Source organism: Hippopotamus amphibius, chromosome 8 (genome assembly GCF_030028045.1).
Source record: "Hippopotamus amphibius kiboko isolate mHipAmp2 chromosome 8, mHipAmp2.hap2, whole genome shotgun sequence".
Classification (NCBI taxonomy): domain Eukaryota; kingdom Metazoa; phylum Chordata; class Mammalia; order Artiodactyla; family Hippopotamidae; genus Hippopotamus; species Hippopotamus amphibius.
Genome location: NC_080193.1, coordinates 68177693 through 68301522, shown reverse-complemented (window position 1 = coordinate 68301522; position 123830 = coordinate 68177693). Strand labels below are relative to the sequence as shown.

Genomic DNA, 123830 nt, shown 5'->3' with positions numbered 1-123830 from the left:
TATGAAGGAAATACAATGTCTTAACAGAATGCCAAGAAAAACTCATTTTTGGAAAATCAGATTATTTAACTCTTTCAACTCCATTTTGCAACAAAATAGAAATTTCAACCATGTAATGTCACAGCAGTCACCAGAGGTCTTCAGTAAAATGATTTTAAGGCACATCTGTCAGAAATGACTTATTATAGCACTGCTAACTTTACTGTCAAATTAATCTTAGGGGCAGTCTGTTTTCAATGTTTATTAATAAAATAATGAAGTTCCATACCTCAGAAGGCAAGATTCATTTAGAGACTAAATGCATCTCTAATACTGTGAAAATTTACCTTTATATTAACAAAAAAATTAGAACATCATCCACATATAAGATTCCACACTGTCCAAACTGCTTATGCTTAATAAGTTTCTTTATAATATACTTATCTTCCACATTTAAAAGGCTCCAAATGAGGCAAAATTCTACCTTTAACAATTTTGTTTAAAGTTTTGAACTTTAATTTGAAGGCTTCAAGACTAGTCTGAATCTTCAATTCAGACATATGAAAACGTTTCTTTAAAAAAGACTAGCTTTTATCTTCTGTGGCAATAATTCTAAGGACTTAAATCTGCTTGGGATACCAAAACCAAACTTAGATCTTGAAGCCTCTATACCTACGACCATAAATGCAGTCCACATCAGCGTCTGTATGGATCACGTGGGAATCGTTAGAAATGAACTATTAGGCCCCCATCACAGACCTACTGAATCAGAACCTGCATCTTTACAAATACATGCAAGTTTGAGAAATACTACGTTAAAAGTCAGAACTTTAAATGTTTGTATATAACATACAAGAACTTTCTAATGGCTTAGGGATAAAAAAAAGACGTGTTGTACAATGAGCAAGCAGCTAACTCCCCTGACTCAAGTCTCAGCCTAATATTAACAACTGCTATTTTATGGCCTACAAGCCTAGTTCACAAATTATCTCCCTGAAAATCAATTATGAAGACTATGAATCCAGGCTTTTCTTACTGGATTATAAAGTCAAAGTTGGAAGGAATGGCATTAAGAGAAAATGTGACACCTTAACTCATAATTTTGTTGAATTTCAACTAAGCCTGCCTTTGAAACAGCACTTATTTTAATTACTCATTCCTTTAAAAACAAAACTCTGTTTATTTTCCACATACTCCTCCCATTTTTCCAAACTTTTGTTTCTTGTCTTGCCACCTTTATTTAAGGCAAGATATAATCCAACTTTCTACACATTTTTATGACTTCTTAAATGTATAACAGAATCCCTGACTACTACACCAAGCTGCAGAGAAAAAAGAATCACGGGCAATGTCAGGGTCTACCACGCTTTTAAAGTTCATATTTCAATCTTATTTTTGACTATTATCCTACTGCATTATTACTACCTGACTCATCCTATACTCTACAGGGGACAAAAGCAAAAGCTCTCCACTACTCAACAATGGTTTTCAAACTTGTTCAAACAGGAAAGCATCTTTAACAATGGGCTCACTGAAATACTGGAAATTTAAATCCACTATGAAATCCACTTTGGAACATGAAAAATTATACTACGGTTCTGCATATAACTAGATTCTTTATAAATGCATAAAATAAGAAATCACAATTGAGTGTTCTTAGTAATATTTGCCATGTTTTATTAACCATTAGAAGTTATTTGAAAAAACCTGACTTCACTTTAATCGTGAAACAATACACACTGGAGCTGATCAAGGAATATTAATGCCTTTTGCTCTTCCAGAATCACTCAGGAAAAAATTTGCAGAAAATTTTAAGGCAAGAAAATTGAAAATAAGGTGCCTCAAATAGACTCATATCAACAATGAAGATTTAGCAAACTGTTTTTTTGCCCTCAAATATTTTAAAATATATCCTTTTTAAACAACGTTTTAAAGTCAATATCTGTGCTTCATCAAACTCAGTGATTTAAGTAAATGGTAATCATTTCGGTCACATTTTCTGCTATACTGTTCACCTTCCCAAGAACTTCATTCCACCAGCAAGTAAGTTTAGTTCACACAAATATTAAGATACAAAGTCATGAAATGAGCTAATTCTGACTCCTCTCAACACACATACACATTCCTTCTTACTCACACCTGTTTGCAAAAACATATATGCCTCTTTACTGTCAAATACAATTTGGGAAATAAATGACAGACAATTGAAACCATAATTATAAATTCCCATTTTTTTTTCATTAGTTATTTCTTCAAGCCACAATCCTCAGTTCAATGGTCCCAAAATTTCTTTTAAAATCACCCTCAGCATATAAATATCAAACTTAGACCCCAAACTATTTGCAAGGTACTGATAATGAATTTATTACTAAAAAGAAACCAACTTTTATCGTGACTGGGTGGCAGTCCCCTTCTGGATATAAAGCTAAAGCAAGACACAAGGATTAAACTTTCTATAAGTTGCTAAAAAATGTGTGCCTTTTCAAGTAAGGGTTAATTCTGAGTAAGTCTGAAACTGATGTCATTCACTCATTCTATTTAGAAAACAAATGAAATATTCTCATTGTTAAAAAGATGAAACAAATATGGGAAAGTCAGGCACTAATACTAGTTGGTAAAATCTACAAATGTTTTAATTATATACACCTTTTTTTTAATTCGGTAAAACATACATATTTTGAAAGAACAGTTTCAAATTTCTCCCAAGTTTGCTTTAGGTATAGGTAAAAACAGCAGATAAACTCTAGATTTCTTACAGTCCAAGTTATAATGAAAATACTCAAGCAAACTCCCCATTAAAGAGAAATGTAATGAGGCACACTTCCTAGTGGCTGATACCCTCTTCCAAACCAAAAGGGGTTGGCGGGGAAGGTTATGGATGAATGAATGGCAAAGCTGTCATGTAACATTTTCTCATTTCTATTACTTTACTCTTTCTGGTTACTTTAGAAAATAAACTCATGTTTTAACTAACACTATTAACTAAGTACAAAACTATTTGTTATTTTATTTGCAGATAAAGAATCCTACAAACATCTGCAGCAAGCCCATGAAGCACTTCTACCATCCATACTGATATCTCAGTATTCAATATATACAAAATTATGTTTCTATTAAACAAAACAGATATTCACAAGAAGCTGCAGAAAAAAATTCATGCAATTAACAGACTGAAATTTATAAATTAAAAACTTAATCTATACATAATGTACAAGTTGTGCATTTTTAAATGAATATTATATGTCTCATAAGAGTATATTTTCACAGGCAAATGCTGCTGCACAAATATTTGCTAATGCAAATGAAAGGAATCTAAGTAAATTCTGCTTTTATATTTAACCCCCAAAGTTGAAACTTTTGATATTTTTCTTGAAAGCTGTCCAAATGAAGTTCATGTCCGCAAAAAGTCTTCCAAAAGATTCTTTTGCATCTCATTTGGGGTGTTTTTACCAAGAACAAATTTCTTAAACCTCAGGCACAACAAATATAAATTTTTAAAAAAGCAATCAAGTATAAATACCTTATGAGTTCAGCAAGAAGTTCAAATAAAAATTTTCACTTTTACTTACTTAGAACAGGTATATTACATAAAATGTTTCATTAAAATACACATGAGTAAGTGAAATAAAACATATGCTTTTTAGTTTCTGCTTTCACATTTCAGTAAGATATTTAAATTTTTGGAAAAACTATGCATAGCAGCCAAGAAAATATGTTATACTGGAAGAAATGATCTCACAAAACTGAACATACTTAACAAGCTATTGCCCTTCAGCATCTGAAATGTTACCAATTTTGCAGTCTGAAATTGTGCTGTATTTCAGAACTTACTTTATGCATCAACAAATCCAGTGATTTTTTTTTTTTTTTAAACTTCCATTTTCTCTTAAAACACTAAATAGAATTTTCATGGGCTGGTGACCTCCAACGTGACTGCAGATTTTTAATTATAGAGTTTGCCATGTTACCAAGTTTCTCATGCATTTCAAATAGCTGGCTTCCTGAATAATTATGGAGATCTTCTGAATCTAGCTGAAGAGCAAGTGCACTAATTTGTGCCACAAGATTTTTAGATAATGGAGTTTCTAAAGCAACAGGATCGATTAAATCTGAAAGAAAGGAAAAAAGCACAATTAAATCTATTCCAGATAAATCTTAAATTGTATCTATCTCCTGTTAGGTTAATAAAAAATTTAAGTGTCTAGGTTTCAAATTAAGAGTGCAGGCTGAGGTATACCCGCTCAAGATCAAGAGAACAAGGTGACAGAAAAATTACCATAGCTTATTCTGTGCCATTAAAGAAATCATGACTACTTCATTTTTATGAACAACATAACTGGAATGCAGTGTTTAGTTTATATCCTCATTTGAGACCTTGATAGAGAAGAGCTGACAATTAGAGAAAAAGCAACTAGACATACTTGAAGTCCTATCAGTTATTTTTTCATGTACCTGGCAACTATCACACACAGAAAAAAACTTGTCTAATTCACAGGGCATGGTGAAATTAAAACTAAAAGCATAGTAACAAAATACTTCTTCAAGAAAGTTAGTTGATCTTATAAAATTGTCCCACTTTGCTAAAATATACCTGAGGCAAGTCTTTCTTCATCAGGAGAGACAGATTTATTTTCCATTCCGTTTACTGTTTTTTCAGAAATATCAAAAATCGGAATCTCTTCCAGTCCACGAGACTTCACCTTGATTTATACATTCAGACCAGTAAAAACAAAAACAAAAATTACTTTCAATTTGTCACTTAACAGGACAAACAGTAACAGGATCACTAATGCTGGAAAAGAAGCTGACAAAATTTGTTTCACAGTCCATCACATGATAAGCTGAGCTAATATTACTAAGAACCCACCATGTTCTACTAACAACACACAAAAAATACCATTATATAACTTGTTTTTTCAAAGAGGTGGTTAAGGAATTTATAATATTCCCTAATGGACTTGTCAAGAAATATTGCCACGGTAGCCAAGAAAAATTACATTCTATTCCCCAGGTTCAGGAATATGGGGAAAGCAAATCTAAGGCAGAGATTTCCAAGCTTAAATAATATATGGACTTCTTTTTTAAAAAGAACACAATTTTCAAAGGTGTTCCCAGGGCTTACTGATTTTTGATTGAGAAAATACTAACTTCAGAATGTTAGAGTTACCATATGACCCAACAATTAGATTCCTACATAATATATCCAAGAGAAATAAAAAACATATGTCCACACAAAAACCTGTATATGAATGTACCTAATAGCATATTCATAATAGGAAAGCATGTAAACACCCCAAACGTTCATCAAGTGATGAATGAATAACCAAAATGTTGTACAGACACAGAATGAGGTATTATTTAATCATAAAAAAGAATGAAGTACTAATACTTGTGAACCTTGAAAATATCATGAGCAGTTAAAGAAGCCAGTCATAAAAGACCACAGGTTATATGACTCCACTTTTATCAGTATGTCCACAACAGGCAAATCTATATAGACAAAGAACAGTGGTTGCCTTGGGGGTGGAAATGCAGAGTGACTGCTAATGAGTACAGGGTTTTTTCCCCATAGGGTAATAAAAAATGTTCTAAAATCAGGTATTGGTGGGGGTTGAGTAACTTTGTGAATATACTCAAAAACCACCTAATTGTGTGCTTTCGGTGGGTGAATTTTATGGTATGTGGCTGGATCTCAATAAAGCAATTTAAACTCTTCATCTATGAGACTGAAAATCACTAATATCGTTTTTTTTTTAAACTGGTTAAATGTTTTTAAAGATCAAATAAAATTAATACTAAATCAAGGACTTTCACGAATACAGCAGAAGTCTACAAGAGTGTACAAACTCCAGTCTCAGAAATTCTAATAGAACACTGGTTTTCACCCTTACCATACCCTATTTTTCATTTATTCAGTTTTGAACAGTATCAATGAATACATAAAGGGTTTCTGAATGGGTTTCAGGAGTTCTGAAACGATATACAAAATTTTTCATATATTGATAAATTTTTATAGGGGAAAAGAATCTTGGCTTTCATAAGAATCTTGAGAAATGTCCACAACCTAAATAAAATGTTTATGTGTTAAAAGTTGATAGGAAGAACAAGTAAAAAAAAAAACTGGTCACAATTGTGTTGAATATCAAAGTCAAAATAATGTTAACTACAAATCTGCAAGATTTTTATAAATGTTTAGAATTGAACAAATCTGCAAGATTTTTGTAATGTTTAGATTAGAAATAGTAGCCATGAAACCAATCACCTATTTGGTGCAAATAAAAAAAGATAAGGGGATAGGAAAATAGAATTCAAAGAATAAAGAGGTATAATACACAGTAACAGTACAAAATGAACAAACTTCTCTGTGAAATTATAAATGAATCCTTTAAGTTACTCTTGACTGCAGGGGAAAGGAAGATAAGGAATCAGATAAAATGGGCTTTTTAAGCAAGAATAGTTTAACTGCAAACTTCTGTAATTGTATTGCTTGACCATTTATTTATACATGATTTATAACTAACAACTAAGTTTTTACCTGCTGCTCATGATATACTCTGAGAGCCTTTTTTACATTAGACACTTTTGGAGAACGGATAGGAAGAGTTTTTATTTCAGATGCTGTAAGAGTACTCAAATCACCAATTGTTTTTATATTCTTGGCTCTAATGAGTTGCCCCAGTCCTCTTGCCCTAAAGAGATGAACAGGAAAAATCTCATATAGTTTCATATTTATTCTATTTGTAAGTGCTTATCCAATTGAATTTCCTGATTTAAGCTCAATCATAATTTATATAGCCCCACCTACCCCACTCTGAGGACAGGCATATGTGCATTTAAAACAAAATCTGAATCTGATGTGTATGCCTGGTTTAAGCAAGATTAACCTTCAAAAACATCACCTTATAAAGTGGAACCAATTTTACTTCTTATAGTATTTATATCAGAATAAGATAATGTATACAAAACTTGGCAAATATTAAGCATACAATTATCTCAGCCATTACTGTATTATGATCAATGCTTCTACTATTGCCCTATCTCACCCAACTTTCCAGCTTCATTTTCATTTCTAAAACAAAGGGTGTGAAAGTAAATACAAATCAATTCTATACAGGAGAACGATGATCATTAAATATTCCTCTTAAGTAAGTGGCATCTCTAGGTATAAGCCAGAAGCCTAAATAACCACACCACTTACCACATGTTGGATGTAATCTGAGGTAAAATGATGTCAACTGGTGCTACACAGTTCACCAAAGCAGGGTAAACACTCTCTGCTGGGCATGGAACAGACTCCTTAGCCATTTCTGCAATCTTAGAATAAATTTCAAAAGCTGTTAAATAGAGGTCACCTGACTGAACAAGAAAATATAAAGTTGCATGAAAACTAAAGCACTTCTTACTAAACACTTCTTTGAGCTCTTAAATTTAGGGCTACGTGATCCTGGGGACAGAAATCCTTTGGCTGAAGTATTATGCTAGACAGAAGAAAGGAGAAAAAAAAACTCAGAACCCTAGGTAACTGTAATTTTACAACTTTATTTTCACAACGTAAGCCTATAGTAATGTCTTAAAATTTTCAGAAAATGTAAAATGTAACAATACTACTGGATCAATGACTTATTGGATCATTACTGCCTCTTACCACCTCTTCCCTTCATGTCTGCTTACCAAGTAAGCCGACAAAAGAAAAGTAAACCAAACCAAGTAAGTTTTGTTTCTTAAATAGTTAATTTTAAAACAAATTACCCAACACAATTCTGTCTGCATGTGTATTTTTTAAAGCCTACAGCTTACCTTAGATTGCGCAGTAGGTGAAGTTTTAACACTTTTTACCATGGGAGAACTATTTGAAGAATGGCACTTAACAATAGAGCATCGCCTATCAATGTCATCTGCCAAACCTGCTTGGTATATAGGATCTGCAAAGGAGACACGGCGAACCTGAAAACACAGGTCATGTTAAACATTTTTTAACAAAATTAAAAATTTTTTTTAAATAACACTAAATTTTCATTATAAGGTTAGTCAAAAATAGAATGTGTGTGTGTAGAAGCTTAATTTGTTTAATTAGAAGTCAACTACACATAGTCACAGTTCTTCCTGGTGACTGCTTTCACAGGTATTACTCAAGACCAAGGGTCATTCCAATAATCCATGGTCTAAACTGCATAATCCAACAAGGAGAGTGAAAGGAGGATAGCAGCAGAAACTGAACGAAACTGCACGTGACAGTTAAAACTGTTTAATCAAATTTTATTAACCTTACCGTATAATCAAATTTTACCAACCTTACAGGCTTACTATGGACTGTAAAGAACAGGTAAAGAGGCAGAGACAGTACTAACTTACTAAGCTCAGTTCTTAACTCTTTGAGGGTACCAGTCACAGCAACTGGGTGGCATTTTTTGCCTTCCTTAGTTCAGCTTGAAGTCATTTTGGCCTCTTCTAAACTCTTTATTCACTCATTCAGCTATCTGATGTAAGTACACAACAGAGCATTTAAATCATTAAGTATGTATACAGATGTCTCCTGGTCTTGATTCCCGTAAGACTGAGCAGATTTTGTACATATCTGCTATAGAAAACTACTGTAAGTTTTACCATTGCCTAAACAAAAATTAAATGAGCTACTATCAAATAAAACATGACTAATTAACTATTAACAAACTTTACACTGAAGACATTAAATGCATTTTATCTCCATAACTTTAAGAACTTCTATGGCCTATTTAAACTTAAGATTAAAAAATAATATTAAGAGCCTCAAAACAAAAGCAAAGCAAGATCAAACCAAAACAACCTCAAGTGGGGTTAAGTCTTCCCAAGAACTAACCTCTGAACTCTCAACGTAAGAATTTTCAGTATATCTTGGGGAAGTCTTCACAATGTGCTGGCTAAAGGCAAAATTAAGTGCCGGTATATCTATGTATATATGTTTGTATACATAAACACATGTATTCTACAGTAAATGGTAGGTTCAATTTCAAAATTAAGGAATGTCTACATCACACCTTTTCAAAACATCTATTTTGCTACAGAGGACAAGTTGAGCTATATAGGCACAAGCAACTTTTCCTTTTTAAATTGTATTTATTCAATAAACTACATCCAAGTCACAGAGCCAGGGGCTAAAGCATAGGTAATCCTTATATTCACAATAAGCTAAAGTTTAGTGAAGAAGGGGACATAAATAATTACAAATGAAATTATTTCTAGAAATTAATGAAGGCATAGCCTAAAGAGATTTTGTTTTCTTTTTCATTAGACAGGGTCTGAAAGAGAATATTTAAATGTGAAACAGAGAGCATAATGTACTAGTACATAGTAGGTGCATCCTTTATCAGTTTCTAAGTGTTTTCTCATACATTATGGTATGAAGAACAGAAAAAAATCACTATGAGAGATTATAAGTTTTGCAAAAAGTGAACAATGGTGATGGCTGTATAAAGATCTGTAGCTTAGTGTCTTAAATAAAGGAATATCTAAAGGCTTCAATCTCCTTTCTCAACACCTTTCCTTCTACTTGCCCTTTTCCCTAGCCACCATGATAAATATTCAAAATGAGCGGTCATAGAAACCTAATATTCTGTCATTCACCAGGTGTGACCATACAGCCAAAATATTCCAATTAAACTTGGACTCATTAATATTCAGCTTCAATCCCCCTACCTTGTGAACAGGTGATGAGATTTCATCTTCTTGGGGTCTTTTTAGTCCTCTCTTTAAAATGCTGGTGGATGGAGAAGCCAAAGGAGACCAGACACAGCGTGCCAGCATGCCACTAGGACTGTCATTTGCTGACATGAGTAAAGGATCAAGATCCCTTAATTTTTGAGGAGATGTATTATTGTCTTCTGGTATCAGTTCAGAAACAGTTGTTTCAGATGTCAGCAGCTGTGGTGTCTCCTCCACTTTCTCTGAAGTATGATGAACTTCCTGTAAAATTCTATCACTTCTTACTACCATTTGATTGTCATCTAATTTTGTCTCCTCAAATTTATTAGGTTCAATATTCATTTCAGTTTTATTAGAGTCAACCTTTCCTTCTTCAGTGCTCATCTCAAGTGTGTCAGGAACAAAGCTATCGATTTCTACATTCAACCTCTTTGTTTTAGTTTCTACAGGCTTAGAGGGTTTGGTAGTCGAGTCCTCATCCTCTGTTTCATTGACATGGTCAGTTTCAGTAGTCACCTCACCAATCACTGTTTCTTCACACTTTCCCATTTCAGCATTCATTTCTTCAGATGAGCCTGGATCAGAGTCATCACTTCCTCTGTCTAGTTCCCGAACTGCTATTTGTTCTGAAATCTCTATCTGAGCACTCACTTTCACAGGTATGATATTACCAGAATGACCAATACCTGAATTAAATTCCTCAGTTTCTGCTTCGTTGGCATGCAGTTCTTCAGGTGCATCTGTTCTTTGACTGTTTTCCTCTGTTACCTCTTGCTCTGAAGTATCAGTTTTGACACTCCTTTGTTCAGAAAAGCTAGCTTCAGATTTATCACTTTCTACATTCAATTCCATAGCATCTACTTCTCCTGGATTCAATTCTGCATTTGCTTCAACATTAACAAGGTTCTCTATACTCAATTCCTTTTCTGGGGTAGCCTCTAGCTTTTCTTCTTTGGTCTCCAAAGTAAAGCATTTCAGTGAAGTATCTTTGGAGTCACCTAAACATGGGTCAACTGCTTTACATTTTTTATTAGATGGCTCCTGGCTTTCAAGAGATATTGCTTCCTCAGAAACCCTATCACAAGTTTCTTCTTTAAAATTTACCATTTCAGAAGGAAGAAAGTCTTGAATATTATTTTCTTTCAACTCAGTTTCAGATATAATTAATGAATCATTAATAGTATCATTCTCCTCCTTGAGATCCAAATGAAAATTCACACTATGATGCTCATCTAAAAGTTTTACCTCTGAGTACAGATCAGCTTTAGAAGTTTCTGATATAGTTACAGGTGTTTGCATATCTGTCTTTTTTGTTTCACTGACTTTTATATCATAATTTTCTGTACTCTTTAACCCAATGAATGACTTTTCCTGAGGCTGAGATTTTTCTCCACAGCAATCACAACCTTTAGATCTCCTCACTCTCCTACTTCTCTTGTGCTGGCATTCAAGTGTCTGAAGAGTTTTTTCAGAAAGCAAAGAAATGTCTGATGTCCCTGTTTTAGAGGATTCACCCACAATATTTTCTATAGACTCTCGCTTATGTAATCTCTTATTGGCGTTTCTAGTCCTTAGATTTGATTCTGGTACAGAAGGATTTGAAAAGGAATGTTCTGCACATTTGTTAGTTTTACTTTTTCCCTCATAAGTATTTGATACATCTTCAGAAATTTGTAATAAATCTGAAGATGTAGAATCTTGACTTACAGTATTACTTTCATCTCTTTTTTCAAAGATCTGAGATTTTGTATCTTTGTCTACTTCAGAATCCCCTTTATAATCATATGTCTGATTTTCAACTTTTACACATTCCTGTTTTACCATTTTCTCTTCTTGATCTTCAATGTCAACACTATCACTGCTTTTGCTCTTCCATTTTCCAGATCTTTTCTTTTTAGAACCTTCTTCTTTTGCCTCGGAACTATCAGATTCTGAGTTTTCAATGCTGGAAAGTAAACCCTGGGATGCTCTTCTTGTTTGATACCGTGTTCGTCCCCTTACTGGTTTCTCAGAGGATTTATCTGCAATGTCCTGAGCACCATCTCCCTCAGATTTAGTAGACTCAAGGTCTAGCTTTCTTCTATTTTCATCAGTGTCAGCATTAGTGCTGGTTTCTCCAAAAGTCTTCTCATGTAAATTATTTCCTTTCTCAACTAAATTTTCCTGTATAGTTTGTTCAGAGATCAATTTTTGCTTAGGTAAAACATCATCTTTTACATGCAATGGACTCTTCTGCAGAGTCTTTTCTTCTTCCTTACGTCTTTCCCTTTTTTGATTATTTTCTTTATCTTGGCTATCAGTGGTTGGCTCTGCTGTTTCTGAACGTCGCCTTAAAGACCGTCTAAGGGTTTTATGATTTGGAGTTATCTGAACATGACTATCCTCATTTACTGTCTGATCTGTTGTTATTACGGCTGGGGGTGTATTTTCTTTGGATTCCAAATTAATTTCTAAGGTTTTTTCTTCTACACTATTGTTTTCTAATAATATAGTATTTTCTATTGTTGATTTAAGCATTGTATCCTCATACTCCATTGAAGACTCAGAGAGATGAACCTGATTATCTAACACACATTCTGTCTGATTAAGCAAACCAGGTGGGTTATTTTCTAAGGCTACCATGCCATCAACAGATTCTCGAGTACTTTTCTCCTGATCGCATCTCATTAAGGGCTTAGATTTTTTATTCACTATTGGTTCAGGTTTACTTGACCTTCGGCCTGATCTCTTAATGCCATGCACTGTTTTTTCAGAGTCATGTTTTGGAAGAGCCACTTCTCTTTTCTTTGCTTTTGGTGGATTATCTGTTTTAGCTGTGCCTTCCTGGTTATTTTTCACTATAACAGTTGAAGACATATTATTCAAGGGGGATGGACTAAAAGGTCTATTTTCTGAACCATCAAACTTCTCCAAAGTAATAAAGGACTGCCTTCGACTTGTAGGCTGTGGGGGAGTTCCAGAAATGGTGGCATTAGAAACCGAGCTACTGCTGACACCAAATGTATTTTCTGTACTAGATGCACATTCAGTTGGCGTCTTCTTTGATACAATTAAAGCCTTTTTTCTGGCGTCATTATTGCTCAGTATTTCTGGATTGGTTTCCTCAATAGAACCACACTCATTATTCGAAAGGGAAGCCTTTTCAAGATGTTCATCCATACCACAGTTTTCCGTGACATGTTGAGGACTGACAATGTCATTTTCCTTTTGTTCCTCCTGCACAAAAACGTACATATACATATAGATTAACCAGCAAACAAGTCTGACTTTCTGGGGAAATTTTTGTGTAAAACTTTAGTAATGCAAAGGGTAATCTGACTTTCAATATTTTGCAAATATTCCAAAGGTGATGGCAGATGCCCATTAATTTGTGTTTCCAACTGTATTCAATAAAGCCAAATACATTTAAATACACATGTACTCACGCACAGACACACACCCACAAAATGACTATAATTCTGCTAAAGTCTAAGAAGAGTTAAGAGATTATACAATAAATCTTAACATTAATATAAGAAACTCCATAATAATGGGTAATTCTAAAAACCCCAAAATATGAAATACCAAATATACCTTAAGTATCATCTTGGAACCTTCCTTTGATTTTTCAGGTAAAGTAGGAATTTCCCTGAAATAAATAAGTGCATAAATTAGAATACTGTTAGTTAAAAATTAGAAAACCAATTACTTCAACAATTTCCATACTTACATAGACTCTTCCTGACTATAATGAGAAAATAAAGTATCTTGTGAAACATCCAGATTATTATACATGGCAGGAATATCACACCTGAAAAAGATTTTTCATAAGTAACTTCAATATCTGATATTCCTACAACTAGAAATTAAACCTCAATCTACATCTAGTTACATTTTAAGAATACTATAAAATCAAGGTTTAAATACTTATTTTCCAGATTTTCCATGAAACCATCTCCCCTACTGTTCCCTCTCATACTTCAATAAAGGAATTCAGTTTAGAAACACTGAGTTCATTTCAAGGTAGCCTTACATTTTGAAATGTAGCTGTGTACGGCCTGTCTTTTTGACATTTAAAATACAGTGCAGTATATACAGTATCTTAATTCTAAGCACGAAATTATGGTTTGCTGCATGAAACCTAAATGTAAATACAGAATACTCAACTCAAATAAAAGTACTACAAACCTCTTTGTTTTGAGTACTTCTTTCTGGTGTTCAGTCAGTATTCTTTCCTTTGTTTCTTTTCCTTCTGGAGGTATAAACACAAAGTCAGTAGACTTTTCTTCTTCCAAAGGCATTTCACTCTTTGCTTTTGAAGTTGAAGACTCTAGTTTCAACTGCAAATTGAAAAAGTAAATGCGCATTTTAAGTTTCCAAATTATTTTCCAATACTTCAGTCAGTCTCTCTTCAGGCACTCTGATAAAGGTTTTTTGATAATGACTACGAAGTTTAAAGTTCAAACCCATATAATACTCCTGGTTAATAACAATTAGTACCATGCCCCTAACTTTTATTCTACCTCTATTAAATACTCAGAAAATAAAAATTGTTATACTTCTTTAAAAAACAGGCAAATGTGTGCTTACAAAAAAAGCATGGGCAAATGTTTTTCAGGCCAACACACAGAAATCAAGTGGTTTGGCAGGAGGAAAGTATATCTGCAGTTTCAAGTTGAAACACAAACTAGTCAAATTAAGTAAAAGTTGCCAAAATAATATGCCCTACATACCAATAATATTGGTACCATAATGTCACTTTACTAATTTTCCACACAGTTGTTTTCAATCTACTTTTCAATCTACTCTGCTACAAGACTGTGTCAAAGTTATTCTTTAAAAATAATACATTTCTTTCATTTTGCAAGGGCCATGGTCCCAAGATTCTACAACACCCCTTTACTGGAGGTCCTAGAATAAAGAAATATCTGAAAATTGGTTAGTCGGCCACTAGCTACTAGGTATTTAGTTTTATATATGAGGTTACAACAGATGTCTTGCATAGGCGTTCTCTTTCTATTCAGTAACAGAAGTTCCAAAACATTCTCCTTTCATGTTTCCTATGTTATAGTTATTCTTATTCAGTTTCATTTCATCTTAAGGCGGCTGCTGCCTCGAGTAACCATACTAAACGAATGCTCGGTACTGTGCAAACTTCTTTACTAAAAAGTAATCATCTCCCAAGGCTTCTAGATTTCCATGCCATCTTAATAGTCTTTCTAGGCCAAGCTCTATTATTTCCCTATAATGCCATCTCTTATTTAGTCTTTAACAGCTTTTTCTTCCTACTAGAAGTTGTATGTTCTCATGCTACCATATACTTTAATTTTAAAAGTTCTACTAAATACACTTTGGAAAAACATACTTTAGCTGGTGGTTTCATATTGTCTTTTGTATCCTTTGTTTGTGCCAAAAAAGAATCTCTCTTTCCACCTGAGTTTCGTTCCATGCCACTTATCTTCATATTTAATTGTGAATTTTCTGTCTGTTTTTGTAAAAATAAAACAATTTCATTATATGAATGTTCTTTCATTATGTACAAAATGTTCATTTTGATAATTACAGTGTAATCAATACTCATTTCAAATATCTTTTGACTATTTGTATCTACTAAGATCATGTCAAAGAAAAGAAAGCCACTGTCTAATGCAGTAACAGCAAATAGATTTGTTGTCTCCAACTTACACAGCAACAGTTGTTTTGCACCATTTAGTTTTATAAATTCTCAAAACAAGACATACCAAATAAACAGTATAAAAATAAATCAAATTACTGGACTCAAATATCCCTCTTATTACTGGAAATTTTTCTAAAAGAAAAACCAAAGTCATAAAACTTTAAATAATAAAACGTACATGACAGAAAATACTATCAGGTCCCTCCCAACAGGATATATGGCTTTTTCAGGCCAAATTATACCGAATGAGTCTCAACGAGTCTAGATAATGATCTGATGAGAATTTTTATTTTATCCAAAAACCAGAACTAAATAAGAGTACTTAGCTAGGCTAGCTATGACACTTTCTCTCTTACAGCTTCTAAACAAAAGAAAGCTAGACTCCATTTGTTGTTGAACAGGAACAAAGTGCCTACGGATACTCTACCTGATGAGTATATAGTACTCGTATCTTTACCCCTTAATCTTCAGATAGTAATCAAGTATTACTAGCCAAAGTAACCCTGGTCAAATGGACAATGTGATATCAAGGATGTGTTTCTCTGGCAGAAGGAATGACATTCAATGGAAAGAAATGAGAAAATGAAGGGTACCTCTTGTTTAGATAGGGATTGGTAACTAATACTCCTAGTTTATATAAAGCAACATTTAACCATATATTTTAACAATTCCAACATTTGTAAAACAATAGACATGAGGTGCCATAGTTAAAAAAAAAAGATCATTAATGAATAAGAATCAGAGATTATTTACATGAGACTCCATGGTGAAATTTACTGCCCTTAATTCCTAAGTTTTCTGGGCCACACAATTAACTTTATGGAAAACTCCTATGTCATGGAACTTTTCTGTTCAGGTTTTACTTGTTTATCACTTCAATAAAACATTCTAAGGTTTTGTCCTTTTTAAAACTACACTGAAACAATAAAGAAACTACTCAGACATCATGCAAAAGTAACCCCCTCACCCCCACCCCCGCTAACTTACAGTATCTGAATATGGTCCACTGGATTCCTCAATAATTTCAACATTTTCCAAACCAGGCAATAGAAGCAGAGATTTTTGTTTGGCTTGTTTTAGTATTGGTCTTCAAAAAAGTACACAAATACATATATCTTGAGTTAGTACTGATGACACATTAACAAGAATTATAATTTTAAAAAGGCAAAATACAGCCAGCATAGACTGTTTCTTACTCTACATACATAAAACTGGGAGAAATTACACACAATATCTGAATTTTTCACTAAATTCTTCAGTTTCTGAATTTTATTCTTCAAAAACTTTTTAAATTTTCTAAATTTTAATCATAGAAAATTTTGAGCAAAAGTAGACTATTACATTAAGTACACATCACCTAGATTTAACAGCCATCAATTTCCTGCCTTTTTCTGGAAATTTCTTCTGTTAAGGATAATCTGAAATTGCTTTTAATGTTCTTAAAACTAAGGACCAAAGCAAAGGGTCAAATAATTTTAATAATTACCATGTACTCCAAATAATAATATTTGAACTAAGAAATCCTCTGCAATATTCCTCATAAGGAAAATTTACATTAAAAACAAAACATCAATATACATAATCAGAACACAGTAACTGTATAAAAGACTTTTGTTGTTAGCATACTTTAACTCTTCAGGATAAATCAACATCGTCACTTTAGCAAATGTGGCATTCCAGAACTGAGCACTTTGTTTTCTAATCTGTTTATTCTTGTGTGAAAATATTATGCATAATAATGGCGAGATCTGTTCAAGAAGTTCACTGTCGTAAGTCCCAGTGTAGCTGATATGTAGACAAGCAATAATGTCTCCTAGCAGCTTTTCTAACTAGGGAAAAGAAAAAGTTCATTAGGGTAACACTTAGAAATGTTACTTTTCAAACAGAAAAAATAAAAACACAAAGCATACTAAATTAAACAATTCATAGAACATATTATTTCAATTTTTTAAATTCAAATGATTTTCTTAAAAGCTCCCATCACCTTCAGTATATAACACTCTTTATAAGCTGCCAAGAACTTGCTTTGTCAATACAACAGCTTGAATTCAAGTTTATTCTCCATTAACAGAAAAAATTATATTTTTACATAAGAGACATTAATAGTTGCCTACAGAAGTTTTACCTATAAAACCTTGCAACCAATTACCTTCATGTATAAAGTGATGAGACAGGAGCAGATGAGTTATATGAATTTAAAGCAATATTATTAAATCTTTCTTTAAAAAACTATCCTTTGATTATATCCATGCCTTGTTATTAAAAGTCCATTAAAATTAAAGTATAATAATAACTTTAAAAAAATTCAGCAGAATTATATTTAAGGAAGATAATTATTTAAATCCTAAAACTTTTCTTCATGAAAGTGTATTTTATGGATAGTGTCTGTTTTTACCTTGTGGTTCATAAAACTATACACTTTAGGAACTTCATCAAATCTAGGAAGAAAAACAGAGTACGATTTATATTTTAGAATATTAAACCTAGAAATACTGTAATGCAGCCCAAAAAAATGAGACACGTGTAGTGATATAAAAAGGTGCCCCAAGACAACAAAAAATGTCAAACTGCAAACATTTAAACATGAAACAAACCTGTCTTTAAAATAGGAGTTTAAAAAAAAAAAACATTTGGAATAGACCTCAAAAGTAGTAATACTAGTCACTTGTTTCTATTCTTTTTAAAAAGCATTATTATTTCTGATGAACCTTAAGGATTAAAAAGATTTGCAAAAACTTAATGAATATGGAGTTCTGTACCTAAAGCATTCTCTGTGAATTTATGAAAGACAGACTGTAGTATGACTGAACCACACAAGCTTGCTACAAAGAACACTGATGAATCCTTCCAAAATGCTTCTTTAAATTATGTTGCTTGGGATTTTTTCATGCTTTTTTTTTTTTTTTAAGGCACTGCCTGCTTTGATTCAAATGTAAAAGGTAATGTAAATTAATACAAACTTTTGGAGGATAATTCAGAAATTTAAATGTGCATACCCTTTAAACCAACAATTTCAAATTTTAGGGCCTTGCTCTGCAGAAATAGTGGTAAATGATTTACGTACAAATATGTTCAACTACAAAAAGACTAGAAGACATATGTCCACCAATAGGAAACTGGGTAAAGTTCCATGGAGCCCTATGCAGACATTAAAAACAATGAGATTCTTAGGTGTATGATGCAAGATGCATTCAATATGCTAACTGCATACCATACATAATACTTAACTGCAAAGTGGTGTGTCAAGTCATATACATCATACATTTAATAGGTATGCATGTTGTATTAACTATATTGAAAAGACATGCACTAAAGTAAAAAGAGGGCTGGATTAAGCATGAAAAATAAAGGGACTTCCAATTTCTACCTCATACTTATTACTTGAACTATCTTTTAAACAAAAGCATAGTTTCATATACTGCCCTTTCCACTCAACTTTAAAGATTAACATCTTTAACAACAAAGTTGATATGAAAACAATAAAAGTTTGCTACCCAAATCTAGTTATATATGTTTAATTCAAAGCTATTAAGCCAAAATACTTACTTTGAGTTTTCATAAAATAATGCCAGAGGTCTTGTTAAAGTTGCAAATATTTTTCGGATCATAGATGGCAAAGAAATATGTCCAAGTACATTGGAAAGAACGCTGGTGATTGAGTTGCCAACAGCGAGGAGAGTATCAGAATGTACTTCCTTGAGGCTCAGAGTGTGGAAAGAATAGATCACTCTCACAATAAGTTTAAATAAAGAAGCCAGTTTCCCTAAGGGCTCCTTCTTCTTTTTGGACCAATCTGAAGGTCTCTGCGGTGCTAGGATAAAATTAAACTTATTAAAAAATCAAGTGTGTTGAAAAGTGTCACTGTCCATCTTTACAATTTTATCTCACATTTAACATGACATTTAGTACGTGTTTCTGTAGAGTGATACCCACAAATCTTAAAATGAAATAGCATTAGTGGATAAACATCACTACAATATTATCTCTAAAACAGAAAGAGAAAGGAAAACGTTTGGCAGACCTAGAATAAGAATTCCAGAAAAATGACTCCATTTTCTCTAAGGAATTTTTTAAATGCATTAAAATTTTTATTTTACAGTCTCAGAATTTCAACAACTAATTTGTAAGAAAATACTAAATTATATAAGCTGTGATCCCAAATTAAAAGTTTAAAGTCCATTTTAAAAATAAGAAACAAGACTTCCCTTAGAAATCATTGCTTCCTAGCTCATCTATAGTACACTAACCCCCACAAATTAATACTGAACAAGTCAGAGATGTAAATCCTCAGAAACAATACAGAGGGAAAAGCCCAGATTTAAAGAAAAAGATGTATGTGTCCAACTTTCCTTTGTACCCTTCTTAGACTCCATCTCTCTCCAGGGGTAAACCATTATGACTTGTCAAGAAAATCATACCTATCCCCAAATTACCTTTGCTTCCCTCAAAGAATCCATTCTTTTAAAGTTAAGATATCTCAAACTTAAGAGAAAATTCTAATTCAGTGCTTATTAATTAAAAATATCATTTGGTGAAATGAAAAACAAGTGTTGCTACTATTGAAAGGAAGTCAACCTTCCACCCTAGAATCAGTTTCTCAGACATGAATAATTTAAATTGGAAAGGCCACCCAGAAATTCTTGGCCAGTATGTTGAGGCTGAAGACAGCCCGTGAATCAGGGGAGCAGTTACATACAAGAGACCGATCAAACAGTAAATAAACTAAGGTAGGTAAATAGAGAAAAGAAGTAAGACTAGAATAAACCTTATGATACAAGAAAATGAAAGTAAATCTAGAGAAACAGATAACTGTGTAGTTCACAAACACATTTATGTATTTCCTGCCTCTGTCCACTCAGAGATCCAGAAGCGGTGACACCTTCATAGCAATGAACAGATTTTGGCTTCTAAATGCCATTCTCAGCTAAAAGGAACCATATCCTTTGGAGATATGGCTGGCTCCAAACTGAGGCAAGGAAAAGTATAAACATCTTATGTCAAAGTTCTCAAAGAATAATAGAGGGCTTTGCTGGTGGCGCAATGGTTAAGAACCCGCCTGCCAATGCAGGGGACATGGGTTGGATCCCTGGGCCGGGAAGATCCCACATGCCATGGAGCAACTAAGCCCATCTGCGACAACTACTGAGCCTATGCGCTGCAATTACTGTAGCCCTCGCACCTAGAGCCAGTGCTCCGCAACAAGAGAAGCTACTACAACGCATCGAAGAGCAGCCCCCGCTCTCCACAAGTAAAAAAAAAGCCTGTGCACTGCAATGAAGACCCAAAGCAGCCAAAAATAAAACAAATAAATAATAAAATAAATCTTAAAAAAAAAAATAGAAACAAGAAAATAGAAACACATGAAACATAGAAGCCAACAAGAACATTAAATTTTAATAGTAATAAATTACAGCCTACAGAAATCCATGCTGATAAAAACAAAATAAACAGGGGACAAAGGAAGCTATACCTTACATTAGGATGTCACTTGCACCTGGAAGTGACTGGTGCTTAGTGGCTTGATAAATATTGTAGAATAGTTTATTATGGGAACATAGTGTAACATAAATGAAACAATATGAACTACCACTTTGGGAAACATCATAGTGTTTTAAGCAAGAAGCATAAGTGGATGAAAAACTCATGGGTGAAAGTATGCTGGGTTAACAGGATATTTACACAGTCTCAAAGTACCTGCCACAAAACATTAACTTATTAGTAAGTATTTACTAATTAACTTTACGGTGGAAAACCTGGCAGATACCATCTTAACCAAATAGTAAATGTTAACATCACCAGTAATGGGACAAACTGACTTGTGTGCCTATTGACATAAGGCACTAAAAAAAATACTGAATTACTTCTGTAGTATCCCTGTGAAGAAATGAAAAATCAATTTAATCTTGAGGAAATACTGACAAAGTCCAATGGAGAGACTCTCAAAAAGTAACTTTGTCTGTACTCTTCACTTTTAAAGGTCATGAAAGACAAGACTGAGAAATGTTCCAGATCAAAGACTTATCTACAAGTACTTTGAAATGGTTCCAGGAAATAAAAAATAAATAAATAAAATGTATAAAGGGGGTGGAGAATGAAAATGATAAGAAAAAGCAATCAACTAATAACTGAGGAATTTGAGTAAAGAATGTTTTAGTGTCTGTGTATAATTTTTGCAATGTTTCTCTAAAACAAATTACAAAATAAAACTTACTGAAAAATTCTCAAAGTAATCCTGATGCATATTTATGAATAATAACAATTTTCTTTCAACTATTTCTAATTTTTATTTCCTCTCCTCCTCAACTTGTGCTGGCAGCTTTTAGAAATTTCCCCTAGAGACCTGCCTGGTGGCACAGTGATTAAGAATCTGCCTGCCAATGCAGGGGACATGGGTTCAATCCCTGTTCCAGGAAGATCCCACATGCTACGGAGCAACTAAGCCTGGTCACCACAGCTACTGAGCCTGCACTCTAGAGCCCGTGAGCCACAACTACTGAAGCCTCTGCACCTAGAGCCGTGCTCCACAATAAGAGAAACCACCGCAATGAGAAGTCCAGCACCGCTCACCACAACTACTAACTAGAAAAAGCCCACATTCAGCAACAAGGGAGGGAGGGGACGAGGAGGGACGAAGAAATTTCCCCTAGTTTCCATAAATTTAAACAGCAAGAATACCTCTTGCAAGATGAGTGAAGACAAAAGACTTCTAATTCTGAGTTTAGAGATTATGGATAGAAGGGATATTCAGTTAATTCTAATTTTTCAGAAGTAACAATATAGGTAAAATCATGTCAACTTGGGGGTCATCATCTTGCCTTATCAAACTTCAGTGACTTACAAAATATATTCTGGTATCATTTATTATATAACCTTTTTATAGTTAAGATGTTTAGAGAACTTTATTTTTCTGACAAAGAGGTAATCAGATTAAGTGTTGCTCTGCCTAAAAAGCAGCTGAGATTTAACAAACAAAACAAAACAAAACAAAAAAAACCCCAAGCACAACCATAATCTATTTCTGCGGGATTAAGGCTGGGATGCTCTGACCTGTAATATACTTTAGTCACACAACATGTTTCCCTACATTACTATTTAGTAAAAACTAAAACACCCAACAAAGGCCAAAAACTCCCCCAAAATACCCAGAAGTATTTTTTAAGTTCTAATAATCTTTACACTAACTCACCAAAGATAGATCTTATTAAAAGAAAACAGAGTATGTTCCCGATCTTTAAAGAGGAAAAGTAACCTTTAAACATCAACATTTTTCATTACTGGAAGGTTCTTTCCTACACAGTATTAAAATATATAATCACTGGTAGAAATACATAATCTCAAAGAATCAATTAGTAGATTAAAACAGTTCAGTATTTATTACAATATAGTTTAGGATTAACCAAGGCACATAGTTATAAAAACAAGACAACTTGTTATGATTTTATACAGTAAAAATTGAGTTAAACTTTTAGAATCATTTTCAATTTCCTGTAAAACCATAACCGATTAACCACTGCCATGATTTTCTATGCAATTTAATGTCAACTCAATGATTATTTCAAATCAGGCTACCATTTAACAAACATCAAAATTTTTTGTCCAGGTAATCCCCGTACCAGATGGAGTAAGTAAAATCATCTGTATTATTAAGCAATCTCTAAATAGGACAATATTTATGTTTCTGCATCATAAAAAGGAGTCAAGATTTTGGGGGGGATAGGGTGAGAGAGAGACACACACACAGGGAAAGAGAGCAAGCATGTGAGCTACTAGCATAGTAACTAACATGGTTATACAACATCAACAGTAGGTAAAATGAGATGGTAAAGGCTATTAGAATTTGCCCCGACAACAGTTCAGAAAGCCATGTTTATGAAAAATCAGGTGAGCAAATAAAATACTTACATTTAATTTTGGGCTGATATTTAATATTATATGGTGAAAAGTCGATGCAATCAACCATTACAGTAATAATATGAGTGATCCTATCCAAGAACAATAAATTCTAGGAAAGAATAGTTAAGTATTGTATTAGAATCCTTTAACTACTGGCATGGTTTATTAAAAAAGTCTAAGTATGAACAAAAAATATAAGACTATAACTCCAAAATATGACATAGTAACACACATTATAGCTTATGTCATTTAAGGTACATTAAGTATATGGTTATGAATATTTCCCAGTTAACTGCTGTGTGCCAAGTACTGTACTTTCTGTTTCTCAATATTTATGGAAAATAATTCAGCTTTAGGATGCCCATAAAACTCAGCATATAAACCAACAAATTGAGAATGGAAGAGCTAGGTGCATAATTAGATTCTTTATCAAATTCCTCTTCAAAATTACAGAAGTGTTCACTAAACCCAGAAGAAACAAAACAAAACATGAAAAGTTGCTAAGCTTCCTGATACCATCTCTTACTCTCTCCTCAAATCCAAATGAAAGAAAAATAAACCCTTAGAAGCATCAGACATCTTTATGGAAAATTTTTTTAAAGACAGGGGGCAGGGGAGACTGAAAACAGAACAAAGGAAATCCCAGCACCATGAGTCAAAGAACTCAAAAACAGTGAGCTTTCCTAAAAGAAACTGAGTAACAGAATACACTGGGCGGGTTCTGAGAAAAAGATATGATAGTCATTAGAAAAATCAAATGGGTGTGCTCTTCCTTTATTCTCCATTACCTTTCACATGTCCAAGTCATTGGACTGATTCATATGTCTCCACTAAAGACAACCTGCCTTGGTGGGTGTTAAGGACCAAGAGGAGGAAGAGATAATCCAGGAGGAAAGAGGTAATATCAGAAATGGAAGAAAATAAATATCTTCAAGGGTAAGAGGAAATCATATCCACTTAAAAACATTAAATGTAAAAATAACCACTTAAAAACAATAAATGTAAAAATAAAACTATTTTAAGACCCCAGCCTTTAAACAGAAAAAGAATGGACACAGAAGTATCAAGCTCCCAGAAAGCAGTACTAAAAATAAAGTAAAACAGAGATATAAAGAAAGAAAAGTAAGAGACACAGAAGATGATACCTGAAAGATCTAAGCATTCTCCCAGAGATGAAGGCACAGCTCTTCAGAGCAAAGGGTCTACCAAGTACTTAAAAGAAAAATTTTAAAAGATGCCTCAAGACACACCCTGGTGAAATCTCTAAATTCCAAAAGCAATAGAAAACCCTAAAACTTTACAAACTAAAAAAGAGGTCAGTAACAAAAAGCTGAAAGTTAGTGAGACTTCCCTGGTGGTACAATGGTTAAGACTCTGAACTCCCAATGCAGGGGAGCCCAGGTTGGATCCATGGTCAGGGAGCTAGATTCCACATGCATGCCGCAACTAAGAGTCTGCATGCTGCAACTAAGACCTGGCGCAGCCAAAATAAACAAATAAATATTTTTTAAAATTATTTTTAAAAAATTAGTATCAAATGATGCATTTGTAACAGAAGCAGTAACAAAAATGTCTTAGATGTATATTTTGTAAAAAAAATGAAAAATTTTACAGAAATGAACAAATGAACAGTATCTTTTCTTCAAAACTTTGATGACAAATTTTCTGAAACCTAAAAATTGTAACTAATTAGTTACATATTTGATAAAGTTATCAGTCACACAAAGTTTGTTATTTCCACAATTCAAAAACTAGGCAATGAGGAACTCTACTCTCACTAATGAAGATATATACACAAAAAGTCTTAAACCACTTATCTGCAAGTTTTTAAAGATTTTCAGTGTGGGACTTTCCTGGTGGCACAGTGGTTAGGAATCCACCTGCCAATGCAGGGGGCACGGGTTCAATCCCTGCTCTGGGAGGATCCCACATGCCACAGAGCAGCTGAGCCCATGAGCCACAGCTGCTGAGCCTGCCACGGCTACTGAGTCTGTGCTCTAGAGCCCACGAGCCACAACTACTGAGCCTATGAGAGCAATTACTGAAGCCCACGTGCCTAGAGTACAACAGTAAAAGCCACCATGGTGAGAGGCCTCAGCTTGCTACAGCTGGAGACAGCCTGCGCAAAGCAACAAAGACCCGAGACAGCCAAAAAATAAAGTTCTTCTAAAAAGAAAAAAAAAAAGATTTTCACTGTGACCAAGAAGGGTATCTCAAGGACACAAGATTGTTTTAGCACACAGGAAATGCACATTACCAACAGATTTCATATACTCCAACAGCAAGCAAGTATGGGCAGGGAAGAGATCATTTACAGTAGCTGAAAAACAGCTATGAAACGCCCCCAAATCAAGCAAGCTTGGTTAAGTTCAAAACTAAATAAATATTCCTGAATAAAAAAACTTATTATAAAGATGTAAACTCTCTTTACAGATTAACCTATGAGTGCAAGACAACCAACCAATGACAAGCAAAACCCCAACAGGGTATTTTATAAAACCTGATAGACTCAAAGTTTCTTGCAGAAAAGAATAAAGATTTAAGCCTACCCAAGACAATAATTTAAAGGTGAAAGCTTAGGGTCAAATTTTCAAACTAATTTTCTCCCTAACAATTATAAAAGCATTCAACAAATTCACTGTCTATGTGGCCAGATAAAAGCCAGGGATATACATCAACAAGACAGAATGTCCCCAATCTCATGGAGTGTGCATGAAGTTACAGAACGAAGTACACGAACGATTTTGGTAACAAGATGCTAAGATAGAAATTAATAAAACTAGTTAAATAAGATTCTTTGAAGAAGGAAGCACAAGCTTCATGGGCCGTTGTAAGCAGTTCATATTTTTATTCCAAATGCAACAAAAAGCCACAGAAGTATTTTAATCTGATTTACATTTTTAAAGTCACTCTGACAAATACTATAGTATCAAAATACCATGATCAGAATTATGCCAATATTTTTTTAAAAAGAATATTATAAATACTTCTTCTCGGCAGGGGTAACCACTATCAAAAACTAGAAATCTATCTTTACAGATAAAAAAAAATGCTTCAGAGTAAATAAATACAATACTGTATTCATGTACATATATGAGTATAAATATGTAACTTATGAATAGAAAGAAAGAGGTCCGTTCTTGAATGATACATAGCAAACTGCTGACAGCAGTTATTCTTTTTACAGAGTAAGGGAAAGGAGTGAATAGGGACCTACATTTTTAGGTCTAGAAACTTCCAAAGATAGACTTTAAAGAGCTAACAGATATGATAAAGGTCCAGGACAGCAAGGTCCTTGTACTGTTCATCTAGAATGACACAAGCACACAACAGAACAGCAAAAGTACATCACTGCTAAATGGTCCTGACACACGGACCTTGGAGTCCAAAGACAGAAAACTGTCTCACAAAGCTGTTACTTGTTTTATACATTAACTTCATTACTTATAAACTATAAGCATTAGTAAATGATAGTTTACAAATGTTATCTCTATTTACTTGAAAAGAATCCTTTACATGCAAAAAAAAAGGTCAGTATCAGGAGTATCAGGATAAACTCACTGAAAGGACTTCCTCTTTCAAACTGGATATTATCTTGGAAGAAAGTTCCTCACAGCACAAATTCTCCTCTGCAGTTGCCACCAAAGCTGCACAGCGAGCAAATGCTCTATATAATTCTGACCAAGTTTTAAGTAAGGTCTTCATGGTGGCCTAGTAACAATAAAAAAGAAATTTAGAAAATGTGTATCTACACATCAAAACACCTAACAGAATACATCTTTGACACTAAAAACACGGTAACATTTAAGGTGTCTAAGAAGAGACTAGTATGGGGTAGTGAGTTTGCCCACCTCCACAGAGCTCTAACTGAAAAACTGTATTAATGCCAATATATCAACAATTATCAAAGGTCAAAAGGAATTTCTCTCTTCCTTCACCACCTTCCTTTCCCTTAAGCTGATTATAAGTCATAAGAAAGTCTTGTTTTAGGTAAAATTACTATAAGAGTTCATTATTAAGGGTGACATAATATTTTCAGAAAAATGCAAATTTCTCAAGTAAAAATTTGCCTTACCACTGGAATTTTCTGTGCTGAAAAAATATGGTTTATTGGTAAAGTCAGTGCACCATAGATGGCACTAAAATTATGTTCTAAGGCATCACCTTGATTCACTTCATTGGTCTGAAAAAGAAAAATAATGAAGTTAGACAAATCACCATCTAATCTAGCCCGAAGTAGTAACATCTTACTATGTGTAGTGAGTAGAACTGTGTCTCCAGCATTGAGATGTTCAACAGATGGTGAACTCCTAACCTCTGTAACCTTTGGAAATAGGGTCTTTGCAGATGCAATCATGCAATAATGAAGTCATGCCAATATAGGGTGGGCGCTAATCCAATAACTGGTGTCCTTACAACAAAAGGGGAGGTTAAATAGAAGATACTTTGAAGAATGCCATGTGAAGATGGAGGCTGAGACTGGAGTGATGCATTCACAAGCCAAGGAATATCAAGAATTGCTGGAAGCTAAGAGAAGTATGAAACACACTCTCCTTCAAAGCTCCAGAAGAAACCACACCAACACCTTGATTTTGAAATTCTGGGCTCAAGAGCTATAAAAAAATAAAATCCTGTTGATTTAAGCCACTAGTTCATGGTAATTTTTTAAACAACCCTGGGAAACAACACGCTGTGTTTTAAGTCCTAAATAAAGAATCCCAAAGGTGACTCCAAAATCTTTTACTATATACACAAGGTAGATTCAAGCAAGGACTTAATAAAAAGGGCTTCTAGCATCCTTCAAATAGTGGGAAACAATTTAGAAACATAAACTTTTTTCTTCCAGAGAATATGTTTAATGGAGTGTTGGCTTGAGTAGCCAAAATAAGGGCTACTGTATAATCACATAAATTCTTTGGAGTCTTCACTCCATTTGAGAGTTGCAACAGACTATTTCACAAAGAATAATTCCATTTAAAGACTGACAAAGCAGCTGATGAACTATTAATAGTGACAGAACTTGAGCTCCATACCCTGCCAATATTGCCACTTTGTTTAAAGTATTTAAATATAAGAGTTAGTCAATTCTCAACAATTAATGATTTAGGAACACTATATGGCTTTGAGGTAATCATCAATATAACTCGACCGTGGAATCCTAAGAATATACAGTCTAGTCCAGATACCCATATTATTCCCCACAGTACAAATGAAAGAATCCAAGATATAGATACAGGAATGTTTAGTCCTCATTAACTGTACTTTCTGCAAAAATACATTAATTACATTTCTTGAATAAGGCAGAAACACTATGAAAAGAAATAAACTTATCTAAAGAGTAGAAAATTAACCAATCCTGAAGAAAAAAAAAAAAGTAATATCTTCCATTCAAATACAAACTTCTATTCATATACCCCTGAGCTCTAACAAGGAAGAAACAAAAGGGAAGATATTACTTAAATTTTGGGGGAACATGCAGCTGACTTACATACCTGATTAATCAATTCAGTTAATGGGGTGACTACAATACTCCACATTCTCCAAAGATGCTCCTTGTTTTCCAACTGCTTTGCATTTTGATTAATAGCATTTAACACAGAGTCAGTGAAAGCTAGTGGTGAAGTTGGACCAGAAAGAACACAGCCTACAAGTGTTTCCAGGCTGAGAAAAAACCTGGAGAAAGAAATTTTGAACTCTGCATTAACTGTACTTTCTGCAAAAATACATTAATTACATTATAGCAAAGTTATAAAAATAAGTAACAAAAAAACTAAAAGAATCCCAACTCTTATTTTGATTTAATTTTTAAAAAAATTTATAGTGTAACTCAAAAGAATATCATTCACCACATAACTTGCCAAGGTAAACAAAACACTGTTTAAAATTACCTTTCATCTTCTACACCACATTCCAATAGATTACTATTGAAAATCAACTGAATTAAGAACAAAGCAGGAGTTCCCTGAAGAAAGATGGGAGATGGCAATCAATCTTCTTGTTACAAATAGTACACTCTTCTTTTTACACGTTTCCTACAATCAGTTATGTGAAACATGACCCTTTTAAACTGACATTTCGAAATTACTTGAGATGACAAAGATGATAGCAAATGTACTTCCACAAACTACACAGAAAAATCAAGCTCTTTATTTTAATCATAGCTGTCACATCTACACGAGCAACTGAAGCATAGTGAGAGATTCCACATACAAAACCAACGCTGACTTAAAACTTGCTGGATCAACAATACCTACAACCAGAAGAAATTAAATATATTTCACCGTAACTTAGCCAATGTTACTAAGCTTCCAAAATTTGTAACAGTAACCAAAACTATTATTATATAAAAGCAAAGAGAAACCTTTCCTTCTAGAATCCTAGTTTAATCCAGTAAAATAGTTCCATTAACAGTGCCATCCTTAATTCTTCACATTAATTATAACAAGTGTACCTTGTTTTATTGTGCTTTGCAGATATGGCATTTTTTACATATTGAAGGTCTGTGGCAACCCTATGCTGACCAAGTCTACTCACATCATTTCTTTAACAACATTTGTTCACTTCATGTCTCTGTCACAACATTCTGGTAGTTTTCACAAATTTCCAAACTTAATATTTGAAAATATTAAGCCATCATCCTGTCTCTCCCCCTCTTCTCCCGCCTCCCCATTCCCTGAGACAATAGTAATGCATTTAGACTAATTAATAATGCTACCATGGCCTCTAAATGTTCAAGTGAAAGGAAGAGTTGCACACCTCTCACTTTCAATCAAAAGCTACAAATGATTAAGCTTAATAGGGAAGGCATGTCAAAAGTCAAGAAAGGTCAAAAGCTAGGTCTCTTGTGCAAGTCAGCAAAGTTGTGAATGCTACTTCAGTGAACACAAGAATAAGAAAGCAAAACAGCCTTATTGTTGATAATGGAGAAAGCTTTAGTAGTCTAGATAGATCAAATCAGCTACAACATTCCCTTAAGCCAAAACCTAATCCACAGCAAGGTTCTAACTCTGCAATGCTATGAAGACTGAGAGGTGAGGAAGCTGCAGAAGAAAAGTGTAACACTAGCAGAGGCTGATTCACAAGATTTAAGGAAATAGCCCTCTCTGTAACATTTAAGTGCAAGGTGATGCAGCAAGTGTTGATACAGAAGCTGTATCAAGTTAGCCAGAGGATCTAGCTAATTAATAATGATGGTGGTTACCCTAAACAATAGATTTTTCTATCTGTTGATAAAACAGCCTTGTATTGGAAGATGAAGCCATATAAGACTTTCATACCTAGAGAGGAAAAAATGTCCACTTCAAATGACAGGCTGCCTTTTATTAGGGGCTAATGCAGCCAGTGACTCTAAGTTGTAGCCAATACCGTTCACAAAATCCCCAAAACCCTAGGGCCCTTAAGAATTATGCTAAACCAATTCTGCCTGTGCTGTATATAAATGAAACAAACCCTGGATGACAACTCATCTGTTTAAAACATGGTTTACTGACTATTTTAAGCCCACTGCTGAGAACTACTGCTCAAGGAGGGGGAAAAAAAAGATTCCTTTCAAAATATTACTGCTGGGACTTCCCTGGTGGCACAGTGGTTAAGAATCTGCCTGCCAATGCAGGGGACACAGGTTCAATCCCTGGTCTGAGAAGATCCCACATGTGATGGAGCAACTAAGCCTGTGTGCCACAACTACTGAGCCCGTGCTCTAGAGCCTGCATGCCACAACTACTGAGCCCACGTACAGCAACTACTGAAGCCTGCAGGCCTAGAGCCTGCTCTGCAACAAGAGAAGCCACCGCACCACAACAAAGAATTGCGCCCGCTCGCCACAACTAGAGAAAGTCCTTGAGAAGCAATGAAGACCCAACGCAGCAATCAATCAAGCAATAAATACAAAAACCAAAAACATTACTGCTCATTGATGATGCACCTGGACAACAGAGCCCTCTGATGAAGATGTGCAATGAGACTAATGTTTTCATGCCTGCTAACACAACATCCAGTCTGCAGATCAAGGAGTAATTTCTACTTTCAAGCCTTTAAGAAATACATTTCATAAGGTTACAGCTGCCATAAAGAGTGATTCCTCTGATGGACCTGGGCAAAGTAAACTGAAAACCTTATGGAAAGGATTCATCATTCTAGATGCCATGAAGAACATTCATGATTCATGGGAAGAGGTCAAAACAGCAACATAAACAGGAGTTTGGAAGAAGCTGCATCCAACCCTCCTGAATGACTTACAGGGGTTCGAGACTTCAGTGGAGGAAGTAACTACAGATGTGAAAGAAATAGCAAAGAACTAGAATTAGGACTGGAACCTGAAGATGTGAATGAACTGCTCTAATTTTATGATAAGATTTTAACAGGTATGGAGTTTATTCTTACAGATGAGCAAAAAAAGTGGTTTCTTAAGATGGAACCTACTCCTGGTAAAGATGTTGTGAAGACTGCTGAAACGACAACAGGATTTAGAACATTACATAAACTCAGTTGATAAAGCAGCTGTAGAGTTTGAGAGGACTAACTCCAATTCTAAAAGAAGTTCTACTGTGGGTAAAACGCTATCCAAAAGCATCACGCTACAGAGAAATCATTTGTGAAAGGAAGAATCAATCACAGCAAACTTCACTGTTGTCTTATTTTAAGAAATTGCCACAGCCACCCCACCCCTCAGCAAACATCACTCTGATCAGTCAGCAGATATCAATATGGAGAAAAGACCCCCCCAGCAGTAAAACAAGATTATGAACCACTGAAGGCTTGCATGATAGGTAGCATTTTTTAGCAATAAAGTACTTCTACATTAAGGTATTTACGTTGGGTTTTTTTTTGGGGGGGGGGATAATGCTATTTACTCACACTTTTAGACTACAGTATAGTGTAAACATAACTTTCACATGCAGTGGGAAACCAAAAGTTTCATGTGACTTGCTTTATTGTGACATTCACTTTCTTGGCAGTGGTCTGGAACTAAACCTGCAGTATCTCTGAGGTATGCCTATACTTTATCACTTTTTCCTTTAATATAACATATTCAAATTTAATTCTCTTATAACTTTGTAATCTAAGTTTCACTACCTTAAGAAAAACAAATACCATGGATCTTTTTGCTTATTAGCTAATTTAGTATCATTACATTTAAGATACTTGCATTAAGAATATCCATATTAGCAACCTGATATGCTGGAGAACCTAATACTTTCTGAGGAAGTCCTTTAATTGTAATTTCCATGAGAACCTAAAAAAGACAAAAAGTTTTATTGTATTAGCCATAAAAGTTGTACCTTACTTAGTAAAAATCTAATAGTATTAGCTATATATATTTAACAATTTATTATAAGTAATGTTCACTCATTAATGTAAATACATTCTCATTACCTTAAAATGTTCAAACACAGAAATATAAATAATAAAATGACAAAGTCCTTTCTTATCTCCAGGAATAATCAATGCTATCAGTCTGGAGTTTATTTTTTTAGACCTAAATTTCCATATATGTAAGTACAGAAACAAACATAAGTTCCTAGACTGGCGGTCATTTACCTATTGTTTTATACCATTAATAATATTATACTATGAGATACTCTGGAACTGACTTTCTTCACCTGACTGTGTTTTCACATCAGTCTACGGAGACACATTCTTAACTGAAATGAATGTGCAGTTTTTTCAAACTTTTTAAAAATTAATGGTCCTTGAAACTATTTTCATTTTTTATACTACAAAAAGAAATTCTGCAATCAATTATGTACTCACGAGTGCCAGAACCAAATATTTCAAAGGACTGCTAACTAGAAGCTGGATCTAAGACACACCTCTCAAATGTGACAGTCTACCAAACTGCCAACCAAAAATATTACTATACTGCTATTAACCTGAACTGTCACATAAGTGACATAACATGACAAAAATAGTGTGAAAATCTGCTTTCACATGTTCTCATTTGACATACACTAATGATAATTATCAGCCTTTGCTGACACATTGATTCTGTTCCAGCCCTACAGTGCTCTGCATTTATCAACTCACTTAATTATGAACTACTACTACATCTCCTCTTTATAGAGGCAAGAAAGTAGACAGCATCCAAGTTCACGCACTTAACAGTTGAGCTGAGGTTCAACCTAGTTTGTACCAAAGCCCTTGCTATTAACCACTACCTTCTGTTGCCACAGTAGATATGGCTGTCATGACACATAGGAAACAGACTCAGAATTTATGGAAGGGTATGGTTTGTTCCATCTGCAGCTTATTTTGCGAAACTCACTATTACAAAAAGTATATCCAATTCACTTTTTCCTTCTCTACTATATAGGACATATTTTGAATGCAAAGATTATTACCAGATTTTTTTTAAACGTATAAACTAACAATTAATGGAGCTCAACAATCTTGTCATGAAATTAGTATTCATCTGAGTTTCTTCAGTTCAAGTTTCACACCCCTTATCCCATTTCCTCAGTATGGCCTCTTCTTTTTCTTATCACACTGGAAGATTTTTGTAGTTGCCACTGTCGTCATTTACTTTATTAAGAAGGTTTCAAATGATTCTAAAGTCAATGGAACAGCATTTATTACAGGGCTAAATTGCTGATAAATATCTGATATAAAATATCTTCCCAAAATCTGTGCTAGCACCTTTGATATAAAATTCAATTTCAGAATATAGTTTTAAAATTCCAGCATATAGGTATTACACTTACCAGTGTTTTCGATACAGGAAATACTTCTGACTTCACTACGCTTTCCAAAGATTTTAATAAAAGAGTCAAAACTTCAGAACCTGGTCTCTCTTTTTTGTTACCTATCAAAAAGCAAAAGGCAGGGTATAGTTCTAAACGTGTATTCTTCAGAGGTAAAAACATACTCAGAGAGCTATTAAATTTTTTTTTTTAACCTAAATAAAAAGCTTTGTTTAAAAGTAAAGTCTGGAAGATATGATACTTCAAAAAATGATTTTAAAATAAATTTTTATATGAAAGCCAAACAATTCACTGAGTGCTATACAAATCTTTTGATCATTATAGTGCTTACCAGATTCAATAACTGACTTCACCAAGCTAATTAGCTCTTTCCAAACAGCATTGATAACTGCATCTGCCAAACAAAACAAAGGTACTTTAGAATGCAGTAGATATGACAACAAAGGCTCTCCCTTTCAAATTTATACTACAGAAAGAAATTGAGCAATACATAAAAATATAAAATATAATTCTACTTGTAATCGTCAACCTTGTAATCAGTTTATAATACACTATCACCTCATTTTTGTTTAATGAGAGAAATGTTTTTTCCAAAAGGACTGTAACATATTCAAGGTAATTCTTTTTTTCCATTGACCGTACTTTCTGTATTGAACACCTTTCACTTTTCAGACAAAAAAAGCAATTAAAGGTTCTGAAGGATACCTGAAAGCCACTAGAAAAAATTTTTCCAGCCAGTTCAACAGCAAACTAACTTTTGAAATTTGTCATCATTATTTGATAGGCTTTAGAACACAGGAGGAGTTTAGGTGTAGATACAAAAATCTTACAGCCCAGGTCTGAATCATAGCTCCATCACTTACTATGTAACTTTGCACAAGTTATTTACTTGCTGTACAACACAATTCCTTATCTGCAAAATGGGCTAACACAGAAGGCTGCTGTGAGGATCAAATGAATTATATGTAAAGCTCCTGCATCACAATTTGGAAACAGGTGGCACTACATATTATCTTCTTTTTAAAAACCGGTTTAAATAATAAAAATCTTTTCTTAAATATTTACCAGAAGCATCTTTTCCAATCGCAACAAAGCTATCATGAACAGCAGTGATAAATGTACTTGCGTGTTTGGAAAAAAAAGAAGAGCTGCTGATTAATGGATGTTTGAGTGGCTCTAAAAGAGAAAAAAAGACAATTATGCAAAACCAAAGCTTTATGAAATAAATTTCTCAATATAAAATGTAAGGTGGTCTGATATGTTTTCTATTAAAAAAAAACTATAAAATCTCTTTCCTCAACCCAATGTAGTGTTCTGAACTGTTTTAATACTTGAAATTATTTTTAAAACAATTACATACCTAAGCTCAGCGTAAGTTTGTTTTGCTTAGCAAAACACAAGACTTCTGGACCCAACAAAAAATGAAGCAACATTTCAAGCCCCAAAAGTTGTATAGAGGGGATTGTGGCCATTCCAGCAAAATTTGAACTCAAGTGCATCCGGGGAGCTCCATATGGAGAAGCACCTTTAAAAGAACAAACAAAACTGATAAGTTATGTACAACTGAATTAGCTACCCAAATAAATATATTTCGTTTACTTCATTTCAATGCAATGTACCTTTAAAGTAAATAATCTGTTTAAAGCCCACAAGAGTTCGTAGTTAAATACTACTCTTACTAGGTTAAGAACAAGACTAGTATCACACACCATTTAAATGAAAATAAGTCTCAGGCATTAATTCATGCCTTAATATTAACATGCAGGCATTCCTAAAACCTAAATATAAAAATTTTACTCAGAATAGTTAACGTAAAATAGGAACAGCAAATAATTTTCTTTCACTGATATACATACTAACCCACCTTTCTTACATATGTTAAGATGTGTTATTTTAATAATAACTTTAAGATTCTAATTCTGAAATAAACGTAAAAGTCTGTAATGCACTTCACATAACACAGTGGAAAAAAGTTGATCTTAGCCAACTACAATAACGCAATGACAGCAGTAAGCAGTCACACATTAAGAAAACAGACAAAATTTTGTGATAAGGCTACCAAAATTATGTGAATTACATGGAGCAAAGACTTTATTCAAAGCCTTCTTTAAAAAATAAAGGGAAAAAACCCCAAGTAGGTCTACCTCTTACCTTTGTGTACAGGGGTCGCAGGATTTAAACCTGGAGAAGTAGCTACACGAGATGAACTCCCCTGAGGTGAAGGATTAGAATCAATGCTTATTGTGCTTTGAATCAGAGGCACACAAACCTATTGGGGTTAAAAAAAAAAAGAGACAGAGGGAACAGTATCTGTAAATATGCGTAACTGTCATATTTTTTAAAGTCTTTCATAATACAGTTAAATTTCCTTAAGAAGCAATCTCAATTGTTTTGATATTTTGAAATTTTATCGGCCTTTTTGATGCACAGGGTAAAAAACTGAAACTTGGAAAAGTGAAAATTTTTATTACAATTATATTTGCCCTAAGTATGTACTATCTCTAAACTTCAACTCTACACTCCAGATGGAAAATTATACACATAAATAGCTCTTACGAATAAGAGCTATTTGAGTTTTAATGCTATTGACCATTTTAAATTTTTTAAAAAACACCATAAGAAAATACGAACTAAGACAACTCCAAGCTTACTTCCAAGATCATTCCAATACCTATCAAATCTAGCCAATGAGTAGATTATGCCAAAGAATGGGTGGGACAACTGGGTAAGATTAGCCTACTAGGAACTTATGATGGTAGAATTTGAAAAAACTATGACCCCAGTGACATATTAAAATCAATCTCCAATTTTATGTTCATACTCTGAGTTTAAAACCTTTATTAAGCAATTAAAAGTTTAAAAAGAACTTGCTAAAAAAATCCAAGTATACTTGAGGAAGAACTAATAAACGAATTTCACAAGGTGTGCAGGATATGAGATTAACATACAGAAATATGTTGCATTTCTTTACACTAACAAAATATTGGAAAGGGAAAGTAAAAAAAAAATCCCTTTTAAAATCAGATCAAAAAAAAAAATACTTGCTGTACACCTGAAACTATCAGCTGTATACCTGAAACTATCACAACATTGTTAATCAACTATACTCCAATATAAAATAAAAAGTAAAAACAAAAACAAACTTAGGAATAAACCTGACCAAGGAGGTAAAAGACATATACTGAGAACAATAAAACATTAATAAAGAAAACTGAAGATGACTTAAATGGAAAGATATCCAATGTTCTTAGATTGAAAGAATTAGTTGTTAAACTGGCCAAACTACCCAAAGCAATCTACAGATTTAGCGGGATCCCTATTAAATTACACATGACATTATTTACATAACTAGAACAAATAATCTTAAAATTTATATGGAACCATAAAAGACCCTGAATTGCCAAAGCAATCCTGAGGAAAAAGAACAAAGCAGGAGGCATAAACCTCCCAGACTTCAGACTACATTACAAAACTACAAAGTAATGAAAACAGCATGCTATTGACACAAAAAAACAGACATGTAGATCAATGGAAAAGAATAGAGAGCCCAGAAATAAACCCACACCTACGGTCAATTAATCTTCGACAAAGGAGGCAAGAATATACAAGGGAGAAAAGACAGTCTGTTTGACAAGTGGTGCTGGAAAAGTTCGAGGGCCGCATGTAAATCAATGAAGTTAGAACATTCCTTGACACCACATACAAAAATAAACTCAAAATGACTTAAAGACCTAAACATAAGACATGACACCATAAAACTCCTAGAAAACATTTTCTGACATAAACTGTAGCAATGTTTTCTTAGGTCAGTCTCCCAAAGGCAATAAAAATATAAGCAAAAATAAGCAAATGGGACCTAATCAAATTTACAACCTTCTATAAAGGAAACCATAAACAAAACAGAACACAAGATGGCAGAATAGGAGGACATGCACTCACTCCCTCTTGCAAGAGCACTGGAATTACAACTAACTGCTGAACATTCATCAACAGCAAGACTCCAGAACTCACCAAAAATAACACCCCACATCCAGAGACAAAGGAGAAGCCGCAATGAAACAGTAGGAGGGGCGCAATCATGGTAGGAGGAGCGCAATCACATTAAAATCAAATCCCATAAATCCTGGGTGGGTGACTCACAAGCTGGAGAAAGGTTATACTGCAGAAGTCCTGAGGGTTTTGAGCCCCACATCAGGCTTCCTAACCTGGGGGTCCAGCAATGGGAGGAGGAATCCCCAGAGAACCAGACTTTGAAAGCCAGCAGGATTTGACTGCAGGACCTCCACAGGACTGCGGGAAACGCACACTCCACTCTTGGAGGGCACACAAACAAGTGTGCTCGCCAGGACTCAGGTGGAAGGAGCAGTGACCCCACAGGAGACTGAACCAGACCTACCTGCTGGTGTTGGAGGGTTGCCTGCAGAGGTGATGGGCAGCTGTGGCTCACCGAGGAGACAGGGGCACTGGTGGCAGGGGTTCTGAGAAGTGCTCTTTGGCATGAGCCCTCCCAGAGCCCACCATTAGCCCCACCAAAGAGCCTGTAAGTTCCAGTGCTGCATTGCCTCAGGACAAATGACCACCAGGGTGGGAACACAGCCCCACCCATTGGCAGACAAGCAGATTAAAGCTGTCACTGAGCTCCACCCACCAAATCTGATTAAAGTTTTACTGACCTCTGCCCACCCAGCCCTACCCACCATCAGTCCCTCCCATCAGGATGCACCCATGAGCCTCCTGGACAGCTTCCTCCACAAGAGGGCAGACAGCAGAATCAAGCAGTATCAGCAGTATTTCATCTTGTGCAACTGAAAACCACAGCCACAGAAAGAGAGAAAATGAAAAGGCAAAAGACTTTGTACCAGATGAAGGGACAGGATAAAACACCAGAAACACAACTAGATGAAGAGGAGATAGGCACCCTTACAGAAAAAGAATTCAGAATGATAGTGAAGATGATCCAGGACTTTGAAAAAAGACTGGATGCAAAGATTGAAAAGTTGCAAAAGTTTACCAAAGATCTAGAAGAATTCAAGAGCAAACAAACAGAAATATGCAACACAATAACTGAAAGGAAAAATACACTAGAAGGAACCAGTAGCAGATTAACTGAGGCAGAAGGGCGAATAAGTGACCTGGAAGATAGAATGGTGGTAATCACCGATGTGGAAAAGAATAAAGAAAACAGAATGAAAAGAACTGAAGACAGCCTAAGAGACCTCTGGGACAATGTTAAACGCACCAACATTCGCATTATAGGGATCTCAGAAGGAGATGAGAGAGAAAGGACCCGAGAAAATACTGGAAGAGATTATAGTTGAAAACTTCCCTAACATGGGAAAGGAAATCGCTACCCAAGTCCAGGAAGGGCAGAGAGTCCCAAGCAGGATAAACCCAAGGAGAAACACACCAAGACGTATAGTAGTCAAATTGACAAAAATTAAGAACAGAGAAAAGTTATTAAAAGCAACAAGGGAAAAACGGCAAATAACATACAAGGGAACTACCATGAGGGTAACAGCTGATTTCTCAGCAGAAACTCTGCAAGCCAGAAGGGAGTGGCATAATACATTTAAAGTGAGGAAAGGGAAGAACCTGCAACCAAGAATACTCTACCCAGCAAGGATCTCATTCAGATTTGACAGAGAAATCAAAAGCTTTACAGACAAGCAACAGCTAAGAGAATTCAGCACCACCAAACCAGCCCTACAACAAATGCTAAAGGAACTTCTCTAAGCAGGAAACATAAGAGAAGAAAAGGACCTACAGAAACAACAACAAAACAATTAAGAAAATGGTAATAGGAACATACATATCAATAATTACCTTGAATGTAAATGGACTAAAGGCGCCAACCAAAAGACACAGATTGGTTGAATGGATACAAAAACAAGACCCATATATATGCTGTCTACAAGAGACTCACTTCAGACCTAGGGACACATACAGATGGAAAGTGAAGGGATGGAAAAAGATATTCCATGCAAATGGAAATCAAAAGAAAGCTGGAGTAGCAATACTCATATCAGATAAAATAGACTTTAAAATAAAAAATGTTACAAGATACAAGAAAGGACACTACATAAAGATCATGGGATCCATCCAAGAAGAGGAGATAACAATTATAAATATATATGCACCCAATATAAGAGCACCTCAATACACAAGGCAAATGCTAATAAGTATGAAAGAGGAAATCGACAGGAACACAATCATAGTGTGGGACTTTAACACCCCACTTACACCAGTGGACAGATCATCCACACAGAAAATTCATAAGGAAACACAAGCTTTAAATGACACAATAAATCAGCTTGATTTAATAGATATCTATAGGACATTACATCCAAAAACAGCAGATTACACATTCTTCTCAAGTGCACATGGAACATTCTCCAGGATAGATCACATTTTGGGTCAAAAATCAAGCCTTGGTAAATTCAAGAAAATTGAAATCATATCAAGCATCTTTTCTGACCACAATGCTATGAGATTAGAAATCAATTACAGGAAAAAAACTGTAAAAAACACAAACACATGGAGGCTAAACAATATGCTACTAGATAACCAAGAGATCACTGAAGAAATCAAAGAGGAAATCCAAAAATACCTAGAGACAAATGACAATGAAAACACAAGGATCCAAAACCTATGGGATGCAGCAAAGGCAGTTCTAAGAGGGAAGTTTATAGCAATACAATCCTACCTCAAGAAACAAGAAAAATCCCAAATAAATAATCTAACCTTACACCTAAAGAAACTAGAGAAAGAAGAGCAAACAAAACCCAAAGTTAGTAGATGGAGAGAAATCATAAAGATCAGAGCAGAAATAAATGAAATAGAAACAAAGAAAACAACAGCAAAAATCAATAAAACTAAACGCTGCTTCTTTGAGAAGATAAATAAAATCAATAAACCTCTAGCAAGACTCATCAAGAAAAAGAGGGAGAGGACTCAAATCAATAAAACTAGAAATGAAACAGAAGTTACAACGGACACCGCAGAAATAAAAAGCACCATAAGAGATTACTACAAGCAGCTATATGCCAATAAAATGGATAACCTGGATGAAATGGACAGATTCTTAGAAAGGTATAACCTTCCAAGACTGAATCAGGAAGACATAGAACATATGAACAGACCAATCACAAGTAATGAAATTGAAAATGTGATTAAAAATCTCCCAACAAACAGAAGTCCAGGACCAGATGGATTCACAGGTGAATTTTATCAAACATTTAGAGAAGAGCCAACACCCATCCTTCTCAAACTCTTCCAAAACATTGCAGAGAAAGGAACACTCCCAAACTCATTTTATGAGACCACCATCACCCTGATACCAAAACCAGACAAAGATACTACAAAAAAAGAAAACTACAGACCAATATCACTGATGATTTTAGATGCAAAAATTCTCAACAAAATACTAGCCAACAGAATCCAACAACACATTAAAACGATCATCCACCATGATCAAGTGGGGTTTATCCCTGGAATGCAAGGATTCTTCAATATATGCAAATCAATCAATGTGATACAGCATATTAACAAACCACATGATCATCTCAATTGATGCAGAAAAAGCTTTTGACAAAATTCAACACCCGTTTATGATAAAAACTCTCCAGAAGGTGGGCACAGAGGGAACCTACCTCAACATAATAAAGGCCATATACGACAAACCCACAGCAAACATCATTCTCAATGGTGAAAAACTGCAAGCATTTCAAGATCAGGAACAAGACAAAGATGTCCACTCTCGCCACTACTATTCAACATAGCTTTGGAAGTCCTTGCCACAGCAATCAAAGAAAAAGAAATAAAAGAAGTCCAAATTGGAAAAGAAATAAAACTGTCACTGTTCGCAGATGACATGATACTACACATAGAAAAACCTAAAGATGCCATCAGAAAACTACTTGAGCTAATCAGTGAATTCGGTAAAGTTGCAGGGTACAAAATTAACACAGAGAAATCTCTTGCATTTCTATACACTAAAAATGAAAGATCAGAAAGAGAAATTAAGGAAACAAGCCCATTCACCACTGCAACAAAAAGAATAAAATAGCTAGGAATAAACCTGCCTAAGGAGGCAAAAGACCTGTACTCAGAAAACTATAAGACACTAATGAAAGAAATCAAAGACGACACAAACAGATGGAGAGACATACCATGTTCTTGGACTGGAAGAATCAACACTGTGAAAATGACTATATTAACCAAAGCAATTTACAGATTCAATGCAATCCTGATCAAATTACCAATGGCATTTTTCACAGAACTAGAACAAGAAATTTTACGATGTGTATGGAAACGCAAAAGACCCTGAATAGCCAAAGCAATCTTGAGAAAGAAAGATGGAGTTGGTGGAATCAGGTTTCCTCACTTCAGGCTATATTACAAGGCTACAGTGATCAAGACAGTATGGTACTGGCACAAAAACAGAAATATAGATTGATAGAACAGGACAGAAAGCCCAGAGATAAATTACGGTCAACTAATCTATGACAAAGGAGGCAAGGATATACAATGCAGAAAAGGCTGCCTCTTCAATAAGTGGTGCTGGGAAAACTGGACAGCTACATGTAAAAGAATGAAATTAGAACACTTCCTAACACCATACACAAAAAATAAACTCAAAATGGATTAAAGACCTAAATGGAAGGCCAGACACTATAGAACTCCTAGAGGAACACACAGGAGGAACACTCTTCGACATAAATCACAGCAAGATCTTTTTTGACCCACCCCCTAAAGTAATGGAAATAAAAACAAAAATAAATACATGGGACCTAATCAAACTGAAAAGCTTCTGCACAGCAAAGAAAACTATAAGCAAGACGAGAAGACAACCCTCAGAATGGGAGCAAATATCTGCAAATGAATCAACAGATGAAGGATTAATCTCCAAAATATATAAACAGTTCACCCAGCTCAATATCAAAAAAACAACCGAATCAAAAAATGGGCAGAAGACCTAAATAGGCATTTCTCCAAAGAAGACATACGGATGGCCAAGATGCACATGAAAAGCTGCTCAACATCACTAATTATTAGAGAAATGCAAATCAAAACCACGATGAGGTATCACCTCACAGCAGTTAGAATGGGCATCATCAGAAAAATCTACAAACAGTAAATGCTGGAGAGAGTGTGGCGAAAAGGGAATGCTCTTGCACTGCTGGTGGGAATGTAAATTGATACAGCCACTATGGAGAACAGTAGGGAGGTTCCTTGAAAAACTAAAAATAGAACTACCATATGACCCAGCAATCCCACTATTGGGCATATACCCAGAGAACACCATAATTCAAAGAGACACATGCACTCCAATGTTCATTGCAGCACTATTTACAATAGCCAGGACATGGAAGCAACCTAAATGTCCATCAACAGATGAATGGGTAAAAAAGATGTGGTACACATATGCAATGGACTCAGCTGTAAAAAGCAATGAAACTAGGACATCTGTAGAGACATGGATGGACCCAGACACTGTCATACAGAGTGAAGTGAGTCAGAAAGAGAAAAACAAATATCGTATATTAACACATACATGTGGACTACAGAAAAATTGTACAAGTCAACCAGTTTGCAAGGCAGAAATAGAGACACAGATGTAGAGAACAAACATGGACACCAAGTGGGGAAAGTGGGGAGGGTTGGGGGGGAAATTAATTGGGAGATTGGGATACCAAATTGTACATTCTAAATATATGCAGTTTATTGTAAAAAAATAAAAAAAAAACAAAAAACCCACGGAATGGGAGTTTGGGATTAGCAGATGCAAACTATTATATACGGAATGGATAAATAACAAGGTCCTATTGTATAGCACAAGGAACTGTATTCAATATCCTATAATAATGGAAAATATGAAAAAGAATATATATATGTATATAACTGAATCTCTTTGCTGTACACCAGAAAGTAATACAACAGGTAAATTAACTATATGTCAATAAAAAATTTTAAATAACAATAGCAGCTATCAGAGCTACCCTTTTCTACTTAAATAAAAATAAGATTAAGCTTTATGTTTAAATGCAGCAAGGATATCAAAATCTAAAGGAATCTGTAAACTCATGTGTAACAATAATGAAAAGCTACAATGGGATTAAATGATTGGTTATCACTATGTAGCCTAGAAAAAGGAGATACAAAAAATTAGAATTGATCCAACTTTGCATCTACCCAGTGTAACACATGATTTCTATTTCAGTCATGCTGACTCTACTCTCAATTCTATTCTAAGTCATATGCAATTCCTTTAAAAAAACTTTCTTAATGCCTGTAGAGTAACAATAGATATTTGCATGTCTACTGATTAAAAAGGTTTTAGAGGCTCCATTTCAGACAACTGGAGAATATCCTTTGAGGGAAATGAACTCAAGTTTTGTGTCAGGGTGAAAAAAATCTTTTATATAATGTGGTCTGCTAACACAGCAAAAACAGCACTGAAAGGTTAGACTGGTAAGAATTTAGGAACACATTAATAAGAAAAAACACATAGAGTATTATAATCAACACCTGTAATGTTACCTGTTCAAAATTAGCAGGAAGATGAGGTCCTAGTCTCATCAATAAATACCACCAGACTTCTACTTTTGTCAGCGCTAAAGCTTCTGTTCTCACATGGATAGAACTCAAAGGCTGCATTAACAACTTCAGTCTTTTTGCACTACAGAGTATTTCTTAAAAGAAAATAAAATAAGCATCCAGGTAAAAACATTTAAGAGCTAAAGATTAAACTTTAAGAATGACAGTATGCAATAGTCCTACTATAGCAAGAGAATAGATTAAAAAAAATTTTTGTTTAAATCACCAGCTGTTCCTGTTCTACACAAAATTTTCAGCTTGACAAACTCTAGTACAGCCAGGTCACAATACTTAACAAGGCTTATTTTAAAAAATAATAATTATTAGATACCAAGTGCCAAGTGTGATTTTTCCACCATTCAGCAATGTCTGCAATATATTTGGCTGTTACAACTGGGAGGCAGGGATATGGAGACTGCTACTAGTATCTAGTGGGCTGCATCCAGGGATGCTGCTGAACTTCCTCTAACACACAGGGCAGTTCACAACAAACTGCCCAGCCTAATATGCTAAAATGTTGAGAAACTCTTTCCAAGTTACTGTAGTATTCTCATTACACAGATTAAAAAACGGAGGCATATTTTCACCTGAAAAAAAGGTGTCAATTAAAAAAATTTACTAGTAAGTTATTTTATCAAACATTTTAACGGTTGGTGCAATTAACGAGATTTTGGAAATCTAAATATTCATTTAGATTTAGGTCTACTCTACACTAATAATAATCAGATTCCACACAAATATTAAACACACTTCTTTAAATATTTACACCAGAAGTGTTTACTATGTCAGTGTGATAGTATATATCAAATAATATAGTCTGTGCTCAATCAACTTATTAAAAGGATTTAAAAGGATTGTAAAACATCTGTCAAGCCATGTACTTGGTGAAGTAACACTCACCAATGTTTCTTACAATTATTCTGCCATTCGGCTTTCAATTAACATTTTTAAAAGAAAATAAAGTCAGACCACTGTGGAAACAAATCCTCTAACCCTTCTTGAACTGTTCTATGAGAAGAGGAGTATCAACAACTACTGTGCAATAACCCATTCTCTCTTAGTTACAAGATTTGCTTTCACTCAGAACAGTGGTGGCTGTCCACTTTTTGACTGTTTTATCTAGTCTCCCATTTAGCCATTCTCCCAATGAGATTTAAGTGGAAGTGTATGTGGAATTTCTGAAATGTTTATAGATAGCTGACTCAGCTGGGAAGAAGTTCATTTTGCCCCTGCTGCCTTCCCCTCCTTCCTGTAGTCTGCAATTAAGGCATCCTGAAGGTGACAACAGAAACACAGGCATGTGATTCCTTAATGACTTCCTGGATCCATAATACCAGTGATAGACTCTCTAGCTTGACTTATGACAAATGAGATAGTATTTTATTTATCTTAAGTCACTGCTATTTTATGCTTTAACACTCAACTATACATAATTCCAGTATTTTCAATCCTCAATACCTCACACACTGAAGGTTCACAAACAATAACCAAAAAAAGGTGACATTTCCAATTAAAATCTGTGCCTGGCAGTATTTTCAATAAAAGCAGTTGTATTTAATGCAAATAGTTATTTACAAAACACATTTTTAAAGGAAAGAAAAGATTATCAATGGTTCTTTGGCAAGAGAAAACACAGGATGAAATCAACATTATTTAGCAGATCCTATATCAATTATACCTAAGATTAACTACCCAGTTAAGTAGGTACTCATGGGGGGACTCGAGGGGGGGGGGGGCGTCAAGGAAGGGAGGGAATATGGGGATATGTGTATAAAAACAGTTGATTGAACCTGGTGCACCCCCAAAAAAATAAAATAAAAAAAAAAAAAAAAAAAAAAAAAAGTAGGTACTCATACTGACCCACTTTGGGGTGAAATACTTTCTCATTCATGTATCAAGCACCTCCAATGGACTATAAAAAGGTAAGGGTTCACTGATACTTTTACTCCATAGCAATCACAATTGTCTGCTACCCTCTACTGGCTGTATGACCTTGATAAACTACTTAATCTTTCTAAAACAGCGATAATACTTATCCTCTGAGGTCTACTGTGATGATTAAATGAGAAGTATGTGAAGTGCTCAAATAAGTGCTGGAATTCACTAAGAAAGCCACAAACGGCATTTGTCACTTTGTTCAGTTTTTGAAATAGCATAAAATAAATTTTACATCTGTGATTTTCAATAATGCCTGGTCTGTGATTTCTATTTTTGGCTACAAATTTATTCCCTTAAAATAGTCAATGATAGGAAAATATTCAATATAAAGCCCCCCCCCAAAATCAGAGAAGTTTTGTTCTTCATCTTAAGTAAAAGTCATAACAAAATCAAAATTTAAAAATATGACTTACCTGGATTTAAAGCAAAATTATCTATTAAACTCTTCCAAGCAATAAAAGCTATTTTTTTAATCATGGGTGTTCCACTGCGAAATCCCAGTTCTTCTAGCTGTAATAGAGAATTGATGAAACTCCCACTTCGATGCAAGGTCTAAAAAGGAAAAACCATTAAGAAGTTACTTAAAGTTACTTACCTGCCTGAAACAATATATAGGCACTATCATCACTCATTTAATTCATCCAGTGTTAACTATGTAAAATCTAAGGAATTTCAACTTTTTAAAGTACTGAATTTTGTATGTATATTCAAAATTCTAGATCACAAAATATAAAGCTCCATGAAGTAGGTAATGCATAATATACAACATTTCTAAAACATCAGAGAGTACTAGGAATGTTAGATAAATCCCAAATTTTACCAACATATTAAAATATTAAAAAAAGTATTCATATGAAAAAATTTGAATATTAGAGAAAAAATAAGAAACAAATTCTGAAACTAATCTTTTCAAATACACTGAAACAGGCAGGAAAAACAGTTAAGTAAAAGATGGATAAATGACAAACGATGCATTCCAAGAAAAAATACACAAAAAGAACATTAACAGTCGTAAGTGACTATAGTCTACACAATCTGAACAGAATATAAATAACAAACAAAAAAACTGGCTGAGAAATTCACAAAAATCCACAAGAAAGCTACTAGAGCTAATAAAATAATTTCAGCAATGCTGCAGAGTATAAGACAAACACACAGAAATCAGTTGTGGTTCTACACAAAAGCAACAAACAATCTAAAAGGGAAATTAGGAAAGCAATTCCATTTACAATAGCACCTAAAAAGAATTAAACACTTAGAAATAAATCTAATCATAGGTGAAAGACTTTTAAACTAAAACCTACGAAGTACTGAAGAAAGAAATTTGAAAAGACCTAAATAAATGGAAAACCATCCCGTGTTCACGAATAGGAAGATTTAACATCATTAAAATGTCAATACTACCCAAAGCAATCTACATATTCAACACAATCTCTATCAAAATTCCAAAGGCCTTTTTCACTGAAAAATAAAAGCTGATCCTCAAAAATTCATAATGGAATTGCAAAGAGCCCCAAATAGCAAAAACAATTTTGAGAAAAAAAATTATACAGCTGCATAACTCACTTCCTTGACTTCCAAACCTACTACAACACTACATAATTAAAGCATATGGTAATGGCATAAGAAGAAACATAAAAGACCAATGGAATAGGGATCCCAAAAATACTCTCATGTATAGTCAATTAGTTCTCAACAAGAGTGCCAAGACCATCCAACAAGAACAGTGTTTTTAACAAATGGTGCTTGGAAAACTGAGTATCCACATGCAAAAAAAAAATGAAGCTGGACCCTTGCCTTACACCATATACAAAAATAAATTCAAATGGATCAAAGATCAAAACTTACGAATTAGTAAATCCAGAGAGAAAGCAGAATAGAGGTTACGATGGGCTACAGGCAGAGGGGCAGAGGGAATCACTTTATTTAACACGTATATTTTTGGTGGGGATGATGAAAAAGTTCTGGGTAGAGATAGTGGTGATGTTTACACAACTGTAAATGCTTTTAATGTCACTGAACTGTATATTTAGCATGGTTATGATAAATATTATGCTATGTTTATTTACCACAATAAAGACAATTATACCCCCTCCCCCACCAAAATACCTGGCTTAAAGAGAGAACATACAGTCGATTCTCATTGTTCACCATAGTTATGTTCTATAAAGTTGCCTCTACACTATATTAGCAAATACTGAGCCATGGCCTCTAGGGAAAATGCAGGAGGTTCCTGAAAGCCTCTGATCACATTTTCATCAACCACTTGACACACAACCTTGTTTTATGTTTGTTTTGGTTTAATGACATCTTATTTAATATATATTGTTGATTCACTAACACTGAACTCAAAGCAGACAGCACTGTAACTCATGTCTTAACAAAGTTTATCTAACTCATGTATTTCCCCCTAAGGCACATCACAGCAGTTCCCCTGCTTAGCAACCACAGATAGCATTTCAGCACTACACTTGGGGGCCATTTAAAACTGAAATCACCAAGAAAAAGCACAAAACGTGAAAAATGTGGCACTAAATGGGTCATGAAATGGACAAGTGTTTAAAGGACATTAAGAACTGAAGCAGGACACACAAGCCTCCCTCCTAGATAGCTTCCTCCACAAGAAGGCAGACAGCAGAATCAAGCAGTATCAGCAGTATTTCATCTTGTGCAACTGAAAACCACAGCCACAGAAAGAGAAAGAAAATGAAAAAGCAGAGGACTTTGTACCAGATGAAGGGACAGGATAAAACACCAGAAACACAACTAAATGAAGAGGAGATAGGCACTCTTACAGAAAAAGAATTCAGAGTAATGATGGGGAAGATGATCCAGGACTTTGAAAAAAGACTGGATGCAAAGATTGAAAAGTTTACCAAAGACCTAGAAGAATTCAAGAGCAAACAAACAGAAATATGCAACACAATAACTGAAAGGAAAAATACACTAGAAGGAACCAGTAGCAGATTAACTGAGGCAGAAGGGCGAATAAGTGACCTGGAAGATAGAATGGTGATAATCACCGATGTGGAAAAGAATAAAGAAAACAGAATGAAAAGAACTGAAGACAGCCTAAGAGACCTCTGGGACAATGTTAAACGCACCAACATTCGCATTATAGGGATCTCAGAAGGAGATGAGAGAGAAAGGACCCGAGAAAATACTGGAAGAGATTATAGTTGAAAACTTCCCTAACATGGGAAAGGAAATCGCTACCCAAGTCCAGGAAGGGCAGAGAGTCCCAAGCAGGATAAACCCAAGGAGAAACACACCAAGACGTATAGTAGTCAAATTGACAAAAATTAAGAACAGAGAAAAGTTATTAAAAGCAACAAGGGAAAAACGGCAAATAACATACAAGGGAACTACCATGAGGGTAACAGCTGATTTCTCAGCAGAAACTCTGCAAGCCAGAAGGGAGTGGCATAATACATTTAAAGTGAGGAAAGGGAAGAACCTGCAACCAAGAATACTCTACCCAGCAAGGATCTCATTCAGATTTGACAGAGAAATCAAAAGCTTTACAGACAAGCAACAGCTAAGAGAATTCAGCACCACCAAACCAGCCCTACAACAAATGCTAAAGGAACTTCTCTAAGCAGGAAACATAAGAGAAGAAAAGGACCTACAGAAACAACAACAAAACAATTAAGAAAATAGTAATAGGAACATACATATCAATAATTACCTTGAATGTAAATGGACTAAAGGCACCAACCAAAAGACACAGACTGACTGAATGGATACAAGACCCATATATATACTGCCTACAGGAGACTCACTTCAGACCTAGGGACACATACAGATGGAAAGTGAAAGGATGGAAAAAGATATTCCATGCAAATGGAAATCAAAAGAAAGCTGGAGTAGCAATACTCATATCAGATAAAATAGACTTTAAAATAAAAAATGTTACAAGATACAAGAAAGGACATTACATAAAGATCAAGGGATCAATCCAAGAAGAGGTGATAAAAATTATAAATATATATGCACCCAATATAAGAGCACGTCAATACATAAGGCAAATGCTAACAACTATGAAAGAGGAAATGCAAGGCAGAAATAGAGACACAGATGTAGAGAACAAACATATGGACACCAAGTGGGGAAAGCAGGGAGGGTTGGGGGGGAGAATGAATTGGGAGACTGGGATACCAAATTGTACATTCTAAATATATGCTGTTTATTGTCTGTTAACTGTATTTCAATAAAAGTTCTAAAAAGAAAAAAAAAAACAAACAAACACTGAAGCAGGACTACCCCAGTGGTTCAGTGGTTAAGAATCCGCCTGCCAATGCAGGGGACACAGGTTCGATCCCTAGTCCAGGAAGATCCCACATACGACAGAGCAACTAAGCCCACGTGCCACAACTACTGAGCTCTAGAGCCCACAAGCTACAACTACTGAGCTCATGTGCCACAACTACTGGAGCCCACGAACCTAGAGCCCATGCTCGGCCACCAGAGAAGCCACTGCAATGCCTGCTCACCGAACTAGAGAAAGCCCACGTGCAGCAACAAAGACTCAATGCAGCCATTAAATAAATAAATTTATTTAAAAAAAAAAGAACTGAAGCAAAAAGGCAGAACACAATCTTGCTCAACCTCAGCTGGGAACATGCATGCCGTAGAACTCAAATTTTCTGCCACTCTACATGTCTACAGTTGACTGCAAAAGCAGCACAAATACTGATGCTGGATTTACAAATAAGTTTCAGTAATTTTCATATACAGTATGCATGAATAATGAAGATCGCCCATAGTACGGAAAGTTAAGAAATTAAAAAGTCTGGCATGTAAAAACTGTTCATTAACTGTGGACTTACCTTCCCAAGAAGTTTGACAAACAAAGGCCATAATTTTAACACATAAGTCTCATTTTTACTCATAAATAGATTCTGAAGTTCTGAAAGTAATTTCTGAAAACAAAAGCAAAAATATTTACCAAAAAGACTCTTGGAAAGGAAAAGAATGTAGTATTAAATTGACTGTCTCAGCCAAGTAACTTTTCCCAATATTTTACCAGGAAAACTCTCACACGCAGCAAAGCTGATAAGAGTTTTTTACATTAAATAACCAAGTAGAAATACCACTAACATTTTACTATGCTTGTCTTGTCACATATCTGCCCATTCTTCCACCAATACAGCTTTGCTCCCCCCTACCAATATACTTTCCTCTAAAAATTTCAGCATGCATATCATTAGAGTTCAAATAATAATGTTTTAACTTCTCACTCCACTAACTTTAAAAATACATTAATAGCTTCATGGGTAACACATCTGAGAAAATTTAAGTTCAAATTTATTAAGAATTTTAAACAGCAGACCCTTGAATGACGTCAATTTTAACTATGTGTTCCACTTCTACACAGACATTTTTCAATAGTAAATACTACAGTACTGCACAGTCCATGGTTGGCTGAATCCAAGGATGCAGAAGAACCATGAATACAGATGGCGAACTATAAATTATACATGGATTAAACTCAAGTTGTTCAAGGGCTGACTGTATATGCTCTTAAAAAATTAATAAATTTATCAGAATAAAAAAACTTACAAAAACACTGGAGTTGCTTTTAGACTCCAAACATTACCATGAGGTATCCTAAATTTTAAAAAATAAACAAACAAAACCCCAGGTTTTAGAATCTGGAAGTCTCCCCCACCACCTGGATTACTGTAATATCTCCCAACTAGTTTTCCTAGTCCTACTGCTCAACCCCCACTAGAGTTTTTCCTTAACACAGGCAGAATGATCCCTTTAAAACCAGCTAGTATGCGTATCCCTCGTAGACTCAAAACCTTCAAATACGGTTTCCAATATAACCCAGAGTAAAAACCAGATGCCTTACAATGTCCCCCAAGATCCTTTGTGATTTGGCCCTGTTTCTGACATCATCTCCTACTCCTCTCATCCTCATTCACTCTATCATACTGCCTAATGTTCACCAAACACAACCAAGAACTCGTATCAGAACAAGGTCTTTTGCTCTTATGGCTCCTCCTGCCTCAAATGAGCTTACTGCATATTATTCAAGTAGCTAACTCCTGTATAGTCTTCAAATCACCATACAAATAACCTATTCTTTTTCCTTCGCTGACCACCTCACCCTTCCTCTCCGATGGCACTTTCCATCCAGTCCCTGCTGTTTTCCATAATGCTCTTTACTAAATATACTGTATACTTTATTATCTCTCCTACTAGAAAATAAGCTCTTTTGCTTTCGTTCACTGCTCTACACAGTGACTAAAACAATGTCCAGTATAGAACGGCTGCTCAATAAATATAAGAAAGGCTGAAAACCCAAAACCTGGGGCAAATAATAACTTTAAGAAACTGCACACACACTAGATACACTTGTATGCATTAAATATGTATCTCCTGAGATTATGCTATAACAATCCAGATAACAATAAATCAGTTAATGCTCTCCCTTTTCCAAAAATGTAATTTCTTGTAATCACCGTTCTTTGGGAATGGGGTAAAATGCCTGGATTGTAACAACACTGAAAGAGACAGCTCCCTTCCTTACTGTAATACAGGAGCAGTATGACTACATTAACTTAACCAATTCTGTTTTAATTCAAAGAGGAACTTCCTAATCACAGTGCAATTACACCAATATGAGCCCTAAGCTTGGTGCAAAACCTTACAATGCAGTATCCAAGAAATCCTTAAAGTATTACTCACGGTAGTCATAAGCTGCTCTGTGATAGATGCTATTTCTTGTTGTTTCTGAAGCAACAATGGCATTCCCATCTCTAGAGCAGTAGCTCCCCGCAAATGTACCTTCTGGGCTGAATGAACCACTAAAGGTATGACCAATTTTGCCCACCTAATTGACTCTTCTCCCATTTGAATTGGGGCTTGTTCAATTAGCCTGTGATAGAGAAATCAATGACTAAATGAGTTTGCCCTCACCTTTTATGTCTAAAGTACCAGGAAAATAAACAAGTACACAGAAATGTGCACAGTATGGTCCATTTGTTTTTAGAACACTATATACATATATACACACACCAAAACAGATCTAATTTTTAATTTCCAATTTGTAGATTTCTCTATTGTTTTTATAAATTTTTCAAATGAGAACACATCATCTGTCCTTCAGATAAAAAGATTTTAAATACTAATTATTTTTACACAATTGAATTCAATATTCTTATAGGAGAGGACAGCTAGAGAATCGTGATACACTGAATATCAATCAGGGCATCAGAACACTAAGTAGTAAAGCATATAACTCAACAACTAAAGAAAATTTTCAAAGAATGAAGAATAAGTTAAGACAAAGCATATCAACAGTTTGTGCTGTCAGCATATCCATTATGAAAAGCAAGGATAGGTAGGAAGAAGACAAGGGATTTTCCTGTTCCCCTCATCTGCTGTTAGGAATTGTTTAATACTTTCCTAAATACCTGCTACAGCCTACTTAGAAGTCTCTATTATTTTTTAAACTCTTGCAAAAGCTTTAACAGAGATAATTTTTAAAACCAGAACTGTGTTAGCAGCAGCAACATAACCAAGGCTGTATTTTTAAGACTGTCTCAGTAAAAATAAAGAAACCTAATAACTTATGCATATCTACTTCCTTCTTCCTGTTACTTTTTGACTTTCAATCTAGAAGACATTTCCTTCTTTTAATGTTTAGCTCAAATGCAAGTCCCAAAAGACTACTCCTTAAATTCTAAATTTACTGAAACTATTCTTCTAAATTCCACAGCATCCAAACTCATACCTTATGATGACATTTAATGCTTCATAATCCACAACAGCAGAATGCATCTCTCCTCTATTAAAGACTATTTCTAAAGAATCAATTATACTGGATACCTGAAAGACAAAACCAAATAAATACAAACTGAATAAACCTGAATTTCTTAACTAGCATGTGGTTAAGAAGACATATACAAAAACTATACTCACTACTTTGCCAACAACTTCAGTGGGAAACGTCTGCTTGGATATCACCCAAAGTGCCCTAGTACGTACATTTTTATCTGAACTCTTAACAATATCATTCAATTTTGAAAGCAGTTCTTGAATATTTGTCTCTGAAAAATAAGCAGTTTTAATTACGTGGAATCATTTACATCCTTTAAAATCTCTAACATAAAAACAGAGAAAAACCCTGATCCTTTCAATGTCAAAAAATTAAATGTATGTCCAGAGAATCAATGCTGGTATCAAACTTCTTCCCAAAACACAAAATTCAGGTCAGAGAGAAAGTATTCTCAGAGAAAACAAGATAGTAGACTCCCAAATCAGATATTTTTCAACTAAAATATTTCTATAAGGTCTTATTATTAGCTTTGAACATACAAGTTAATTTTTGGCAAGACATTATGAATTCTATATCTCTGCTCCAAAATGAACAACTCCTACTTTAGATTGCTAACATTTCTATATATAAAAAAGAAAAAGCGGAAACTTTTCCCTCAGGAAAAAAAATATGGTAACAACTGTCTGATATCCTTATTCCGTATTCCTAATTTCCCCTCTCTAAAGATCACCTCCCAGGTTTCCTTTATCAAGACAAGCTACTTACAGAACAGCAATTAAGATTACAGCCCCCCCCCCCCCCCCCGATATCCATGGAAGATTAGTTCTAGACCACCCCCTCCAGAATATCAAAATCCAAGAGATGCTCAAGTGCCTTACATAAAATGGCGCAGTACTCATCCCTCCATATCCGTGGGTTTTGCATCCAAGGATACAGAGGGCCACAGATGCTTGAAAACTCAGAAAAGCATCAGATCCTATGCTCTCATTATCACTTTTAGCTCCAAATTATCTCATTTACCACTACGTGAAAGAACTTTTCAAATTAGCAAGTTCCTTAATGCATGCTTGGGTAAAATAAATGACCATCTAACTTCCAAAATTAATTCCATCTAATTATAAACTTTCAAAGCAGGTGTGTTTTTATAAAGGCGAAGGTTCAGTTTTCTCAACAATTATTTTTAAATAATTTATTTTACTTTCTTTTAAAGCAAACTTCATGGTATCAAAGAGCTATGTCTAAGAAAAAGAAATCTTTCAACAATGATATACTCTAAACACTCTCAAAAGCAAATCCTAAACTACAGGTTATGAAACTAATAAAGAGATAACAGTACTTTTAACAGTATTAAACTATAAACACTAGAAATATTATATGACAATAAATTTACCTGATAATCCAGAGGTAATTTTGGGATTATATAAGCAAAACCCCAAGGCCTGTAGAGCGGCACTACTGAGCTCTGAGTTTTGACTGATAATGTGAGTCTTTGAAAACAAAATCACATTTGTTACAAACAAGTACAACTGTAAATCAATTTTTAGACAGCAGAAGCTGATTAAACAACAAATTTACATCTTAATCCCAACAATCAACAAATCTTTGAGAGCAGATTAAAAAGGAATAAGATTAGGAGGCCAAGGATTGGGCTTGGCAAAGAAAGAGGGAAACCAGGTAAACATTAGCTAAATAAAGAATAATTTTCTTAAAAGAACATTTCCAGGGCTTCCCAGTTGGCGCAGTGGTTAAGAATCTGCCTGCCAATGCAGGGGACACGGGTTCCATCCCAGGGCTGGGAAGATTCCACATGCCGCAGAGCAAACTAAGCCCACATACCACAACTACTGAAACCTGCACGCCTAGAGACCCTGCTCTGCAACAAGAGAAGCCACCGCAATGAGAAGCTCGCACACAGCAACAAAGAGTAGCCCCCACTCGCTACAACTAGAGAAAGCCCGTGCAGCGACAAAGACCCAATGCAGCAAATAAACAAATAAATGAAATCAAAAAAAAGAAAAAAAAGGAATATCTCCACACACCTGAAAGCAAAAAAAAAAAAAAAAAGCCAACAAATGGAAGATGCTGAAGACACTAGACAGGAAGAGCAGGAACAAAGCCCTTCTTCAAAAAGTAAGCAAAAGACTCAAAAGCAAAAGCTGACATACTAGCTATAGAGTGGAGGGACACCTCTAACACAGAGAGGGAAGGAGTTAGAATGTAATAGTTACTAAGTAGCTAAAGTGCTAGGAGATTTAAACATTCTCAATGCTTCACAGATAGGAGAATTTGAATCCATGACCATCTGGAATTCAAAGTCCAACCCATATTCTGCATGTAAAAGCTATAAAATCCCAAACCTGTCAAAGGGAGTCTTGCCATGCCCCAACCCTATATTTACTTGTAACCGTTAATCTTTCTTGGTTCCACTTCCTATTCCTAAGTGATTTATCTCCAAATCTCCCCATTTCTCTGAACCAAATATCCAAGGAATCCATGACTATTCACTACTCTTGACCAGGAAAAATGGTAAATGTCAGTAATAAAATAGAAAAAGACACTTCCCTGGAGCACCCCTTTTATAATTAATCAAACCAAACATCCAAAATACTAAACCCTGAGACATAAGAGATATTAAAGCAATCAGTTTAGACAACCACAATAGACAGTCTTAAACACTTGAGACTATGAGAGCTACAACTATATCGCCTAGATAGTAGCTAGCACGTGTGTGATTAACTTTTGATTGTCCTATCATTAACCACCCAGATGCTTCTAAATATTTATCAGGCATTTTAGTTAAAACCCTATTTACAGAATGACTTGGGAGATTGGGATACCAAATTGTATGCTCTAAATATATGCAGTTTATTGTATGTTAACTGTATCTCAATTAAAAAAAAGAAAAAAAAAAAACCCTATTTACAAACAATGCAACTTGACTCAAAATGCATGCAAATAAATTTCTGATCCTATGTGCTCTCAAATACCAAATATATTAACGCATGTCTCCATGATAACAAATATACCACCGGAATGTGAAAAATGACAATGAAGAAAAATGGAACAATAAATAACACCGTTAATATTGTTTATACTATTAAGTTTTGAACTACTACACAATAAAGTTCTTGCTTACATGAACAAAAAGCATCAATGACTCTAACAGGATAATTTAAGGGTAGGAAAGGCAGTACCCCCAATGCTATAACATTTAGCCAGAAATCATGCTAAAATGTACAATAAATATCGTGACAGAATACTTCCGCTTAAAAGCACAACAGGGTCATAAAAATAGGAACGCAAAGGAACTTTGGAGATTTAGTTCAATCTCTTCATTCTAACAAGGAAATTAAGTTAGGTGTTAAGGAAAGTCACAAAGCCACAGTATACTCAAGTGAGGACAAGAACACAGGTTCTCAGTTTGATCTTAAATTACACAACCTTCCTATAAAAAAGCAAACAAGATAACCATAATAACATTTTTTTTAACCAAGCAAGAGTGGCAAAAGCTAAGGGTGAGTGAAGATAAAAAAATGAATGTTACCCACACAGTAGACCAAAGACAAAATTACAGATTCATTTATTTAGAAGTACATTCCTGGGACTTCCCTGGGGGCACAGTGGTTAAGAATCCACCTGCCAATGCAGGGGACAAAGGTCCTGGGCCGGGAAGATCCCACGTGCTGTGGAGCAACTAAGCCCATGCTCCACAACTACTCAGCCTGTGCTCTAGAGCCCGCAAGCCACAGCTACTGAGCCCATGCGTCACAACTACTGAAGCCCACGCGTCACAACTACTGAAGCCCACGCACCTAGAGCCCGTGCTCTACAACAAGAGAAACCACTGCAATGAGAAGCCCTCACGCTGCATTGAGGAGTTGCCTTCGCTCACCATAAATAGAGAAAGCCCTCTTGCAGCAAGTAAAATCCGAATGCGGCCAAAAATAAATAACTCTTTAATTTTAAAGAAAGTACATTTCTACAAAAGGAGAAAAAAACAGATTAAATAATCTCTGATCACTGCTTTTTTGTTAAGAGTTCAAGTTTTGGATTCAAGTGGCCACTGCAAATTTAGGCACATTAAACCAATTTCTTCTGCAAAGTGCGAATTAAAGAGTAGCCTCACTGGAACAGGGAGGATTAGGTGAGAGAAAACAAGATAATTAAGATAGCACTTGATACACTGTTAAGTCCTCAAATAGTACTGTAATAACCTTGCTGTTATTTTAAATTCAAAGTTTTGGAATTAGTTGGCAAAATCTTTTTTCCCCCACAAAGTAAAAATCTCTTTACTATTTACAACAAAGACATACCTTTAAAACTCTGAATAGCTGAGGAAGTTTTTTCTCAATTTCTGTAACGATTTCTTTTCCATCTTCTCCAGTCATACGACTTAAAAGCAGAAAGAACACAAGTTTATGCAAATGGCAAGCACAAAAATGAACTATGAAATACCTGCATAATCTTTTTGCACATTATGTTAGAACACTGGTAAATTAACTGACCCAGTTAAGAATATATAAGAATATAAATGTGAACAAATCCTCAGAATAACTTGTGCATACACTGTACACAGGTTTTGACAGCTTCCCTAGATGAAGGAAAAAGGAAATCTATCCCTAGTTACAAATTTACTAAAACTTACTGAACCTGTACTGTTTTTTTTACCACTTGTTACCCTTTCCTAGCAATTTCCAAATAACCACAGATAACTCAGAAAAATATGGTCTGCAGGAGAAAAACGCAGTGTGAAGCATTTGCGATTAAAATAAAACTCGAGTTATTGCTCTCTACTAAAATACCAACTCGGGGTTCCCCCACTGTCCGAAAACAGGTGACTTACACTGAAAATCCACTACTCCAGCACGATCCCTTCCAACCAAACTTTTCTTAAGGCTTGGCTTACAAAACACACTCGCAGGCTTCCTCATTCCAGACAGACACCTTAAGCGCAGCAGCACCCGCACCCGGGAACGTCACCTAGCACGCACCCCCCCGCCCCGCGCCTCACAAGCTACCCGGGAGTCCTCACACCTGCCGGACTTCCAGAATACACCCGGCTGCTCCGCGTGCCCCACCCGGACTCGTTCTCCCCCAGACCCGGCAGGGCGCCCCACCCCCACCCCAAGCAGGCCTCACCTGGTCAGGGTCAGGTAAGCGTCGGTCTGCTCTCCATGGGAGGCAGAAAGATCTTCCAAAGTCTCCAACAGCGGCGCGAGGGGACTCTGGCCCGGGGCCGTCATGTCGGCCACCCAGAGGCCGGGACCGGAAGAGGAGACGAGCCAGTGACCGATGGAAAACAGCCCCGCGGCAGCCCGGCGTTGACTCCGGGCCCCAGACCCGCGCGCCCGCCCGCGTCCACACCCCGGGCCCCGGGCGCACACACGCGAGATCCTAACCTCCTCCTGCGCGCCGCAGCACGCACCCGGGCCCACGCAGCGCTCCGGCCCGCGCCCGCTCCCGCCACCACTTTCCCGGGCAGCTTTCAACAGGGGGAGGAGACCGGCGGGGGGCGGGAGAAGCCCGGGGAGCGAGGCGTCTCGCCGCGAGGGGGCAGAGGTTGCACCAGGCTGAGGGTTCCTCGCCGCCTAGCACTGTGACGCCGATATTCCCCGGAACGTACGAAGACAGGCCTGCGTCCTCTCCGCCGCTGCCCGGCAGCACCCGGACGCGGCCAGAAGTCGACTTTCGCGGCTTGGGCTGTTAACTCACGCGTGCGGCCCGCTCCCTCCTCGGCCAAGATGGCGGCGGGGGCGGGCCCCGGCGCGCGCGGGAGCAGGACAGGCCTGGCGGGAGAGGCTCGAGCCAATCCAACAGGCAGCGCCGTGTGCCGGAGTCATCGATCGCCTCCCTTCCCCTCCTGCTGCCCCGCCCTGCCCCTCAGGTCACCTTGCAGGTGGGGGAGCGTTTTCGCCCAAATTTAACCGGCGGGGGACTTGAAATTCAAAATGTAAGCGAATCGCCCGAGTTCACCAGACTAAAGTTAGTGGGTCTTCAAACTGCAAGTCCAGTACTTGTATTAGCAACAAGTCATTTAGCGAGGGAGATAACTGTACTGTGATGTTTAAGAGGTGCGTTTAGATTGGCTTAGATTCCAATCCTAGTTCCGTGTGACCTTAGCCAGTTAATCAACCTTTTATGCCTCAACTTCCTCCTCTGTAAAATAGGAATGATAATAGTACCTACTTCTGGTGAAAGCTAAGTGAGAAAAGGTTGGAGAGGCCAGAGGCCTCATTGTTGAGTATACGGAACACTGGCCTGGGGATATTCATGATAAAACTGCTGACTTCTGGGCCCCGCCCTTAGACATTGTGATTCTGTGGATTTAGGATCTGCATTCTTGTAATTGGCCTCAGGTGTTGAAGGGTGGGACTTGGCTAACACTTAACACTTGGAGAAACTACAATATACCCTTAATGAAAGTCAGTTCTTACCCTTTTTATAGACCGCTGAGCACTTTCCACAGCGCACAGAATTGTATCAACTTTAAACCAGGCAGCTGAGGCCCAACAGCAACTGGTCCTTCCACTCTGGCCTCACGGGTTCCAGGCACCTGCCTTGAGCCCTAATTATTCACACACAGCATAACTATCAGTTCCAGAATTCAGGACTGTGGTTTGCCCTCCTCTGTTGTTATCTGCACCTAGCAAAGTGTCTGCCAAACCAAGCACTCAACGTGGAACATGTTTCTTAAACAAAAAGATGAAGGAAGAGAGGGAAGAAGACGTACAAGTTCTTGTGAGCCAAACTATGGAAATCAAAGACTCAAAAAATGGTGAAAAGCTGTGTCTGGGTGAAGTGTAGAAACACTATAAGAAGTAATGGCAGAGAAAGCTTTTCAGTGTAGCCTGTACAAGTTTTTTAACCTTCAGAGGGGACTTTGCACCTCATTTTCTGGACTTTGGCAAGACAACACAAATACTTAAGGTAAGGAGGTTATTAGACAGTGACTGAAAAATATGGACAGGTTTGCAACATGAGATTTCAGTATAGTGGAGCTATTGTGTTGGAAACAGAGGATTTTTAAACTCTATTTTTTATGGTGGCTATGAGATTAGTGGAAAAAACACTGAGTTTGCCTTAAAACAAGTAACTCCACCCAATCTTGTGTGCCTTACTCAGCTTTACTCTTCTGTCTAGCACTTATCACAATCTGATATTACATTGTGTATCTATTTTTTATTGTCTGCCTCTCCCCACTAGAATGTAAATTTCTTGTGTATAGGGCCTTTGTTCTACTCATTTTTTTTTTCTAATCCTTCATTTATAAAGAATAGGTTGGGGTGGTCATCTTGCTCCTCTTTCAAATGTGTATAACTATGATCTTTCTAAAGTGTTCTGTAATATTTTATCATTGTCGCTCCCATGCCTGAGATCCTTTAGCAGTTCCCATCAATCACAGGATGAATTTCAAAACTCTGGGCATAGCATGTAAGCCTATTATTGGGCCACTGCTTCACTTCCAGCCTGACCTCCACTTCAGCCAGGTGCTCAACAGTCTGCCAGGATCTCTAACTTTTCTAACTTTGAAGGTCTATGTTGTTACTTGTGTTTAGAACATTAAGTCGATTTTTCAAGTGTCATAAATGAGTCAACTAAAATCACACCTTTTAATGAACTCCTTCCCTCATCTACTCTATCCTAACAGAGAATTAAATGTTTTTGCTTTCATGCTGACATAGCTCTTCGTACATAAAACTGTTAAATGAGTATCTCATTGATTTGGTTATATATGTCTTCAGTGGCAGAGTTGAGGGTTAGCCTGAGGCAAATTATTTCCAGCTGTTTTCTCAATCAGTGCCCCTTCCCTGTTCCTTGGTGTTTTCTCAGTCCAATCTAAAGTACTATGAGATTATAGAGGCTAGACAAATCTCATTCCCCACCTAAACCCTTCTGATACCCTTCCAACCAGATTGCTACTCCCAAGCTTCTCTTTTATAGGAATTCTGAAGCCACCACCACGGACGTGCTCCCATTGAGCAATACATTTCTACTACCTGACACTCAGTGAATATTTTAAATTAATTTGTTAATTTGTCCATGTATTGATTTATCCATCCTTTCATCCATTCACGCAAATAATTTCTATCTTCTTTGCTTCTCCGGATCCTATATCTTTGTTTCTCCTCAGAACATCTCCTTCAGGATGAAAAGCCTTGCACCCTCAATCCAATATTCCTGCCAATTTTCCCATTCTTATCTTTAATCACATATTATTCAGCAGTGATCAAGCCTATGATCTCATCTATCAATGACTCCTTTCTCCTACTTGCCCTAGTGGTCCTAATGATTCTTCCTACCTAATAGCTCTTAGATCTGTCCACCTGTCCAACTAGGAACCCAGATTGTGGCCTACACATATCATTTCAGGATTATAATATTGCTTTTTTTAACTGTTTTTTACTGAGTGCTAGATGTTTTAATACATGATCTCATTTATTCCTCACAATAATTCTAAGATGAAGTAATTTTGCTGGATTTACAAATAAGTGATGTGAAGCTTAAAGAGTAAACTAGGGAACTTTAATGTAGTCATGTGTAACCCAAAGCTAATCTATTTGAGCTGCATTCATTCATCAACATTTAATGAGCTCTGCCCTGTGAGGTATGGTTTTCATGGTAGATTTACTCTTGAACATTGTAAGAAAAATTCAATATAAAGAGTCCTCTGAAAACTCACTATTTAAAGGACTCCTATAGCAATCATTTAGTAAAATAAAGTATCCATCTTTAATCCAGATAACTAAAGTTAATGCAGTGCACCCAGTTTTGGAGTCAAATAGGTGAAGATTGAAATACTGCTCTGCGACTGTGTAATTTAAGATCTACCCCCAAATGCTTAACTTTGCCATGTCTTCTTCAGTAAAATGAGAAGGAAAACACCAACATGAAAGTTCAGTAAATGATAAATGCTATTACCTAGTGCCCAGCACATAGGTCCTCGCACATAGTAGGTATTTAACTGGTGTTTATTACATGAATACATTATTACATTAATTGAAAAATTGCATTGGCGGTTTTTTTCTGAAATATATGAGTTAGTTTAATGTTTGTCATTTAAAAATTGTGGAGTATAAGTGTTCTGAGAGACATTTGATACATTACCGAAAATAACTATTGACTATTTTACTGGATTCATTTAAAGAAAGGCAGGTTTTGAGATCTTTTTAGCTTTTTAATCCTGTGTTGCTAAAAGATCCTATGATGGACTCTTTTTTTTTTTCTTCCTATGATGGACTTTTCAACAGTTAACAGATGGGGAAAAATTTTTTTTAAGATTATTTCATCTCATCATTAGTTCATATACAATAAAAATATGCAGCTAATAACATGCCCCATGACCATCATGAAATTTACTACCCTTGCATTCAGACCTACTCCACAATGTTATGCAATTGTAGGAAGAGGTGCTTTAATCCCTTAACAGACCAAAGGCTTTATCTGTACATATAGTTACACGCTTTCCACTGAGCTGTACAGAGAGTTCCTACCATTTAAGACCAAGCCAACTCTTTTTCAAATGAGAAAATTGAGCCCCTTCAAGCTCAAATGAAAAGAGAGGGGCAACATAACAGAGACTGATTGCTCAGATTTGAATCCTGACCCTACGGTTTCTTAGCTGTGTGACCGGCAAGTCACTCAACCTCTTATGCCTCAGTTTCCTTTTCTGTAAAATGGGAGTCATTGCACTTGCCTCATAGGCTTGTGAGGTATATGTAAATTAATACATGGAAATTGCTTAAACAATGAGTGGGTACATGCTATAAATATTCAGAAATGTTAGCCATAGAAACATTGGCTTCTCAGATTTAAATAAAACATGTTATAAAACCACGAATACTTCCCACCCCCTCCTAAAAAAACCATCACTTTTTCATTGAAATGGGTTTCCTAGCCCACACTGAAAGTATGAGGCTACAGTCCATCGACAATAATTTAATGTTATATTTTTCAAAGTGTGGTTCCAGGATCATTGCATCACAATCACCCGAAAGCTCTATATGCAAATATCTGGACTGTACCTCTCAGACCTACTGAATCAGAAATTCTTGGACAAGTCCAGTAATCTGCATTTTTAATATGCACCTGAATGGTTCCTTCAGTACCAAAGTGTGAGATCTCTACTGTGATCAAGGCACAAATTTTCTTTAACTTTTATAGGACAGCTCTTTTAAAAAAAATTTAATTAATTGGCTGTGTTGGGTCTTTGTTGCTGTGCACAAGGTTTCTCTAGTTGTGGTGAGCAGGGGCTGATCTTAGTTGCGGTGCACGGGCTTCTCATTGTGGTGGCTTATTTTGTTGTGGAGCACGGGCTCTAGGCTCGGGCTTCAGTAGTTGTGGCACTCAGGCTCTAGAGCACAGGCTCAGTAGTGGTCGTGTGCGGGCTTAGTTACTCCATGGCATGTGGGATCTTCCTGGACCAGGGATGGAACCTGTGTCCCCTGCATTGGGAGGCAGATTCTTAACCACTGCACCACTAGGGAAGTCCCAGGAGAGCGCTTAACAATATTATTTGTAATTGAAATACAAATATCTATTTTTTAAAGAACCCATCCATTAATGGCAGAAATCATTTGCCTATATCTCAAAACATATTCATGGAGAGAAAACAAGTCTTTTAGAAGCTCAAGACCTATAGATAGAGATAATTGAAACTGACAGCCTTGAGGAGCCACAAGGGATAGTGACTCATTGTTATGCTTCAGGCCTTTGTGGAGAAAGAACATAATCACAAATTTAGAAAATTAATCCAGTTTGAATTTCTCTCCAGGGCTACTCATGGACAGGATTAAATGCTCTACTTTTCTTGATCACTGGATTAGGGAAATTTTCCTTAAACTTCCTATTCTAGTAAACTAATATAACTGAAAATTTTAAGTCCTCTAAGTATACTATGGATAAAACAGAATTTTGACCTAAATTTTTAAGCTTTGTTGTTGGCCCTCATATGATACTGGTAGAAATGTAAACTGGTACAATTTCTAGGAAGGACAATTTGCAGTATTTATCCAAACTACAAATTCCCAGAGTCTTTAATGCAAAAACTCTACTTCTAAACGATTATCCTACAAATATGCTTGTTCATAAACAAAATAAAGTTTGGAGACTTTTCATTGCAGAATTGTTTGATTGAAAAAAAAAGGATTAGAAACAACCAGTGAAGACATGTTAAGTAGATTATGGTACATCTATGTTGTATAATACTATGCAGCTATCTATGTATTTATTAATATGTAGTGAAATCCAAAATATTTTAAGGGAAAAAAAACGTTTCACTAAAAGGAACCAGACATCCTTAGAGAAATGACTAACACCAGGGCTGGGGTTAAGAAAGTATAAGAAGAGACTGGAATATCTTTTTTTTGTGCCAGAAAGTAAACAAGTGCTTAAAAAATGTTGGAAACGTGTTTTTTTTTTTTTTTTTTTTTTGGCGCACGGGCTTAGTTGCTCCGCTGCATGTGGGATCTTCCTAGAGCTGGGATCGAACCCGTGACCTCTGCATTGGCAGGCGGATTCTTAACCACTGTGCCACCTAGGAAGCCCATGGAAACGTGTTTAAAGGACTCTGGAGCCAGCTTGAAGGGCTCCCACTGGCTGAATGAAAAAAGAATCCATGAGTGCATACTGATACTACAAATATAAATAAAGGGGGGAGAAGGAATGACAGAGTTAGGAAATTGTATTTTGCAACCATCATAGTAATAATTGATTAAAGCAATAGTCATCAGTAAGTGTTAAAACCATTGAACAGAAGTCTGATGGGGAGCATAGTCTCAAAGTATCTTCTCATAAGATACTTAGCAAATAAGAAATAAATGGTAACTTTACAGTGGAGATAGCTATGAAAATCATCAGAACTCACACAAATTAGTATCACTGAGATTCCCTGAAGTAATTTACTGGGGAAGCAACATCACTTCTATGGTGTGCCTACCAAAAATTTATAACTATTTCCTCAGGAATAGCCCTGAGGAAAGAATTGGAAAAATCCATATTGAAGGATGTCCTATAAAAACAAAAGTCAAACAAAAACTGGCCTATATTTTTCAAATGACAAGGTTATGAGGAACAAAGGGAAAGCAGAGGAACCGTTTCAGAATAAAGAAGATTCAAGAGCCATGACAACTAAATACATACACGCATGATCATGGATCAGGACATTTTGGAAACAATAAATTTTGCTTTAACTGGTACAACTCAATGTCAAAAAAGCAAACAAGCTGATAAAAAAATGGGCAGAAGACCTGAAAATACATTTTGCTAAAGAAGACACACAGATGGCTAACAGGCACATGAAAACATTTTCAGCATTGATAATTACTAGAGAAATGCAAATCAAAGCCACGAGATATGACCTCGCACCTGTCAGAATGACTAACATCAGAAAGTCTTCAAATGTTAGCGAGGATGTGGGAAAAAGGGAACCCTTGTATACTGTTGGTGGAAGTGTTCATTGGTGCAGACACCATGGAAAACAGTATGGAGGTTTTTTTAAAAAGCTAAAAATAGAACTACCATGTGATCCAGCAGTTCCACTCCGGGGTGTATGTCTGGAAAAAAAAAACCCAAAATACTAACTCAAAAAGGTACATGCACTCCAACGTTCATAGCAGCATTATTTACAATAGGCAAGATGTAGAAGTAAACCAAGTGTCCATCAACAGATGAATGGATAAAGAAGATGTTTGTGTGTGTGTGTGTATACATATATATATATATATATATACATATACATATATATGATGCAATATTACTCAGCCATAAAAAAGAATGAAATTCTGCCATTTGTAATAACGTGGATGGACCTACAGAGTATTATGCTTAGTGAAATGTCAAAGACAGTACTCTGTGTTAACACTTATATGTGGAATCTAAAAAATAACACAAACAAACAGATGATTGAACCTGGTGTACCCCCAAAAAAATAAAAAATAAAAAAATAAAAAATAACACAAACAAATGTATATAAGAGAACAGAAACGGACCTACAGATGTAAAGAACAAAGTGCTTAAAGTGGTTACTAGTGGGGCCAGGGAAAAGGGTAGGGGCAAGATAGGGGTAGGAGATTAAGAGGTACAAACTACTGTGTATGAGATAAATAAGCCACAAAGATATATTGTACAGCACAGGGAAATATAACCATTATTTTGTAATAACTTTAAATGGAATATAATCTATAAAAATATTGAATCACTATGCTGTACACCTGAAACTAACATAATATTGTATATCAACTATACTTCAATTTAAAAGTTTTTTTCTGCTTTAAAGGAGTAGTAAAATTTGAACAGACATGTTACAACAAATACATTTGATAACTGTACTATGGTTATATAAGAAAATCAAAATGAGAAATTCTCACAAATTTAGGGAAAGATTGATTTTTCTGTAGCCATAGAACCAAGTCACAATCAGAACACATTCAGTTGATAAACACAGCTCACCTCGGTGAACCTGCTTTTGTAAGCCAACTGATCATGATTAGCCTCTTGCTTATGAAGGTCAGCTAATCAGGCATGAACTAGAAAAAAGATGCCCTCAGGGGAAGGGGGGGACTGGGGGGGGGAGGAGTCAAGGAAGGGAGGGAATACAGGGATATGTGTATAAAAACAGATGATTGAACTTGGTGTATCCCCCCCCAAAAAAAAATAGCCAAAAAAAAAGATGCCCTCAAGTGCCAACCAATCAATAATAGTTACTCGAGTAACCAAGCTTTTAAGGATCATGGCAATGCTATTATGCCTCTCAAAGCCCACCCATCCTGAACTCTGAGCCTCCCCAAGATCCTGTGAGGCCAGCAGTTGGCTTTGCTCAGACTCTGGCCACCATAGCTCTCCTTCACCATGGTAAGCAGTAAGTTCAGCTTTGTCTCTTAATTTCAGATATCAATGGCAGTCTCATTATCCTTTGGTGATTCCGGAATTTCCACCAAGATTGTTTTAAAAACTCGTTTGGCAATATTCCAGGTAAGCTCCTGGGCAACAATTACACTTACTGAGCCCTTTGTGTCCAAGCTTTGTCAATTAGGTCAACTGCCAGATGAGTCAGTGTGAATAACCACCTGAGCTCTACTTTCATTGAATTCTCATTACTGTGTTTATTCTTTTAGCCTGAGATGTATAACCAAGTAGCTTTTTTGCATAAAATCATGATGCTTAGGTCTTTGTTCTAAATAATTAGACCTTTTGGTTTGGAATAGTGCCATTTGGTAGTTACACTGAGGAGTTTAATAAGGTTAATAGACCTTTTGCTTTGGAGGACTACCATTTGAAAATGTTTGCCATTAACCTGGATATTCTCCTGCTGCTTGTTTTGGTTTGGTTTTGTTTTTTAGAAAATTTTAAATATTTATTCTTATAATTCATTTAAAAACAATAATGAGCCCACTATATGTTAATGTAGATATTATATTTTAATGACAACAAGATTTTATGAAAAAAATTAGAAGCATGACATTATGTTTTACTTTTTTGTCTGGTTTGGTTCTTTCTATTGGTGTATACTTAATGCAATTTCTGGGTCACAGGAACTGAGAACATTTAACTTTATAAGGCTATGACAACTTGTTTTCCAAAGTACTGTTTCTAATTTATAATCCTACAAGCAATTTTATAGGAGAGCTGAACATTTTTCCTAGCAAGTGATAGTTTTGAACACTGGTATAAAAGAGTAACTTGCTGTGGTCTTGATCTGCATTTTTCTGATAATGAATTTGAGCAACTTTTCATATTTATTCTATTTTGTGAAATAGATGTCATCTTTCATTCCTCCTTTTTTTTCTAACAGCTTTACTGAGATAATTTACATTCCTTACAATTTACCCATTTGAAGTGTAAAATTCAGTGGTTTTAGTATATTTGCAGATTTGTGCAACCATCACCAAAATCCCTTTTAGAACATTTCATCACCACAAAAAAAAAACCTCTACCCTTTTTAACTGTCACCCTCCTCTCACTCCCAAACAACCACTAATATACTTTCTGTCTCCATAGATTTCTTTATTCTGGACATTTTATATAAATGCAATCATATAATACTCAAGTATTTTGTGACTGGCTTCTGGCACTCAGCATTTTGTTTTCTAGGTCCATCCATGTTACAGCATGTATTAGTACTTCATTCCTTTTTATGGCCAAATAATATTCCATTGGATGGATATGCCACATTTTGCTTATCCATATATCAGTTGACAGATATTGGAAGTTAAATTAAAATCTTAGTATATCAATTACATCTCAATAAAAAAATTATCCTGGTCTAGAGCTAAATTAAGGGCTACAGGCATACCTTGGAGATATCGCAAATTTGGTTCGACTACCAGTGTAAAGCAAATATTGCAATAAAGCAAGTCACACGAATTTGTTGATTTCCCAGTCCATATAAAAGTTATATTTACACTGTACTGCAGTTTATTAAGCATGCAATAGCATTATATCTTAAAAATGCACATCCTTAATTAAAAATCAATGCTGTTGGAAAAATGATATCAATAGATTTGCTCAATGCAGAATTGCCACAAGCCTTCAATTTGTAAAAAAAAAAAAAATGCAGTATCTGCAAAGCTCAATAAAGTGAAGTACAATAAAATGAGGTATGCCTGTAATTAAAGAATTTCCTAATCTCCAGCAATACAGGCAAATTCTTGATATAGAATCTGTGGCTCTTAAAGGTACTTATTATCATAGGCTACAGCTCTAAACCAATTAATTTAGTTACTTGTAAGCCCTTGTGAAGGAAAAAATGTCTAAAATCAGCAAGGCAAGAAAGAGAAGATTTTTAAAACTCAGCCATGAAAATTTTTTAAATATAAAAAGAAAATACATGGCGGCACAGCAATTAAGAATCCGTCTGCCGATGCAGGGGACACGGGTTCGATCCCTGGTCTGGGAAGATCCCACATGCCATGGAGCTACTAAGCCCATGTGCCACAACTACTGAGCCTGCGCTCTAGGGCCTGCAAGCCACAGCTACTGAAGCCTGTGCGCCTAGAACCCGTGCTGTGCAACAAGAGAAATGACCGCACTGAGAAGCCCGTGCACCGCAACAAAGAGTAGCCCCTGCTCACCGCAACTAGAGAAAGCCAGCACACAGCAATGAAGACCCAAAGCAACCAATAAATAAATAAATAAATTTATAAAATTTTTTTAAAATATATAAAGCAATTAATAGAAGCCTCTATTTTAAGGGTAGACCAGACAAAGATTCAATGTTGTAACTTAAATAAACAGACTTCAGGAAACTTTCAAATAGTATTCTGGGTTACATTCAGTATCTGGAATTAAAGGAGGCTTGTCTTCTCTTTTTTGTAGATTTACAAAAAATAATTAAAAATGTAAAATTGTTAGTTTAGAAAATATCTAATATGTGGCTCAACATTTCCAGATAGCTTTAAAAAGTAAATAGGCTAGAAATCAATACATGATATGGTTCTGTAGATGAAATACCCCAAAGTGTCTCTGTTCTCTAAGATGTGAGAGCCTATAGATAAGGATACGTGTAAATATAGTGAGCAGAAGGGCTATTAAAGAAAATACGCACCATGCCAGCTAATAAAACAGGACAACTATTCAAAAATCGACCCAGTGATATGACTCCAGGGTAAACAAGAGCACCCAACAACTGCCAATCCTTTTTCTATTTCCCTATATTTTATATAGGTATCATTTTATCTATCATTAGTTCCACCTCTATATTGGAGTAAAAGATTGTCTAAAAAGCAAGAAGAAAGGCAAACTGATTTCTCCTGGAGAAAGAAAACAAGAAAAAAATTTTGTATTAAAGTAAAAATGATAGTGCCAGATTGGTTTTTTAAAAGAAGACAAAATGTTGAATATATACAGTAAATTGTATAAGGCTTGAGAAGAAATAAACTTTATTTACCTTTGTTTAATAGAACCACTCAAGTAGTCAAGATCTCTAACAATTCAATGTCTCAACTATAGCTGATATTTCGAGATTGTTATCAAAGGAATATTCTTTATTCTCTGTGATATAACATTGTGCAGAAAATAATCAACACAGTAGGCCTGAACTGCTATCGTTGGACAAGTCTGTTTGCAAGGTTGGCCCTTGGTTGGCATCTGGAAACTTAAAGTTACCAACATTAACTGATGAGTGAGTTTGCACTGTTTGTACAAACAATTTGGTGTTTGCTGAACACTTGCTTTTCCTTCTGGGTGTCTGGAATTTGGGTTCACGCCAGGCAGAGATGCCTCCGTGGTTAGCCCCCAGTAGAAACCCAGGGTACTGAGTCTCGAGCTTCTGTGGCTGGCAGCATTTCACACAACGTTTCATACATGCTGTCACAGCTCATCACTAGGGACATTAAGCATGTCCTGTATGACTCCATTGGGAGAGGACCCTTGAAAGCTTGCATCTGGTTTCCCCCAGCCTAAGTGCCCAAATGCCCAAGTGCCTTTTCCCTCTGCTTATTTTGCTCTATATTGTCTATATTCCTTAGCCATGAATATGCTGAGTCCTCTCACTGCTAGTTAATCATTGTTCCTGGGGTGGTGTTGGGGATCTCTCACCCAAGCATCTATAAATATAGTGAGATCTACTTTTAGACAAAAATATACTGTAGCTCTTATACTTGATTGGATTATAGTTCATCTAGATATAGAAATGCATACTATATATGATTCCAGAAAAAACCATAAAGATAGCTATGGTTCCAGAATTACTATGGATGAAAGATTCCACCAATATAGGCAGATTAATTTAGAGCAGAGCCCATAAGATTACAGATTGATTTTTTTCCTTAACTGCATAATTTTTTTTTTTTGTACAAACATGAAAATGTTAAGCCATGCTCTAGGGATTTTAACTCACTAAAAACCATTGCCTATAAAAACTATCTCTTAAAGAAGCAAAATAAATAAGTCTCCATGCCTCAGAGCAGTTACAGGCCTCAACTAATAAGTCAGTATAGCTTCAGATCTTCTACTAGGCCTTTCAGTTTGGTGGTGGCACATGTATTAAATCACTGTTGCTAGCAGAAACCACTCAACATTTTTTACTTATTGACTAATTATGAATGATCATCAGTTCTTCTCATGTAACCAGATGCTAGTGTAGCACTCTTAATCCAGCAACTCCATAACCCTGTGTAGGAGAATCCTGTACTTGTGTTCCTGTAATTCAAGAAGACAACCATTATGAGAAAAGAACTTTTTTTTTTTTTGAGAAAAGAACTTTTGACACTATAGTGCCAAACCTTATTCAGTATTTTTTGTTGATAGGTTTTATGTTAAAAATATGAAAAAACATCAGGCTAATATACAAAAAACAGTCTTGTCTCTCTTATAAAATTTCTTACCAAAAGCCAGTTGTTCAAATAACTGAACCACGATTCTTCCTAGGGTGTCTTAAATTGTTAGTATAAAATCTATGTAGGGACTTCCCTGATGGCACAGTGGTTAAGAATCCACCTGCCAATGCAAGGTACACGGGTTTGATCCCTGGTCCGGGAAGATCCCACATGCCATGGAGCAACTAAGCCCGTGTGCCACAACTACTGAGCCTGTGCTCTACAGCCCGCAAGCCACAACTATTGAGGCCACAAGCCACAGCTACTGAAGCTCGCGCGCCTAGAGCCTGTGCTTCACAACAAGACAGGCCACCATAATAAGCCTACGCACTGCAACAAATAGTAGCCCCAGCTCACCACAACTAGAGGAAGGCCAAGCACAGCAATGAAGACCCAACGCAGACAATACATAAATTAAAAAAAATAAATATATGTATATATATAAACTAAGATTGGTAGCTTTTAGAATAATTGACTTCTTTAAATGGATATACAAATGCAAACATTTCTAAGGTATCCTGTAAAATTGAATAACAAACACATCAATTACATGTCTTCATGTTAAAACAATTGCTGTCATAAAGCTAGATACTCACAGCAAAAATATCACAGAAGTTAGTATACTATACTATAATCGCTATAGAAATATTTTACATATACTATAGAAATACATTAACAGATTGTCATGCTAAACAGAGTTCTTTGATTAAAGTCATTATACAGGAACATCACTGAAACATCAAAGACAAAAATAATAATAAAGTGATATAGAAGTTCACAGATTTCATCATAGATGGGCAAAATCTGGACACCCAAATTCTGAGTATAAACACTGGGAATGATTAAGTTATAAGATCTATGAGGATAAAATCTGGCAAATCCACGATGGCCACCCGATAGCATCCAATAACACCCCAAAGGAACACTTGTGGAAATCTTTCATGAAACAACCCATCCACGGTAGGGATAAACTGGCCACAGAATCAAACCATTATGGGAACACTTCCAGGAACAGAGGATTTAGCCAGTTCATGCCCTATCTGAAAATGAATTAACCTGGGAAAATTGTAAATATAAGCAAAGACTAAACACCATGCCCTAAAACATCCTTTGAGATCACTGAATGAATTGTAGCAATTGCTTCCCTCTATCATTTATGAATATATACAGTTAACAGTATTTTTGTTTTCTGGATAGGTTAAAACATTTGCCTGTTAAAAAGCCACAGCACTCACAAAAGTTAAAATATTTACTATTAGATCTCGTATTTCTTGTGTAGAACATTTCATCTTTCCAGCAATATGGGGATACATTTAACTAGAAGTTATTCATGATTTTTAGTTACACAGGATTTTGCTCTTTACTCCAGAACCTTATTGTCTGTATCACTGACAATCCTCTAGAAAAATATAAAGGACCTTAGCACCACTGAAAAGTTACATCTATTGGAGATCCTAAACTGACATTCTCCAGAGACCCTCCAGAAACTGATGGTTCCTGAAAATGGACTGCTGATTCAAGATATTCAAAGTAAGCTGGTAACTACACACTGTAAAATGTGTTTTCACAAGACCACAGGGGGAGTTCCCTGGTGGCCTAGTAGGATTCTGGGTTTCACTGCCATGTCCCTGGTTCAGTCAGTTCCCTCAGGGAACTGAGATCCTGGCAAGCCACATGGCCAAAAATAATAATAATAATTTCCCAGACTGTTGGGACAGTATTCTTCTATATATCACACTCTTTCTTAAATACTTTTATATAATTATGCTTTTTATTCCTTAGTGATTTAAAGTTGTGTACTGTATTGTATAATCAGTCTATTATGTTGTTCCCCTAACCAATAATAATGATGTGTTTAGAGGTAAGCTTTATTAAAAACAACCACCATCTCTCCTCAATAAAGCTGGAAAAGAATAAAATTAAATATATTTTTAATGCTGGAAAAGAAAAACATTAAAAATAAAAACAATCACTTTTCTATATCTGTAATTTAGCTCTCCTAAGCTTTGCTAATAGTCAGTTTGAAAAGCAATTGAAGGAAAAAAAAAAAAGAAAAGCAATTGAAGATATGTTACATAATAAAAATATAATAACATATTATGTAATATATTATAAAATTTATAAGTTAATATTTAAGATAACATAAAATTATATTACTATATTATCTATAATATATAAAGAAAAATATTCTTTTGCTGTAAGAGATGGATATAACTATTCTTGGGCTGTAGCAGTAACTGTTTCTCATAACTACACCCAAAGACAATATATCTATAACTTCAAGATTGATTGCACCTTTTGGGCACCTCCTGGATTCTTTTTCCTATGTGAAAAATCAGTCTTTTCAATGCTGACCCAGAACCAAGGTTAATGATTTTTAGGGCTATTTGTGAGATCACTCCATGAGTTTCACTCCCCAACACTCTCAGTGAACTACATTTCTTAAAAAAAGAGTCTGAAAGATAAAACCCTTTGTGAGAAAAGATTCCCCAAAATATCCCCCCCGACCCCCAAGCACAACTTTAAATGATAGTTAAAAATTTGTCCCTTCACATTGGCTGAGCCCTACAGGCAACAGAATAGAATAGCCTTAATTTTTTATTTTGGCCAATCAGAAGGGAGTCTGTGCCATTACTAAGAATAACATTTTAGGTGAGATAAAACAATCTATATCCAAGCTAAAAGAAAAGATGAACTGACTAAGGTAGACTTGGGGAGTTGTTAGGCCTTGTTTTATTCCTCAGGCTTATAAAATTTTGGTTCATGGTTATGGAATATCTTCCTTTCCCTTTTATTATTAATATTATAGGTACTTCCAGTTTTACTTGTCTCACTGTTGTTCAGTGTCTGTTGTCCAAACTTTAAAATTATTCCACACAGCCACTGGGCTAACAGTGATTCAACAAATGAGTCAAAGACAAAAACAAGATAAAATCACAATGATGAATGTGCAAACTGAAAATTGTATCTCCATAAGCAGAATCTCGATATTCAAGAACAATCAAAAAAAAAAAAAAATCAACAACAGTGGTGAAAATCTGGACTTTTGGTCTCTCTCTCAGCTTTGGCTGAATGAAGATGAAAAGAGAGGACTGAGAATAAAAGCATTCCCACAAATGTAGGAGAACACTGCTTATTCAGAAGCCGTGATAATAAGTAACCATCAGGACCTGACTTAAACCTGTTCGATTGATCAGCTACTCACCTCAGTGAACACGATTTTAAAAGCAAGCTAATCAGCGTCAGGTTTTCACTTCTGAGAGTCAGCCAATCAGGTATGAACCCAGTCCAGTTAACATGACTTGGGGTGCCAAAAGTCAACAACAGCCTCACTAAGTCACCACACTTCAATTGATGACATTAATCCAGGTATGCTTCTGAAAGCCTGCCAATCCCAAAAGTGCTATTAAAAAAAATTTTTCTTTAATAAGCAATAAATTCAACACTACTATATCAAGTGTTGGTCATATCGTCATTTGACAAATATCACCCAGTTCTAAAGGATATTTAAACATGTGGTGTCTGCAGTTTAACTTCAGATGGTTCAGTATGTTTGTTTACATGAGAGAGAGATAAAGCAAATGTGGTGAAAATGTTAATATTTTGTTAGTAAATCTAGGTGAGTATTTATTATAGTAGTCTGTAACTTTTCTGTAAATTTAATTTCTCAAAATTAAAAAACATAAACAAGAGCAGTGAAATCAACAAAATGGTGGAATAGGAATTTCCAGGCCTTTGTTCCCCATGGAGACACTGACTTAACAACAATATAGGTGCCAAAGTAAGTGACTTTATGAGAATTCCAGAAACCAGTTAAGAGGTGCGAGTGCAAAGCCAAGAAGAGACATGAGGAAGCAGGTAAGAGAGTTCTTCCCATTTGCCTGTCCTAGCTCCTCCCCCACCCCCTCCCCAGTAAAGCACCAGGAACCCCCAACTCTGAGATTCTCCCTTGGGAGGGAAACAGAGAAGTGGAATGTGCATCCAGTGTTCTGGCTTTTCAGAGGGCTGCCCAAGGGATTGGGTTCTGTCTTGACTGACTCAGTGGGCTGATGGGAAAAGAATGGATATGTACTTTGAATGCCAGGTTGGGAGCAGCTGAGAACAATGACTGCAGCACTGCAGTCTCTCTAGTGAAATAAGCTGCTTGTTACACTAGAGAGACTGCAGTACTGCAGACAGACACTAGGGGGAGAAGGAGATTATGGGCTCCTGAGAAGTCACAGAAGCAAACCTCTTTAACTGGGAGATTAGATGCACAAGTCAGAGAAGATGCATACCCAGAAAAGTTTTGAGAGATACCCAAATCTCTAGATTAGTTGATTGGCTTTTCAGATGCCCAAAACTCAACAAATGAGCACAGGGCATACCAAGAAACAGGGAAACATGGCCAAATCAAAGGGAAAACAACAAAAACAAGAATATAGCCAAAACAAATTTGACAAGCAGAAATTTGCAAAACTTTCTGATTTCAAAACTTATTATAAAGCTTCAGTAACCAAGTGAATGTGGTATTGGTATAAAGATAGACGTATAGATCAATGGAACAGAGTCCAAAAACAGACCTACACATGTATAGTCAATTGAATTTCCACAAAGATACCTATGCAATTCAGTGGGAGAAGGTTTACTTTTTTAAAGAGTGATACTAGAACAATTGGATATCCATGTGCAAAATAAAGAAAAAGAAGAAAGACACATGACCATTACCTTATACCATTTAGGAAATTAACTCATATTAACTGACCTAAATGTCAAAATAAAACTTATGAAATTTCTGGAAGAAAATATAGGAGAAAATCTTAGTAACTTTGGAGTAAGCAAATATTTCTTAAATAAGACTTAAAAAACATAAACTATAAAAGGAAAATGATAGATTTCATTAAAATTTAAAACTTTGCTCTTGCAAAAATACTGTTAGAATGAAAGAACAGACTGATAGAAATATTTGCAAAACAGACACCAAATGACTTGGATCCAGAACAAAGAACTTTTACAACTCAATAATAAAAAGAGAAACAAAATTTTAAAATGGGTAAAAGATTTGAATAGACACTTCGCTAAAAAGGGTATATGAATGGCAAATAAACACATGAAAAGGTGCTCAGCATTGTTAGCTATGAGGGAAATGCAAATTAATACCACTCAATATTTGCTACAATAGCTAAAATTTAAAAACAAAACAAAACAAAAAACACCACACTGAGTTTTGATGATGATATAACCAGCTAGAATTTTTATTCATTGCTGTTGGGAATGCAAAATGGTAGACATTTTAGAAAACAGTAGAGGGATTCTTAAAAAGTTAAGTGTAAATTTCCCATACAACCCTGGAATTTCAATTTCAAGTATTTACCTAAGAGAAATGAAAATATCTCTCAACACAAAAACTTGTACAGAAATGTTCATAACATCTTCATTCATGGTAGCCATGAATGAAGCACACGTCTGTCAACTGGTGAATACCAACAAATTGTGGTATGCAATGGATTACTACTCAGCAATAAAAAGGAATAATACAAACAGCAACATGAAATAATCTCAAAAGGGTTGTGCTAAATGAAAGAAGCCAGACACAAAAGACTACATACTCTGTGAGTCCATTTCAGGGAAATTCTAGGAAAGACAGAACTGTAGTGATACAAAGAAAAAAAGCAGTTATTGTAAGGGGCCAAGAGATGGCAGGAGAGGGTTGACTACAAAGAGGCACAAGGTCACAATTTAAAAAGATAAACATATTCTATCTCATGTTTATGGTGGTAGTTATATGAGTGTATACATTTATCAAAGCTCATTGTACACATAAATTTGATGAATTGTATTTTATGTATAATTAAACAAAATTAATTAAGATAGAGAGGAGTGTGTATAATATGCTACAAAAAAAGTGGAATGGGGAAGGCAGAAAATAGAATATATATATGCATTTATGTAGACTGTCTTTTGAAGGATATCGAAAACACTGGGAATAGCTCTTGAGTAGACGTGGGTAGATGGAGAAACAAGATAGAAGGAAGAATATTCACAACATATCTGTAAATTCTTATGTTTTGTTAATATGAGCAGATAAACTAGCCCAAAATTAAGTTAAATTGAAAGCAAAAAGAGAAAAAGAAAAATCTTAGTTGACTAGATGAAGAGGTAAATTAAGTAGATAATCAACTGTTCTGAAGATACCTAAACGGCAGAGCGCACATGTTGCTTTTCCCCATAGCAGTAAAACTTTAACTGGAACACTGATTTTTGTCTAGCACTGCATTGTCTGTCCTCTATAGCACTTTTAAACTTAATTACCTAAAACTTTTAAATTGAAAAAAAAAAAAAAAAAACCAACTTATCACAATTCTAATCATTTTTACCTTCTAACCTTGCTCTTTCTGGATTTGCAAGAAACAACTCATTTACTGGTGCAATCTTTCCTACTTCTGCCTACAATATGTGAATAAACTGTTGATGAGGCATACTTATTAGGTATATAAATATACCTGTAAGTGATTCCCATTCACTGTAGTAGGGATAGAATTTCAGAAAGCAATGTGAAAATTTAGTTTTTGTACTGTATTGTACATGTAATTTTATTTTATTTTATTTTTAAAAATATCTTTATTGGAGTATAATCACTTTACAGTATTGTGTTAGTTTCTGCTGTACAACAAAGTGAATCAGCTATATGTATACATATATCCCCACATCACCTCCCTCTTGAGCCTCCCTCCCAACCACCCTATCCCACTCCTTTAGGTTTTCACAAAGCATCAAGCTGATGTCCCTGTACTCTGTAGTAGCTTCCCACTAGCCATCTATTTTACATTTGGTAGTGTGTATATGCCAGTGCTACTCACTCACTATGTCCCAGCTTCCCCTTCCCCCGGTGTCCTCAAGTCCATTCTCTATGTCTGCATCTCTATTCCTGCCCTGCCGCTAGGTTCATCAGTACTGTTTGTCTAGATTCCATATATATGTGTTAGCATACAGTATTTGTTTTTCTCTTTCTGGCTTACTTCACTTTATATAACAGACTCTAGATCCATCCACCTCACTACAAATAACTCAATTTCATTCCTTTTTATGGCTGAGTAATATTCCATTGTATATATGTACCACATCTTTATCCATTCACCTGTTGATGGGCATTTAGGTTGCTTCCATATCCTGGCTATTGTAAATAGTGCTGCAATGAACATTGTGGTACATGTATCTTTTTGAATTATGATTTTTTCTGGGTATATGCCCAGTAGTGGGATTGCTGGGTCATATGATAGCTCTATTTTTAGTTTTTTAAGGAACCTCCATACTGTTTTCCATAGTGGATGTTTCAATTTACAAGTTTCCCGGTGGTCCAGTGGTTATGACTCTATGCTTCCAAGGCAGGGAGTGTGGGTTCCATACCTGGTCAGGGAACTAAGATCCCATATGCCTTGTGGTGTGGCAAAAAAAAAAAATAATAATAAAATAAAATAAATGTCTTGATTCAGTTAAATCTAATACCATGTAACTTTTGACATCGTGAGAACCACTGCAAGGTTATTAATGCTTAGGCAAGTAATAGTCCTATTTATAATTGCTTGACAGTCAAGTAAATGCTCAAAAACTGTTTTGTATTTTATAAATACTGCTAAGGATGTGGCTTTCCCAGTAGAGGTCCAAGAGCCTGTGTTTTCATGGAGTCTACTTTTATACATTGAGGTTTTGTGGGATGTGATTTATTCTTGTGGTTTTCTTTGCTGGGCATTTGTTCAGAATGAAATTAAGCAGCTGTGGATATATATTTTAGAAATTTAAAAACAGCACAAGACATGAAAACAACTTGCCTTCAAAATAACAAATTTCTTTTTGAGGGGAATGAGTTGTAAAACATTCCTAAAAAAACTTCCTTTGCAAAACTTTTCTTCAAAAAAAATCTAAACTCATTATATTAAATAAAATACTGAATATATACATATGTACATATATAAACATTAGTCAATTTGTTTTATTTGCAGAGAATGATATTGATATCAAGATCACATTCAATTGAAAGTAAGGAAAACTTAAAAAAACAAAACCTCCCAAATCCACACATAAATGTGACTAGGAAAAAAGATAAAGAAAAAAAAATCTACAGATACATCTAAGCAGGTATTAAATTGAAAACATTCAAATAAAGTGGAATTACTAGAACATAAAGAATACTAGAGTAGGCATGCAAAAGTGGCTAAATTGAAAAAAGAAAATCAAGTTTTAAAAAATGTTCCACAAGGTCACTGGTTTTTTTACTAATGTTTTTTACTAAAATTATTATTAAAGTTATCTACATATGTTATAACTCTTACTTTCCAATTATTTCTATAGATCTTAGGCTATGATCATCATGTATCCTAAATTTCAGTAGGAAGGCTTGTAAATAATTCAGTCAAATCTCTAGAAGTCGTCATAATCCATCTCTGATCCTGTGATGGTACTCTTACTACACCATTGAGTTATAGGGGAGTCTGGGTCAGTAGTAATAGGTGACATTTAATATTCTAAATATCTCATACATCTGAATAGTATTTTCAGGAAAATCTTAGAGGATTTCAATAATACCTTATATCCTAGAGTGCATTGTAATTTTCAAATTAATACATATTCTTCAATTTACTGTTTAAATTCCATTATCAAAATTTCCAAAGGATAAAAGGTAGTTTTGATAAAGATTGAAAAGCCTATGAAGGGAATAGAGTTAATAATATTGTAATAACTTTGTATGATGACAGATGGTAACCAGACTTAAAATGGTGATCATTTTGTAATGTATAAAAATATCACAACGTTGTACACATGAAACTAATATTATTGTAAGTCAATTACACTTTAATTTTTTTAACATATTTATTTATTCATTTATTTATTGGCTGCATTGGGTCTTTGTTGCTGCTCATGGGCTTTCTCTAGTTGTGCAGAGTGGGGGCTACTCTTCATTGTGGTGGGCAGACTTCTCATTGCAGTGTCTTCTTTTTTTGCGGAGCATTGGCTCTAGGCATGTGAGCTTCAGTAGTTTCAGTGTGTGGGCTCAGCAGTTGTGGCACACGGGCTTAGTTGCTCTGAGGTATGTGGGATCTTCTCAGACCAGGGATCGAACCCGTTTCCCCTGCATTGGCAGGTGGATTCTTAATCACTGCACCACCAGGGAAGTCCCTACACTTCAATTTTTAAAAACTGGGGGGTAAAAGGACCAAAAAGACTATGAGTGGGAGGAAAAGAATAAACAAAAATGAGTGGAAAAAAATTCATGAGCAAGGAATTAAAAAAAGTATTAGATGTAGGCTGGAAAACATATGAATAGACAAATGTTATACTAACCTTAAATAATATTAACCTAAGGTAGTTTCTCTGAGTTTAGAAAAATAGCTATCTTCTGTTTACAGCATCTTCTTGTTTATGCTTTGTCATCTAGAATTAAACTTTTTTTTTTTTTTTGAGGCAAGGAATATGACTTTATTTGGAAAGCTGGCAGACCAAGAAGATGGCAGACTAGCATCTCAAAGAATCATCTCCCCTCTGTCTGAATTCAGCCTCCTTTTATACATGAGGACAAGTGGGAGGGGCCCACTGTGGCACTGACCAATGGCTGAGCAGGACCACTAACGGTCGCTGGTTGACAGTTGCTCACTAATGGTCGCTTGCTTGGGGGAGGGTCCCACCATGCTTCAGCTTAGGTCCCATCTTGGGACGCCACTGTTATAATTCCCCAGTGTCAATGTCCATTCCACAATCTTGTCGGGAAAAAGGGGTGGCAATGTTCTAACTGCTCCATCAGATGGATCTTTCCAGGAGAGTCTGCCATTGGTGTCAGTGTTCCAAATGTTGAGATTTGTCTTTTGTTCCACTTTGGAAGTGTCTACTTTCCATCTGTAGATTTAAAAATATTCACAACGGAAAAGTTGAGAGTTATCAGGAATTTTGAGGGCTTCAAGCCCAGGAGGCTGCATCTCAGGTGAAGGAATTTAGCGAATTTCTGTGTATGGGAAGTTGCAAGGGTCTGGGCTCACTGCAATCATTTTTTTTTTTTTTCATATATACCATAGCTATCTAGGGCCTGTATCCCGTATTTTTATATCCTGAGTTTCCTTAGGGTTCACTGGCTCATGTTCAACTGCAGTTGCTGATGCTTGATCCTCTCCACTTGGTCAGGAATTTGACCAATATTTGGAAGAAATTTTCATGATCAAATTTTGTCCCACAGTGCTGGGAGGCTCATCCCAAGTCAGATGAAAATTCTTTATATGCCACTTCAGGTGCTAATTTCTAGATTAGACCCTATTGATAATTAAAGATTCTCTGGATCCTCTGTCCAGTTATGATCCAGGAGGCATTTTCCCTTGTTGCTTCTTCCCATATCTAGAATCACATCATTGCAATTATTTTGATCTATTTCCTGAAGATGTTCAGCCATAGACGTTTTGTTGGAGGCCTAGTTGCGTACTGGGTGCTGTAAGAGACAACAATCCTATAAAATAGACAGGATATAAGTAATGCAGCTAGTAACATTGACAAGGGCATAGTGCCACAGGGAGACACAAAGCACAAACAATTTGGAAACAAAGAACAAATTAAAACAATGATTAGCATAATATCAAGTCCACAGGAGAGCCAGCTGGAAACACCAAATTCTGGCTGGATCAGGTAGAGAGAAAAAGATAAATTTTCATCTTTATTTACAAAGGCATACTTTATCAACTTGTAGGTCATAGCATAAGAGAAAAGGGTTTTTTTCGAAAAACAAGGATTAAAAGCCAGTATATTTCCCAAAGTTATAAAGTTATAAATCACATTTACCAGTTTATTTAGTCCCATTAATTCCCGTTGACCTGGATGAAATAATTAGGTTTACTATAAGTTTTGTCATTTGTTACCCAGTCTAGGGATATTATCTAAAGGCTATCAGAAACTTATATTTGTTAAAAAGTTCCTTTCTGTCAATCTTGAAAATCTTCCCTTTGACAAAACTTAAAATAGCATGGTTAAAGATTTGAGTACAATGCAATTAGCAGGAAACTTGGCTATAACATTTTAGAATCACCAGTGTTATGATTGATAACGTATCAGGATATATCAGATGTTAGGGATTCCATGTAAATTTTGGAATATCTATATAAATGACACTTATTCATACGCTATAACCTAGTATTCATCTCCAATCATTTGACAATGTTTTTGAAGTAATTTAACGTACTAAAGTAGTTTGACATTTCTTCTAAGATGTTTCAGAGATGCTCTTTCGAAGTATCCCAGAGTCAGCTGGAGGCTAAAAAGCTTTAGTCAGATTTTGATATTTGGGAAAAATATCAAAAAGACTTTATTCTTAAGTCTAAGCCTGCATGAAACTGATTAAAAGGTTTCTTTCTATCATAGTAGCTTAAAACAACATGAATTTATTATCTTACAGTTCTGTAGTTCAGAAGTCCAATGGTACTCGGGCTAAAATCAGTGAGTCAGCAGGGATGCATTCCATCTGAAAGCTCTAGGGAAGAATCTGGTTTTTTTTTTGCCTTTTCCAGCTTCCAAAATCCACCCACAGCCCTTGGCTCATGGCCCCTTTCCTTTATCTTCAAATCCATCAATGTTGCATCTTTCTGACTTTGTTTCTCTTGTCACATCGATTCTCTGACCTTCTTTTTCTTAAACCTCCCTCATCCACTTTTAAGGACCCTTGTGATCACATTGGGCCCACCTGGACAACCAGGCTAATATACTATTTTAGGGTCCTTAACTTAATCACCTGTGCAAAGTCCCTTTTGCCACGTAAGGTAACATATTCACAGGTTTTAGGGATTAGGATGTAGGCATCTTGGGAGGGAGCACTGTTCTGCCTACCACAAAAGGTTATATTTAATATCTCATTCTCTGACCACTACCTACGATCTCTCTAGTGCATCCCCTTTCATACTCTGATTAGACAACTCTTTGAGCCCCTATGAGACCTTTACTTCATTGAGTCTACCACTTTTTTACTGTCCCTCATTTTCTTACTGTCCTCTCTTCACTCCTTATCAAACTAAACCCCATGGGTTATCATTGCAATCCCTTCTTACCCACATCCTGTACTCCCTTGCCCCTGTCTTATACTCATTTGGCAAAAGCCTGACTCCCCTGACTCCTGCTCTCTCACTAATCTGCCTTTGTCCTTGTGTAGCTGAACATGGCCAGAGGAAAACAGACTCACTGACCAATCTCTTATTAAGGTCCATACCACAGAGTTCAAATGGACCCTTATTCTGCTGGGTAATGACCTGCTATTTTCCTAGTCTGTTCACTTTTTCACTTCCCTATAAGGTGCCTTTGTCTGTTGAGTGAGAAGTGCAGCCCACGTGCCATCCAGCCCACCACCCAGCCTGTTAATGTCATAAAGTCCAGCTTATCTCCCTCAAAAATATTTTTTATTTTAATTAATCTCTGATTCAGTAATTCCACCTCTAGGACCCTATCCCAAATAATTAGAGAGCTGTACGAATACATATATATCCAGGAGGTTTATTGAAACAATATTTATGAAAACAACCTCTAATTCCCACAGTAGAGACAGGTTTACATAAAGTATGGAACAATCACACCATGAACATTTTACAGCGTTCAAAATCATGTTTTTGCAGAATACTCAATTATACGGGAAAATGTGTACACCATAAAGTTCAAGGTTAAAAAATCCAAGATATCAAACTGTACATAGAGCAGGATTCCAAAATCTGAAATACAAATACATATAGATACATATATACATATACCACAAATTGAAAAATGACTAAAAGAAAAATATGTAAATGTTAATGCTTGTTATTTTTATGCAATGGAATTATAGGAGATTTTATTTTCTCATTTTTGGTATTTTCCAATTTTCCCCAAATTATCAGGTATTACTTTCACATTTAGAAAAATAATAAATAAATGTTAAAAATAATATAAAAGTGAGATCAAAGGGGTTCCAAAAGATAGAGACATAAATACGGAATGTCTTTTTTTTGCTTTATAAATGGCTAAATCTTCCAGCTAAAAAGTTTTTACTTCCAGTAGAAGTAGCACTTGTATTCTTTCCTTGACTGGATTTGGATAGAGGATCCACTGCAACGTATTTGATTTGGAAACCTCCTGCTGTCACTGAAGCATCACTTAGAAACTTCAAGGTCATGACATTTCCTGGGGAGGAGGAGGATGCAAAAGAACCAAGATGTTACTCTCCTTTGATTTGGCTGACAATTCAAAGACTCATCATTCTCATAGGACAATATAAAAATTCATGATTAAGACTCCCAGAATTCAGAACTAGATTCTCAAGCTATAGAGTCTGTGGTCTCACTGCCAAGAGGACCACAGACTGTCGTATTTTTTTCCTATGGCTCTCCAATCTGCCCTACAGGAAATTTTGTCTATTCTATTTTAAAAGGTATTCTTTGTAGAAGGAATATCCATAGAATTACAGGAGAATGGCAGACAGTTCAAACCAGTAAGGTATGGATGGATTATTTACTACATGATGGCAACAAGCCTTGCATTTGTTTACAAAAAAAAAATCCACAAAGCTAGATCCCTTTACACAAAGTACCTAACTACTTCATTGAAGACCAAAATGTATCAAAAACAAAAAGGAAAAACTTTATTGTATAAAACAAATATAGAAATATTTTTGTTTTTCAGAGGGGAAAGGCCTTCTTAATCCAGATCACAAATCCAGAATTCATTACAAAAAAACCCATATATGTAAGATGAAAGGCACAGCTTTAAGTGCCTTTCATCTTATTATAGAAAGCAACACTATGAGGTGGATACTCTTAAAATAGTCATTTTTATAGATGAAATTGAGGCACGGAAAACCTGAGTAGCTTGCCCAAGGCCACAGGGTTATAAGTGGCAGAACCAGGTTTGAGCCCAGAGTTCATGCTGTGGTCCACTGTACTTTTCTCAAACTTGGAAGAGTTTTTTAAATTAAAAAAAAAAAATTTAACCAGATTATTCAACTGGTTAAAATACAAATGGGCACTTAGGGCTAATGCTAATTTGGCAGCGTCTATCCACATCTAAGTGCATATCACCTGTGACCTCAAAATTTCACTTCTAGAAATTTACTATTTAAAAAAAAATAGTGCTACAAAGTACAGGTTTAAAAATATCTAGTGAAATGTTGAATAGCAAAAGAAAAAAAATCAGAAACAACCACTTTAAGGATGTTAAATATTGGTATATGACAAATTATGATACCTGTTAGGTAGTCATTAAAAATTAGAATGATCTAAATATTATACTGTGACTTGGAAATAGGTCCACGGTCTCCAAGTATTGGTACATAATGTTTGTATAGTATAGGAAGACATCTGGAAGGGCAGTCCCCACATAGTTATCCAATGCCTTTCTTGGGTGGGGAGAGATGAGAAGGGTGGGCACATTCTTTCTTTATGTACCTTTTTCTTAAGTTGGTACAATTATGGGTAATTTTTAGTTTATTTATATTCTATTTTTGTTTTTTAATATAAATATCCTGGGGTGAGTAACCATATATTTAAGAAGAAAACAAGATCAAAATGTTAACAGCATTATGCTTGACTGATAGGATAATACCTTAAACATATTTTACCTCTTCTTTTTCTATTACTTTGTATCAATATAGTCTTCCTGCTATTTTGCTAAATCTTTGGCTTTTTATTTAACTATGTTCTTTTCTGTTGATTTGTTTCTCTGTGAATAATAAATTGTGTGGGTTTTTCTTTTTATAGTTTCTTGCAGTTGTGCAAGAAAAACACTGATTTAGTATTACATTTGGAGTAAGTTTTGTCTGTTAGACAAAACAAGAAAAATGTCGTTTCAGGCTTCCTTTTGACTCTCCCTTTCGTTTTGTTTTTGTTTTTTTAAATAGGATTCTCACCCTCAAACTACCTCCTACATCTCATAAAATGTGTTCTTTTAGTTTTCTGTTAACATAAAATATGTTCTCAAGTAAAGCATAAGAGATAAATAAAAAATTTAACAGATTACTCTTCCTAGGGAGACTGTAACAGAGTAATTAATAAATTTTAAGCATTAATCATTCCAAGATTGAACAAGAATTTCCATTCTTGTAATGATTCATAAATAAGAATTGCATGCACTGAGAAGCTAGTGTGTGGGATTAATTTACCTAGTAGTATCTCAGTTTAAGGACTGCTTAGAAATTGCAACTCAGTGTAGCTTTGTTGTTTTTAGTTGCAGAAGTACTGTGACAATTTTTTTATGACTTGGAGGAAAAATAGAGCAAGTCAGAATGCCAATTACTAGTCCTGGTGATGAAAATAAAAAAGAAAATGAACACTTCTAAGAAAATAAAAGTTCTTAGCCAGAAAGTAGCAGTTTAAGGCAATAGCAGTGGTATTACTTATTGAGATAGATGTATGCTGCTACAGGGATGTTTCTTGGAGTACATTTCAAGGAACAAAGTCACACAAAATAATTAGCAAGAGGAAAAAGATTTGGAAAACAGTGCCTGCTGTAGCTAGCCTTTTTAGATTTGCTATGCATAATTAGCATAGCAAAAGTTCTCTGACATCTTCTAATAAAGAAATCTGTTTAACATTGTTTAACCCAATGTTTCCCAAATTAACTTGACCTTAGAGCCCTTTTCTCATGTAAGATCTATTAAAAGCATGTGACAGAACTGTGTTCTTCACAAGACTGGGGATTGCTGTACTAATGTGAAAATATAATAAATACGATGGAAAATTTTTTTCAGTGATAGGTGGTATTTTTAACAACTCTACAAATTACTTCAATCCTTTATCAACGAAAAGTTTAGGCCTTTTATTACCACATTTTACGGGAATTATAAGCTATAGCAGTATTTATGGATTTGAGATTCAAGACTATCTCAGACTGCATTTCCTGCAAAAAAGCACAGAGACTACACATTTTTAGTGCAAGGAGTTGGTATGCCTTTTACAAGCTAGCAAGCTATCTCTGTCTTCAGTCCTCTCAACTTTAAAAAGTATATAGTAATAGCTACTGGGTCCTTCATTTTCAGTGACACTGAGAAAGCAAATCATAATTTTTTTCTCAATTTAGAGCCATTACCTGTACTAATGATGTCTTCTGGAAGCTCATCTCCACAGTATCTGAAAGAAAATTTTTTAAAAAGAGAGGTCACATGAGTGGCTCTTACTGATAATTGAAGTATTTTATTTCCCCTAAGTAATGGCTGATTTTTCTATTATTTTACAACATTTTATTGTTTTATTTATTTATCTGTACTTGAATTTGTGAGAGAGAAGAGGGGTTAAAATATTGTTTGAAATATCCTTCTCACAGTATTAATGAGATTCTTAAGAAAGGATTTGTGGCATTTCTACTCTGTGTCTACAAAGCTTTTTGTATGGTGGACAATTTGAGTCTATTTGGAAATTTTTTAAAATTTGTTTCTGATTAATCTCATAAAACTTTCTTCACAGTTAAAGAAGAATGGGTGTATGACTGATTTAAAGGGGAAAAAATTACATTGGACTTTATAGACATAAGAGGGTGTGATTTTTATCTGAATCATGGCTTGAAAGGAATTCCCTTGCAGATAATAATATAAAAAGTAATGGCTTTTGTCAGTTTCTAAAAAAAAAAAAAAATGTAATTTATTCCAGAGTAGGAGAAAGTTTATTGTAAAGGTAAATCACACAATATAGTCCAATAAATAACAAATTAGCCTGTAGATTAAAAAATCATTTATGATTTAATCTAGAGCTGTAACTGATTTCTGAAACTAGGTTTAGAATAAAAACTCTATCTTAATTCCCAAGGTAGAAGGTCCATTCTTTCAAAAAAGACTTTATTCTTAATTCCTCAAACCCTACTTCTAGTCTTCTTCAAACTATTTAAAACTACTTGTATGTTTTTCTATAGTAGTTAGTCTCAGCTAAAGAACAAAACAAAAACCACTTTCCCTTCAAAAACTGCTCATTTATGCAAGAAATGCTTTTGTTTTTATTTGTATTTAAGTTACAGATTTCAGTCAATAAAAATATATTGTCTGTTGTTTTTAATTATCCCCACTACTATTTTCTTTCATTAAATTATTATCATGAATAATAGAAAATTGATAACTGATAATCTATTGATAATGGATAGTCTAAAATACACATTAAGTGGGGACCTGAATACATAAAACACCTAACTGTACACTCTTTAATTTACAATATTTTGTAAAATATTGCAAAATTTTATTGTAAAATTTAAACTATATTAAAGATATTGGATGGGAACACAGAAAAAAATGTTATGTCCCAGCATGTTAAAAAACCAAGGGAAAAATACCGAGGAAAGGAATATTTGTTTTTTATGGCAATGAAAGCTATTTTTTAGAAGATATACATTGTATATTTAGCTAAACTGTATGAGAAAAGGGGCTATAGTTTACTTATTTGCCTTATATATATCTATAATGCTTCGCACAATGCTTTGTACACAGAAAAAAGGCAACAATTACTGAATTTATAATTATTTTTAGGAGGTTGACACAAATCAGAACACTTAAAAACCCCAACAAATTTCCCAACTCACATATCTTCTTTCTTCTGTTAGCCAGATCTTGAGGTCTTTATAAATAGAATATTTAACTAATTGTGACAATTTAACAAATCAAAAAGCAGCCATCACTATTTTAATAATAAGTAGATGTATTATAGCAGCTGACTGTGGCTTAAAAATCTTGGTTAAAAAGGGATATGGTGTTGCAGGATAATAGACGTGCTGGAAAATCAATATTGTAGGGACAGTTGGGAGAAATTAAAGAAACATCACGCAAAATATCAGGTGTTCATTAGCTTCCTGTATGGAGAAACAACACGTACCTTCCCACAAAGCCGTGGACATCATCATAACTGTCATATATTTCAACATAGTCAGCCAAGCAAGATGGGTCATCTTCAAGGTCAAAGTCCAAAAAACTCAGGTGAATACGCTGACCATACTTTAGTCTAATGTGCCAGTAGCAGATTTGGTTATCATCATACTCATTTGGGAAGCCTGGAGATTTAAAAATTTGCTTTGGATCTGTGAACACACCACCACACTCCTTTGCTAAAATGAGGGGAAAAAAAGATTAAAAAAATGATTCCTACTTTTAAAAGATATTCATTTCTTAGTGTCCACCTATTTAGTAGTTTTTATAAAGTAAAAGAAATGGCTTAATATATAGCATCCATAACATATTGTGTTTAACCGTAGCTAAAGAATAAATGTATTTTTTCATTAATAGTTGCTAAATTCTCTAAAGTAAACATAGACTACTTGTGAATTTTTTAAAAAGTAAAGTAGCAAGAAGAAATAATTGTGCTCTTGTTTACATTTTTGCTTTGTTTACATTTTAAGCATAGAACGCATGTCTTATGTGTACACTTAAATGTGTTTTGACAAATACCTATACCTATATTACCAACAGCCTAATCAAGATGACAGAGACTTTGTCCTGTGGTGTCACCACCGTGTCTTCAGGGACTTGAACACTTAGCATAATGAGTTCAATAAATTCTGTTTGGAAAATTATTATAGGATATAAAGATCCTTGAGGAAGCTGAAGGTCATTCTAATCCAGTTTAAGGAATAATTTATAATCAGTCTATACCCTTTTACTGGTTTAAATTAGCACATTAATCCTAATACTATTTGAGGATTTGGTGGAGATATCCATGTTGATTTTTTCAAGTCATTTACCATTTCATAGATTTCTGTCATGTCCTATAACCTGTTAAAAGAATAAACAATCTCTGCCAAAACAGTGATTTTGCAGTATACCTAGAGGGAAAGCTATGGAAGGTCCCGGTTAATTTTAATTCCATGTCAACTAAATGTCTAGTGTCTTGAAAAAAAGATACAAACTGGAAACTCAAGAATAATCTGAGTGGTGATGGTGGTGGTGGTGGTGACTCTAGGTAGCATTCAAAGGTATTTTTTATTATATCAATTAGAGACTTTTTACAAGAATATTCTCCTTTAAAATAACTTATTAAAAATTGTGTTAGAATCCTTAACACGATAGAGGTTAAGGAAGCTTATCTCTGCAGGGTAGAATAGGCTCTTAGAAATGCTAGGGAGTGACAAAGGAAGGTCCGGGATCTAGTCTGAGCTTTGCCCAGTCTGTACCTCAGTTTCTTCATTGGTAAAATAGTCATGCCTTGCCTGTTACCTCCCTCACAGGACTATTCTGAGTATAAAATATAGAGGATAGCTTAAGGGTATTATGCAAAATGTAAGCTATTCTTATTGCATGATTAACTATTATATAATACATAGTTTATATGTATACATAAGCAAGTACAGTGCCCAGTCTGGAGTGATATTCTCTGTCCCATAGCATCCTGTCTTTGACATATATATCATTAGATTAGGAAAAAATTCAAATATTGAACTAATTTGGTTGTATATTTAGCTATATCTATTCAGCTCTGTATTTCATGTTACATATAGTTGTTGTCTCACCTCTTGCTTATTTAGAAAGTGACAGATTTATAAAGCAGACTGGGTCCCTGAGGACTGCTAATTGGTTAAGAAGTATTCATACAGGAGGCATTTGGCATCATGCCACACATTCAGAACTTGAGTGAGCAAGTTGACTTCTGAACACTTCTGAATGACCCTATTCTTCATTGCTTCAATCAACTCTAATTTGGTGATATTGATTAATAATCATCGTTTTATTTTTCTGATACTGTTATTTTTTTCATTCTAGTGAAAAAAGTCAGGCGGCCCCCAGTCCCCTTAAAGTTAACCACATCCTAAATAATCAGCATGTCACTGAATCCAAAAGTAAGCTAAGAATTGAGTAAGAACAAGTCTTTCAGGATTCTGTACACATATTCCCAGAGTAAAAAGTATTTAGCTTCTATGAGAAAAAAAAGCAGCTTATAATAATTTGTAAGTTAAGGTGGCATTCTTATAAAAGAGTAATGAACTACTGTAAGAATCTTTCCATTAGCAGTTCTTCATCTTTCCTAGACTTTGTCCTATGGAAATGATTGAGTAGATGCTCAGAGATCCTAAAGGTTATCAAGCAAGAGAATAAGAGAATACATTTGGAAATAGTTGCTCTTTAGAGTAAAAAAAGAATTGCCTGTATAAAAATATTTAAGGAAAGGGGGGAGTTCCCTGGTGGCCTAGTGGTTTGGATTCTGGGCTTTCACTGCTATGGCCCAAGTTCAGTCCCTGGTTGGGCAACTGAGATCTCGCAAGCCATGCAGTGCAGCCAAAATAAAAAATAATAAAAATAAATTAAAAAAAAAAGGAACAGAGGAGGAGGGAGAGAGAGAGGAAAAGAAGATATATGAATTATTAACAATGACTAACTGTAGAACTAAATATAGTATACTTTAGGCTTAAAGAATAGCAAAGTGATTTGAAAATTACAGTCTATTGAATGCACTGTAAGTATGTAATCATATTTGTCTCAAGTGGAAATAGGTGATAGCTCTGGGCAGAAATCTTTTCTACTGGAGTACACATTTTGAGATATAGGTTAGCTACAGACATGAGAAATTGTCTCTAATGGTTAATATTATTAAGTACTGTTAAAACATATATAATAATATGCTAGAACTTCCCTGTATCTCTCCTACTGTGTTATGGACTTTCTCATAGGGTAGATCCAAATGGGACACCACCTGAGGATGTCTATGATCATACATGTGGAATATACTTTGTAATACGTTGTAACACTTTGTGGTATTATCCTGGGGAGGGGGGGGAATACATCCCCAAACAAGAGTCTGTTTTTTTCTCTAAAAGCATGGACCAAGAATTACTCTTTATAGTAATTATAATGATTTAGTTTTCTCTTTAAAGTTTTCTGAGCTACAGTCAACCATGGAAAAAGAATATGAATAAACATATACTATATAATAATAACTAGGATATCCAGTATATATTTGTTAAAACAAACCACAGAGTGAGAGTTGCTTAGTTTGGAAGTTTAAGAATTTATGTACAAAAAGAAATTAGGGAGAAAATTTGTTTATTCTGTCTCCTTTTTCTCATTCTATCAAAAGCATAATTTTGAACAGTGAACATTTGGTAGTAGTACTTCACAGTTTTAGCTAATTCATTGTGACAAGTTTATAACCTGCTTTTTTTTTGTTGTTTTTGCCTTTGTGGTCAGGAAGTTCCCTGGCACAGAAAAGAACTAAATTCACCATCTCACCTGCCTACTAATTATTGGCTGTCTGATCTGGGGAAAGTTACTTAAGCTCTTGAAATTTCAGTTTCGTGAATTCTAAAATTGTTATAACAATAGCTCCCTGCGGAGTGTCAGTGTGGATGGAGGGATATAAGTCAGTGTTTGGCACAACATAATCATTCTATGAATGGATAGCTGTTATTAATAATTATTATTACTATTGGGTTGGCCAAAAAGTTTGTTCAGGTTTGTCCATATCTGGCAGACAAACCCGAATGCACTTTTTGGCCAACCCAATAAATTACTCTGTCTCTGGAAGAAGCCATTTCTTTTTTTTTTTTTTTTTTTTAAGCCATTTCTTTTTGATAAACTCTTAGAAAGGTAACTGTTTTTGTATAGTATAAAATTATTGTTTTTAACAAACCATTTGGGTTGTAGCAATACGCATCCCATCTTTCACTTCTATTGAGACGGACTCCGTAATCGATAATACCAGTTTTTCCAAATCCACAGTTGGACCCTGGCTTCACAATGGGGTACCCAACTCTGCCCTTGGCCATCCACCCAGCAGCACAGACATGAAATCCTGCAAGAGAATGGAAGGGTAATGACTTAACTGGTGTATTCCCTCAGCTGAGTGAAGGTCATCTCAACCAAGATGGCCCCTTCCAACAGGGACAGTGTCTTAACTGCCCAAATCCAGTTCATATAAAAGGGGAAAGTTTGAACACATATAAAAGTTCTTATAAAATCTGACTTTTACTAGAAAATTACATCTTACTTGGAAAAAAAAAGAAGCAGATAGACTAGGAGATAATAATACCATGAATATGAAAACAATCCAATTTCAGAGCTGGCTTCTTTTCACAAATGAGCTAGCTAGTGCCATGAGATAATTTCCAAAATTACTGTCAATACTGAAAAAAAATTTTTCAGATGATAATTGCTCCTTCAGGATCAATTAAGACATCACTAATATTTTAAAAAATTTGAATAGGGATAGAACTACTCATACATTTTAAACAAAGCCTCAGCCCTGTTTCCTTGCTCAACTTTGGAAGTTGTTTTAATATTTGTCAATGCCATCTAAGAACAATTTGACTACAAGTCCCTGATGGCTAGTAATGGCTCTGGCCTTTGCATCAATCATTCCAGTTACTGCATCACACACCGCCCTGTGGGTATAGACTGAGCAGTCCTCTGGGGAGACTTTGGGGCATTTTCGAGAACACCTGTATTTTTGTCTTGAGTAATGTATAATAAATAGCATGAGTTTTGCCAGGTATGTTCCTATCAGCAAAGGGATTTCTCCAATGGAGAAGAGAATTCTGAATGAGGGTGGCCTTTTGGATTCTCCTGAAAGTCCAGGAGAGACAGTAGCCGTCCTTATTTTTAAATACAAAGAAGCAAACGGCATCTGTTAATTACTGGGTTTTCATCAGGTGTCCAGTTTCTTTCATCTGCTGCCTTACAACCTGCTTATCCTTTTCCTCATGACCTTTGATCCTAAAGTACAAATGCATTCTCCCACTTAATGTAAAAAAAAGAAAAGGAAGTGATTCAAAATAATTGAAAAAGGATCCACTAAATTCACTATTTCTTCTACCAAGTAAATTTCTTTGTAAGACTCAACATAGTAACATCATTTAACAGCTGAGGAAACCCACACGCAGAAGTCAAGAAGAGATAGAATGATATTAAAAATGAATAGCAATGGCATTAAAATTAATGAGGAAATTAAATGATAGCGAGATAATGATGTCTTCATTTTTTTTGACTTTTATTTATTGGCTCCCAATGGGGTGTGACCCCCAACTAAGTTGCTAGGACTAGGAGCTGCCCACCAGCTCTAGGCAGAGACGATAGGAGAAGCTGCAGGAACTGCTAGCAGGGTTGGAGAGATACGTCTTAATAAGGGGTTGCAGGAAAGGTGGAATTTTTTTCCCCAAAGGTGAAAAAGAAGAGAAATTATTGTCAAAGCAGTTACCAATTTTTCTGGCTGCCTCTAACTGCTTGTAGGTGGCAAGACGGCCACCTTCATATTCACACACCGCCTTGGCTTCTGCGTAGGTGAGCTTGTATTTGCCGGAGCGCGCTTCTCTGTGGTACACGCCTGCTGCTTGTTCTGTGAATTCACAAATGTCGTAAATGCACTATTATCCATTCTTGTGGAAGAAGGGAAATTTTGTGGCCTCAGCTGGAAGATTACATCAGCTATTGTTCCTGCCAAAGGGTTCCCCGGATCAGCTGCCTTGAGTGGCTAAGTTTTCATTGTTAGAAAGCTTTGGAAAAAAATGAATGAGGGGAATTTGGGGGGGAACATAGAAACTTGAGGCTAAATTATGGTTTTTGAACTGATAACCTGAAGGAAAATTTTAATACAACATTGTATTTCTGCACTATCCAAAGGTGAAAGTTTTGACTTTTTTTTTTGGCTTTGTCTTAAAAACTTGGAAAGGTAAGCAACAGGAAAAGAAACGGAGACGAAGGCAAAAGAAACCAATGAAAATTGGCCCACAATGAAGGAGAAAAATAAGCCAAAATATCCATTTGAGGGAAATGACTAATGCAATATAATTGAGAGTTTAGTAAACAAATCAAAAACTGAGGAAAAGTTTGAAGGAATCCAAAGCAAGCAAATATTACATCGAAGAAAAGAAAAATAGATTTAAATACAGCAGAGAAAAAGTGGGACACACCTAACTACCAGTTCCTAAGTTTTTTATCTGGTTTGTCTTTTTTAGTTCACATTGTTCTCAATGTATTTTAGATAGTGTTACGTCATACATGAGCTGTCTCCCAGTAGATCACTGTTTAAATTGATTGTTTTGAGTTTGGAGTGCATTTTGCCATAGAAACAATGTGAAAAGATTCCCAAGACGATAATCATAACATAGCTCTAATAGTTCTGTGTTGACTGTCAGATTATTGTTAAGTCTTTGTACCCTGACCTGTGCGATCAGCCACCATCAAGACCATTTCCAACGAGAACACATATCTCTTGGCGTGCAGCAAGATATGAATCCAGCAGTATTAGAAACACTGTTCTTTCCTCTCTTCTCCCAAGCTGAAGGAGACAGTGCCACGGTTCAACAGCAGATGCTGCTTAGCATTTTCCCTGTTTTTCTGGACTCCATGGGCTCCTATTGTTATAGCTTATATGGTAAAAGCCTATCATTTATACACAGTGCCTTAATCAATCTGATCCGGATAGGTCAGAGAACACAGGGAACATCAAAGTCATTTTCCCTTTGAGAGTCACCTACTTCCTAAGTATCCTTCATACGCTAAAGCCTCACTAACGAAACGTTTACTAGTTTCTGGTTTGACTGTTTTAAGAATATACCATGAGGTACTTTGCTAGGTGCTGGGGATCAAGTGCTGTACTCAAGCAACTTGGGCACTAGTGGGCAAGGCAAGTACATCTGTTTTGAAGTACAGGGGTTCTAGGGCGTTTAGTAGAGAAGGGAGACGTAGTACTTACTAATGTATTGTGATGGAGATAATTGTTACTTTAAAAAAATGTTAAAACTGTATCTGTTCTCTAAAAGATCTCTCTTTATTTGAAAAAATTTTTTTGTAGGAATTATTTTGTCTGCCAAGTTTTCTCAAACTATTTCCTTGATATTTTACTCCAAAAATAAAAATATGATGTATTAAAAATAAGACAGCAAGCTCCATATGGAGTCCTTTATGCTAAGCCCCACATCACCAAACCAAGACTTAAGTATAGTTTCAACTCACCCAGAAATGGAATCTTAAACCAGTCAGTCAGAAATTTCCTGATCACCACCAGTTAGTCATCTGCCTGATAGAACCCTGCTATCCTGTAAAGGAAAGTAACTTTGCTATAACCAACCTGATTTTTTGCCTAGTAAAACTTCCTTATGCCTGCTCCCTTCTGCCTCTGAGAGTCTCGCATTTTGTACCACTCCTCGGAGCTCCTTTCTATCTGTGAGATTGGATGCTGCCAAATTCAAATGGATTTTTGCTCAGGTGAACTCAAAATTTTAAATGTCTCACTTTTTCTTTCAATAGATGTTTGAAGGAAAAAAATGAACAGAAATATTAAAAAAATAATTTTAACTTTTCTTCCCAGTAGTTTTTCTTAAACTTTTGGTACTTCTTACTTAAACTCGTCTAGTAAAAAGATAGTACCTTAAATAGCATAAATGTCTATGCTATGATTTTTAATTTATTAAATAACATTAATATTCCACATTGTTCAGGGAAAGAGACCTAAACTTCCTGTTATCTTGCCTTGTGAACAAGTTGAGAACTCTTGGCATACATACTTGACAATTTTAAGCACACACTTATTTTAAAGTATTTCTGAGTTCAGAATTTTAAACTACTCGTCCTTTGTATGAGTCCTAATCTAAAAAGTTTCACCTTTCAGAAGAAGTAACAACTTATTAATTTTTCTAGCTGTCATTCATTAACATTGAAAAGCTATTTAACCAATAACTTCCTTTTCCTCTTAGTAAGTGGTGACACAATAGCACGTTGGCTCTGATTTCTACTTCTGATTCTACAATGGACCAGATGTGTGACCTTGTATAAATTACTACCTGAGCTTCAGTTTCTTCATCTATCAAATGAAGATAATGACAGCTATTTTTCGGAATATATAAACCATAAAACCCATAAGCATATCTTCTGGATCCTAGCAGGAGCTCATGATAATGTTACTTTTCCCTTCTTTTTTGGATTCAGTACAATGGCTAAAAAGAATTCCTTATCTGTACATTTTTTGATTTTCATAATCCATTTAAGCTAGTTGAACTCTTTTGTACTTGTGCCTTTATGAAAACTACCATCTAAGAAATTAGAGGATACAAGAGTTAAAACTAAACCTTAGGGGTCCCCTACTTCAGACTTCTCATTTTATCAGTACAGAACTGAGACCAAGAGTTTAAAGTGACTTGTTCTTTATAGTTGCTAGGAGATTCCTGCCTTCTAATTCAACTCTCTTCCCGCCTTAAATAGTTTTCTAATACCACATTGACCTAACCAACTGTAAACAATTTATGCTAGGCTGACTGGTCAATAATTTGTCCCACATTGAAGCAATATGCAATCACTCCGGGCTCAGATGTGCAGTATACTATTAACAAACATTTGGGTTTGCTCCTCTCTACCGCTAGGACAGAACTTCTGTTGTCCAGGTTTATATTTTGGTGATATACAACATCACTTAAAAAAAACATCAACTCCAAATTACTTGATAATTAGCGAATTTGACAGCATTTCAAAGTTGATGCACGTGGGTTTAACTCTTACTAGCTTTACGATCATCTTTCTCGTTTCTGACAAGTAGGTGTATCTTTCCCAAGTTTGATGGTGTGCAATGAAAATAAACAAAGAGACTTGCTCATTCCTCTAGTAAATTCCAGACCCCATCTTGGCCAAATGGACTGCACCGTTCAGCATGAAAGTAGTTCACTGGTTCAAACTGAAAAAAGAAGCAGCAAGGCTGTGCATTGCAAATCGAGCTTTTTAATGAAATCCGCATGGCTGCAGTTATTACCAGAGAGAGACATGCTGAAAGGGAAGATATTCTACAAATACGTGCTGCTTAGCAAGCATAAAATCAAGATCTAGGTTAATTTTGCTTCCTCTTTATTGCTCTATTTTATACAAGTATCCATCAATTTTCTTCTCGAGCAATTCAAAATTATTTCGCTATCAAATACAACAGCGAACATAAAGCAATGTTAATTTGTATATGAGAATTAAAGCATTGTTTAGAGTACTAAATGGGGTATTTGGGGTTTTCTCTATTTAGCCTTTTTTGGTCTATTGTTTATATTCATAGTTAGGTCTGTGTCCTTCCTTACATTTAACAAAACAACAAAAGAAACTCTCCTTGTCTAACAAAAGAGGTAGAAAAGTATTTAAATGGACAGCTCAAACAAAAGAAATCAAGTGGTGAGAATGCATTCAGAAATACAAGCTTTTCTCATTTTTTTCTATATTATAAGCTAGCTTTGTCAAACTAGTCAAAAGATATTTGGAAAAAGCATGATATACACTACAGGTCAGAGTATGAGGAGCAATGATTATCAAATTATTGTATACTCCAATTTACCTGTTATAATTCTCTTATGGTTACCTGTTATGAAATCTGACTGCGATTGCACTGAAATAAAAACAACACGTTGGTGGTTTTATTTTGTTAAAGAAACATTCTCCACTATACCACCACCTTTGAAAATTTTAAAGTATATTTTCATATGGAATATAAATATTAACCTCTTTTCTACTGAACAGTTCACTTTATAGAAAGCTATTTTAAAATTTTAGAAGGCTGAAACAGTTTTTAAAAAATGATAGATGCATTCCAGTAGCTTTCCCAAGCATTTTCTTTGAAAGCATCAACCTTGAACAGAAGAGAAAAATTTACAGCTTTGATTCACTTCTCCATAAATTCAAAGAAGCGACTTTCCCAACAAGAAGCTCATGAGTGAAGTTTCTTACCAAGCCATATGGAGTTATGAAAAATTCCGTTCTTGAACCCCCATCCGTGAGCCTCTTGCCACAGCAAGACAAATAAGGAAATTAAGATGATCATATCTCAGTTGTAGAGAAGGAATAGCTTGTTAGGGGCTGCTCAGGATAAAGTCTCAGAGCAGAGGCTGAAATGTGTCTGAAACATCTGGTTTCCACATCTTTTAAATGTTTTTTTTTTTTTTTCAGCTGTGAGGTCAGCAAGTACTCTCCAATGGCATTTTCCGCTGTAGAGTTACACAATTAACTCGCTGTCTGAGGCAAATCCTCTGACTCATTTGCATTGGCAACCAAAACTAAGGATATAGAATAATGATCATCTACGTTTTAAAATTCACTTACTTGGAAAGGGGATCATTTATTCTGTCTGCCATGGACACTTTTCTATTAGAAGTTTGTTTAACTTGGTGCAAATTCAGCAGTGGTTTCAAAAAAACAAAAGAAAGACACCAATAGAAATTTTAAGAGAAATCCTGAATATCTTATTTGCAGTAAGTCAGTTATGTGGTGTGGGGTTTGGGGTTAAACACTAGTCTTGAACTTGATCCTAGTAGTGTTATTTTAGTTTTCCTTAAACACTGCCCAGCTTGTATAGAAAGTTTGAAACAAAAAATGTGCACAGTTGGCAAATGCTAAACTGTCTCCAGTGAGGCAGGATTTCTTTACTCTGTCCTCTGCCTGCTTTTGTCTTGGGGTGGGGTCTGTTGCAGTCCTTGGTTTATTGTGGTCAGTCGGTAAATACATCAGTTTCCAGAAAAGTAGATCAGTTTCAGAGACTTAAGACATTCCAGCAGTTTGGGGCTATCTTATTATAACACAAATTTTTCCACAGTACAAATCCTTGATATTTTGGGAGAAAGATGGGTGAGTAGATAGTCATAAAGTTAATTAAAATACGGCCCTAGCTTCCCCAAACCACTCTAACTTTGAAGATGATCAAAATCATAGGTAACAGTTATCATAGTAAAGTCACCATGCCTTAAGATACCCCAAAGTTTCCTCTCCTTTTGTGCAGGGTCCTTGGGTAACCTGTCTGGTAATACCCCACTGCTCTGATTCTAGTGGCCTTTCCTGTTGACTGAGAGCCAATTTTTTTTTTTTGGGCAGCTTTGTCTTCTCTTTCTCATTGGTCATTCTTTGCTACTTAGCATTTCTACTCTTGCTTCTACCAAATAGCTTCCCATTTGCTCCCATTATATTCATTTCTCTCATGCTTTCTTAGTTCTGCCATTGATATTAGAATCCTTTGTAGAGGTCAACTTTCTGGATTTGCTCTGATCTAGAGTTAGCCTTGAATCCCTTAGGCATCTTTGCATTGCACATCAAAGGGTTGCCCTGATCTCTCTCCTGGAAAGAGCAGTTGTGGGAGTAGGCTGAGGGTACAGAATTTGCTGGACACTCACTGAGGCATGCGTAAAGATATTAGGGTTCAAAAGTCTCTATTTGGGGCCCACACAAATGAGAGATGAGGGGATTGTATCCCAGGTCACTGATAGAATTAGAGGGTTTAAGTTTGGTGCAAAAGAGGATCTAGTTGAATGGATAAAGATGTGGCACATACATAAATGGAATATTACTCAGCCATTCAAAGGAACGAAATTGAGTTATTTGTAGAGAGCTGGAGGGACCTGGAGTCTGTCATACAGAGTGAAGTAAGTCAGAAAGAGAAAAACAAATACTGTGTGCTAACGCATATATATGGAATCTAGAAAAATGGTACTGATGAACCTAGTGGCAGGGCAGGAATAAAGACACAGACATAGAGAATGGGCTTGAGGACACGGGGATGGGGGGAAGGGAGGCTGGGACATAGTGAGAGAATAGCATTGACATACATATACTACCAAATGTAAAATAGATAGCTAGTGGGAAGCTGCTGCATAGCACAGGGAGATCAGCTCAGTGCTTTGTGACGACCTAGAGGGGTGGGATAGGGAGGGTGGGAGGGAGGCTCAAGAGGGAGGGGATATAGGGATATATGTATACATATAGCTGATTCACTTTGTTGTACAGCATAAACTAACACAACATTGTAAAGCAATTATACTCCAACAAAGATGTATTAAAAAATAATAGTAAAAAAGATCTAGTCTAGATCAGGTAGGTGAGACTGTGGAGAAGACGGGCATGGTCAGCGGAAACAGGATGAATAGGTAGCTGGAAGGCGCAAACCATGATGTTTCTCTGGAAAGTGGAATTATATGAGTATTTTAAGTTTGTGGTTTAGGAAGTAAATATAACTTTACTTGTGCAAGCCTACAGCAGAACCATCATAGCCTTCTCCATTCTTTGCCTGGTCATATTCTCCGTCCATGTGCTTTCTGTATCTCCCTGAAGTACTCAGTTCCCTCTAGTTCTCATTTATCCAAAATTACTTTCAGGAAAGGGTTGGAAATTAATCTTTACTTAGGTAAAATAATGAACAAGAGATACCCTTCTTTGTTCATCTGCATTTTTACAAATCTCGAAGTAACAGGGTGTAAATGTTCAACTTGTTTTAACATAAACATTTAATGATTACTTTGATGGATTAACCCAATCTAGGGTGGAGGATTTCTCTCTCCCCCTCCCATTTCCCTATGCAATTCCCCTCATCTCTGTACCATGTTTGGAAACCCTATCATTAAGCAAAGAGAAACAGTGCCTAATCACATGGGCTCTGGTTTTGAGGGGGTGTTCAGTTCTGTTGTGTAAGAAAAGAGGATAATGAGGGTTTTGTATGGAAAAGATGCAGTGGGTGTGGGTGGGAATTCGGGGGAGAACCAGAGGGAGAAAGAGAGAGGAGAGCAGAGGGAGTTTTTTGTGAACTTACCTTGGAAGTTGCCCAAGATAACAAGCACTCCCTGCCCATCCCCCCAGTACACACTACCCAGGATGTGTCTGAGTTGCTGAGAGAAGATACACTGATGAAAGTTCCTTTCAAGGGCTCAGAAGACTTTGCCAGTCCAGGGCTCCGCCTTCAGGGATAAATGTCACCACCAAACCTCCCCCCATCTCTTGATTGCACCTGCCAGTCACTGGCTGAAAAACCAGCAGGACTGTTTTTTTTGTTTTTGTTTGTTTTCTTGCAGAAGCAGCTCCCCTTTCAGCTGTTTCCCCATAGTGTTCCAATGCCCATAAACCTAAGCAGCTATGAGATACCTAAAGACAATGTGGGGAGAACTCCACACCTGATTTGGGCTGAGACTGCGCTGAACAAGCTTTAAGATCTCCAAAGCTGGCACAGTGGTTTAGCGATGTCACTATTCCACACACTTTAAACTAAAAAACCAGACTCTAGGGTGGATTTTCAAATATCTGTCAGAGGAAGAAAGAAGGCATTTATAATCCTTTCAACACGCTCAGTCTGAGCTGACTGGGAAAAGGTATGAAGTGTCAGGTGGATGTGGACCCAGGGGGAGAAAAAGGAAGAGAGGAAAGAGAAACTCTATTCTAAGAGATCACATATCTGATTACACTTTAAAAAGACTGGATTTGAATAGCAAGACATTGTGGGAAAATGTAATTCTTTGGCACACAGTATGAAAACTAAAACATAAATTATATCATTTATTGATTATATCATATATTTTATAATCTTGGAAAGTGAAGGAAAGGGTAAGGAGGAGAAGATAAGTAATGAAAAGGGTGGAGCTCAGTGAATTACAAAATATGTCAGTAGAGGACATCTTTAAATAAGAACACTGCCAGTAAGGTCATGAAATTACAATACAGGAATGTCCCACCCACCCCAAGAGCTCCGTATGGACTATGGTGTGAATGAAAGCAATAAAAGAAATAAAGCTCACTTCCCTAGTGCATGATTTAAAACAATTGGAGAGAAATTCTGATGCACGGCAATAGAACGAGGTTTAAGAAATATGTGGCATTCCACTCCATTCAATAAATATGTAATCTTCAAGTGGAGTGCTGCGAACTTTTACAGGGCCAGTGAGCCGGATGGAGCCTCTGTAAAACAATGAGAAGTATATGGAAATATGAAACATTTAGTTATTTTATATCAAAAGGTTTTTAGAAAGTGAATATGACACTGAACAGAACAATGCACTTTCAAGTTTATGTGAAAATAGAAGTCAGAAAGAGATCTGAAACTGACTTTGGACTTCCCGGTAGGTAATATGGTGTGACATTCATTAGTAATACCCACCAAGTGTTTCTGGTTCTCCACCTTCTAGCAACAATTTGGTAGCATTGCACCCTGTGGCCCTCTATGGTTTGTGGGATTATGTGACTGTTTCTGGCCAACGAGATGTAAGCAGAAATTAGATATGTTATCTCAGAGATGAGCATTTGATTTCTGATTCTCCAGGAGGGAAATGTTTGAGATGATGGCTTCTCCATCACTTGGATCCCTGATTAAGCCTGATGTTATGCAGCATGAATGAAATATATTGTTTTAAGTCATTGAGATTTGGGGGTTGTTCATTACTGTTAGCATAACTGAATCTGCCCTGATTTATAGGAAGAAGTGGGTGTATATGTCTGTTTATTTATTAGCTGTGTTGGGTCTTTGTTGCTGTGCTCGGGCTTTCTCTAGGTGTGAGCGGGGGCTACTCTTGTGGTGTGTGGGCTTCTCATTGCGGTAGCTTCTCTCGTTGCGGAGCACAGGCTCTAGGCACGCTGGCTTCAGTAGTTGTGGCACGTGGGCTCAGTAGTTGTGGCTTGCGGGCTTAGTTGCTCTGTGGCATGTGGGAATCTTCCCAGACCAGGGATCAAACCCGTGTCCACTGCATTGGCAGGTGGATTCTTAACCACTGCACCATCAGGGAAGTCCCTACATGGGTATTTAAAGCAAAGGATGACTTCAGAAGTTTGGGGTTCTAGGGATATTCAGATGCAAAAGTTGAAGCCAGCAGGAGAAAGAGAAAGAGGAGGAGAACAGAGAAGGAGATAATGATTAATGAACTCAATATCCTTCCTCTCCCCACCCCACCTCCTTACAACATACAACTCCCCAATTTGCCTATGATCTGCCTTCCAAATTTATTTATCAATACTCCTCCATATGCATTCATTCCAATCAAACAGTTCCCCATACCTCTGATAAATCTTGAAAACTCTTGCCTCCTCCTCCCTACCTCTTATCTTCCCTTACTCTAGTTAGAGAATCACAGAACTCAGTGTTGGGGACTTAGCAATCAAGTGGTTCGAATTCTACCTGTGTTGTGAATCCCTGCTATGCTGCCCTTACTTAAGATGACCTAAAATCCTTTTAGTTAAACTCTGACTCATTTTTGTTATTGAGGTCCACAGAATGTCTTACCTATATCTGCTTGCAGGAAAAATTGCCATGATCTATGAACCTGGAACAAAGAACACATATTTGAAAACAAATTTAAAATATGCTCACTTAAAATTTGCTTTTTAAATACTTTTTTAAAAGTAGGTCCAGAAATATTAAGTTCAGAGTGATCCTATTTTGACAAACAGGTATATGTGTAAATATATATGAAATGAAAAGTCCAGAAGGATATATATACAAATGCCAACTATCTCTGCATGGTTGAGTTATGGGTATTTTCTATTTTCTTCTTTCTGTTTTTCATTTTGTATTTTGTAAATTTTTGTTCAATAAATATGTGTCATTTGTATAATGAATGAAAAAAGATATGATTCATATACATGTATCTAAAGGCATTAACTTAATTGACATGGCAATGAAACTGGTAAAGAATACCAAAAAAATCATGACTACAGCAGAATATTAAATTTTTACAAGCACCTAGGAAAACTGAGTATCGTGCATCTAACCAGCTAAATGGGTGATAGGATTAACAGTCTTTGCAAGGAGAATGAAATTAGTCGTAATGGGATCAAAACTGAAGCCAAACCATAGTTCATGAATTTGTATTGAGGTCACGTAGCATACGTGCGTGCTTTCAGATAACTCGCTATGCATGTGATCAATCTGGACCTTAGCCTACACATAGATATTTAATTTTTTACATATGATTACAGAGAGAATAGTTTATGTTAAGCATTATGTTGTGTACTAGGTGGGGATATAAAGATTAATAAAAGATAATTTCAAAGAGTTCACAATTTCCTATTTAAAATGTTATCAAGTGGGCTTGATTCTTCACCTGGGAGTGTTTGGAAGGGGTATAGTTAAAGATAGCACTATGCCCACTGTCCTTGTATATGCTCTGGTCCAGTGAAGAAAGCCTCTATCAGGAAGATTTTTAGTCTTAGCACCTTCAGCACTGATAATGCTGGCAAGACTAGCTGCTGCTTGTTGCTCACTAAGTATTAGGTATAATTAGCCAGGTGAGTATACCCTTCTTCAGAGAAATACTTTACATCATCAGGGATAGCATCGCTTTCGAATAACTTCCTCTCTCTCTGCCTTTGTGTTCCGCTCAATTGCTATGGGCAAGATCTTTGTGTCTCCTTCCATTCCTCCTCCCTCGCAACAGGTGAGGCTAAAGAAGGGTGAGGAATCCAGCATATATCCTAGATCTTCTTTGACCCCTGCTACCAAGCATCACTAGTGAGAGAATTCTGAGGCTTCCTTCTTGATTCCTCTCTTCCTCTCATCAGTTTCACCCAATCCATTCCCATGCCCTGTGATCTCTACCCCCAAAACAAAATGATGGCAGAGATTGTTAGAAGATTACCAAACCAGGCTGCCTTTCTACCTGGGCACAATCATAGACTACATTTCTCTGCCTCCTTTACAGCTGGGTGCATGGAGTATGTGGCTAGATTCTAGTCAATAGAGTGTGGGTTAGCTTGCTGTATAACAGTTTCAGACTAGGCCCATGAAAATCTCCCACAGGTGGTCATGCGTTCACCATCTCATGCCTCAATGAGGAGGACTTTCGTGGCCCTGGAGGAGAGTACAGTCAAAGGTAGAAGGAGTGGCATTCTCTCTGTATCAGATAGAGAGAAGCACACTAGTCAGGAAGACCAAAGAAAGTTCTACTCTATTAAGCTGCTGAGATTTGGGTTTACTTGTTACCCTAACTAATATAATACAGTTATATTGTATTATATCTGCCTCTTTCTATCTGTATGCTTCCACCCAAGTTGGTGACACCATAATCTCTTGCTTGGACTATTACAATAACCTCCTGTGTCCTTCCTTCCACTCTTGCTTTCTACAAGTCATTCTCTGCATAACAGCCTGAGTGATCTTTCAAAAGCATAAATCAGAACTTGTAATTCCCCTGCTTAAAAACCTAAGTTCTCCTGTGGCACGAAAATAACATTAATCTCCTGATATTTGTTTCTAACTTCACCATTTTCTGATTCTTGTTCACCTCTCCAACCTCACCCACCTTACTCTAACTTGAACACGCCAAGCTCATTCCCTCCATAGAGATTTTGGAAAAAGGCATGCCTTTCCCTTTATCTTCTTCCTTACATTCAAATCTCAACTTAATTATGACCCTCTTAGTGAGGTCTTTGTTGCCCAATCTAAAGCAGCCTCCTGTAGCTTTTTTTTAAATATAAATTTATTTATTTATTTTATTGGCTGTGTTGGGTCTTTTTTGCTGTGCGTGGGCTTTCTTTTAGTTGTGGCGAGTGGGGGCTAATCTTCATTGTGGTGCGCGGGCTCCTTATTGCTGTGGCTTCTCTTGTTGTGGAGCACGGGCTCTAGGCACATGGGCTTCAGTAGTTGCAGCACATGGGCTCAATAGTTGTAGCTCACAGACTCTAAAGCGCAGGCTCCATAGTTGTGGCACACGGGCTTAGTTGCTCTGCGGCATGTGGGATCTTCCTGGAGCAGGGATCGAACCCATTTCCCCTGCATTGGCAGGCAGATTCTTACTCCTATAACTTTTATTGTAGGATCCTATTTTTTTAAAGGTCAAGTTTTTCCAGGTTTAATTTATATAGGGTGAGTCACCCTTTATAAAGTGTACCATTCTATGAATTCTGACAAAAATGTATACAATTGTGTAACCACCGTAATCAAGATGTAGGGCATCTCGAAGAGTGGGTATATGTATATGCATAACTGACTCATTTTGCTGCATACCTGAAATTAAATAACATTGTAAATCAACTATATGCCAATAAAAATTAAAAAAAAAGATGTAGAGCATCTCCATCACCCTCCAAATTTCCCTCAGTATCACCCTACTTTAAATCTATTACCACCTAATAATCTTAAATATGCTAATTGAAATCTAATATTATTTCTTGTTTATTTATGTATTTGTTTATATTTTAACTCATTTGTTTGTTTTATTATTTGTCATCTTCTGCTAGGATATAGATCCACGAAAGCAGGGACCTTATCTCCTGGTTTACTTCTATATGTTGTACTGAGAATAGCACCTGGTTCATCACAAGTTCTGAACAAATATTTGTGAAAGGAAGGAAGGAAGGAGAGATGGAAGGAAGGGAGGGAGGGAGGAGGAAGGAAGGAATAACCTCTTTGAGGCTTGCTTGACGTGTGTTTTCATATGTCCAACGGGGGTATGTAATAACATCCCTTTTAGAGTACTTGTGAGGACTGCAGGAGTTGTTGACTGCAAGAGCCCCTAGCATCATGCTGGCATTTACTAGTGTTTGGTGCATAGAGTTCCTGTGGCATCTGAAATCAGTTCACCAATCTTCCTTGGCCAGTTTGGCACTGGTCTTCTTATTTTCACTTTTGCTAATTTTGTTCTATGGTGCCACGCTCCACGGGTCCAGGGCTTCTCTCTCATTAGTGTCAACTCTTCAGGTCAGGGTGGTCACTGACCTCCCTCAATAGCCTCCTTACTAGCAGAAGAGAGAAGAACATTCGAGATTCCTTCCTGCTCTGGCCAGTAATTACACGTGTTTCTTTCACAAGACCCACAGGGCTATATGAGGAACAAAATACGGGATTCTCTGTTGTCTCCTGTCTTTATGGTTAGTGACTCAGCAAATCAAGTAGCTCACCTTGCTGTCAAGCTCTGGGTTCTCTCAAGGACTTTCCCCTCTTTTAAGCTCCCTTTAGTGCTCAGCCTCAACAGAGTCATCACCCTACTTGTCAGCCCTGACATCCTTTTCCAAGGGACCGCTGCCCACAGCTACTGTTCATCTAGCTCCAGGCTATAGTTGTCATGTTTCAAGTGAAAACATTTTATCACTGTTCTCTAGCTTCCATCTCAAAGGGGCTTTTATCTGCATATACTGGAGACCTTTGTTTTAATGTTTCTTAGCCAATGTATGGTGGGAACAAAGCTCAGAGCACAGACTTTTTGCTGTAAGTAAAGCAGCTACATTAGAAAATATACAACTTCTTATCAGGATGTTCCAACATTGCGTATAATAAGACAAATTAGAAGCAACTGTGATGTAAATCAAAAAAGGAATGATTAAATAAATGATGGTTTGGCCATATCTTGGAATACTGTGCAGCAGTGTAAAGAATGGGAAGGAAGATGGGGCTTCCCTGGGGGCGCAGAGGTTAAGAATCCACCTGCCAATGTAGGGGACTTGGGTTTGAGCCCTGCACCAGAAGATCCCACATGCCATGGAGCAACTAAGCCCATGTATCACAACTACCGAGCCTGTGCTCTAGAACCCACAAGCCACTACTAATGAGCCCCTGTGCTACAACTACTGAAGCCTGCGTGCCTAGAGCCCGTGATCCGCAACAAGAGAAGCCACCACAACAAGAAGCCCTCACACCACAACGAAGAGTAGCCCCATTTGCTGCAATTAGAGAAAGCCCACGCATAGCAAAGAAGACCCAACGCAGCCAAAAATAAATAAATACATTTAAAAAAAAAGAATAGGAGGAAGAATTCCAAGATTGATAGGAACATTTTTAATTAGTATTATTATTGGAGTATTTAAATAATAATGTTGGTTATTGAGTAATTAAATGAATTCAGAAAATTTTTTTAAAACTCCAAATTTATTTGACCTGTTACCAAATTTCAAACCTGGGAGAAAAGTAGAGAAGCACCTTTCTAACGCCCTCATATGGAGGATGCATCCTCCACGTAGAAACAAAAGCCCAGAGAAGTTATTTGGTTGGCCAAAATGTTCATTCGGTTTTTTTCCGCGAAAGGTGGCTCTAGTAGAGCTTAGTTGTCTTCAACTTCATTCGAAACAATTTTGTTAGATTGTATTGTGACAGCTGTCATATTGTTGCAGACGTCCGTCTATTGAGAAACCAAGCACCACACTGGGAGGGTTGGAGAATTTAGGTTTATTAAACCGGAGGCCCCAGACAAGCTAACGCTCCAAAGTTCTGGGCCCCAAGCTCTGGGTGAGCTTTACTTTTATAGTGCACGTGTTTACAGAGCATGGAGGGTTCCAAACAGAAACTTACAAGAGCAGGCGCAGAACATTCCATTTTTTAGCAAAACATCTTAAAGTTAAATTGGATTGTTAGGTCATCCTGTTTTTCTGTTTTTCTCTGCACAGCAAGCATATTTCACAAAAGCAAAACAAACATGGAGTTATTTTTAGCTGAGTATAAGTTTCTAACTTTCCTCTTCAAAGTCAGCCTGCATTTAAAAAAAAGCTTATCAAAATTGATGAGTTTTTGTGTAGCCATTTTAATATTGAAGATGGAAATAACAAAGCAATGTTTCCAGCATATTATGCTTTATTATTTCAAGAAAGGTAAAAAAGCAACTGAAATGCAACAAAAGACTTGTGCAGTGTTTGGAGAAGGTGCTGTGACTGATAGAAGGTGTCAAAGTGGTTTGCGAAGTTTCCTGCTGGAGATTTCTCACTGGAGGATGCTCCGCCTTTGGGTAGACCAGTTGAAGTTGATAGCAATCAAATCGAGACATTAATTGAGAATAGTCAACTTTATACCACGTGGGAGATAGCTGACATACTCAAAATATCCAAATAAAGCGTTGAAAATCATTTGCACCAGCTTAGTTATGTTAATCGCTTTGATGTTTGGGTTCCATATAAGTTAAGCGAAAAAAACCTTCTAGACCATATTTCTGCATATGATTCTCTACTGAAACATAATGAAAACGTTCTGTTTTTAAAACAAATTGTGATGGGTGATGAAAAGTGGATACTGTACAGTAATGTAGAATGGAAGAGATCGTGGGGCAAGAGAAATGAACCACCACCAACTACACCAAGGGCCGGTCTTTATCCAAATAAGGTGATGTTGTGTATATGGTGGGATTGGAAAGGAGTCCTCTATTATGAGCTCCTTCCGGAAAACCAAATGATTGATTCAAACAAGTACTGTTCCCAATTACACCAAATGAAAGCAGCACTCGATGAAGAGTCCAGAATTAGTCAACAGAAAACACATAATCTTTCATCAGGATAACGCAAGACCCCATGTTTCTTTGATGACCAGGCAAAAACAGTTACAGCTTGTTTGGGAAGTTCTGATTCATCAGCTGTCTTCACCAGACATTGCACCTTTGGATTTCCGTTTATTTCTGTCTTTACAAAATTCTCTTAATGGGAAAAATTTCAGATCCCTAGAAGACTATAAAAGGCACCTGGAACGGTTCTTTGCTCAAAAAGATAAAAAGTTTTGGGAAGACAGAATTATGAAGTTGCCTGGAAAATGGTAGGAGGTAGTGGAACAAAAGGGTGAATATGTTGTTCAGTAAAGTTCTTGGTGAAAATGAAAAATGTCTTTTATTTTCACTTAAAAACTGAAAGCACCTTTTGGCCCATCCAATAAACTGTCTTGGCTTTTCAAAGTCATATTTATCAGAATCTGGATTAAGACCTAAGTCTGTTTATCCCTGTTCATACATCATTAATAAAGTCAATATATTATCTCCCAGAAAAGGGAAATATGGTGTTTTCTGAAAGCCTTTATACCTAATACCCTGTCACTGCACAGCCAACACTCAGAGATATTGATGGCCTTAGGATCATGGGGAGGCTGACACATAAATCATGCTGTGGCATCCTTGAAAAGGAAGATAATATTGCATATAATGGGATGAAACATGGTTGCCAGTCGCAATAAACGTATTATCAGTTGGAGTCTTTAAACAAAGAATTATCTTTAAATAGTGTTAATATTTGGATGTAATAATCTTGTCAGGGCCAAAATGTTCCAAGCAAAAGAAAATATACATGTGGAGGTTCAGAAACTGAAACAGCCGACTCCTTTGGAGAATAGCAAGTTCTTCAGTTTAGCAGGGGAAAGGGGCATAGTAAGAGACAGGGAAGTGGTCAGAAATGAGGCCAGAGGGAGGCACTAGCCAAGTCTTCTTTGCAAACCTAAGGAGTCTGAATTTTTATCCTGAAGTTAGAGGGCACCTCTTAAGGGCCAGGAAACTGTCTACAACATGTTTCTTTCCTTATTTATTTCAACTTTCACGACTCTTTTCAAGAATCCTCCAGTTCATGAACTTCTATGACTCCTTGGTCCAGTTAAATTCAATTATTTGAGAGAATTAAGGACTGCAATCTATTTTAAAGGAAGAGACTTTTTAATTGAATGGCAAAGTTTGTGTGTGTGTGTATTACCATATATTTAGTATACCTTGCCATTAGGTGCTATTGGGAGTATAAATAAATAGAAATGAATATATATAAGAACACATATATACAAATTTTTGAAATAATTATTTATTTACCCACGTTTCAGTAGCACTCAGTGCATAGCATTAGATTTAAGTCTTCTCCGTGAAGTCAGAGAAAGACATATGGTATCCTTATATGTGGAATCTAAAAAAAAAAAAAAAAGATACAAATGAAATTATTTTCAAAACAGAAATATACTCACTGACTTAGAGAACGGAACTTTTGGTTGCCAGGGAGAAGGGTGGGAGGGGAAGGGTGGGAGGGAGGGATAGTTAGGGAGTTTGGGATTGACATGTACACACTGCTATATTTGAAATGGATAACCAACAAGGACCTACTGTATAGCACAGGGAACTCTGCTCAATTTTATGTAACAACCTAAATGGGAAAAGAATTTGAAAAAGAACAGATACATGTATAGCTATAACTGAATCACTTTGCTGTATACCTGAAACTAACATAACATTGTTAATCACCTATACTCCAATATAAAATAAAAAATTTAAAAAAGAAAACTCTCCTCCATAGGAATAGATTGTAGCCCTTAAATCGCTCCTATATAGAAATTCCACAATGGCCACAAAATAAAAAAAAAAAAAATTAAGAGAAAAATATATTCACAGAAGGACTAAAAATCAGGAAAAGCCATCATCAAGTAGAAATTCTGAAAGTTCCAAAGAGAAACAGATATGGTTAGCTAACTAGGGGAAAATGCATAGGCAGGAAAGTGCTTTTGCTGAAGGTGGGGCTGGCTCCAGGATTGTTCTGAACACAAAGCAGTGGCTGTAAGGAATGGAAAGTGTCACTTCAGCAGTCATTAGTGTGATTGGGGAAGCATCCAGAATGCTCAACCAGGTCAGCCCTGACCCAACAAGAGGAAGACAGCAGAACTGTTCCCTCCAAACTGGAGCAGTGAGGGTGAGCACTGGGGCCAGAGGCAGGGCACTATGCTGGGTGACTTTTTACCCTCAGAAAGGAGCTGGTATTTCCAGAAGATAAACTACTGTAACATCCCAATAGGCATTGGATTTAACTCTTTCCTGACCATAAATGGTGCAGACTCTGTGAACAGAAGCAGAATTCTCAGACAGGCAAATGTGGGATCTCAAAGTCACAGAGGAACTGAAAACCAAACATCACCAACCATTAAAGGAAAAACCACAACCATGAAAGGGAAGCCACTAAACTCAACTGACATCTGTGGAAGCTGAATTTATGGAGCAAGAGGTAAGAGTGGATTGTAACCATGAAAAAAGAACAGAATATTATGAAAGAGAACCAATGAACAATGATGGTAAAGAGAAATATGATCATTGAAACAACTCAGTAGATGAGCTGAATAGCAGAGTGGAGACAACTGAAGACTGAATAAGAGCTGGGGTGTAGGAATTATCTCAGAGCCTCATAATGCAAAAGGACAGAAACATGAAAAGTATGAGAAACATTGAAAAATGTCTTATAGCCCCATAGTTTTCACATTTACTTAGGTAGATCCTAAAACAATATTCTTGTGTGCTTATTGATCATTTGTATTTCTAGCTCTGGAACTTCTTTTTTATGCTAGGCTGAACTACTAAAATTGGGCGGGTTTTAGGGATTGGGAAGAATGATGACTCAGACTTGTCTGAGCTTACTTGTGCAAAGTCAAGGACACAATGTTGTAGGGATGCTCCTTTCTTTTCTTTTTTGACATACAATAAACTATGTATATATTTAAAGTGTACAATTTGATATTTTTTTCTTATTAGTAATGTATATATGGCAATCCCAATCTCCCAATTCATTCCCCCCCCAACTCCCCCTGGTTTCCCCACTTGGTGTCCATATGTTTGTTCTCTATGTCTGTGTCTCTATTTCTGCCTTGGGATGCTCCTTTCTAACACAACTTAGTTATCACGAAAACATTTCTGAAGTTTGGTCATCTCCGCTGCCTGTAAGAATGTGGAATTCCTCAGTTCAGGAGATCCCAACTGTGGGCTTTTTGTCCCTTTTTGGCTTGGGGAGGCAGAAATGAAAGTCAGGAATGTCAGCAGTCATGAATCTACTTTATGATCATTTTAAGTATTACAAGGATATATTTCCATGTTTCACTTTTGCTCTTCCATTGGATCTGCTCAGAATTTCAGTGCTGGAGGCCTACACATTGCTTTTCACACAACTTTTGCCATTTTTCATTGGGTGTTGATATTTGCCATTTCTAAATGTACCACATACATCTATGTTTCCCCTTCCTCCACCAGAAAAAAAAATCTATTTGTAATTCAACATTTTCTTCCCTCTCCCTCATGAAACCTTCCTTTATCCTCCACAGGTAGAATGAATTTCTCTCAGACTCTTAAGAGTTCATTCTTATGATAACATTTTCTGAATCAAAAGTGAATTCGGGACATATTGTCACATTGGTAAGGTTTGTTGAGCAAATGAACAAACATATTCTTGAAAACAACCCTGTTTTGGTAAAGCCCTGCCACAGACATAGGAGTTATTCCATTGAATTCACCTTCATCCTGAGAAGCATACTCATCATCATAATAATGATAATTTGTAAGAGAGACAGGGTGGTGCTGAGAACAGATTTGAAGTCAGATGAATTAGCTTTGTGACCTTGAGCATGGTTTATCTCATTGAACTGCAGTTTACTTGTCAGTAATATGTGGGTAAAAAGGTTGCAGGGTTCCTGTGAGATTTCAGTGAGCTAACACATGAGAAGTAGCAGACACATAACAGGCACTCAGTAAATGCTAATTCCCTTGGGGCTTTATATTTTTCAAAGAAGTCCACATTTACTGTTCCACTGGAGTATCATAATCCAGATAACATTCTTAATTTTGGAAAATTAGTTATGGTATATGACTACTGGTCCCAGAATATACAATCTGCAAATGAGAATAAAACATAAATCTGTATTTTAAAAGCTCTTCCCTTTAAAGTGTCATTATCCTTATATTTCTCCTCCTCACCAGTAGAGCAGGCTGGAGATGGCAACAAAGGTGCAAACCAATTGGCAATTGAATAACTTCAAATTCCCTCTCCCTCCCACTCTTCCTCCCTTCCTCCTCCTCCTCCCTCTCCCTCTCCCTCTCCTCCCTCTCCCTCTCTGTCTCTCTCTCTCTCTCTCACACACACACACACACACACACACACACACACACACACGGCTTGAGGAAATAAAGAGAAAAAAAGACATTCCAGGAAATAGTGCACATTTAGGATTCTCCAAGTGGAATTTCCTCTCTTTCCCTTCTTGGCTTTTGTCCCTCTCAGCTAGTCAGAGAAAATGTACACAGCTGGATGTGAGGGGCAGGGGAGTCCTGTGTACTCTGACTGCTGGTCCACCACCTCCTCTGCCCGGGTTTTCCCAATTAAGAAGCGATGAGGAGATGGAAAAAGAGATTTCTGAGGGAGGAGAGAGAGGTTACTCTAAACCAGGGAAAAGGAAGCGAGGAGACTCAGAATGCAGGCAGACGTTTGCTGCCACTCTCTTTTCTCTAGGTTAACAAGTTACTGCCAGCTGTTACCTGCTGCATTCAGATCTCCCTGGATTTTTAAAACAATCTATCTCAAATTTTCCTCATTTCTGTCACTCTTCCTGGTGTGCTTGTGGATGAATGGTTATAGAAGTTCATTTGTAAAAGTGGCAAACATGACTTCTTTTTTAAAATTGAATTTTTTTCAAAATAGTCAACATAATTATTATAAAATATAGTTATTTTATTCTTAAATATTTAATTATAAGTGGTAGTGTGGCATCTCAGGCTACTCGCCACTACCAACTCATGCCCACTCCTTGCTAACCTGGTTGCCCTTTTGCTTGGAACAAATTTCATTTTAGCGTCCTAAATATTTGTTTCTGTGTCAGCCTGTTTATTCTTCTTTTTTTGTCAGATTAGGGTTTTTGGTTGGTTGGGGGGGGGGGGCGGTTGCTACAGATGGGCAATTGCTTAACTTGTCTCTACATTATGATTTTAAAAGCAATGTCAGGAACTATCTCCCACCTCTCTAGACACATGAAAATCTCACTATTGATGACTATGTCTTTCCATGCTGCTGTGTTTTTTCATAGTGATGTGCAATCCTGGAGAAGTGTGGCTAAATTCTGAAATTTTTCTCTCTGACAGATGTACTTTTATTACTTCTTCAAAATCTCATCCAAATACCATCTCTTGTGAAATGGTCTTTGCTTCTCTTCAACAGTTGAATCATTTCTACTTCTCTGTTCCCATAGTGCATAGAACACATCTCTGCTATGCATAGTATGATATCTTTTTACATATCTGTTTCCACCATGTAGACTGTGATGGGTTTGAATGTTTTAAGGGCATTTAATACATAATACCAGCTTGCTCTCTAGAAAGGTTTGTGCTAATTACACACCATCTTCAATATGAGTACCATTTTCCCTCCATTCCAACAAACACTAGATAGCATAATTTTTAAAATCTTTACTAATTTGGTAGACCAAAATTGGCATCTCGTTATTATTCAAACTTATATCACGTTGGGGTGAAATATTGAACAATATGTTTTGTGTAATAATGACTGCGTTTTGAACTAATCATATTTTGAGGTGGATTCAATTCTATTATTTTATTATGATACGCCCCACCCACCCCAACCTCTTGTCCTGTTCTATTTAGCGCTTCTGGAGATTATAGTACATTTTGCAAAACATTGCACTATGGTGATCTGATTAAGTTACTTCATGGGAAGAGACTGCTGAAGTCATAACATTTTCCTGGAAAATAGTAGTGCTGACTTAATTCTTTGTGGTTATCTCTGCCCAGTTCCACTACTTCTGAATTACACATCACTACCAGTAAGTCCAATAAAAATTCATTCCAAATGACGTATCACTAATAAATCTGGAAAAAATTTGAAAAACCCCTGGGAGTCAGGGGAAATATTTTCTATGCTAATAAAATTCTATAGTATATTTTATATATTTGTGTTGAAGAACCTTATCAGGGAGCGAGAAAGTGGATTTAGAAAATGATTAGAAAGTGTGTCAGTATTTGACTTCATGTGAATTTTAATGGTTCCCTGTTAATGACAATACGGTTAGTGAACTAACAATAACAACGACAATAATAATAATAGCTAAGATCTATTGAGTGTTTAAAAGGTGATGGGCATTGGAATGGGAATTCCCTGGCGGTCCAGTGGTCAGGACTCTGCACTTTCACTGCCAAGGGCTCAGGTTCCATCCCTGGTTGGGAAACTAAGATTCAGAAGGCCAAGCGGTACAACAAAAAAAAAAAAAAGAAAAGAAAAAAAGGGTGATGGGCATTATTCTAAAGGCTTTACACATTTTAGCAAATTTTGTCTTTATTATTTATTCTACCTATCTCCACCCCACTCGGTTTCCTGGGAGCTGAGGTTTACAGACAGCATTGTTGGAGTCACTTGCCATCTGACCTTCAGGGTGTCTGGCCAGTGGGAAACAGGCAGGAGATTGGGGGGAGGCAAAAGGAGGAAGGTTGGGGCCTATATTTCCTGGCCTCCTTCCTGTTAGCTTGAGGCAACTGTTTGCATCCTCTAGTAAAGGATGCAGCCCTTGTCTTGTAACCTTCTGTGGGAACCTACCCTCTGCATGCTAGGAATTCGTTCTTCCCTCTGTGCCCTGGTGGTAATAGGCTCTGCTCAAACCTTCATAGCCAGTTCCTTTTTTTTTTCAGTATACTTCCATTTTTACTGCTGTTTTTTATGGTGTGCATTTGTGTTTACAATGCTCTCTGAAACAAACCTCCCGCAGTCACTTTTTTTGTAACTCTTTTTTTTTTTAGGAACTTTTATTGAGATATAATTGACACACAATAAACTGCATGTATTTGAAGTGTACAATTTGATATATTTTTTCTTATTAGTAATGTATATGTGGCAATCCCAATCTCCTGCCAGTTCCTTTTTAAAATCTTCTCCATTATCCTCCTGGAGTGCACACTCTCTTTTCCAGGCAGGATCCTGGCTGATATGCTTGATTAATAATTTACAGAATTCTCAGAAATTATCCTCCTCAGAATTTTAATGACATCACTTCATTGCATCAAGATTTCAGTGTTGCTGTTGAGAGGTCTGATAATATTTTGATTCCTGAATTACTTTCTCTCCAACCCCAGAATCTTGTTAAATCTTCTTGTCCCTGGTGCTGTGAAATTTCACAAAGTTATATCTTTTTTTTTAAAGACATTTATTCAGCATCGTGGTCAGACTACTACATTTAGCAATCAACAGCATGGGTGCAAAAAATAAAAATCTACATTAAAAGCCTTTGTTGGAATGCTTTACACTTTCCACAGAACAGGAACTAAAGTAACCTGTTATACAATTAGTCACAAATACAGTCCTCAACATTTTTTGCCCATACACACGAGTATTGTCTAAAACACGTCTTCTTTGTAGCAGCCAGGCCCTGCCATTGCTCTGCTTGGCCTGAGTTCACAAATCCGTTGTAACCTGTAGCTTCCCTGTCACTTCTCTGGCTCTCCTCTCCTGCTAAGCTTTGTTTCCTGGCAGTAATTAAAACCTTCAGCCACTGCCATAGCTACTGCTACCACTGGAACTGCCATAGCCACCTTGGTTTCTTGGTTTGGCAAAGTATTGGCCTCCACCACCATAAGGGCCAGAACCTCTACTTTCAAAGTTGCCTGCTTTCCTGGTTCCAAAATTTGCAGATGGTTGTAATTGCCAAAGTCATTGTAGCTTCCACCACCTCCAAAATTGCTTCCATCATCACCAAATCCATTACAGCCACCCCCACGGCCACCATAGCCACCACCACCGTGGCTGCCGCCAAAGCCACCTCGATCACTGACGTTTCCTCCACGACCAAAGTTGTCATTCCCACCAAAACCACCTCCAGGACCACCACCAAAGTTTCCAGAGCCACTTTGACCTCTTTGGCTGGATGAAGCACTAGCCATCTCTTGCTTAGATAGGGCTTTCCTCACTTCACAGTTGTGGCCATTCACAGTGTGGTGTTTCTGAATGACAGTCTTGTCTACAGAGTCATGGTCATCAAAGGTTACCAAAGGAAAGCCTCTCTTTTTGCCACTGCCTCAGTCAGTCATGATTTCAATCACTTTCATTTTCTCATACTGTTCAAAATAATCTCTTAGGTGGTGTTCCTCGGTGTCTTCTTTAATACCACCAACAAAAATCTTTTTCACAGGTAAGTGGGCACCAGGTGTTTGAGAATCTTCTCTTGAGACGGCCCTCTTTGGTTCTACAACTCTTCCATCCACCTTGTGTGGCCTTGCACTCATGGCCGTGTCCGCCTCCTCCACGGTGGCATAGGTGACACACCCGAAGCCTCTGGAGGGCTGAGTGTGTGGACCCCTCGTTACCACACAGTCTGTGAGTGTTCCTCATTGCTCAGAAGGGCTCCTCAGACTCTCATTGGTTGCTTCAAAGCTCAAACCTCCCATCAAGATCTTCTGCAGCTGTTTAGGCTCTTTGGAAGACTCTGACTTAGACGTGGTGGCAGTGGAGGGGGGAGGCTTCAATGATGCTTACTTGTTGACGGCCGTGAGCAGAAAGCTGTATCTTTTGAGAGACTTTTCCCATCATTGCCTTGCATGGTGGGTTCTTAAAATCTGGAATACTCAAGTATTGGGAATTTTTCTTTTCTTCTTTTCTCGTCTCTTCTCTTCTTTTTCTGGCTACATCGTGTGGCTTGCAGGGTCTTAGTTCCCCAACCAGGCAGGGATCCAACCAGTGCCCCTGCAGTGGAAGCATCCTAACCACTAGACCACAGTGAATTCCCCTGGGAATTTTTCTTGATTATTTTGCTGCTTTCTCCTCTCTGTTTCTCAGGTTCTCTCTTTCTAGCATTCATATTACTGTGTATTAGATGTTGGAACTTATTGCCTTATCCTCTAGTTTTCCTGATTTTCTGTCTTTCACACTTGTCTTTTTTGTTTACTTTTTGAGAGATTTACCTAACTTTATCTTCTAACACTTCCATTGAGTTTTTAATTTTTGCCATCACTCCCCTCCCTGCTCCACCCCCTACCCCCCAAAATCACTTTTCTTCTGGGATGAACTCTTTTAAAAGTAGATATTTATATTTCATGGATGTACAGTCCTTTTGACTAAAGGATATTGTTTTGTTGGATTTTGAGATTTTCTTCTCTCTGCATAGTCTCTTTCCTCCAAGTTCCTTTTGTTCATTTGTTTTCATCACTGTTTTTTGTATTAGATTATTTCTCAATTTGTGGTAACCCTTGAGTATTTGCTCATATTTAAGAATTGGAAGTATTATTTTAAAAAGGAATGGAGACCCAGAGTGCACAGGTGAGTCTTGTTGGCCGTGATCTTCATTTCAGGGTGATTTGGCTGGGCTGTGTTATTGGGAAACATAGCTTAGCTCTGAGCTCTTAGACTGGTCTTATTCCCCAAATAAGAATCTTTCAATAACTTGCTTGGAAGAGATAATCTGGCTGCCATAAGAAGTCAGGGCCTCGTTATTCATTATGAAAATATCCACTTAATCATTCTGTTTTGAGTACATCACTTCTACTCTCTGTTGTAACTGATTTTGTCCTGTCCAGAGGTCCTCTATTTTGTCCTCTTCAAAGGGGGAAAAGAAACCCTTGAGTCTTCTACAGGAGAAGAGCAGTTGTTAAGTTGATCAGAGTTGGGACGTGGATCTGGGAGTTATGATGAATCCTCAACACACTTTTAACCAATTTTCACATTTTTTTCACTTATGCAAGTATATGGCACTATCAATTTTTGAGCATTTTTCTTTTTCTCTACAGTGTAATGAATGCTTCTCAGATTCCTTCACTGCTAAGATAGGATTTAGCTTCCTTGTACCTAGTACCTTGTAAGGTACGCTCACATCTGTTTTCCAGCATCCAAAATCTTCATATTAGATAAAGATCTATTTATTTATTTATTTAAATATTTATTGGCTGTATTGGGTCTTCATTGCCACTTCCTCAGGCTTCCTCTGGTTGAAGTGAGTGGGGGCCACTCTTTGTTGTGGTGCACCGGCTTCTCATTGCTGGGGCTTCTTTTATGGAGCACAGCTCTAGGTGCATGGGCTTCAGTAGTTGTGGCTCAAGGGCTTTAGAGCACAGGCTCAGAGTTGTGGTTCATGGGCTTAGCTGCTCCACGGCATGTGGGATCTTCCCAGACCAGGGATTGAACCCATGTCCCCTGCATTGGCAGGTGGATTCTTAACCACTGTGCCACCAGGGAAGTCCAAAGATCTTTTAAAATATATCCACTTAGTGTCATTTTAGTGGGACTTCAGGTTGGAGAGAATGGTAATACGTTTGTTACATCCACAATGTTTACCTATTTAAACCTAATTATAACTTTCTATGGCTGGAAAAAGAGGTCCATAATAGTCTGTTGTTTGTCTTCTGTATACTTTAAAGCACTTCCCTCCCCAATATGTGAGTGTTTGTGGATTGTTAATGAAGCAAGACCACTTTACAATTGTTGATATGGTAAGATACATTATTCTTATATGAAAATGAGTGATCTGATGAAAAAGCAAGGTAACTCAAGAACTGTGCTCTGATATCACTGTGAGAATATCATATTAAGTTAATAATAGTCCACAATTTTGCCCTTAGCCATGGCCACCATGCAAAATGTGGCATTTTGTTCTAACACTCTCATCTACCTTTTGAGAAATCTCCCAATACATGTATTTTCAGGGGGAGATAGTAGCCAACTTGGCCTTGACAGATTCAGGGGACACATAGCTTTGGATCTTCCTATTAGACAGTGTCCTGCACTTTGTCATGTAAGGTTGTGAGGTCAGATTTATCACAGAGGCAGAGGCCTTGTTGTCCTCTTGGGTGACCGTTGCCCTGGTTTCTGTTGCTTAGCCTGGTCACATAGTCCACCCTGAGATTATTCCCATTTCTCAAGTGGGGCCATCTGGCCTCTCATCAATTCAGTCATCCCTGACAATCTTCTAATAAATTTATTTTTTGCTTAAGATAGCCAGCCATGATTCAGTCACTTGCAGACAAAAGCCTTGACTAATAAAAAGGGCAACCAAAGGAAGGCTACATGCAAGTGCCAGTGGAGGCTGGAGGCTGGGATGGATAGACAAAAATTCAACAAGTCTTCAGAAAATAAATTGAAAATTCTTGCCCCATTAGGAATGGATGGCCATTCCCCGCTGCCTATGGAAACAATGGTCGGCTTTTTACAATCTCTGCTGCTTACAGTCTAAGAGTAGATCAGTGCTCACTTCTGTGCCTCTGAAATCCCATGTTGGTTTTATCAGAGCCAAAGAAAATGACTCACTAATGAGCACCAGATTTGCCTTTGTCTAGAATGCCAAGGGAGTTGTTTAGTAATATTTGGGAGCAATCCCTGAAAAACAGTATAAATCTAAAAGAGTCTAATTAATTAAGTGGGAAACAAAGTCATTTTTGGTCGGCCAGTATTATGTTACTCCTATTCATTCAGTTAAATAGGTTCAATTTGATTTATGATAAGAGTTACTTAAGGTTGGCAGCAATGTAATCTAAAACACACACACAAAATATCTTAAAATATTATAAGTACTAAAGAAATGCAGCTTAATGTAAAATAATTTGAACAATGCAGAAGTATATAAAGTGAAACCAGAAAGGCCTCTTCCCTAATCCTCATACATTCAATCCCATTCCCTCCCCATACATAATGTATATGTTATTCCTATGTATCTCTACACACATTTGTAGATCTACATTTTTACATGTTTGTGGCCTTATTATACATGTTACTCTGTGATGTGTTTTCATTTATCCAATACATCTTAGAGATCTTTTCATGTAAATACATATAGATTTCCTCCATTCTTTTTTAATGACTACAGAGTATCAAATAATATGGCTAAACACAATTAACTTGGTGAGCCCCACATTTATGAACTTGGGTTGTTTTGATTTTTCTCTATTACAAACAACAGTAACATGGATATCCTTTGTTTTATATTTCTACATGCATTTAAGTTTTCTGTAGGATAAACTATTCCCAGAAGTAGAATTGTTGGTTAAAGGCTGTGCATGTTTAAGATTTTGAAAGATCCTTTCCCCCAAAAGATCTCCTATGACTTTAATTTGCATTTCTATGCTTGTCAGTTAGTTTGAGAATCTTGTCTTTGTTTGTGAAATTGCCTGTTTATACTATTTGTGCACTTTCCTGTTGGGTTGGTTATCTCTTTCTTGTTGATGTGATTGAC

At 36.2% G+C, this 123830-nt stretch overlaps 2 protein-coding genes and 1 pseudogene across 9 annotated transcripts; all 3 read right to left on the bottom strand.

Annotated features, from left to right (window-relative positions):
• Nucleotides 1–2230: 2230 nt before the first annotated feature.
• On the bottom strand, nucleotides 2231–59492 carry RIF1 (replication timing regulatory factor 1). Of its 7 annotated transcripts, none has more exons than XM_057744467.1 (35): nucleotides 59369–59492; nucleotides 58543–58621; nucleotides 55620–55716; nucleotides 54373–54500; nucleotides 54185–54279; nucleotides 53137–53326; nucleotides 51270–51362; nucleotides 46854–46992; nucleotides 44446–44597; nucleotides 36058–36175; nucleotides 35267–35431; nucleotides 34972–35082; nucleotides 34238–34300; nucleotides 33907–34007; nucleotides 32355–32441; nucleotides 29095–29168; nucleotides 28699–28879; nucleotides 27282–27389; nucleotides 26768–26917; nucleotides 23216–23315; nucleotides 18860–19124; nucleotides 17709–17751; nucleotides 16940–17142; nucleotides 16301–16400; nucleotides 15002–15121; nucleotides 13825–13976; nucleotides 13367–13447; nucleotides 13231–13285; nucleotides 9652–12873; nucleotides 7777–7923; nucleotides 7383–7457; nucleotides 7178–7293; nucleotides 6515–6668; nucleotides 4571–4679; nucleotides 2231–4088 (listed from the first exon to the last, which is right to left on the bottom strand). In XM_057744467.1, exons 1-35 carry the CDS (start codon nucleotides 59470–59472, stop codon nucleotides 3874–3876), a joined length of 7392 nt encoding a protein of 2463 aa, XP_057600450.1. In that variant the 5' UTR covers nucleotides 59473–59492; the 3' UTR covers nucleotides 2231–3873. The 7 variants fall into 7 exon arrangements, with proteins under 7 accessions (XP_057600450.1, XP_057600451.1, XP_057600452.1 ...); XM_057744468.1 differs by having other exon boundaries at nucleotides 32379–32441; XM_057744469.1 differs by lacking the exon at nucleotides 7383–7457.
• Nucleotides 59493–85019: 25527 nt separating this feature from the next.
• TNFAIP6 (TNF alpha induced protein 6) lies at nucleotides 85020–100318 on the bottom strand. 2 transcript variants are annotated; one of them, XM_057745929.1, is made up of 6 exons: nucleotides 100148–100318; nucleotides 95655–95792; nucleotides 94092–94253; nucleotides 90351–90579; nucleotides 88588–88628; nucleotides 85020–85689 (listed from the first exon to the last, which is right to left on the bottom strand). In XM_057745929.1, the coding sequence occupies exons 1-6, from the start codon at nucleotides 100239–100241 to the stop codon at nucleotides 85520–85522; spliced, it is 834 nt and encodes a 277-aa protein (XP_057601912.1). In that variant the 5' UTR covers nucleotides 100242–100318; the 3' UTR covers nucleotides 85020–85519. The 2 variants fall into 2 exon arrangements, with proteins under 2 accessions (XP_057601912.1, XP_057601913.1); XM_057745930.1 differs by lacking the exon at nucleotides 95655–95792 and having other exon boundaries at nucleotides 100148–100291.
• Nucleotides 100319–119152: 18834 nt separating this feature from the next.
• LOC130859175 (heterogeneous nuclear ribonucleoprotein A1-like 3) lies at nucleotides 119153–120212 on the bottom strand (annotated as a pseudogene).
• Between the last annotated feature and the right edge of the window lie 3618 nt (nucleotides 120213–123830).

Bases quoted from the DNA above. Each gene is read 5' to 3' on its own strand.
- RIF1 (XM_057744467.1), bottom strand. From the start codon at position 59,472: ATGACGGCCCCGGGCCAGAGTCCCCTCGCGCCGCTGTTGGAGACTTTG. The intron at 4,680-6,514 runs GTAAAAACTTAG...GTATAAATCAAG, and splicing joins GAGTATATCATGAGCAGCAG to GTGAAGTCTCGTGGACTGGA. The intron at 4,089-4,570 runs GTATATTTTAGC...CCTTTCTTTCAG, and splicing joins TGAAGAAAGACTTGCCTCAG to ATTTAATCGATCCTGTTGCT.
- TNFAIP6 (XM_057745929.1), bottom strand. From the start codon at position 100,241: ATGATCATCTTAATTTCCTTATTTGTCTTGCTGTGGCAAGAGGCTCAC. The intron at 95,793-100,147 runs GTAAGAAACTTC...GTGAATTCACAG, and splicing joins TCATAACTCCATATGGCTTG to AACAAGCAGCAGGCGTGTAC. The intron at 85,690-88,587 runs GTAATGGCTCTA...CCTCCTCCCCAG, and splicing joins AGAAGACATCATTAGTACAG to GAAATGTCATGACCTTGAAG.